The following is a 144,179-nucleotide window of genomic DNA, read 5'->3' as shown; positions in this document are numbered from 1 at the left end:
TAACCCTGATTAATATATTTTGTCGCACTGAATTTACATACATACAGATGTTCAAATAATGATCAGCAATTCAACATCATAATTAAGCTATATATAGCATATTAACATGAATATGACTTTGTTATATGCGTGTTCATTAATTAATACTACGCTGCGCAGGAACTCACCGCCATTTCCTCCATTTTGATGATGTTGATGAGAAGATCTTTTAGAATGCTGATGAAAGGTGTTGCTCCTATCCCGAGACCGACAAGTAACAAAACATCATATTTTTTATAATCTTGTGCTGGCGCACCGTAAGGTCCATCTATCTTTAACTTCGGCAAACTGTTATCATTGGTTAACAATAAGTAAGCGGGGAATTCAGTATAAACTATTCTTCCCTACTCTCCAAGGACCAAAATTAGAAGGCTAAAAAGATATGGCAAGCGCAAGATGTACCTTTTCTTAGTGGTTTCATCAGCCCTGAGAAGCCCACTCTTCCCTGACACAGGAGGCTCACAGGCCTCAGAGAACACTCTTTTAAGTTCCTGTGTCCAATCACCCAGTTGCCGAATGTGAACACTCAGGTAGTCATCGCCAGGGGCTGAGGTAATAGAGAACGGATGCCTGTTACGTATATAATGGCCCATGTTACTGTCAGATACCGATACTAATTGAGCAAAGATGACACAAGTTTCACTCTGAAACAAAATCGAGACTCCTAATTGTTCATAAGATGCGATAACACTTCACTTTCCCCTTCTTTTCTTGTTCAATATGCCTGAGCATGAGGGGTACTAAACTTTCGATCTTTGTTTTATGGATACTAAAAAATGCGGAGGGTGGTTAATTTTTCCTAATTTCATATCGTTTTTCCATATTTCTTTCAATTAAATCCATACTAAAAACTTCCAAACAGTGAATCAAGCAAAATGTATATTGTAACACCGCAACATGCAACATATTTATGTTAAAAATTAAAATGCAACTTACCACTCGAACGGAGAAACGGCAGGACACTGCACAAACATGTATTGTCCACTCTTGTAGCGAAATTGAGGAGGCTTCGACATTTGCAATGTGAGAACATTTCCAGGATATATGGCAACCTAAATATATTCCATATTTAAAAAAAGATGTTAACATACTGTTCAAATTAAATGACTACAATTCATAAGAAGTGATTGAATCAAGTGTCGCTTTTGAGGTTTTTGAAACAGTCCTCGCAGTTTTTAGTTTACTTTTTATGATTCTTATGTCTGGATCTGAATGCTCACAATTAGCCCAGGCCTATTTTACTTAAGAGTAGTCAAGACAAGTAATACAAGGATATTTTTTAAGTTGAAAACTAATTTGGAGCCTAACTCTGATCGGTTCACTTAATCTGCTCACCTTTCCAAGACGGACTGTATACAAACCAGAACGAAATAATCTGAGTATTCTCTCTGACGCATAAAGTAAAACTGGAACCGCAACATACATCCATGTCTGAAAACGGAAACCAATGCACGCGTAAGTAACTAATCATCACCGGTAAACAAAGCATTGATAGATATCCTAAATAATTGAAATATGATACTAAAAATTATATACCGTTTTGAGGTACCATTTATGCACGAGGTAAAGCTTTATTCCGTGGATGATTAGGAGGACATAGACAATGACAAACAAATGGTGTGAATACCAGAAGGCATTGAAGCCAGTGAGCCTACTAAATGGTTTAGGCAGCTTAATGAGATTTCTCCGGAACCATTTGGTAGCAAGTGTAAATGCTATTATCATAAGAACCACCATCAAAACTCCAGTCACACCCTCGACGCCTTTAACTAGGTCTACATAACTGGGTTTACGATCACCAAATACGCCTTTCAAATACTTTTCATAACTTTCTTCAGACGTACTTACAAGTCTTGGAAAATCACAAGCAAGGTGATCCCCGGCATGAAGTATAATACCAATAACGATGGCCCCAGCAATTGTCTGTAAGAAGCAATAAGTAAAATGAAGGATGATAATAAAGAATAACTCTTTGGTGTAACTTAAGTATTTTATTTATGTGTGGGCTCCATGTTTTATGATAGTTAGAAAATAGTAATGAAAAACATTAATTTTACCACCGAGCATTACACGTTTTAAATTTACAAACAGGAAAAAAAGAACAAATATGATATCACGATGTTGAGGACCAAAAAATGAATTCGAAATACAGTTACTGGTGGCGCTCGCTATTCTGTAAATAAATAGTCAATGCTTAAAAAGTTCCCTGGTGGCCTTAGTGCGTACCTTATGAAAGTTGATGTTGTCATCAAAAGGTACAGAATAGCCCAGCTTGGTCGACCTGAGCCAAGTTATGGTGTTTCTGCACACGGGCAGGAGTATAAGTGCCATGTTGAACTTTAGAGTCTCAGCCGCACCTTTAGCCGCGAGAAGACAGTAACCCATGATCTGAAATGCATCTTTCCGCTTGTACTGAATAAACTTCCACGTGAACAGCCCAATCATTATGCAAACCCACAGTGTCAAAACCCAAAGTCTCCTCCAATTCTCTTGCAAATAGTACACCAATCTGCGGCTCATTCTACGTATAGGACTTTTTTTCCTCAGCCCCTGTAGGTTCTGGCTCAAAGCTTGGCTTGTGTAGCTTAGAGCTTGGCTGTAGTTGAGGTACGTGTCCTTTTGTAAAAGAAGCGTCTCCAATTGCCATAGCTGCGATGACATAATGGCCATCCAAAATGCCGCAAAACTATATATCAGATGTTGAATCATGCAAAAGATATTTCAGCATGTCTACTATATATATTATTATGAGCATTACAAGAGCAACAGAATGCATCACGCGTGCATATATACGTGTTCAATAAGGTGTACGCCTAACTGGCGAAGAAGCAGAAAGGGCACTTGGCAACTGAAGCATGATGAAACGTGTACCTCAGAAAAAACACTCATCAACAGGAATATGAATTCACAGTGTCAATAATGCTGTTGGTCATCGAGATAACCCCTCTTCCCTCTCCGCTCTTTCGCCCACGATATAAATTAGCAAAAGGCTAATATCATTGATCCTTTTTTTATTTACCTCCCAAAACACGTTTCTAAGTTCACAACTGAGAAAGGAATATTGAAAAATGAAATTACTCTATGAACAAAAATAATACTCTTTTTTTTTTGTAAATAACAAGAATAATACTCTTCCCACAAAAAACATTTTCACAACATTTTTTTTACTTTTTATCTCTCTCCATTATATCACTTATTTCATTTTACATTTGTATCTCTTCTGTTCCTAATCTTTGCCTTTGTTATAAAAATTATTATGAGATAGATATTTAAGTGGAAATACGTGAAGAATACTCTAGCCAGGATCAGCATGCAATAACTAAAATTCCATCTTTAGCTCTTTGGATTTTTCCACATTAACTTGTACCTCTGAAGACATTCCCAAAGACAAAAAACCAGTGCTACTCAAAATTATAATGAATATCTTCTGGGGAAAAAATGTCTTATTGGTCAAAGAAATAATGAGGTCACTATAATTATTTGTATTAACCAGCACTGCTGCACTGCATGAACTGAGTTATTAGAAATAACAGCTTAATTATTATATTACGTACCTAGGGACAAAGTGGTCTGAGCCTCTAATTGATTTTACTGTTAAAAATTTTCTTTTTAGAGGAAAAATTTGTAATACTGTTAAATTTGTTGACACGGCAAAAGAATGAAGAAATAAGATTGCATGTTGATGTAGTGCACCCTATCAGTCTATTACTAATAATATATTCTTTTTACCTGTTTAATGTAATGATGTTGTTAGTATATATCAAATCATTTTTTAAATTCAGCAAGTTTTTACTTATAAGTTTTAATATGCCTAATTTGTCTTTCTTTTTCTTTTTACCCTTCTTCACGCTGAACTACACTAGGAAATGCTGGATGGTTGCTCAATTCACAAATTGGCCCATCTAGTGAAGATAAGTGCGACCCTAGTTCAACACTGACTAAATTAATGTACACAAACCTAACTAAACAAACAAGCATCGTCAACTAATTAATGTTTAAAAGTATTTGTTAAAAATTAAAAAAAAACATTGTATTTAATTAATTATTAACTTAAAAATGATTTTTATTTAATATTTTTTAAAGATACTCTTCAGTATTTGTTAAATAATTTTGCTGTAAAAATTAAGTGTTGTTGAATTAGAGATTTGATTTTCTTCTTATACCGATAAATACAAAAAATTATCATATTATTTCTATATTTTATATTTATAAAGATTTATAAAAAAATAAAAACAACACATAAATTCTTTTATATTTGGAATTACGAGAACAATTGTTCCCTTAATGTGCCAAGAAAACCTCATATTTCAAGGAAAAGAAAAATTATTTTATATTTCAAGTCAACCACAAACCAAGTCCTAATAATATTGTAAGAGCATTGCATACCATTATTTTTCTTATGTACTTAACCGGAGCGATGCACCCTTTCACCACGCAACTCATTAATCATTTGTATGTTTTTTTTAATGAAAAAATAATAATATGAGCACATTATTTTGACTATATGTATGCATGTGTTGATAAATTCAGAATCTATAATGAAATATAAAAAGATTTCCAACCTCGATGTAGCCAAGTCCTTCGGGGTCCAACTCTTCCATGATTAGAGCTGCATATTCTTCGGCCTGTTCCTTCAATCTGGACAACCTATTTGCAGAAGCGCTTAACATGATGATCTGTAATCAATAAATGAAACATGAATTGGCTAATAACAAATTTAATGTAAAAACTTTTTAATTTTGACTAAACATTACGTGTAAGAAAACAACTATATTAGGAACAAAAGAAAAACTTTGGCTTAAAATGACGACTACACCCCCACCAACTCCACTGAAAACGTCTTCATTATACATTCCAAGAATTTGGTAAAATCAGAAAAATGAAAGCGCTATATGTATGACAAAAGCCGAAAAAGTAAGACATAGTTCACTAACTCTTGAATATACACCAACTAATTAATATTACGTTCTAGAAAATGGGAAACGTTATACGTGGGAACGTTGAATATTGGAAGCAGTTAATTTAGTAGGCATTAAATTAAGCTCAACCAATCCAGCCTAATGTTGATTTATTAAACCTCAAGTGGACACCATGTAAGCAACGTATTACGTCCATAATATGAAAAAGAATAACACAATAATTAAAAAATGAGTATTAAAATTTAAATTCAGTTGTGCATACAAACATAAGAGAGATAGTTTCGGTTTGGATTTTGGAATATAAAATTAAAGTCTTCTATACCTCTTTCACTTCTACTTCAGTGATTCTCCCATCTTCGTTCTTGTCAACCCTGTGAAGATGATTATGATTTATTTTAAAATACAAAAGCACGTAATGATAATAATTGCATCACAACTTACAAGCAAAGAAAACATCAATGCTTTGACGGACATTTAAATACTAAAGTAAATATACGGTGACATTTAACAATGCTGTGTTTAATTTGTCATTAGCTGTTGCGGACTTAATTAAAGAACAAAAAGTAAACTGAGGAAAATTATTTATCACTAATTAAATTGAGCACCGATAACAACAATAATGACCGAATAATTACATGTCGAAGAAGATCTGGAGCCGCGAATCAAAACTTTGATCGGTAATTTGCGACCAGAATTCGAACAGTTCTTCCCTGCTGATCTTCTCAGCTCTCAACCTTCGTTTACGACTCAGAGCATCAAACAGTTCAAGAGCGAATTCCTTCGAATCCTTCATACCTTCACAATAAATAAAAATTCAAATACAACACTCTTTAAGCTAACAAAAAAAAAAAAACAGTAGCAAGCAGAAGAAAGAGTATAAATACAAAGATGAAACATCTAAACAGTTATTGAAAATTCAATGCAATGAAACAGGGAGGGAAAAGCAAGCACTATAGGATAAGAATCAAATGATTTAAACGAACAACGCGAGATTTGAAAAAGAAACGTACCGATGCATTGAGCGAAATCGGTGCGCTTGAGAAAACCGTCCGTAGCTAGCTTATCGAAGTTGCTCTGCACCTCGTTCCACGCATCAACGCCATTGGATCTGTTGCTGATAAATTTTAGACCGCGAAGCGCTTTGTGCGCGCCGGAGCGTGTGCGATCAAGTTGAGCTCGTTGTTTCCTGAGAGCACGAGCCGCCAACGCCGTTTCGAATCCGGCACCGGCGCCGTTCGGAGCAGAGGAAGACGAAAGCGCGCGCGAAGCGTGGCCGTGGCTCCAAGAGAACCGCCGCAGCTCCTGCGAGAACTGCCTGGCCTTCGCAACCGCCTCGGCTTTCAGCTCCTGCGAGAACTGCCGGAATCCTCTCGACGAGCTCCGACGGATCGTCGGAGACCTCGAAACCGACGCCGGAGTTTGGTTTCCGCTGCCTGCGACGCTGTCGTCGATGTTAATGACGGAGGCTGGCTCGACGCTCCGGAGAACGATGGTGTCATCGTCTTGAAGATCGAGAGTCACCTCCACAAACTCCTCCGCGGCGGAGTTGGACTCAGTTCCCGGCGAAGTTCCGGCGCTGACGGTCGCTTTTCCCGGAACGCTGTCGGACGCCCATCGGCGCTCGTGTCTCGGAATACCATTCATTGATCAGTCAAAACGACACAGCTAGAGAAATGTACGGATCGGCGTTTTAAGTGTCGAATGTAAATTCGTTATGTAATGTTATTCGTCTTGCGTCGCTGAAGTGGACTAGTGGTTGAGCAGAGTTACGAGAACGATATGTTGATAGAAAAGCTTTGTTTGGAAATTGGAGAATTCCAAGTTGAGTTTGGAAGAGGAAAGAAAGAGGGATAACGAGTTCATAATCTATGATATGAGATCAAGGACGTGAAAGAACGCGTGAAGAGCTTAAATTGTTGAGAATAGAAAGAGAATGGAAGAGGAATTTTTTTGCTTTTGCAGCGGAGAGCAAAATGAAAAGGGAAGCGTAATTGTATTTGTTAATGAGGGGGGGGGGGGGGGACCTATATAATACGAGTGATTAAGAGGAGGAACAGAAATTAATGGAATGTTTTTAAATGAAAGTAAAATAATTATGGAAGAAAAGGTTGGGGTTTTATATTAGTAGTGTAGGATTTCGTAGGTAAAGGATAGAAAAGAGAAAAGGTTGTGTATGAGCACTAAAAGATGTTGGTGTTTGGTTATTTTTAATAGTTGTTATGTTCTGTGGCATGGTTTGAGACTATAAAAGAAGAAGGAGAGTGTGTGGGAGTCACCTTGTGGTGGGTCGGAAAACGAAAGTGGGACCGCTGATTCCAGAGGTTTTGAGGGGACGGCAGGGATCACTTTTGTCAACTCCACGCACTATCTATTTCCTTTCACATTTTTTTTTATACTGCATCAAATTAACTCTAATATGTTACGAATTATATGATTTTTTTTACTGAGAACTTTTCCAAAATTCACATGCACATTTCTGCATGTTTATGTTTATTTAATCTGATTAAAAAATGTGGCAAAAGGGAGAGATAATCACCCCAATATTCATCTTAGAATATTAATTGGAATGAGTTTATAACAAGTCACCATATTTTCAAGTTCAGTTGATTTGGGCCAATTTAAATGTGGACTACGAATTCTTTACGGGCTGCGGCTGAAATACTGAAATAGACTAATCCACCAGGACTTTTTAAAGTTATTTCTCAATAGCATAAATGATTTTATTTTATTTTTTAATAATATAATATTATATATATATTTTATTATTATTTAAACTCGATAAGCCTTCATACTTAATGATCGGTCAAATAGTAAATTCGGATTTCTAAGAACTTGCCTGATATAATAAAAGTAAGAGAAAATATTTATCTTAGATATCCTATAAAATTGAAAACTATTTATTGTTAAAGGAAAGATAAAACACAATCATATATTTCTTTAATTACATTATCGATATTATCATCCAATCTCAATTCTATAAAATAAGTCTTTACAATTGATGCATGTATTTCTTTGCATGGCTAACTTAAACATCAAATATGTCTTTGAAAGTACACTATTCCCCGTTTGGAGCTCATAAAGAAACACCGTGTTAAGATGATAATATGTTATTATATTGAGTTAAGCAATTGTAAATTCTTCTATGAATTCTCAATCATTTATTTGAAATGATCTTTGAAATAAGATGAATGTAAGTTTTTTTATTAAAAGTGTTTGTCAGCCATTTGGTGTTAGATACTAGTGTCTTCCTAGCATTTCTTTACTTTCAATTATATTTTCTAAAATTACAAGTATCATCCTATTTAGTTCTTCAGCAATCTTAATTATTAAATTATTTTAAAAATGTAATATTAAAAAGAATACTATTAAATTAATTCATTAAAAATTAATCAATCTTTTATAAAACCGATCTTCTATAAATCTAAAACAAAAGACTTAAACAATAATTAATATACAAAGAATAATTTAATGATTAATTTAAAAAAATAACATGATGGCCATGTAATTTTAGAGATAAAAGTTAAGGGTTTTTGTTAAGAGGGTCTTGGTACCGGTTTAAAAACTAAAAAAAAAAAAAAAGACTATTATAAGAAAAGATAAAAAAAAATTATAAAGTACACAATTTTATACTAGATCATCTTAATAAAAAAAAATGTTTTTATTTGAAGTTTTTTAACTGCAGGAGGTTGCGTTTCTCTGCTTGTTAAAAAGATGGGCGCTTTATTTTGACTGTCAAAATAATGAGTTGCAGTCTTGCAGTGATTGGCCTCAGCTTCGGTGCCTGTTGTTACGAAGTAGCTGTCGATATATCATTTGCTTTAATTTTCATGACGGAGTGATGGTACGTGATTGGGAGTTGATACCTCATCATAACAGAGTCGTTCATGTGAAATACATGGTGAAACCCACAGCAAAGAATATGAATGTTATCTTTTTTTAATTATTTCTTAGGTTTATAGATATATACACTATCCAGCAGGGACGTAATCAAACTACTTTGAGGTAAAATGGCCACAAAAAAACTTTAAAATTTTTAATTTTTTTTTAAAAACTATACATGACGGCTTTTCCAGGTTTTCTGAACATACAAATGACTAATTCTTATATTGGATGCTTTTCTTAAATTTCTAAACATTACAATATCATGTTGATAGTTAAACTCAAGCTAATGACTAATTCTTATATTGGATGGTTTTCTCAAATTTGTAAACATTACAATAGCATGTTGATCGTTAAATTCAAGCTCTTACGTATCGTTTGAACCACACTTCATAAGGAAACTAATGAAATGTTAGTAGGTTGTAACATTGAACGAGGAAATATAAATTTTGAGTTGAAAAATCTTGATTTAGAAATTTGGTTAAATTACGCTATTAGTGTTGATTTGAATTTGAATAAGAACTACGAAGTTGTAAAATCATTTTAGTTAGTATAATTCATTGTGTTATAAAATTAATGTTATAATTTAAGTATAAGTAATATATATATATATATATATATATATATATATATATATATATATATATATATTGAAAACTCATAATTTATCCTCATATTTTTATTGGTACAATTTATTTTATCAATTATTGAGTGATTTCATATTAATTTAATAAACACATATATGCTTCATATTTAAATAGGTTATGAAGTAAATTACATTAATATAAAACTAAAGAATAAATTGTAGTATAAAAGATAAAAGTGAAGATAAACTTCTTAAAAAAATATCCAAACATTTTTCAATATCATGTTTGTTATTTTTGAATGAATTAATTTTTGTCAAAATTTTAGACACACAAAGAATGAATGAATTAATAAAAGAAATGAAAAAAATAATGATTATGTATATTTTTTTAAAGATTAATATAAGTATTTTCTTAAAAAAATATATATGAGGAGATTATTGTTGTAATACATGATTAAATGAAATTCAATAAGATTTTAGGGAGGACTTACAAATAATTATTAAAAAGAATTACTTCAAACTTTAGTTGTGACTCGTGCGGTTGTAGGAGGATGTCTCCCTCATAATTTTTCTAAGAACATAAATATTTCATATCAAAATATTTAATGTTGTTTCCTTAAACATTGTTCTTATTACATCCCCTTGATAAATATCATGTCTGACATGAATGAATGAATGTAAATGGAAGAGAGAAAAATTGAGAAAAAAAAAACTGAATATTATTTTGAATAATGCTCAAATAAACAAAATCCACCTTTACATAAATACATTGTGCCTTATATAACTAATACTACAAAATTGTTATATAATTGGTTATAAGAGTAACTAACTAAAATAATAACTAATAACTAACTAAACTAATAATTAACTTGTAACTCACTAATGTTGGTCGTCTATATCTTTAATACCCCGCAAGCTGTAAGGTGTTAAAAATACTTTCAGTTTGGAGAAGATAATACATCTACATCAAATGAAATGAGAATAAAGTCTGAAAAATTGGAATATAGCTAAACATGTCGAAAATACATGGTCAAAACAAAAATTTAGAAATAAATCAAAATGTAGGTGTAGTCATGGTGCATAGCTCCTAGAAATCTTTGACCACCATCGACTTTCTCAATCTTCTTTCAAGAGTCCAAAGCAAGCATCAAAACTTAACCATCAAGCAAAATTAACAATAAGACCATTTGGCAAAAACTCAAATCATCAATTCATGAAACTATCAAAGTTTAATCACTAAGCATAAACTATACCTCAAAGTTTAACCATGTGGCAAAAGCAACAAGGCTTAAACATCAAGAGGAGAAACCAAAACAATGCTTAACCACTTAAGATAGTTTCAAAACAACAATCCAGTGCTTAATCATCCATGGCAAAAATTCAAACAATGCTTAATCATCATGGACAAAAGCAAACAAATGAACAATGTTTAACCACCACTCATGGAAGAAGCAAAAAATCATCAAGACAAGCCAAAAAAGATGAAAACAATAAGTCAAAACAGACCAAATATCAACAAAACAATGAAAATATTAATCACCAAACAATTGGTGTGCACCTTTCAAAAATAGTGCAGGACTTCAAACAATAGTCAATACCTTCAAAATCTCTAGAAGCATTTAATCAAACATCTTTTAGGCAAACTGAAAGAATCCATATCTGATCCATTCCACGACATATTTTAAAATTCAAGGTCATCATCTTCCTCATTACTGGTCGGTGCTCAATCACCCTAAGAGCATTCCTATATAGATTTACTTCAATACCATTTGTAAGAACCAGCATCTAATCCATCGACTTTCTTAACAACACCTTCAAGACCAACGAGCACCGATTTGGTGTTGTTATTTCCTGTTACAACCACTTTGGTGTGACGAGGAAGCACCGATGACTCTTCTTCGCTGCTATCTCCACAGCTTTGCAAATGGGTGAACCCGACATTGACTAAACTTTCCATTGCCTCTAGCATTTTCCAATTCCAATTCCAATTCCAATTCCAATTCACTCGTTCAAACACTGATGCTCCGATATCAAATATCGAAAATGCATTCATATTGAAGATCGTGCATTACTGGTGAAGAATGTGGGAGTTTCAAGAGCAAAGGAGATACGGTAGTGGAGAAATTTGGGAAATTATACGGAGAGAAAAAAAAAACATAGAGGAGAGAGAGAAAAGAAAAAAAGGAAAAGAGATGATAAAAAAATGAATAAAGGAAAGAAAAAATTATGGTTGGAAGGTGGTATTGCTCCCTCTAATACCATGATAAATCTCATATATGTCATGAATGAATTAATGCAAATGGAAGAGAGAAAGATGAAAAAAAGAAAAAACTAAATATTATTTTAGATAATGCTTAAATGAGCAAAAATCACCTTTACACACATACATTATGTTCTATATAACTAATGTTAGTAAGTTGTTATATAATTGATTATAAGAGTAACTAACTTGTAACTCATTAAAGTAATAACTAACTTGTAACTGACTCATGCTACTTGTCTATATTTCTAATATCCATTGATGAAAAAAATTAAATGTTTAACTCCATCTTTAATGACGGATATAACCAAGTGGACCAATTTTTGAAGACTACAAATAAAGTTTTGGTTAATTTAGGAATGTTATAAAAAAGAATATAATTGACCGTGGATTAAAAATTCAAATTTTAAGTTGAATTTACATAAGTTATAGGAGTAGTATGTTAAAGGTCCCTTTAATTTTTTTTATCCGCAATTGAAAATCGTCACATATTAATGATAATGATTTGCTGTAAAAAAAATGATAATAATTTTCTGGTTTTGCACTCATAGAAACGAAACTTCGAATTTTTGAATGGACTCAATAATTAAAGCGACAACATGAAATGGATAAAAGGGCGTAGTTCCATTATTACCAACATTTATTGTAAAGTATCAGATGAAAAAGTTAAATATATTCCAATTGTAGATGAAAAAATATGGCAGTTTATTTAAAGCCAAATATGGCCGAGCATGAGATCAGACTCGATAAATTTTGTCAGTTTATTTTACAAAAGAAATTATTTGACAATTGTACTAAGTTTTAATTAGATGTATATTTCCTGTTGACTTTGAATTTAATATGAAACGTTCTAAGATATGTCCAACTAAAGTATCTAACTTGTACCGTAAGGCAACCCTTTGCTTTCATGCAGAAAAACAATATGCTGGGCACAGAAACTTGTCGTTCGTATGGAGGAGAAGGAAGGGTACTAATAGACAAAAGGAGATGAAGAAAAGAAAAAAGAAAGCTCATTTGACAAATTTCACCCACCAACCACTTTACCTTAAAAATTTAAATATGACAAACAAAAGTTAAAAAACAAAAGAAAAAAAAAAGTCCAGACCCATTTGCAGCTGTTTGACGCCATATAGTATACGACTTATTTTCTTTTGTCTAACATAAGAACCACGCACGAACTTTCACCTAATTAAAATTACTATTGACTTTGTCAGCGTAAATTTTGCGGAATATGGGCTGATGAATTGAAGTGAAAAAGGGTTTCCCCTCTTAAATCCAATTAGTACAATTTTCGAATATATATGTTTATTCAGTCTTGGTTGGGAAAATAGCACCATCAGTTTTAGGAAGTCTACCTACTCGCTGAATTTGGTTTCACATTTATTTCTCTTGAGACAAAAAAGACGAAGATATGTAGAATATAAACTAAAACAGTCCCTTGTCTAACTCATTTTATCAAGACATTTATTTGCAAGTGTTGGTAAAAAGAAAAATATTTCATAGAACGTCCATTTCATTTTTTTTTCCTTTTCCGATTTAGCCTCCTAGAGAGAATATTCTTTAATAAGCATCACTCAAATGATAATGAAGATTGATATGGGCTTTGGTGCTTGTAGGATGATGCAACTCGAAGCATAAGGAAAAGGAAAACGAGAGGGTTCAAGGTATCGTTGATTCCTAAGAATACCAAAGATTGAAAATTGAGAAAATCTCAAATTTTATTGAATTAAAGTCTGTCATCATAAGATGACTTATGTACATATAAATAGAAAAGCGTTAATGCACCTGAAATTCTAAAGCAAGAAACGATTAAATGTTAAAAAGATTATTTTGACTAAGTGACAAAATATAGTCTTTTGACTAATTATATGATGATAGAAGAAATGAAGATTTAGAAAGCATCAAGACGTGGAAAGCATCAAGACACTAAAAGATATTAACGGTGAAAATTGAAAATACAAAGTCATTAAGGATGAAAATTGAAGACAAAAATCATTAACGATGAAGATGACGATGGAAAGTTATTTGGGAAGTTGATGAAGATGAGGATTGAAAGTTATTTGGAAAGTTATGGATAGTTAACAATTATTGTCTGTAAATACTAGTTTGTACTATTATAATAAGGGTTGAAACATGTAACACCTTTATATCCTCTCACGTCCACGCAATGCTCATAAGTCTACATGACGTTTAAGGATTGTCAAGTTAAAACAATATTTTCAATCAACATTTCAATTCTAGTCTTTATTTTTTTCTAAATCTTTTTACTTTTTTCAATATTCGTTTCTTCTCAAAACTTTAATTATTACAATACATACTTATTATCATCGAAATTACTATCAAAATTATTATCGAAATCTCTATTAAATCTATTATCAAAATACTATTAGAATTATCATTGAAATTTATATTATCGAAACTCATTACTCTTTTGTTTATAATTTATTCCAATGATTGATCTTTGGTATTGATGAAAGTTTAATACATAAATCCACGACGAAGAACCTATCAGGGGGATAAAACATCTCCGAAGGAAGAATTGTCTCATTTCTTGAATATACCCATAAGATTATATTTGTAAACAAAAAACAACACAAATTTCACGGTTAACAAAATGGCGTGACAGATAGGGGACCCCAAAAAATAAATAGTATGTGTTAAATTTTTTTATATGGCCATTAGTTATTGACCAACATTGTTACATGCAAAATCCCTTATATCAATATTGTTAATGGCCAATATAATTAAATTGAAGGTCTTTGAAAGGTAGATCTATTCATGCTTTTGATATTGCCGGAGATAATATAATATTTTTCTTTTCTTTTAATGGCTGATGATTATTTATCAATAACCATTCATGAAAAAAAAATTGATTTAAAAAGCTAATGATTGGTGAATTATAAGTCATTGAAATATAATTGGATATGAGTTGAGTTTGAATGATTTAATAAAAATGGTAATTTTAAAATCAAGACTTATAAAGAGGTCTGAAAAAGCATGTTTCAAAATAAAAAAAATGAAAGTGCAACGGTTTATTAACAGTTATTCTTGTTATTATATTTTAAAATTAGTTAGCATTTTCTTGCACTTTTCCATAAGGGACATCTAAAAAAAATGGTAGTTTTTTAATTGTCAATTCAAAATTTATAACGGCACGAAAAAAAAGGGTCGATTTCGAAGTAAAAAAAAATGAAGTGACGTTGTCGCATATTGTGTTAAGTCGAAATTCTTACCTATTGCAGACAATCATTATTGAGAATAATTCTCAAATAGGGAATGATGATTCTCCAAGGATGGCATGTGGTTGAAATCGAAAGAAGAAAAAAGGTCAAAGTCAATAATAGCATGTGGTTTGGTTATTGTTTTTTTCTTAATAAAAATTACTTCGACATCGAATAAAAGATTTCCAAAAGCAAAGATTTGATGATAAATGTTAGAATTCAATTACCATTCTCGAGATGGGGCATTCGACATGCACAAGCAATTGGTTATAAAAAAATTGACTGTTATGAATTAAAAATCCAATACTGAAGTTGGATGAATTCTTCTCCAACAAAAAAAAAATCAATAATGATGTTGGATTTAATCTGATTAATATTTATCTTTTTCATTTCAATAAAAAAATTAATCCTAGGGTGCTTATGTAAACATCAACATTTTTTGATTATCAAAAAATAATTTTCAACAAAGTATTGAGAAATAGTTTTTTAATAGACTATTTTGACTAAGTGTCAAAATACATTTGGTTAATTATGCGATGATAGAAGAAATGAAAATTTAGAAAACATTAAGACATAAAAAACATCAAAACACTAAAAGATATTATTGGTGGACATTGAAGATGCAAGTCATCAAGGATGATCGAAGACAAAAGTTATCGACAATGAAAATGATGATTAAAAATTATTTAAGAAGTTATGGGTAGCTAAAAATTATTATCTATAAATATTAATTTGTATCATTGTAATAAAGGTTGAAATATATAACACTCACATATTATCTTCTCTAGTCCATGTGATGTTTAGGGATTGATAGGCTAGGACAATATTTTCAACCAATATTTCAATTTCAATTTTTATTTTCCTAACTCTAAATCCGTTTACTTTTTTTAATCTTCATTTCTTCTCTAAACTTTAACTATTTTGATCCTTACTTATTATTATCAAAATTATTATTGAAATCTCTATTAGAACTATTATAAAAAATATTAAAATTATCATCAGAGTCATTATTATCGAAACTCATCATTCTTTTATTTATAATTTGTTTTAATGATTATCTTTGATATTGATAGAAGTTTAACGCATAAATTTATAACAAAGACCTATCAAGAAAATAAAAGGTCTCCAAAGAAAAAACTATCCTCTTTCTCGATGTTTGTTAACAAAAACGTGCAAATTTCACGGTTAACAACCTCCCAATAATCTTTGTTTGTTTAACGGTGTCCTAAGGATACAATTAATATTTGTCTTTCTTTATTCGTTTAAACAGTAAAAATATATTAATTTAGACGTGAGGAGTCCAGTTCAATTAATTAAGCATAATGCATGAGTTAGTTGAGCCTTTAATGATTCTTTCGGGCAGCTAAAAAAAATTGATATTATTTCAAATAAAAAAAAATTGTCATCTTCCAAACTGTGGGGTAAATTTTATGATTTCCACTTTTAAAATGTACACATGTGCGTTAGTTGAGCCTTTAATGATTCTTTCGGGCAGCTAAATTTCCATGGTCACGATGATAGTGGGTAAGGTTCTTCTCTTGAGTGCCTAGCATACATCATAATGCATGCTGTTAGTATAAATATAAACTCATAATATCTAGCTAACAATTTAATTTGCGTTAGACAAAGACTAAATTATTTACAGCAATATCATAATATTTTACATTTTTTTGTCTGTTAGTAAATGCTGAATCAAGGGGGCTAAAAAAAACTCCTTTTTTTTCCATTTTCCTCAAGCCAAACACATTATATGAGAAAATATGTTGTTACTCCTTTTTTTACAATTAAGTAGTAAAAGATAAGAAACAAAACAGAAAATGAAATAAATATTACTCGTATAAGAATGACTCAATTTTTTATTACTAAAATTTGAAGATTTAATTCATAACAAGTTCTGTTTGTAAAATTATATTGTTCCCCACCCTACCGATTTCTCTCCCAATCAAGCTCGATATATATCTGAATGCACTAATTATGCGTCTTTCAGGCTGTGGATGACTTTGTCTGAAGTTGATTTGACCTTTAAGTAAGAATGACCAGAAAAGTCATGCAAGAATCTTTTGCATGATCAATGTAAAAGCGGGTAAAAGAGAGGGTTTCCATTTTTATGTTCCAACATGTAATCTCTGTCGGAACAATTAAGTTGGATGATTAATATGAGGGTAAAATTTTCACTCTGATTTTAAGTAGTAACGAAAAATAGTCTATTGAGAGAAATAAATATAAAGTTAAAAAATTAAGATCATGAGATGATTTTTAGTTTTGAGTTTTGAAATTTTAAAAAATAATAATTAATTTTTAATTTTAGTTAAAAAAAGTTAAATCAGTTTTTAAAATATTATTAGTTGTAAAATAAATTTATTTTATCTTATTACAAATAGTTTAAGAATGTTTTTATGAGATGATGATAACAACAGTAATAATAATGATGTTAGTGATGTCAACAATAATGATAACGGTTGAAATACTAGTGATAATCGCGGTGTGGTGGAGGTGACATGGGTGGAGGTGATGATGTCGATAGTGATAGCAATGGTGGTGACAATTATCGAAGTGGTGATGACAACGATGGTAATAGTGGTAGTAGTATTGATGACGATAATGGTGGTAGTGAGAGTGGTGGGTGGTTGTGGTGGCAGTGACAAAATGTGGTATTGTTAGTAGTGGTAGTGACAATGATGGTGACAATGACATTGACATTGATGGTGGTGGTTCTAGTGGTAATAATGTCGATGTTGATGGTGATGTCAATAGTGATAATAATAATGGTGGTGACATCAAGTGGTGGTGGTTGTCATGATAGTGATGGAGGTGATGATAAGGACAATAACACTGATAGTAATGCTAATGGTGATATCAATGACGGTGACATTGATGATTGTGATGGTGGTAATAATAATAATAATAGTGATGTCAATGACAATAGTGATGATTGTATTAATGGTGGTGGTGGTAATGTTAAATGTAAAAAAAATGTGTGCTTTTGTTAAACTTAAAATCAAATTTATAAAATCTTTTTTCTTAATTTTAAAAATGGGTAAGTGTTTAAAAAATTATTTCAACTCCATTATTGTTAAAAACACATTTTGTTCTAAAAACCAAAAAGAAAAAACTTCCAACCAAATGCATCCTAGAAGTCTTAAAATGAATTAGATTTGAAATAGATTTATTATTACAATCTTTTTGTTGTTTGGTTTATTTTTTTTTTACTTTTCTTCATTTTTTAAAAGGAAAAATTCAGGGGAAATAACTAAATACATTTAGCAAAACAAAAAAAAAAATAGTTTTCCAAAAATTTTAAGTTTCCCACAAATTTAAAATTGGATATGTTATTTTTGGTTTATTAATTAAAAAATAACATTCTATGAAAACATTTTATATCTATTATGTTTCTCGCAAGATTGTTCACATGATGAGATGGGAATTTAACTTAAAGTTTCTAATAAAGTTATTTTATAACTAAATGTGAAAACATTTAATTCTCACACAACATACAGTTTATAAATATTTTTAAAAATATTTATTAAAAAAATATATGATTCTTAAATATGTGAAATTTTATCTTCTATGAAACACACTCTTAAAAAAATTCTCTTCAAAAGTTTTTAATTTTTAGGGGGTGGTGGAGAATATCTTTAAAAAATAACTGAAATTACTTTAAGAAAAACTGCATATTCACGTTATTGATTAACAATTGTTATTTTACTTTATTAAGCTTCAAAAATACGTTCTCCACAATCATAATTCATTATTTTTCAATCCTCTATGGAAGCAAAAATATCTAACTACATATAACAAATTTCGTCCCCATTTATGAAAGTGATATAATATCTATACATATTCTGCTTCTAAGGTAATTGCATGTTTTCTCATTTTAATACGAAATATACTAATAATATAATTGTACATATTCTTCCGAATAAACAGTTCACTATTAATTAAAATTCACGTCAATTTATGTATGAAAAATTTCATGTCAATTCTAATAAATAAGGTGCGCCTTACTATCTATTTAGTCGAGTTTGTTCACATCCTTGGAAAGGACAACTTCATTGCGAAGTTTGGACCTAATTCAGCATTGGTATTTACTGAGCTTGAGGTTCCCCTAGCGATTTCAGTGGCTGCTTACTAGCTAACTTATCCGAGAGCTTAATTTTTTATTTATTTTTTAATTAATTATTCATTTTTTATTTCTTTAATTAATACTTGCGTTTCATCAATGAACATTAAACATAAGGTATTTATAAAATAACTGAAAATAATATTAGATTAATTAGTTTTTAAATATTTTTTTAAAAATATTTTCTTTGATTATTTTTATTTTCAGTAAAATATTTATTTATAAATAAATCAATCAATACTTATTTATACATTTATTGATGTTACTTGTACCATACATTGAAGATTTTAAAGCAAAAAGCAGAGGAAGAAAAACGGGGGAAAACAAAGGAGAGAAAGGCAGAATTTGGGGATAGGTGGGCTTCTAGAAGACCATTTCGTATAAAGCCCATATAAGGCAGGGGGGCCACGAAACACCTCCAAGTCAAATGCTCACCAACTCCTACCTTTACAAAAGAAATTGCTTATAGACATAAATGAAGAAACTAATGGCGTTTTTTTAATGTTGTTAATTGTTATTGAGGTCTCCAATTTAATTGCTACTTCATTTAATCAATTATCAACAAATAAACATATAAGGATTAATGTGCTGTAAAGCTGAAGTGGTTTGCTTGGGCATCCACTTAGGCCCGACGTTTTTTTATTGGCTCTCAATCGTTTTCCCTTACTTTCCATTTGTCCATTGCCCTCTGGATTCTCTTGATAGCACCTGTAACTAAAAATTAATAATGAATTCCTTCTAAAAATAACTATGATAAATATATATATTAAAGTTCACTTTTTTTTTAGTTTTATAGCTGATCCATAAAATTAAAGCATAGCTTGTGAGAATGCATTAAGATTTCGTTAAAAAGTCAAAGATCTTGGTGATTCAAAAAATGGCAGCTCTAGTAAAATGATATAATTATTGATTATTAAATGATTAATGGATGATATTTAGTAAGCACGCAGGGGTCAATAGTGTAGTAATTATCAGAATAATGATATATAAGGATAGGAAAATTTCCTCATATAATTAATTACTAGACTGAATTATCTTGATCTGAATAGTGTCTATTAATTTGACACAAACTAACTCAGATAAGCCATAATATATATTATTCAGTTGACTAATTCGTTCATATTTAGTAATTATTATTTTAAAATGCTTATATTGAGTCATTGAAAATGGTTTGCGTTTTATAGATAACATTTCGAGTGTATAAAAAAATTTTAAAAGTCAATATTTTTTATTAGTTTTGAAAAGTTATGATGACATGAAGAAAACTTATATATAGTTATTTTAATTTAAAACTGTGTTTATCTTCAATTATATGTATTTCTACAAGTATTATAGCATTTTTATCCTCATGTATATCTTTTACAGGAGATAGCGATACTTAAAATACAATCCAACATTAAATGTAAACATCTGAATTTCTTAACAAAGATTTGAAGTATAGTTTACGGCTTTAATTACAAGAGGCTAAACCTTTTTTTATCAGATTCAACTCTGTTTATATTCAATGTTGTATTATTGTAATAACTAGAAGATTCTCTTTAATTTGTACCTTTTTTAGCATAATTATAATGCTTGTGTTGTCACGAAACTAATAACCCCAAAATCGTTAGTCGTGGACTTTAGTTTCTTTCGTAGAGAATGCAGCTCTCTTACCTTTTATATCGAAAGTAATCCTTGTTGATTGTGCTAGTCTATATTTAATGTGAACTATGTTTACATTTGTGGATGAGAGGGTTGAAACGGGGAAAAACTTGAACCATTAATTTCGAAACCCATTCAATAATCCTTGGAATGATTGTTTCACGACAACACAGTGGGAAGTAAATGGGCACACATAAATATATAATTAAGTCGCATAATGTTGTGTAACTCAAAGTGAACCGTGCAAAGCATTGTTGGGGCACCAAAATCTGCCGTTTCAGCCTAAAAAAAAGGAGCCTACTTAAGGCTTTAGGCCTCCAATAATAATTATTAAATGAAAATGTTTGATAGCTTTTCCTTTTTTCTAAGGGTGGAGCAAATACACTAGGCAAGAAGCTAGATAATGAAGTGAGAAGAGTGCATGTAGTGTAATATAAGTTGTGTTGATCTTGACCGCGGCTGTTAATGGACAATGAAGAAACATATAAATAATATTACTGTGTATGGTTTGAACAGGCCGGTCCTTCTATAAACCTAGTCCACGCGTTCGGAGGGGATGTCTTCCCTCGTGAGAATAAGGAGTTGCATGAACCAAGACTTTTGTTCTTCCATATGGGTCTCACAATGTCAAAGATAATTAATTGTTCTTCAATGTGAACCCGCGCGTACGAAGGGCGTTCCAAATAAAGAATGAATGAATAACATTGGTTTCACTAAAAAAAATTACAATTTATATATATATATATATATATATATATATATATATATTATTTACTCATTACATCATTTATTTTATTGGATAAATAGTTACTTTTATTTCTAAATATGTAATTCGCTGACAAATGTGTTCGTGAGAAATGAAAATATAAAATTTAACTCCTGACTATGTAAAAAATGCGACAAATGTATTTGACCATTAACTTTCATCCTTTATCGTTAATAAAATAGCTCACTTGACACAGATGAATGAATTTTTTACTGAAATGATTACAAACGTGACCATTTCTAATTGGTCAACATAGGAACATATTTATCATATAATATTTTTTTGACTCTTTGTCTTTCTATTCTCAAGGGAATAAGAATGAATAAATAACTATTTTTTGTTAACAAATACATCTCTCAAAGATGAAAATACAAAATTTAATCTTCCAAAGTATAAAAAGTGCGACAAATATATTCGATTGTTAACTTTCATCTGTCATTGTTAATAAAATAGTCTAGATTCAAAGAAGTAAAACATGAAATATATTTATCTTTTATTTATAATAGATTGTGATTAATTATTATAATTTTAAAAAATTTGTAATGATTTATACACTTTAAACTGGCGACAACAAAAGGGAAGATAAGTTTTCATTCTTTCACTATAAACACCTCAAACAATATACTGACTTGGATATTAAAGTCCATTTTCAGGTACTCGTGAGATACATTTGTACTCACTAAGAACATGATGTATAAACTTTTTTTATTTTTAAGCTTAAATTTAATTGCGTGTCGATTTATTTAAAACAGATCAATAATGACATAAATAAATAATAAGTATGAATAAATTTATTCCAATAAATTACATGTGTGTGAAAATATTTAATCTATTCGCAAACGCATGCTCTTTAATCTAAGATGTGGACATGTATGTACAATGACATATAGTAGTTTTAATCACAATGCAACATAATTACATTGTTACCGTCATTAAGCCAACTCTCGTAGCCATGGGGAAAGTGGTGAACTAGAGAGTTGTAAAAGGGAACAATATTTGTAATATTTGGCAGAATTCTGATGATAACATCGTAGTTGTAGAGAATTTGGATGCTTGGCTATGCTCCTCATTATTTCAGAAACTTTACTTTTCAAACGGAAGAGCAACTTCATTAGTAAATGGGGTAGGATTTTTGTTATTACTTCACTTAGGAGATTTTCTATCATTTCTATCATTGTGATTTGGGTGTCGATGCACCCACAAGGTTCCTATTCATATGACTTCATCTATATTCTCATAACTTCATTTTTTTTTGCCAAGATTTTTTATAAAGAAATTGAGAAAGTAAATATATAACGCATAGCAACGAAAAGGCAATTGGTGTCATTTTTTTTCCTGAAACTTGTCTTCTGAAAACTACTTTTTGGCACGTGTTACAATTTTAATACTTTTAAAAACTACTTTTTGAAATGTGTTAATATTTTAACACTTCTAGGAACATCTTTCGGCAAAAAGGATATTTTAAAAAATACAAATAGGAAGTTAGTACAAACGAATGGTGTAAATAAAAAACCAGATACTTAGCATACCTTTTTCAAAAAAAAAAATGGTGTAAATAACCATTACCCTTCCTTAAGTCAATTTTACTATATATTATTTTCCAAGGAACCGCAAGTTTAGAAAGAAAAAAAAAATGACCCACTATTCTTTAGACAGTTAATCCGCCCAAAGAACAGACTCGTAAAATATTTCTCCACTTTGGGTTGGAGACAGGGCTAACCTGCATGAAAGATAGTTTGGTTTTGGTGGGTTCTTTTTTTTTTTCAGTATCAAGAACGAGGCTTAAACTTAGGATTTCATATAAATTATGGAAACCTCTCCCCACTAACCTACATGCGATATAGCAAACATTTTTTTTATAGTCTTACTACGTATTTCCTCTTCGGGTTCTTACTTCTTACTTTGCACTCTTGTGGTTTTTCATTTTCCAAATAGTAAGGGCCTTTTGTTAGAGTTTGCTTACAATATGGAGTATTCCCTTTTGATGTATTCTTTTGGTTCAGATGTATATGACAATAATACCGATACAGTGCTTATCGATCATTTACGAACCCTGTGATTTCCTTAATAATGAATCAACTATATTATTTTATGACATTCTATGACCATCCCTGTTTTATAAGAATCAGTCAAATGATTCTCCGAGCTTCCTTTTGGGAGAAACAAAGTTTATAGGAATCCTGGGAGGTGATTTATAATTTTATATGTAAGGTTGAAAAAGTAGCAAAATAAGATTAAAGGAAATAAGAGTGAGACAACATGCAAAAAGAAAGAAAATAAATTAATGAACGTAGAAAAGAACGAAAAAAAAAAACTAAATGGACTCGTTCATTTTTGGCGATGGATGATCCACGAGTTCTGTTGGTATTGTCTCAAGTCAACTTCAACATCAGATTTAAAGTTTTGGAAATGGTGCTAACTTTGACTTAGGATGATGAGAACGACTTTGACTTCGAGTCTTTGAGGAAAAATAGAGGGATAATTGGTTTGTGTTGGACTAGCAAAGAGCAGAAGGAGAAAGTTAATTACTTGCTTGGAAAATGATAGATCCTTACCATAAGAGATTATACAAAATGAAACTCAAGCCTCAAGGAATTGATCAACTTTGATTTTCTCCTTTTTTGTTCACTTGAATAATTTGACTTAAGATCTGTTTTTTTTTTTGTTTTATTATTGTTTTATTTCTCATGGTTAATTAAGCTCGGGTATTAATATGAACTTGTACTAAACTGTCAATTCTTAACTTAAAAATGCTTAAAAAAACAATAAATATGCATCAAGAAACATCAATGTTCAAAAAAATTATTTTAGAATAATTTTTTATCTGCTAGATTTTTTTATGACTTTGAACAAAATTAGTCTCCAAAATATGTTTTTTCTTTCTTTCTGAAAATAAAGTGAGCCAATTCACCCAACCCAAGGGACAAGTTGGGTTACATTATTTGTGACTTGCAAAATGTGAGACAATTCAACTCCTTTTTTAGCCAACAAACAATGTACTTTCACAGCTCTATATTGACAAATTAATGACAGACAAGTAGATGATACATATTTCCTCCTATAAATAATTATTGAATAAAATTTACTAAGGTACGTGCAAGTCCTCTACTATAATTTACTAGTTATTATGTACTTGTTATATTGTGACTCTTTACCGGGACGAGACTTGGAATTTTATTTTGGAATTATTTGATGCTTTTAAAAAAAATTAAAAGAAATAAAAATAATAATTTTATACACCTTCGTGGGATGAAAGATTAATATGAAGAAAATAAATATAGAAAGGAAAGAAAAAAAAGATAAAAGATATAATAAGTAATGTAATAGGAAATAAAAAGAGAAATAAAAAATGAGTATAACTAAAATATAAATAAAATGAATTTAAAAAAGTTATTTTAAAAATAATTATGTACTTTGATATCAGTTTGAAAGCGTGGCATGGATCAAATAAACAGAGTAAAAGCAAATGGGCTTTACGCTAGACCTGTGAAGGTATGACAATATCTCTGCCGGGCATTTGAAGTTGGCCATCTAAAATATAGGGCCACTTTAAGCCCAGCAAGAGGTTTCGCTTGTAAACCAGGCTTCAAGTTAAGTTAAAAGAATATATGACATTTAAAATAAAATAAAATTGGGCATGCTTCAAGACCTCGAATTTACGCATTTTCACTCATAATCACATCCTCTTTTGTAATTGAATTAATAAAGCTAGCTGAAAAGTTAGTTAACAGTTAAAAATTTGAAACTGAAAAATTAATTTTGTATATTATAAATATTCAGTAAAATTAACTGTTAAAATAATTGAAAAATATAAAATAATAAAATATAATAAAATCATGATTTATTTTAAAAAAACAATTAAAAAATTGAATAAATATATAAAAGATAAAAATAGAAGAAAATATAAAAAGATAGAAACTAACATTTTTAAAAATAATACTTCAAATAACATTTCAAAAAATAAAATTAAAATTTGTTTACCAAGTAGTCAAACAAGTTTTTTTCAACTAGTAAAAAAAATTAAAACCTAACTCAAATCGTTGAACATAGCCTGAATAACAAACTATTGTCTAATATTTTTAAAGTTAATTAATATACCAGTTCTAAAAACATTAAATTGTATAAACTTAATTTTCAAATTATTTTGTATATTAAATAATAGACAATTTAGTCCGGCCTTACAAGATGTGATTATGTGTTGATAAAAAAAAAGTGATTATGTTTGTTGAATAATAAGATTAATTCTTATGTGAAATATTTATAATCTAGATGGAAAAAACAAAAAACTTGTCTTCAATACCGGTACATAGTGATATCACTAATTAGTAATTAAGCATCAATGTTAATAATAACACTGTATCTCCACGCCTCCTACAAAAAGTAGGTTTCGTTGATGTACCCATGCATAACAGAAAGTGGCGAGCGCGACAACTTGGAGGTGACTTTTAATTTTTTTCTTTCTGGTTTTGGACGGTAAAAATGATTAGGGTTTAAGGGTGCAGTTATGATAAATCTTGAGTGTCATTTTGTTGTATTTAATCTTTCTGGATTATTCTGTTTTTAGTATTAAACTTAAAATAATGTGTTGTATATTAATTACCTTAAAAAATAATATATTCATGTTGCTTAGGCGTATAAAATACAAAACAAGTTTATAGTTAACTGGTATTTTTAACACCTTGTTTGAAATGCATGCCAAGGTTTTGATTTGTAGGATTTCCAAGCTATTTCTAAGATGCTGTGAGAATCAATCACCAACGAAATGGTCAAGAGCAAGGTGATAATTAAGATAGCGCAAGCTCATTATTTAATTAGTGAACAATGATCAAATCCTCCTAAATATTAATTGTTGTTGCTCGTCTTGTGTGTTCGCCTTTGTTCTAAGGAACCTATATAATGTAGGATTTGGTAACCTTTAAACCTAGCTTGCATAGCCACCCATAGTCTCTGGCTTTTATTTACCAAGGGAAAAGAAATAAGTGAAGAATTTCCCCCACAAACAAGTTGCGGGTTTTAGTAAGTTACTTGCTCAATTTGTTCTTAGTGGAACTCGCGTAAATCCCACTTTCCATTTGTACTAAGTCGTATATCTCGTTGAAAATGTGATTGATTATGGCCTTTGATTGTAGTGAATAGGTATTCATAGGAGGGATCCTTGTGTTATGCCACCAACTTTTGTAATCTGCTGGCCTCAGCCAATAATACTTTTTAGTTAAAGAGCAAAAGAATCTTCAAGTTTGTAGATGTTATTACTTATTAGGCAGCAGACAGTAGAGGGATCTCTACATAAAAATATTATCTAAATTTAATTTTTAACGGAAATATTTTTTTTTTGTTTTTATTTACTTTTTTTTATTAAACTTTGAATTAGTCCAAATTTATTTTCGTTGATGAATCTAAGGTTTGGACAAAAAAATTCTCAATATCCTACATCATTCTTGTACATTTTGTACGTGCATTCTTATAGAGTATCTGTATATCTAAAAAGAGTATCTGTGTATGCACTTGACTAATTCCTATAGACTCCGTGCGCGTGTGTACGTGTACAATAAAAAATTAACCTATAATTAATTGAAAGAGTAATATACAAGCAATAAAAAATGTATATCTTCCATGAGCTGAAATTTATTTAACACTAAACAATAAATGATTAAAAAATGAATAAAATCGCAATATTTTTTTGCAAAAAAAAAGTTGATTAACTCAATCATACTATATGCTATTAATTAATTCTAAATTTTTAATGCTAAAATTAATCAAACATATATAGATCAATAATATTTTAAATGATTAAATAGATTGGCATCATTATTTATTCAAAAAGATATTTTAAACAAAAATTGAGTCTAATTATTATAAATGCGTCCCAAACATTATTCCAAACATGCTCCATGAATGATTGCACAACTGATTTTTCAAACACATGAAAAGTCTTTGACATATATGAAATATAATTTAAAATATAAAAATAATGAATAAAATCTTTCTATTAATAAAACTAATATTTTTTATGATATAATTAATTAGAAAATTATTTTATTTATAAATGAATTTTTTTACCCTTAGCATTATATAAATTAACACGGAACTATACATATCTACGCATACAAAAGTGTTGGTTGGAAAGGATAACAATTATGTTTATCACAGAAAATCAAACGCAATAACGTGTCTCTTATGATATTATGGTTGAAAATGTTTAAAGCATTCGTTTTAGTTGGATAACAGAACAGTGAAAACACTGAAGCATTGAAGACCTTATCCATCCTTTTCGGTAGAACAAAAAGACTGTGCAAATGCTTCTTGTGAAGCCTAATGCGGCACCTGTACTCCAATTTCACCAGAGAAGCGCAAAAGCCGTGTTTGAAAAACAAGCATGTATTTCGACACAGGCAATTGCAGATTATGATGATGATGGAGACACTATGCATGAGTGTGATCACATGCATGTGTAGGAATAGTTCCTTATATTGTTCCCTAATTTATTTTTGTATGAGGTGATAAGAGAGAAAAAAGTAGGTTCCTGAGATAAAGTTGCTCTTATTTCAAATGGTATTAGTAAATTCTAGAAAATTGTTTTAAATGCTAATAACATGTGTATGGTGTGTTTGATCTTTATTTGCCAAAATTGTTTATAGTTTTTTTAAATGTAATTAAACTAGACTGCTCCTATAGTTGGTGGAGAGTAGTGGTGTAAGACACATGACAAAGTGTACAATTGAGGGAGATGTAGAACAGAATAAAAACAGAAAAGAATATGAAAATAACAACTCCAAGCTTTTTTAAAATTATTTATTTATTTTAAAAACACTTTTAAAACTTAATATTTGGATGAGGAATTGATTAGCAAGGAGAATGTAGTTGTTTTAGAAATGATAAAGAAATCAAGCATAGCCCTGTTATCTTTCATGTTGGTGGGGGACAGGTTGATATTTTTTCCTTAATATTGTTGTCATCAAAATTGTTTATTTTATGAGCATTAAGTGGCCCAATCACTCTTGAATTCCAGGAATAGATCATGGCTCACATCTCCGTTGATCTATTGGCTAGACACATTTCTATCTAATATTGTACCGTACAACTCGTATGCTTAGCATATGTCCTATACTACACTGGGGCATGACAAGACACGTTACTGAAGAATACTTAATTGGTAAATTGGTGAGGATTAACTTGAGTGTCAAACTTTTTTTTTTTTGCATGTATTCCTGTAGCACACTGAAGTAAGGAGATTTGAGATCAGACCAATATTAGATAAGGAAAGAAACCTAACCTGACTAGTTGAGTAATGAAATTGGTAAGAACAACTATAAAGTATTATGGTAAGATTTTTATCCTAATTTAAAAAATTACCAACTAGAGGTAATTAGAATGGATTTATCTTTATCTCTACCTAATCCAAATTTTTGGTGGAGTCATTTTCAAGAAATATAAAACAAACAAGCTATAAGAAAAAAAAAAAGCTAGGAGAGAAAATGTTATGCACTCTAACCGTGTAAAAGTAAGTGCAAATTAAATACTTTTACATTCTCGTATAGTCACGTTCTACTGTGTATGGTAACAAGGGCGGATCTAAAGGGGAGCTCGAGCTCCCCTTCCTTGAAACTTTATATATATATATATATATATTAAGTTAATTATTATTAAATTATATAAAATTATTTTTATATGTGATTATTATAATAATGGTTAATATTAATTAGTCTAAAATTATGTAAAATTAGTTGTATTTGTTGTTTTATTATAATGATTAAAGTGATAATTAAAAGAAAAAAAATTATAATCCCTTTATAAGGTTATAAATCCATCTAATTTATTTACTTTTATAATAATTATCTTTAGCAACAAGTGATTGAATAAAGTTATGCATCCCCATTAATCTAAAAACAAAACATAACAATCTTTATGTGAGTCACCCAGGATTGCAGGATTTGTTTGGAGGAAGGCAAGAATTAATGTGACGGTTTGGGGTGAGATGGAAAATTCGGAAGAGAGGGGACAAAGTAGGTATTTGAACTCATGTATTGGCCTGCACATATATTAAAAAACTCTTTCTTAAAAAACTTAAAAAAAATGTTTCATACATAAATATAAATAGGAAGGTTACAGTATAATTCCTCAGCCAAGGGACTTTATTAGTAAGTGTAATTTATAAAGAAAAGCCATGCTAACCAATGTCTTTAAAATATCAGTTAAAGTATAAAAATTAAAAATATTATTAATACTTTTATCATGACTTCCATTGCATCCCAATATGATTTTCACTAAGGAATATATGTTAATGCAAAACTTATAATTAAGATTAATTATATCCATATTTCAATTATGTTCAATAATTCAAAATTAATTTTGATTTTAATTTTATCGAAACAGTATTTATTAGCTTTAAACCGATCTTTCGGTAGTGATAAAAAAAAATCTTTCATTCGATTTCTGTATTTTTAACACTGCACTTTGTAATTCCATTCTTTACTATTGTACTTTATTTGATCGTTAATGGTGTCTTTGTTAATTTACAGCAACAATGTCTCCTCTACCTTAATTATTTGAAGAATATATGACGTGCAATTTGCAAAGGGGGCCAATACATATGTCCTTTGCTTTGTTTGTTTACGTACGATAATTAACTTAGCAAATTAGTCAATTGCTATAGGAAAAAAAATAGTCAAAAAGATTTTGGAATATTAGAAATTTTCTTTGGTCACTCTATAGCTCAGTGGTGATGAGTCCTCCCTCTATAATTTCAATCACTTCTTGGGGTTCCCTTTTCCGTCTCTTTCGCAATAGCATACGTAGCCAAGAAACATCAACAAACAATTTTCAAGCACTCCAACCTTTGAAAACAACATATGAGATATGTGAATCTGCGATGCAACCTTGCCGGCCACGCGTCTCAATTCTCCAACACCCGTTACTGATGATTTCAACATCAACAGTTTTCTTTTTCTTTTTCTGGGAATCAACAGTTTTTTCCTTGGATCTTCGGAAATATCTCCTTTCATCCGTATAATCCAGAGAGAAAAAAATGTGTGTATAGATTTAACAATTGTTCTAATAATTTATGGTAAGTACCATGGATAAAAATGTGTAACTAATATATATTACAATAATTATTGAGTCGACAAACTATAATCATTTCGGTGCTAAGTTCGCAATGCCTGTAAGAAACAGCATCTGATGTTGCGTGTATTTTTTTTAGTAGACTAAAATGTTCTTAACCTCTTATAATTAACTTTTATAATTGATCTCCCGTGACTGAATTCATAAATTCGCTACACACTTACTTGCGCATCTTTCTGCATATCACCGCTCATCCTATACATCTTTCAACACTTTTCTTATAATTAATTAAAATTTATTAAAAATTATCAATTTTAGTGAATCATACTTATTATTTAATAATTTTTTTTGCTGATTTAAATATGAAATCCATCCAAATTAATAATTTTTAAAAATTTTAATCAATCAAAATAAGTATTGGAAAGAGAGTCCAAACAAAATATTGCTAACATTTCTCATTATGACTATTACAAAATAAATAATGCCATTTGATGTTTATTCTCTTTTTAATATTTTTATCCCCAATTATTAAAAATCAGTAACCACCATACCATTTTATTTTAACTTCAAACTGCATTTATATTTTTTTAAAGCAAATTACTATCTAAAAAAATACAGTTAATTTTCATGTCGAGACACAAATGACCTATTTTATTTTGCACTGGTGAATGATAAGATCAAATTATTTTGGACAATATACTGGATCCCATATATGGGAAGATCTCAGTCAAAATGACCAACCTTTATTTTTGAAATTTTCAAAATTCGAATTTATCTTTTTTCTTTCGCTTTCCTTATTCACTTAAGAATTTAGACACTATGTTTCTTACTTTATCACCACCACACAAATCTGTATAAAGAAAGCCTCAAAAGTGAATATGTATTTGAACTCCGGCAGAATAAAGTAATCGTGTGATAAAATGTGAATGCAAGTGAGCTGTTTAGCAAGCAGTCTTTTTAATATTTCAAGTTGTACCTTATAGTTTATATTTCATTAGTTCCTTCTTCTTTTTTTTGTTTTTAATCAAATTATAAAATTATAAGTAGGACATATTTCACAGTTTTGCGAATGACTAATGTCAGTCAACAAATTAACTTATTATCTTTAATGTAATTTTTTTTTCTCAACAACATTTTTTGAGATCTCAAAGAATCCAATAAAATTTTATGGGATCAATGAAATGTTGGTAAGTGATTTTCCTTTAAAGAAAATTAGAAAAGTAAAAAGAAAGAAGTCAAAGGAGTGTAGAAAACAATGCATCTGGTCCTAGAGCGTGTAACTTTTCATAAAGACACATCAACATTCTCGTCCCACACTAGCCTCCAAAAAGTTCCTGTGTGCTTAACTGCTAATCGACCCGTATTGTCTCCCTTGGCTTTGTGCTAGAAGCAGAATTCTAGACCAACTCCATCACCTATCCCTATTTTATTCGTTGGAAACGTGTCCATATTCCATGTCTTGTCAACACGTTAACTGTAGACCTTGTTCCTATAAATATAACGCAACCCCTTAGAATTTAGATAGATTCCGCCGAAAGAGTCTTGCTAACTACTTAGACTGAAGGAAAGAGAAGCATGAGGGTGTTTTCTCGGTTCAAATTTCTGTCAAGAGCAGTGCACGAGGAACAAGAGGGTGAGCATGATGGGGAGAGAAACAGGTACCCTTTAACAGAAGCAAGTTTGTGCACGTCCCTAACGCTAACAGTTTGGAGAAAATCCCTTGTGATTAGTTGTAAAGGATTCACTGTGATAGATTCATATGGAAACCTTGTGTATCGGGTGGACAATTACATCATGCACCCTAACGAACTCATTCTTATGGACGCTTCAGGAAACTCTCTTCTCACCATGCGCCGCTCCAGGGTATGTGTATAATTAGCATTCCCTTCATCTTTCTTTCTACGTTTTAATGCATAAGTTTATCGCTTTTCCTATGTTAAGACTTACCCGCATTTAGCTAATCAACTTATTAAACAAGTACTAATCATATAAACACTTGTATATAAGCTGCTTTTATAATCAAAAGAAAATATGATTAAACTATTTTTGTATAAGTCGTTTAGAGAATTTATTGTAGTTAACAAGTTATAGTGTACCATAGATTATTTTCAAGTGTCATGTCAGAAGATAAGTTCAAATAAATTGTAAATAAGCTTTTTTTTAATCGTGTTTTTTAAGCCCATAGCTAAGGATCAAAGAAATGATAAAATGGCAATATTTATAAATGCAAAATCAGATTAAAGAAACGGGGTAGGAGGAGTATATAAAATTTTTGGATGATATTTTGTCGGTTGAGTATATAAAATGCTATTTATGGTTGTTGATGACATGTTGATTTTATTTGATTGCAGAAGCTAGGGTTAGTAGATAGATGGTTTGTGTATGAAGGGGAAATGGGGAAGCAGAGTACGAGGAGTAAGTCGGTTAAGTCAAAAGAGAGACCAGTTTGTTGTGTACGGAAGCGTGTGAATATTTTAGACGGCAAAGCCAACAAGGTTCAGGCCTACGTGTACCGCGCTGCCTCGGATTCAGATAAACGACATCCGGCGTTTACAGTTGAAGGTTCCTATGCACATAGAACATGTAAAGTGTTGGATGAGTACAAGAATGCCGTCGTTGAAATCAAGAGAAAGGAGGCCAATACCAAAGACGTTTCTTTCGGGATAGAGATTTTTCAGTTAGTTGTTCACCCTGTGTTTGATCCTAGTTTTGCCATGGCACTCGTTTTACTACTGGATCAAATGTTTTCATAATACTCTTCCATAGAGTAACACATTTCTAGTTTCTATAGTATACCATTTTACTCGAAAGGCACTGTAAATTAGCTGGAGAGATCTATATAAAACTAAGAAAAAAATATTGAAACAGTCAACTACAAAGTGTTTCATTTCATGTCAAGCAAGAAGCTACACAGATGCGCATGTTTGGATCTGCATCAAAGATCCAAGCTTTCCTCTTAATTCACATCAATTTTGACTCAAAAACAAGAATTACTTACTTCAGTATGATGTGCATCAAGCAAACATGTGGTTAACCTCTCAAAGTTTATGTTAGGAATGGAATTCATTTCCTATGAGGCTGAGTATGCAAACAGTTCAAATCATCAGACTGCATCCTCGCTATTAATGGCTTAAAAGTTAAAAAGAACTAAAACTTCTTTTAATTCAATAAATAACGTATAAAGACTACAAGTATTATCCAGGAGCACATAATGCATGAGGTATCATTTTAAGTTTTAACCATATTTCTAAAACAAGGCTATATACAAATATTAGACACTGCTGTAAGTTACAGCTGCACATAGCTGCGAACAAATTTGGATCCTCTCAGCTTCATTCCCTCCAGCAGCCATCTTGCAGCCAGCATCTAAACCCTTAAATTTGTTATTATGCAGAAATTAGAGAGAAAAGAGGATATAAGAGAAGGTTGAGATTTTGGACGGAGGGAAGTGTTGATGGAGAGCCGGAAGGATATGGATCCGAAACCGCAAACGTGGCATTAGTAAATTTAGCAATTAACCCAGGCAAAAAAAAAAACTAGTATAAGAAGCATGCTATAGAATGGCAGTTGCATGCAATTCATAAAAGATACACACAAAGAATGAGGGAACTTAATCTCACTAATGCTTCGTACTCTAAGCAAAGAATTCTGCTGTTTTATACACCTGTTTTAATGTTACAACATTTGGATCATGTTTGCCTCTGAACATAAACACTAACAACAAATTCATCGCAGGCTTGCAGCCACAACATAACAATATGTACAAAGTAGCCTTTTACTAACCTAACATTTGCTAATCACACAACAGCTGCCAGCTGCTGTCTGCTGATGTGTTTACTGCCAATAATTGTTTGATCAATCTGTGTTGTCTCTTCCCCTTTTCCAGTCCATCGCTACTACTTTTCCAACCTGCTTCTGACCATCATGAGCCTTATCTAAATCCCTTGCAGGTGGGGGCATCATATAATGTTGCTTCAAGATGCTGGCATTTGTACGTTTGTTTTCCACAAAAGAGTCTCTAATTTGTTTACTGGGAAATGATCTACTTGATTTTGAAATAGGCCACACAATGTGCCCTTTCTTAGCAATATTGGAGTGACCACTGTTCTTATTCTCGACTATGGAAAGTCTTGGCTTCTTTGAGGGCATTATCTGCTCCACACTTCTGGCCACCATGTCAGATCCGATCATTGAAATTGGTCTTGAAGACGTCTCCTCAAGTTTCTCATCTGATTTATAGTGGCAAGATTTCATGGCCTTCAGTGAAGTTTTCCTTTGCCATTTTAAAATTCCATCTGAACTCTGCCTCATTAAGTGAGTTGCAATTTCACAGAGAGTTTGTGCAGCAGTTAATATTATTGGACAACGTTCATCTGTCACAAACAAAAATGCTAAGCAGGAGGTCTTGCTATACTAGAAACTTCAGTAAAAAAGTTAGATTAGAAAGAACAGATTTTCAAAATAGTCAAACAAGTGTACACATTCAAAAAGATGTGTTGTTCTCAATAACAACATACCATTTTCTTTAGTATCAACTTGGCCTCCAAATTCTGTATTTTCAGGACAGAGATCAGTAAGATAATTCCCAGAGAGAGAGGGAGAAGAGAAGAATCAGATGATAAAAAGAAAGTAGAGATAAGCAATAACAAATTCAAGTAGCCTAAGAAAAAGTTACCTGCTTTAGCCTGAGAAATTTCTGAACATGGTACAGAAGATGAAGAATCCAATTGATGGAAAGGAAGGTTAGCAAATAAAGATGAGAAATTCCTTTTGTCTGAACTACCAGATGAAGGAACAAGGCTCTGATCATAACTGAATGAATCAAGGTTTGAGAAGGAACTGCGATCAGCATCTGTAGAGCTAGCAATGACACCTATCCTTGACCATTTACCTTGGCACATACTTCTACTTGTTGATAACTTACCTGCGTCAGAATTAGTTCTAGAATGACCAAAAGCATGTGACCATGGAAAGGTTGGCAGGCTTGGCCGACGAGACACTTGCTTGCCTGACCGTTGGTCATTACCATTCTTTGTGGTAACAGCAGGCTTGGACACATCAAGCAGCAAAGACTCCAAATCCTGGAATGGATGGAGTGCAATTCGTTCCAAAACATCCTTAGGTTGATGTAACGGGAAGTCAAGTGGACTAGTTGTACTTTCTACTTCACTACAATGATCCTGGAAGTCAAGCACTAATAAGTACAAAATGACATTAACATTATATACAGTTTTATTATCAGTGGAGGTAAATTAGAATAGGCATACATGACCAAGTAAAAGCAAAAAGTTTTAGTGCCTGAAGAAGCCAAATAGGATGGGGCAGCCTTTACGTAACATATATGAAGCAATCCATTAAAATTCGAATTTTAGTTTATTAAAGCCAAAAATGAATGCATATTTGAAACATTTAATACTGACCTTCTGACATGAAGACATGTCTAATGTGCAAGACTGCTCTTTATCCCCATTACCAACACTTTCTATTGCACAAACTGAGCTCAATTGGCAAGTTGACATTTTCATGTTGGAGGAGTAATCCATCTCGGCCATATTTTGGGACCGAATGGGTTTCGGGTGCTGAAGGATAGAGCATGCCTTTCTAACTGAATTTAAAAAACTATCACTCATACTTGATGTTTTCTTCCCTTTATCTTTGCTTAAAATGGGGAAGTCAAAAGTGCCCCTAAGAAGCTCCTCTAACGGTGGTTCCTCCATAAGCTTTGTGACATCATGAAAATCATGTTTCAGACCATATAGCCCTGGCAACAGTTTCCAAAAAATTGATTGAAATTTATTCAAGTTTCACATAGTAATCACAGCTGTAAAGCATAAAAGAACCTAAACAAAGTATTCTGGCAGAGAACCTGAGCTTTATTAAAATCTTAAGTATTAATTAAACAGCTTATATTTGTTGCTTGGAATTGTAGATTAAAGGTGTCAGAACATATATAATTTGCTGATGTGGCCGCATGTGGGTTAGGTACTAACTATTAGACATAAAGCTAACCGATACAAAATCATATACTGGGAAGAAGCAGAAATTTTGATATCCTCACATAAAGAGCTGGCTCAAAAATATTGGAAATTATAATTAAAAAAGAATAGCTGATACTCTAAACTTCTACGAAGGCAAAGAATTGAACATTATTAAACTGCCTCCATAGTGGCACAAGTATAGCCAAAATGATATTGAGTTCAAGATTCAAGAATAATAATGCAACAAGGTACAATTTTGAGAAATCAAGGCATTATAGTAAGAAGACTGCAGTTGTTAAAGTATATCTGTTATGAGAAATCAGCAATATAAACATGCCTGATTGCCTTTTAAGCTGGATAAGCAGATAATCAAAATAGGCCTGTTTCTGGCTTCAATATCATTACAAACATGGTAGTAAAGAAAAAAAGAAAGGAAGTCTCAGTTGTGTCATGAACTTGGTTTTTGAAAAAGAATACACAATGTATATCCATATCAGTAGACAACTTCAGATGAGTTTTCTCACATATTAAATGGAATGACCTGAATTGTTGGATAACTTAAGTAATTAATGCTACAAACACACAAATCAGATATCAAACAGGTTAAATGAGCCCCTGGCTATCTTCAATCACAATGTTCAAGAAATACATGGAGAAAAAAGTTCACGAAGAAAGAGAAACTACAGGAGATTTATGAAGAAAGAGAACAATAAGCCTAATAATTACATTACATACCAAAAAAGTTGTTCCCCCCAGATGTAAAACTGAAGATTGATGCACCCATCTTCATAGAGGATGACTCAAATTTAGCCTTCACAGAAGGCACTTTAAAATTCCTCTTATCACCACGCTTGCTAGAATTGCTCTTTTGCTTTGGTAATTGATTTTTCTCTACACCAAAAGAAATCAAGGAACATAAAAAGTCAAATAGCATATAGATAGAAAGCAATAGATGGCCTGTTTGGTGGGAAAATACCTGGAGAAGTACAGTTTAAATTATGCAATCCAAGTTTGTCAGAAATATCCTTTGACTCTTCAATTCCATTAGGGCTCAAAGAATCTTCTGGTTGGGACATCCGTGGCCTCTTTGAACAAGAACTATTACTCCTGTTTGATTTTGCTGCTTTTCGTTGTAATGGTACACCTTCTAATCTGGAATTAATTACAGAAAAATTTCTTCCATTACCACTAGGCGTATTTTTGGACACCTCTTCACCCTCGAGATGGGGCAGCAGACTAGAATTCTTAGAGAGTTGAGTTTCTACAAATTTATTGCAGGAAGGAAACTCAGGCACAGTTTTTATACTTGCAACATCTGGCACAATAACAGTGAGTCAGTAAAACCATGTAATAATGAATAAAAAAGCAAAAGGATGATGAGTATATCACAAGTTGAGACTGAAATTAATAGGCTAAACCTAAACCCAATAAGGGACAATTCATCCAATACGGCATGCATCCAAGAAATCAATATCTATTAGGAATAGATGATTACTTGAAACAGTCCGAGTAAAAGCTATTTATAAGTCAAACAACTGCAAAGTGCAAAAGAAGCACATTGGTTTAATCCCGCCTGTGTATGGGGGATGACTCAAAACCAAGCATTGAGCAAACAGAGTGAGCATCTCCACCACTAAGCAGAGCTCCTCCAAGTTGGAGCCTCCAACACTGAACTAACACACATATATGGCATGCTTCAAATATACACTCCAACAACTTCCTCTCCCATCAATGGACAAAATAATATCAACATGTTTCCACATTCAACATCAAGTTCAACCTTCCGTTATCTTTCTAATCAATATTATTGACAAGTGTAAGAATTACAAGACTGCTGCCGTAGTCAGAGCAGTTGTCACTACTCACTAGGTTCATTTTCAGTTATAATGATGTAAAAATTATGAATATCCCAGTCAAAGACAGTACAATAACTCATAAATTATCTAAATTACATTTTCCCAGCTTCCAAATTTGCATTATTTCATAACGCTCAAGACCACCAGCAAACAAACAACAGAATATCACAGATCAAATCACCAAAACCCCAAAGCCAACGACACACACTCATACATAGACACAGCAATAACAAAAAAAAGAAAACAAAAACAAAATAAGGGTTAAAAAAATAACATAAAGAAGAAGAGAAAGGAAATAGAAATAGAAATAGAAATTGGGGAAAGGATAATGAGCGAAACCATTTTGAATTAGCGAGAAACCCTCCGATCCCATCAATTTGGGGGTGGCTGCCACGTCAAGTGGTAACGGCAATTCAACAGCGTCCATGGACGGAACCCTAAACCCCTTCGCGAATCTGGTAGCTGTGGCGAGTGTAGAGTGAGGAGAGAGAAAGTGAGTGTTTGGTGCGAAGTAGCATGTTGCGGCTGTTGAAGAATTTCTAGGGCAAGTTTTGGGATTCAAAGATTGCTATATATAGTTTTCGGGAAATGGTCTCAAGTGTTTGGTCCTAGGGAATATTCCGGTAAGAGCAATCCCACATTATTTTATAACACACTTTTATCTTTATGAAATTGAGAGTTAGGTTTTTCTCTTTTACTTAATTGACGTGGCATTATCCATTTTGTTCATGGATCAATTAATGCAGGTTTATCACCCAGATTAACATATTATTAAGTTGTAGTCCTTTTTTCTTCAGATATATAGAACTACATCTTTTTAGGTTAAGCGTTATTACCTGTATGCTTATATAATATTCTTTTAACTCATTTATATTTTTAAGAAAATTGATAATATTAAAATTGTTAACAATTAATATATATTTTTTTAAAATTATTGAAACTTGTAATCTCTCTTTTTGTTTAATTACTTTATACTTAATTAATTAATATATGTTTTTCTTCTTTTTCAATCCTTTTAAAAAGAGAAAATAAATTTCTTATAAAATAATTAAGAATATTTTAGTCAAAAGTTAATTTATGCAAATAAAATTTAAAAATACTGTTGTAAAAGGGATAAACAAATTTTTAAAAAATTTCTTATACTTAAAACTTAAAAACAGATGTATACTTTATTTAGGTTACAGCATTAAAAATACATAAAAAATTAATTAAAATAATTAACTTTCAAAAACTCAATTTCTAATTTTTAGTTTCAAAATAAAACTCCTTTGGACAATTTCAATCCTATTAAAATTAATTTAAGAATATATTTTTGTAGTGATAAAAATAATGAGGGTAACTATATTAATGGTGGTGATGACCGTATCATTGGTGGTTAAGATAGTAATGATTGTAATGTCATAGTAATAGTTATGATGATAATAACAATTGTAGTAGTGGAGTGGAGGTAATAATAGTATTAGTGACAATGATGATGATAGTAGGGATGACGATAAAAACATTAGTAATTATAGTGTTAATAATGATTCTAGTAGTGATATCGGTGTCAAAAATGATGCAATGTTAGTGGTGTTGATGTTGGTAAAATTGGTAGTAAAAAAAAAAGTCATTATCAAAGGTAGGAAAAGTGTTATTTTTAAAACTAAAAATTAAAATCATAATTTCTTTAAATGAGCGTAAACATGTTTTAAAATCAGTTAAAAATTATTATAGGTTCATTTTTGTCAAAAATGTTTTATTTGAAAAATTACATTTAAAATAAAAAATAAAAAACTCACCGTCACCCTCAAATAAGTCCTTAATTATTAATTTCGAGTTAAAAATTTGAAAGTTTAATTGCCTTAAAATTTAATAGAAGTATCAATTTTAGTATTTTTGTTCGATTCAAACCTACTTAGGATTGGAAAAATTCAAAAAAACTATTATTATGTTAACTCACTTATACATTTTATTTGTTAATAATTTTTTATTAATAACTAGTCGGTTTGTCCGTGTTTCTAAAACAATTTATATATATAATTATTTGATTAAAAAGTATAAAATAGAATACGCGATGCAACCAAACATTGTGGACAAAAATCAAACAATAAAAGAAATTTTATTTTATTTAATTATTTTTAAAAATTAAAATGATAGAAAAATGAAATTAGAATTCAAAAATATTTATATTTAATTAAATACTTTTTTACCTCACAAATATCATCTTATAATTTGATTGAAAAAATTTAATGTAATGTAATATAACAAATTTGATAAAATAATATGGCATTTAAATTTAAATAATAATATTTTAGAGTTAATTCAATTAGATATTTAACTAATTTGATACAATAATATCTTACATGTATTCTTTAGGGATTAGGGAAGACATTTTGTTTGAGACAAAAAAATCATTATAGACAATAAAACTCAATCTAAATATTTAACATAATTATATATCTTGACTTCAAATCAAAAGCATTAACAATGTTAAAATAACTTGTCATCATGTCATTTGATTCACACACTCAATGATGCAAGTCAATTAAATATTATTAAGTAAATTATCTTTCAAGTTTTTTTAATTTTCTTCTAGGTTAATTAAAAAAATAAAATTATATCTACTAATTAAAAAACATAAACCAAATATAGTAGTACATAAAAAATTATATAAAGAAATCTCAAATAAAATCAAATAAAGAAATCAATACCCCATGCATTGCATAGATAAAATCTAATATTTAAATTGTATGATTATAATTAATTGTCATAAAAATATAACTAATTATTGATGTCATGTAATTAAATACTTTACAATTATTTTGTTTAAAAATTAATTATTGATATCATCTTTAGTATTTTTGTTTGACTAAAAGCCCCTAGGGTTGATAAAATTCAAAATGTCACCAATGTGTTCACTCACTTATACATTTTATTTAATAATAAATATCTTATAATTTTATTCTTGTTACAAAGATACTCTCAATCGATTGTGGCCATGAGTTGCACACACACCAACAAAAAAAAAAAAAAAACAATTGTTGTATGCGTTGTTAAAACCTCTTGACAAAAATGATCGAAGGGGTAACATCATTAATAATACGTACGTGTCAGTAGCAAAATCACACGTTGTGAAGCATGACATGTGAACCTTAATTGATCAATTTTTTAAACCTAATGCTTTGGTCAAACTACTTAATTGATCAAACTTGAAAGAAATTTGACCAATTTCAATTAATAAAGAGAAAAATAAAATGAAATTTATGTAAGAAAAGGAAAACACATATTCAAAATTATCTCATTCTATTTCATATATTTATATTTGCAAATCTAATAAAAAAATTGATGAAATCTACGGTGCACCATCATTTTAGGTGATTCGCTATCTATCATAAATTATAACCTCATGATTGATCTCATATCACAATACTATAATGCACCTTCCACACTGTAGTGTCACCTTTCTTTTTTTTCATCAGCAATCTCTGTCGTTGGTAATCATTTATCGTTGGTAGAGACAATTTTCAGTGGTGATGTTTCATTTTTTTTCCTTATTCTTTCCCTTTTCCATCCCAAAAACAACAAGATGATTGTTTCGTCTTTCTTTGTTCACCGTGATGTCCATGAACATCATGCAACCCTTGATTAGTAGGTTGAAGAAAAACACTAATAGGAGAACAAGGAACTTTAAAATTATTCAAACAAAAAAGAAAAGAAAACCTACTTGAAATATAAAAAAATTCAACAAATAAAAAAGGGAAAATGACTAAATGAGATTAGAGGCCATAATGAGGTGTTGAAGAAGAACCAGATCGTCGCATTTAGCTTCGAGGTGAAGCAAAATTAAGTATGTATAACATTTTGCTAAGAATAGGAAACACAACCCATTAAAAAAAAACAAAAATGGGGTAAAGGATATTCTTATGACAAGTGATCACCGGTCGCATTCTTGTCATTAGGATCAATCCTCTCACGTATTACAACTAGTGTCCTAAACCGACTTTGCTAGGATATTCATGTTTTTCGAATTTAAAGTAAAAATAAAAATAAAATTGTTATTTTCTTCATCAAGGTAGAGAAGAATATATACCATTCTGAAATTGGCATGGAATAAAAAGCCTTAGATTCCCGTACTGTCTATATATAGTAAACAGCTAGATGGAATATATTCTAGAATCTAGTCTAATCTGTAAAATTATCTAGGACTAGTGAACAATACAGAGTCTGGCAGCTGCCACAAAATTGTGGATATTTGGGACAATACCAAATAGAATCTTAAACAAAATCTTATGATAAAATAACAATGTGGGGAAATGAGTAGAACAGTTACCAGTTCCTGTTGCAGCTGCTGCTACTATTCCCTGCTTTCTGATCCATAAGCTCCAATTGAGAATATAGAGGTCTTGCATTTTACATCAAATAACTGATTCAATCAAAATAATATATTTGTCCTCTAAAATGGCAGTAGTGTTACATAATCAAAATAATATAGATTACCTTCTCGTGCATTGCTGGGACTAAAAAATGACGTCTAACTCATCATATTTCACCATCAGCCGGGATGAGCCCTTTCCCCATTACAAAGTCTAAGATCTCAGTCAAGATACCCTGCACATGAAGAAGTACTAAGAATAACATCCAAGTACAATGTATGAAATTAGTGGAGGCTTTGAATTCTCTCTCAACATGTGTTTTGCAACAGACGGATCAGATACTATTACAAAAGACTGCAGGATAACCAAGAGCAAAACTCAGTAAGAAACACACTGAGCTCAAAATTCTATTTATGTATTCATAGAGAATTTCCATTTCTTAACTGCTGAAGTTCTAAAAGCTTTATTTCAAACGTTGAGACTTTAATCAGAACACAAATAAATCTGAAACTGAATCCTGTCAAACAGAGCAAAATCAAATTTTAAAAAAAAAGAATAAAATAGAAATAATAGTGAGAATGAGAATTTGTTGAAGAAATATTGGATTTCTCTCAAGGCCAAAGAGGTCAGCTAAGATCCAAAAGCTAATACATATAACAAAAAAAATATAATTACAATAATAAGTTATCCCAAAACCAAGAAGAAAAAAAAGAGACAATCACCCCAACACCAAGAAGCATTAATCTGAAAAGACACGTAAATCCTCCATCCAACCTAAGTGGATTCTGCACATGAAACCCGGGTTACATCAAAACTAATTCCATGCATGGTCTTGGCTGCATAATATGCAGGTTGGATTTAATTTCTCCTATGAGCAATGGTGAACCAACTCATCTGCTTGCATCGTGGAGACAGGCAACTTTATTGAAATGGTTTCGATTGGTATATATTTGTTGCTGAGTAGAACGCATGTTCTGATGCGGGTTGATGGGTAATATATATATGGTACTGTGGTGATTGGTGAGAATATTGTATTGTTGTAAATCGGGATTAGGAAGTTGGGATAGCAAAGTAAAGTAAGCACATGTAACACGGGGTTATAAATTTAACCTCTTTAGGCTTCTGTATTAGGGGGAGGGCATTTCATGCAGGAACATATAGTGTGGATAGCTGTTGTTAGTGGTGGTTATCTAGTATTTCTATCTGCTTATGATTGAAATACACAATAACCTCCTCAAAGTTTCTGTTTTTGGTACCTTGCCCATAATAATATATATTTAATTTTGCTGACAAAAAAAAACATGTTTATATGTTTAGCTGCCAAGTGAGCTACCTCATGAATGTTACTCAAATATGGCTTACGAAAGAAGCATGTTTAAACAGTTAGACATTTGCTTTCCACATGTAAGTTGAAGATTTCATGTCTCTCTAGTTTGTTGGCTGCTTATATGGTTTAGCTCTTCAAACAATGAGATAGCCTAAATAATTTCATTATTAGATCTATCACCCAGGCCAGTTTCTAACAACTTAGATTTACCATAAAAAAAAAAAGAGACAATGAAATCCACTTCAGATTTATCATGAAATCTTCTCTGCTTCAAGCAATGCTGCCTCTTTTGACTTTGTGAGTGGTTCCAAAGCTTTCTTATCTTCTTGTAGTGATGCAATCTGAATACAAAATAAAACTAACAGTGAGCATAACAAAAAAAAAAAAAAAACAGCAATCAGAGAGTGAAAAACTACAAATGGACAAACTTACTTGGGTAAAAGAGAAACTTCCTTCACAGTCCCAGAATCATCATGGTATGAATTCTTCGTAGTAGTATAAACTTGCAAAAGAGCCCTTTAACCCCAATTTAAAATCACTAACTCTACTAAAAGAACCAATCAGCACACGATCAACTGTAATGGATAAAATCCCTTATTCTTGCTTTTACCGTGGTCCAATTAGTTTTTTTTTTTTTAATTTAAGAAAAAAAAAAAACAGAACAAACCCAACCAATCCCATACCGAGAGACCCAAATGGGATACTGATAGATGGGAGCTCGACACGTGGAATTACTGTTGTTTTTTTTTGCATCTAATAATATTATTCATCATGTTTTTTTATGACGTTATTAGTATAAATTTTTTCTAACTGAAAATAATGATAAATTTTTGTCGGGATTATGAATGAATATAATGTAAATATTTTTTATCCAATCTATTTATTTTATACTCAATGGTTAATCGAAATTCAAATTCTATAATACTTGATTAAGGGATACAAGTTGATATCATTTCTAAATTTTTTCATAGGAAAATAACAAAGGAATAAAAATTGGAAAATTACAATACTTGACAGATTTAATTTTATACTCATTATTTCTTATTTTTTTTAATAAAACTTATAAGTATTTTACATGTTAAATTTATTATTATTGATATAATACATTATCGTATACATGATTTTTTTTCAGTACAATATTGTCAAGGACGGATTTATTAATAACCCCCAATATTTTTTAAATTTAAAACTTTTAATATATCTTAGTTAGGAATTTTTTTATATCAGCTAGGATTATTTTTTACTAAGGAGGCTTCTCTGTAATAATTGTAAATAATTTCATTTTTTAGACAAATATTTTTATTTTTATTTTATAATATTCAGTGTAGAGATAATTTTTCTTTATTTCTTTAGACAATTTTTTTTTAGTATCATTGATTTTTCCTTTTAATATTTATTTCTTTTACAATTGTAATATACTAATTTTAAAGGCTATACATGATTGTATTTATTAACTTTTTCTTTTATATTAATTTGATTATAATTTTATTTGAATATTAAAAGTTATTCATTAACTTTTGATAATGGGGCAAACTTATAAATACTGTATAAACAATTGACTTTTTGAATTTTGAAACACTCAAATAAATATTCTCTCATTCTATTACAATTCTTCTTAAAGAGTTGATGTTTTTTTTCTTCTTAACATAACATTTTTTGTCTCCTATTTTTTTGTTTCTTCTTATATTATATATCATATATAAATATTTAATTTTATATTAACGTAAAGTAAAATTATTATTTATTTTAAGTAAATGGATTTATTGTTTATTTTATTTAATATTTAGTTTTTTTTCTAGAATTATTACCTTATCATATTGTTATTATTTTATTTAAAAAATGATAAAAGTTACATAATAAATATAATTAAATCAAAACATTTGCTAATACTAAATAAGCTAAGATCAAAATAAAAAATTAAATATTATATGTAAAAAAATTCAAAATACTAAAGTCTACAATATATCAATCTAAAATTCTTAAAAAATAATTAATTGCATCATTGAAATAACTCGAATGAAAAATAAATTTAAGTATTGAACCAGTTGTAACTAATTTAATTTAAGTGAGAAAAACCAATTAATTAAAACAATCCAAATCAACATAGTTAATGTATTTTAGATTGTGAGAATCATCATGTAAATTCTAAGTGACGAACAGCCACGAATGCAAGCTCTTCATTATCATCATAGGGTGATCATGGTGTGCTGGGGTAAAAAATATATAACTCAGGAGAAGAAGATGAGATGACGTGGCAACGCATTGCACGTGCGAGGGGTGGGGTCCCACGTCCCAGTCTATTAAATGGTTTCAGATAGGATTCAGGAATGTATCGATGGGAAGGTATCATATTATTTTTATTTATTTATAGTTAGTTATTAATTAGTATTCTTATTGAAAAAAGAAAAAAAAAAGTTTCCATATACACAAAGAGAGTGACGAGAAAGAAAAATGGTGTGGAATTTGTCCCTGTCAGCAACTAGGGTAGGGTTCCCTCCGCCAAACCCAAAGAAAGAGTAGAAGAAACCTACAAAACTCATCTCTATAAACAACTCCGTTTGTCACTCCGGCGGCTTTAGCAATCACTCCCTCCGTTTTGCGTTTTGGATTCATTTATCTGCTGCTTTATCTTAAAGGCCAAGCGATAAATAACCTCTCTCTCTCTCTCTCTCTGTGAGATTGAGAATCCGATCCTTCGTTTCCGAAATTCTCGCGAGATGGACGAGAACCTGCTCGACGATATTATCCGGAGGCTCGTCGCGGCGAAGAACGGTAGAACGACGAAGCAGGTGCAGCTTACGGAGGCAGAAATTCGACAACTCTGTGTTTCCTCCAAAGAGATCTTTCTCAGTCAACCTAATCTTCTCGAACTCGAGGCTCCTATTAAGATTTGTGGTATATTTACTCGATATTTCCGATTAATTGATTAATTGTAACCTTGCTTGTTGTTTTATTAGTTTTTTGTTTTGTGCTAATTGTGAATTGTGATGCGTGGATTCTTTAATTGAATGGGAAACGTTGGGGGAAAACTGGCTTTTAATTCTGTTTATTTCGTTTTACATGCGGTTTGTCATGAACGCTGATCGTTGTTTACATGGAATTGGAATTAGTGAACGATTTGGTTTTGGTGTGAATATGAAGGTTTTAGGTTTTGCCTCTTTTGAAACTTTTTTTGGTACTTTGAATTTAATATGGGGTTTTAGGTTGGTGTGCTGAAATTGGGATTGTCAGTTTATCACTCACACCTTTGTTTGGTTTTCTAGGGACTATTTAGAGGGAAGTGTGATTGACGTGGATACTATTGCTTTTGAGATAATCAGCTACTTGTGCAGTTATTAACTCTTCATTTACGTGAAAACGTGTGTTGAGGAGTCTATGTAAATGAATAAATTGTTTTGATGTGTTGTTGGATAGAATTAATGGCTGCCTTCTAAAGTTCTACACCAATAGGTACATTACCAGTTGCAAAAACTGATTTTCAATGAGTTTGTTGTTACCTGTTCATCTGTCAAGTGCCTTTTGGGGTTGTAGACAAGGTGCCCCTTCTGTCAGGCATGTGCTGCCTTGTGATGTTTTCTTGGTATGGGCAAGTTGCTTGCCTTGTTGACATTTTGGTGGTACTCGGTTTAAATGGCCAATAATTGTGAAAACTCCAAAAGCCTATCCATCTAACTTGCTTTGTCATGAATTTAAATTTTAGCGTGGCGGTGGCGGCGGTGGCTGCTGCATTTATTTTGTTTGTGAAATTTAGACCTTAGATCCAATTTTCAACTTATTATCGTGCTTCTCACATGTACATTTTTCAGTTTTATTTAAGTAGGAATGTTATGAAAAAACACGTTAAAATGGTTCAAGTTTTTACTGTGTTCTTCTTTTTTCTAACTTTAATGCCTTGCTTCTTCATGTTTATACTTGTTGGCACCTTTTGGTTTGAGGTGCTAAAAGCCAGGGCTAGAACCTTTAGGTTGCCTTTCATTTTTTGATTTTGACCACCTTGTTCTTGATGGATGTTAAATAGTGGATGGCATTTGTTTTAATAATTCATTTGCAGGAGATGTTCATGGCCAATACTCAGATCTTTTAAGGTTGTTCGAATATGGGGGATACCCACCTGAAGCAAATTATTTATTTCTCGGAGATTATGTTGATCGTGGTAAGCAGAGCATAGAGACAATATGTTTACTCCTCGCCTACAAGATCAAATACAAGGAGAATTTCTTTCTTCTCAGGGGCAACCATGAGTGTGCATCCATCAATCGTATATATGGTTTCTATGATGAGTGTAAGAGGAGGTTTAATGTTCGCCTCTGGAAGACATTTACTGATTGCTTTAATTGCCTTCCTGTCGCTGCTCTGATAGATGAGAAGATCCTTTGCATGCATGGTGGACTATCGCCTGATCTTAAACACTTGGATCAGATTCGAAGTATTGCTCGTCCTATTGATGTGCCAGATCATGGCCTTCTATGTGACCTTCTATGGGCTGATCCTGATAAAGATCTTGATGGGTGGGGAGAAAATGACCGAGGTGTATCATTTACATTTGGGGCTGACACCGTTGTTGAATTTCTTGAACATCATGATCTCGATCTGATTTGCAGAGCTCACCAGGTAATGAAACCTGAAGTCTGGTCAATTTCTATGGTTTTATTGCTCCTTTTGGATTGATCATCTGTGGCTATAGGTTGTATCTTTCATGGTTTGTACTTCTATACTTATATACTACAGTTGGTCATGCATGATGTGTTTGCATTTTGCTACTTATTACTCAAGTTATTAAATGAAAAATAATCGCAAGCATTGAGTAGATTAATTATGATGACCGAGAATTGAAGGGAAAAGAAAGAGACAGGATGAATGATGATATGATGAAATTGGGTTTTGATGTCACACTGTATTAATCACTATTGTAAGTCTAAAGAATTTATTATGTTTAATACAGTTGGGTTTATCTCTTTCCCTTCTATATCACCAACTTTGACACCTCATGAATATCAGGTCATTTCTACTTGTGTTTAATTGATGATCCTTTATTTAGTTGCCAGCCTATCTTTGTTGATGTACTTGCATTGTGTCTTTGTCTGTCTATGCTGATGTATTGGGCATTTGCTTGGCTCATCAGTCTTAATCCATTGGTAAATCTGGTTTAATGTTTTCCTTTTAAAATTTTGGGCTTTGTGTTTCAGGTTGTAGAGGATGGATATGAGTTTTTTGCCAAGCGTCAGCTGGTGACGATATTCTCCGCACCAAATTACTGCGGTGAATTTGATAATGCTGGTGCTATGATGAGTGTGGATGACACCTTGACATGCTCTTTCCAAATACTTAAATCTTCTGAAAAGAAAGGGAAAGGTGGATTTGGCATCAACACATCAAGACCAGGAACTCCACCCCATAAGGTAAGAAGATGGGAACTATTTTAAGGCATGCAATTGTTCATTAATGCATATTCTGTTTATCTATGTGGATCTATGTATTTGTATGTTTTAACGCAAGTAATTTACAATCTTGAGTTTTAATCAAGAAGGCAACTGTATCATAACTTCTAGATCTATTAGCAAATATGAAGTGATTTACATGTGTCACTTAAGTTGGTTGTGGTGCATGTGATGAATGAATCAATTAGTGTGGATTTATGTGTATTACTACATTTAACTTTGACATACGATTGGTATTTTCAAGCTTTAAATTAACATCATCAGGGAGACCATAATGATAGCAGAGGCAATGCTTAAGTCCAGGTTAAAACTCAATTATGATCTTTCCATTGAGGTTGTCTGTCTAAAAGATATTCAAGCCTCCCGGAGCTTTACCGATAAGCACTGTTCACAATTATCTTAGACTTTTAAACCAAATATCCAATTTTCTGGCTTGGCTACGCTCTTTTGGGCATGAGCCTATAGTGGGAAGTAACCTATAGTGTAGAGTCTGTGTTGTGAGGGGCATGGGTGAAATGGCTATGCTCTTTGGGGCAATTTCTCTTAATGAGCTTTACACCTTTACATGGTCAAGGAGTTCGTGTTTGTTGATTCAATATCCCATAGTTTTCTACCAATGCCGATTTCCATTTTTTTCTTAGTAAAGTCTACCAATGAGAGAGACCAGGCACTGCTTCTGTACAAGGGTTTACTCAATTTTTTAGGTGTTAAATTTTCTTTTTCGTCATATTACTTCAACATGTATAAATTTTGTGGATTAAAAAAACTTCTGAAAGCTTGCTAGCTGCTTTCTTTTCATCCTATCATATGCCTACACATTTAAATATACTGAGTTCTGACCTCCTTTAACTTTTTATTCAGGGTGGGAAGAATTAACATTCCCGAGCTATACAAGGTCAATGAGCTGAATGGAGGCATTCATTATTCGTATTAGGGGTCAAAGGCTTATCGTTCTGCTGCCTGGCATGTGATTCACAACACGCCTTCCTTCCTTGGCAACGAAACTAAAGACAGTGTGGCAAGGAACAAGGCACTTCATTGCGCGACTTCGATTGACCCCTTTCCCTTTTTTTCTCCCTTTCTCCTTTCTGATAGTTTTTTTTTTTTTTTAATGTACAATGCAAATTCAAACTTCATATTGAGGAATCCTGAATATCTTATTTTGTCGCGAGAATTTTAATTTAGATTAAATTCAAAATTTCGACCCTTTCGTTTTTCTCCTTGCTTAAAAATTTACATTTGATATTTTAGTCATTACTTAAAAGAAGTTTGTCAATTGGTCCTGTCGTTTGCATTGTTTTTGTTTTAATCTTTATATAAAAATATTGCTGATCTTTATATATAAGTGATTTACATGTTAGTTCTTGTGTTTGACACATCATTTTTATGGATTTTTATACGATAAAAAATTAGTATTGTTATACTTTTCATTATTGGTAAGGAATTAATCTGTAAGTGTTTTATGCATGAGTTGAAATGTATAATTTTTCAATGTTATGCATAAAATAAAAAGAGTAGGGTGTCGGAAACTAATATTTTATATTTGCATCAGCTTTATACTGAGTGGGATAGCCCTAACAGAAGAAGGAAAAAGAAAAATTAGTCAGTGATAGTCAATCTACTTCTTTTGTCACGCTGCAATAAAAATACTAAAATAGTGTGTAATAATAATTTAAGAATGCAATAGTTAAGTAGTAACCTGATTGAAGCTACAGTAGATTAAGTGTTTTGACGTATATTTGTAGAACTAGATCTGTGTAGAAAGTGTGGTGATTTTTACGTGGGTAACACATTAAAAAAAATTATTATAGGTGTGTAATTATTAAAATGAGATTTAAAATCAGACGAAAGAATCATAATTTCTCGAGTTCATTTTTATAGGATTTGATTTTTCTATAAAGAGCAAGTGTACATTGAATAATCTCAGTTGTTAGACAAAAAAACCGACAATTTATATTTCAATATATTTATGATTTTTTTATTTATATGTATGTAATATTAATGTTTAATGGTATCATTAATAACTAATATTATTTACTTATTTTCTAAAATGAGTTGCTTATTTTAGAGAAGTTGAATCTATTCTCATATTCTTGGCTGTAACAATAAATTAGGCTTCTCCTTATGCAACTTCCAAGGTAGAACCCTTTTCTCACGCCTTTAAATTTATGTTCAGATTTTACTTAAAAAATAGTCTTTTCAAATCCTAGTTGGCTAGTTCATTGATTCATCAAGTTCAAGCTGCATTATAATCTAGGTTCTAGACCTTTCTTAACATGGCTAATAATATAGAAAGGAAATGAGAAATATGTCTAAATAACATACCATAAAAAATCTGATTTTATTTTGATGCAAAAGTTATTAGGAATAGTTTTGAGTTAAATTCAAGTTTCAGAGTGAGACGCAAGTTGTAACAAATTAGATCTTAAATATCTTTGTCATGAATGATAATCATTTTTTATAGAGTTAAGTTTCACATATCATTCATATAAATGTGAAATCAAACACATATTAATTTATACGATTTTATTTTTCTTTTTAGATTTGTGATTTTTTTTAGATTTCAAGTGTTTTTTACTAAAATAATTTTATTTAAGCTGAATAATATCATTATAAACGATAAAAGTTTTTCTCTAAGTATTTATATATGTAATTTAAAGTGTTGTTGTTAATTACTTATTTTTTCTATAATTTTTCCAAGAAAGCTATTACATAATTTTACCATATTATTATTATGTGGAACAATAAAAAGACTTCCCACCGGTGTAACTAATAAACGTAAATAATTTTTTTAATACAAATTATATTTTTTGTCCGTGTTTGAGAAGAACGAGATTTTTTTTTTACTTTTTAATTTTGATTTTTGAATACTACATTTTGTTTTTTTACTAATGTGAAATTGTAGATGCAAGATTTTTTTAATTTTTTTTTCATTTTAATTCCTAATAAATTGTAGATGCAAGATTTTGTTTTTTTACTAACATGTCACTTCATTGTTCACTAACTACATCATTAATGTCCATCCGCATTTGAACTAATGTAACCAACAAAATATATATTCAGAACGTTTTTATAAAATTAAAATGACAACACTTTACGCTTAATGATTTATGACTTCTAAACTCTCAATATAAGTCTTTGTATCCCAAAAATTTAAAATTAATGGACAGACGTGACAGACGTTAATTGAAAGAATTAAAAAATGAGTTACTTTTACACATGACACAAAAGAGTAAACAGGTGGCTTTTGGGATTAAAGTGAGTGTTAAATGTTTAATTTTTTTCTTCTTAAACTCTGGTTTATTATGAGAAAAAAAATCGTAACTAATTAGAAGTTTGATGAAAAGATAAGAAAGTGTGCTTAAGAATTATTTCTATAAAGATGGGTACTAAACAATTCAATCTTAACTCAGGGACATGGTAAATGGTTTAAGTGTTTACTCTAAACTCGAATAAAAATAATATGAATAAGCAACAACAATTAGTAGCTTAAGGCGGTGTTATCGAGTAATCACATCACGTTTGTGTATCCGTTACCTAAGAAAAACAATGAAGTGAGAAATTTGATCATCAATGAAGTGCAGATCGGTGGCGTGCATATGGTCCGGCACGCCCTTCCCTCACCGCGTTACCGCCGTCGCCGCTTTAACCGAACCTCCGACTCCCACCTTTTACACCGCCGGATCCGATGGCTCTGTCATCTGGTGGACCCTCTCCAATTCCACTTCCACTTCCCCACCGGTATTTTCAATTTCCACTCTCTTCATTTCAACTATCAAATAATAATAACAATCGCTTAGAGCCGACTCGATTTTGCAGCAACTTAAGGCGGTGGGCGTGTTGTGCGGTCACGCCGCACCGATCACCGATCTCGCCGTTTGTAGTCCCGTCGCTGACGCAGAAAACGGTTACGGTCCAAGTGGAAGTAAGTTCAGTGCGTTGATTAGTGCGTGTTGCGATGGTTTTTTGTGTGTGTGGAGCAAAAACAGTGGTCATTGCCGGTGCAGGAGGAAATTGCCACCTTGGGTTGGCACTCCCCGCATAATTCGAACTTTGCCTTCAACGCCTAGATATGTGTGTATAGCGTGTTCTTTCGAGGCAAGTGAAGGAGTAATTGATAGAGAAACTAAGCCTAGGAAGCCTCCTAAGTGCACTATTCTTATCGTGGACTCGTATTCGCTTTCCATTACTCAGACCGTATTTCATGGAAGTCTATCCATTGGCCCAATTAGGTTTATGGCACTAGTGTTAGGTGATGACGAGAAGAGGAATTCGGTTTTCGTGGCTGATTCTGCTGGGAGGCAGCAGACGGTTTTGATATCGGAGGATCAAGGGGAAAGCTTGGCGAGTTCCCTTGGAGATAAAGGTCAATTGGAGAGTTCTTTTTGCTATGAGGGATTGAGTGGCGTGGAGCAAATTGTTTCGGTTTTAACGTATGGGAATGTTGTTGCTTTTATATTGAGAGATAGGTGTGTGTTTAGGTTGTTGAATGGTGATAGTGTGATTGGAGAGGTTTCTTTTTTGGACAGCCTATTATGTTTGGATCAGGGTTCTGCTCAAATGTATGCTATTGGTGGGATTTTTCTTGAAAGTGATTATGTGGGGAATATATGCAATGCCAATGAATATGGAAACTCGATTACAGTACAATTTGCTGTGTGGAATAATGTAGGTTATGCAGTTATATATAATGTGTTGTACCAGAATGATGTTTTTAAATGTGAACTTCATTCTGATATTCCTGGTACTCATTATCAACCTGATATGAGATTATCTGTCTTTTTCCTACAAGTAAATCAGCATCTTGTTTGTGTCAAGTCAGTTTGCCTTAATCATGAGGAGCCTTTACTATGGAGACCACTTGCCACAATCTGGTCGCTGCATGATTTTGATGATGAACCTGGTAGATTGTACCGTCAATGCAGAAGGATCAGTGATGGTATATCTTTCATCGACTGGTTTGATAATTCATCTCAGCTCAAGGGACTGGATGGGCTAGAGACTATGCCTACTTTTGGTGTGAGTCCAAGTTCTGATGATGTAGACAACACACATGTGGATAGCATGAGTAATTATTATGCTTACAAGGGGAAGGTTGTTTCTTCTTCCATGATTATCTCTGAGAACCTCTTTACTCCGTATGCTGTTGTATATGGTTTTTTAAGTGGAGAAATAGAGGTTGTAAGATTTGATCTGTTTCAAGGGATTAGCTTGGACAATGCAAGTTCCAATCCTGATGAAAAGTCAACTGCATGCAAACAGTGCTTCTCAGGACATACAGGTGCTGTACTTTGTTTGGCAGCGCATCAAAAGATGGGTAGTGCCAAAAGCTGGAACTTTAAACGGGTTTTGGTGTCTGGAAGTATGGATTGCACGATTCGTATATGGGATCTTGACACCGGCAGTCTTATCATGGTAATGCATCATCATGTGGCTCCTGTGCGTCAAATTATTCTTCCCCCATCTTTGACTGTGCATCCTTGGAGTGATTGCTTCCTTTCAGTTGGAGAGGATGCATGTGTTGCTCTTGTTTCTCTTGAGACTCTGCGAGTGGAGAGAATGTTTCCTGGACACATGAACTATCCTTCTAAAGTTTTATGGGATGGAGCAAGAGGTTATATTTCCTGTCTCTGTCAAACACATTACGGAACTTCTGATGCTACTGATATATTATGCATTTGGGATGTAAAGACAGGTTCACGCGAGCGAGTCCTGCGTGGGACAGCTGCACATTCAATGTTTGATCATTTTTGTAAAAGCATCAGCATGAATTCCATATCTGGCACATTGCTGAATGGAAATACATCAGTCTCTTCATTACTTCTTCCAATAGTTGATGATGCAAGGCTCTCTAACTCCCCCTTAAATCGGTCAGACAACTTGCTTACTTCAACAAGGTCGTCACCAAATATTCCAAATATGACTGAGCTGAATTCTTCCAAAACAAATGCAGGTAAAGGAAATCCAGTGAAGCCAAATTCATCCTCTCTGATTGGTCTTTTGAGTAGCAAGCTTCCTATCAAATGCTCTAGCCCATTCCCAGGGATTGTGTCTCTGTGTTTTGATCTTGCATCGTTGATGCTCTCTTATCCAAAGAATGAGTCCATGGAAAATGGTGGTGGCAAGCCAGTGAATATCAATATGAAGCAGCAGGGAGTTCAGGAGCAAAATCCCAGCTACCATAATCCAGAAACTGTAGAGGGGCATGACTTGGTTAGCCTATTTGAAGAATACTTACTTCGATATAGCTTGTCATTTCTACATTTGTGGAGTGTAGACAGGGAGCTTGATAATTTGCTGATAAGTGAAATGAAGCTGAGGAGACCAGAAAATTTTATAGTAGCTTCTGGTCTGCAGGGGGATAAAGGGTCATTGACATTGACGTTTCCTGCTCAGAGTGCTACTCTTGAGGTAATTTGGACTGTATGTTGGGACTTATTTTCTTTTTATGTCTCATTTCAATAGTTTCTGAGACATTAAAAACCACATTTCAGCTTTGGAAATCATCATCTGAATTTTGTGCAATGAGGTCATTGACGATGGTGTCCCTTGCCCAACGTTTGATTAGCTTGTCTCATTCTGGTTCTGCAGCCAGCAGGTATAGTGACAATTACATTAATAGAAAAAAAATCCTGCACAAGTCAGGTTATCTGTACTTCCATATTTTCTTTGCTTTTAAATGAAAATCTTCTAATCATGTCTTGCGTTAATTTTTTTCCATGGAGGAAACCCTTTTTTCTTCTAAACTGAACTTATCTGGGAAACAAACTTCAAATTTAAGCTTTATAAACCAGATGAAATGTTTTTTAAACACTACAAAGTTTCAGAATCCTATTTGAGGTTCTTTACAAACTGGAATAACCATTCTTTTACTTATATAGTTCCAGGTGTTATGGATCTAGTGCTTAGTTTCTTTATGTTTTGCTGGTGGATTCTTGGTATTATTTAAAACCTAACATTGTCTTGAAGTTTTTCTTGCAACATATAAATATGATTTCCTAATAGAAAAATGATGAAGAATGATGAAATGAATAAAAAGAAAAAAAATGCCCAAATTAGCATGGCCACCTGATTAATGAGACAATTAAGCTTGATATTTTCTTTTTAAATCTTCTGAATAAAAAAATATTTAGTGCATGTAGGCTAAATAATGGTAGGTTTTCCATGCCTGGTTCTCATGATGCTTGCAAAGATTCTCTCCTGTTTTTGCCCCCTTGGCCCTTACTTATTTGACTTTTACTGTGGGTAATGGTACTTTTGTGCAGTTTTACAATATTTTTCCCTTTCTAATTCTTAATTCTTTAACTTATCAAATAATTAGTCAATTTATTTTCTCAAAATGCACTCAATTAGAAAAAAAATGTACTGATGATTCATAGTATCATATGCAGTGCTTTAGCAGCCTTTTATACTCGGAATTTCCTGGAAAATTTTCCAGATGTGAAGCCACCTTCATTACAGGTTGTAATATGTAAATGTGCTTTTGTAGTTCTGTAATTTTAATCTCAATTGACTTTACACATGTCCTATATTATTTGCGAGCTTGTGGAGAATATGTGATAAATTTGGATGCTGCATACTGCATTAAGCATGAGCTAACTCTTAATAAGGAGGAATAAGGTTTGGAGGGAATATTCCAGAAGAAATAATTAGTAGGAGGCTAGTGATTTTGTTATAGATGGTTTCAGGAGCTGTGAGGAGGTTAGATAATTTAAATTGGGGAAATTGGAATAGGAACGTATCTTTTTGGTAAATAACAGAAACTTAGATTTTCAGTGGGAGAAGGGAACACCCCCTGTAAAAGGATTCTTCCTCTTTTATTCTACACTTCAAATACAAACATCATTCTTTCTACCTTTCTCTTTCTTTCTCTTTTCAATTCTTGTCCAGCCTTAGCCATTTTTCTTTGTTTTAGAATCTTATGCTTTATTTCTTTTTGCAATATCCATTATTGCTTTTTTGTTCAATTTGCATTCTTGCAAGACAATTTTTCTGGTGTAGTGCTGCATATCTTAGGAAATATACGTCACTTATATTCATTTCTCAAAGAGGAAAAGAGTTGCTTGATAGACCAAAAACTATATAGTTTAGAAATTTATGGAAAGAAAAAGGTCATTTAGACCAAGATATGAGAGCGGTAGTTTGATGCCAACAGCTGACATGTATATGTGCCCTAGTGGGAAAAGGCTTGGGGGAAATAGTGTAAACCCGGGAGAAAAATCCCTCAATTGCTTGGCCTTTATAGTTTGGTCATCCCTTTTTCTTGTTTCTGTCTTAAATTTCCTTGTAAGCACACATGTTGGTTTTAAATAACTAATTGGCAGTTCAAACTTATACATTGTGTTTCTTGGAAAAAGCTCCTACAAAGGGAGTTTGTTTTCTGAATGTTGTATCTGCTTTTAAAAATTAGTGGGTTTAAAATTATGATGCACTTTAAATCAAATCAAGGGTGGATACATCCTTACTTTCTCACTTCGGAAACAAACTCACTTTAGAGGAGGTTCATCCATGTTTCTTGAGTGTTTGAGATAGCTTGAAGTCTGGCAGTCTAGTCCATTCTCTTTGCTGCAGCATAACATTTTACTAAGGCAATTTTTTATTTATATTTTTTGTTCCGTAAGATAATGTTGCTGGAATGATCAATTCCAATGTTTGATTAGCATTGTAGTTTGTCATATTATGGGTGGTTGACAATGCTCATGCATTTTTTGTTAAAAAACTTCCCAATTACTTGATGTCAAGTTCTGAAGGATATCTCCTCTTTTCGCAGCTCTTGGTGGCTTTTTGGCAAGATGAAAGTGAACATGTGCGTATGGCTGCACGCTCTATATTTCATTGTGCTGCCTCTCATTGTATTCCTCTACCTCTATGCAATTCAAAACCTACCGAGTCAAACAATATGAGTTCCCAAACTGGAAGTAGAGACAAACATCTAGGAAATATGACAGAAGAAAGTATATCTCCTAAGGAAGAAAAGCAAGGAATTTCCCAAGATGAGGAATCCAAGATACTTGCTTGGTTAGAATCATTTGAAGTTCAAGATTGGAATTCTTGTGTTGGTGGAACAAGTCAGGATGCAATGACATCTCACATTATTGTTGCTGGTGCACTGGCTATCTGGTATCCTAGTCTTGTAAAACCAAGTCTTGCCATGCTAGTTGTTCATCCGTTAATGAAGTTGGCTATGGCCATGAATGAGAAATACAGCTCCACTGCTGCTGAGCTCCTTGCAGAGGGCATGGAAAGTACATGGAAAGAATGCATTGTCTCTGAGATTCCTCGTCTGATTGGGGATATTTTTTTCCAAGTAGAGTTGAGTGGTCCATCTTTAGTGAAAGAAATTTCAGATGCATCTTTTTCTATTAAGAAGACTTTGGTGGAGGTTCTTCTTCCAAGTTTAGCTATGGCTGATATACCAGGCTTTCTAACTGTGATTGAAAGCCAAATTTGGTCTACTGCATCTGATTCACCAGTTCACATGGTGTCCTTGTTGACTCTTATAAGGATCATGCGTGGTTCTCCAAAGAATTTGGCTCAATACCTTGACAAGGTTTTAAAGCTACTTGTTACCAAGACTAACTTGATTTTCATCAATGTTTTGGATAGATTCATCTTACTGCTTCTAGTTCTAGATTGATTTTTCACATGACTTCATGTTTTTGGTTCAATATCTAATTAAATATGTTCATTTATATTTATTTCTTTTCTTGTTTGATTATTGTTCAATTTCCATTTGGTAGATGTGAATCCTTGAAATTAAACATATTAGTATATCTTATTGTGGACTAGTTCCTTTATTTAGTTGAAGGACTATTGTTTGGAGGGAATTATATCCAAGGAACGTTCAGAAAGAGAGAAATAATGATACTTTATTATTTTAAATGTAGATTTTATTTTTTTAAAAATGAAATATTTATTTTATATTTTTATACCAAATGTGTTTATTGCAAGGGGTAGAGGGGTACCAAAAAAAATTACAGGCAAAACGATCAACTAAGATTTAAAGGTTGATAAACAGGCATGATTTATGGCAAAACATTATGGCATCCTTTGATCCATGCAACTAAGCTCACCAGTGGGAAAACGTTTGTTGTTTTATATACTAATGTTGACAGCTAGAACTATTTAGTATTTATGTCTTGCAAACTGAATCTTGTCTGTATCTCTCTAAGTTCTTCATTTTAGATCTAAATTTGTTTTTATACGGGTTTGTGTACTTTCTTATAATGAATTTCCTATTATATCTTCTTAACATATTGCTGTTCTTTTCTATTCCTGATGGTTGGGAATTGGGAGCAGAGTGATTTTCTATTTTGAGGGGCTATCATCTTTTTGTACTGAATCATGCGCAACATAGGATCTGCTAGTAGTTTTGTCTGCCCCTTAAGATTTAAATATCATACTACTTATTTGTTTTGAAACATTAAAGCATGAATTTTTGTGACAGTGCGTCAGATCTGCAGGTGGTCAACTTCATTTTACAGACTATAGATCCAAGCAACTCAGTCATGCGGAAGACATGCTTTCAGAGTTCAATGACAACTTTAAAGGAAGTTGTACGTGTATATCCCATGGTGGCTGTCACTGATTCATGGACCAAACTAGCAGTTGGAGATGTGATTGGAGAAATTAACAATGCAGGCATTAGGGTTTATGATATGCAAAGGTATTACTATTAGTATTCAGAGATAGACTGTAATTTTTAAAATATGTTCAGGCTGAAATGTTTAAATATCCTCCAATTGTTATGTCTCTCATGTACCTGAGAGAAGTGCACTTATTTTGTGTCATTTATATGTTGGATGGGAAGATCAAAGAAATAAAAACCATTAGAGTAGAAGTAAAATTTTGAAGGGAGTGAATAACAATACTGGGGATATTTAAGGGGAAAAAGAGAGGATTTGGTGGTCCTATACCTACTGCTTAGTTCCACCTCTGTTTGTATCCTAAGTAGCTGACTGGTAATTTTCTTTGCTGATAATTGTATTCTTTAAGCTCATATTCAGAAAATGGAGAAAATCACCATATCAAATACATTTGGTGGCATTTGTAAATCATCTTTTAATTTCCATTTTCAAATAATTTGTGACTAAAATGTTCATTCATTTAATACCATAATTACCGTGGGTAGGCTATGGATGATATAGACCAATTTTTAAAGACCTTTAAGGATTGACTGAAATAATTAGAAGTTTATTATGGACCTGACCTACTTTCCCTGTTCATATGATAATGGTATTTATAACTTGTTAGGATCCAATTGTAAGGTATGGGACTTGAGTTCCACATTGGAATTTTGGGATTCTAGTTTGGGGTTTATAAGGCCTTGGGCTCTTCAACTACAATAGCTAGCTTTTGTGGTGTGGTTCTCTCAAGGTTCTTATCGATTGGTATCAGAGCCTTTCACCATGTCTCTTGGCTGCAAATGAGTGGCGTGGGTGGTGACGCTGAGATTGCAGTGTTTGCCTGGGACTAGTGAAAGGGCTAGTACACAACCAGCCCGCGCGGGGGGCCAGGGCTGCAGGGCATGGTGGGATGTTAGGATCCAATTGTAAGGTATGGGACTTGAGCCCTACAATGGAAGTATGAGATTCTAGTGTGTGGTTTATAAGGCCTTGGGCTCTCCAACTACAATAGCTAGCTTTTGTGGTTTGGTTCTCCCAAGGTTCTTATCATAACTTGTTTCCTCTCTCACGCTCTCACCCTTCTATGATTCCATTTTTTAAATTTCTGATTCAAAATGTCTGCTTGTGTTTTTTCACTCCATGATATCAGAAGAGATAATAATTTCCTAAAATGGAGAGCCTTCATTTTTTTATGCAGTGTGACAATGGTAAAGGTTTTGGATGCAAGTGGGCCTCCTGGACTTCCAACTCTGCTCCCAGCAGCAACATCAGGAACAATGTTGACTACTGCAATTTCAGCACTGAGCTTTTCACCAGATGGAGAGGTACTGACAGATTGTGTTGATAAAAATCTTGACTACTTGGTGTTTCATGATATGATCTAGTTGGTAGGTTTTGAATTAGCTATCCAAATTATGATATATAAAATTTGATTGTATTCAGAATCTTAATTACATTAGTTAAACTATAAACTCTGATATATCTGTGACCTAAATTTTGTGAGACCCACAAAATAATGTGATTTCCAATCAATAATAAAGAGATTGTTAGAGAGTATGCTGGCATTTCTATAGTGATTATTCAGTACCACTCGTAATAATTGCACCAACAGACCTCCCCATAGTGCCGTGCATCTCCCCATTTTATGTCAAATATTTTGTTTCTTTTTCTCTATGAACCTTGATATTTAGACTTGCTTTGAGTATCTCTAACTGATCATTCTTTCCCTCTTACACCTTGAACATTCTTCACTGATAGGGGCTGGTTGCTTTTTCTGAAAATGGGCTACTGATTAGATGGTGGTCACTGGGATCTTTTTGGTGGGAGAAACTAAGCCGGAACTTTGTTCCTGTCCAGTGCACCAAACTAATATTTGTTCCTCCTTGGGAAGGATTTTCACCTAATTCATCAAGGTCAAGCATAATGGCCAATATTTTGGAAACTGACAGGCAGATGAACTTTCAGGTAATTTCTTTGATATCCTTTCTTTTTTACTGTCATAAACTATTTTACTTCCAGTGAATGAAACTATATTTCCTTTTGTAGGATAATGTGAGGGATTCAAACCACGGGGACAGTCCGAAACACGCGCTTCATAGTTTGGACCTCTCCTATAGACTAGAATGGGTTGAGGGGCGGAAAGTACTTCTTACAAGGCATGGTCATCAATTGGGCACTTTTCAGTTATAGGCATCAACTAGTGCTGATTCTTTGAAGTTTTTGCTGGGAATTTTCATTGATTCCATAATTTTAGTTGAGGCTATCATGAAAGAACTCTCTAGCATCTATAGCAGCCAGCCCAATCTAGCAACAGAAGATTTTTTATTAGCTGATACTAGCATACTGTTTGAGGAGGTATTCATTGGAACTCATAATTGGAGACACCACCTTTGTGAGGATTTATAGAGATCAGCTTGATGGTACCGGGAGCCAATTGGACGGTCTTAGTGCGACTTCAGATGTTTGGATGAAATACTGGGAAAAGGAAGAAGTGAGCCTTATAATACAGGAACCATTAACTTGTTTACAGTTAGGGGCCAAATAATTATTACAAAGTTATTCAGGAGTAACCATTCTGATTGACTATTTTGGTCACTATCTATGAATAAGTTAAGTAGTTTCTGACGTCCCCGAAGAATAACTGGGGAAAATTAGTCTTCAGGAATCAACGTATACAGTCTATATATATATATCGAGAGAATTCACGTTGATCTCTCCCCAATTTTACAGAGAGCATTCTTTATTCACCTTAAATTTTGTACAGGACTCTGGCTTCTCATGTAGTTTATTTGAGTATTGTCTTTTTTTATTGAGATGAACATGGCCAAATAATTTTGATTGAACAAAAGGAAAAGAAGGCCATGACCACGTGTGGTAGTTATGTGTAGAAATAAGAAATATATTATATGGTAAAATACCTTAATTCCTTCTTCAGATCAGAGTGCAAGTTGAATTACTACAATGAATATGAAGGATAATTGTTTAACTACACCGAGATTCAATATGAAGGATAGTTTTTAAGAGGAACCGCGTGAAAATGCAGGATTAAATTATCCAAGAACAGTGAGAAAGAAGGTATATAAATCTCCCGCAGTTATGGGTTGTCACCAGAACGAATGGTTGTACTATACAGTACCATGGGATCATCTACCTGTTCTTTTCATTTCAATAAAATATCACCTACTCTTGGATTTTGCGAAATCTATACATATAAAGCTACACCCTTTATATGAAGGATCTCTCTGGTAATCTTTTTCACTTGTAAGAATTGTGGTATATATGAAGATGTTGCGTTGTTTTGAAGAAAAAATTCATTAAAGGGTGTAGCTTTATATGTATAGATTTCGCAAAATCCAAGAGTAGGTGATATTTTATTGAAATGAAAAGAACAGGTAGATGATCCCATGGTACTGTATAGTACAACCATTCGTTCTGGTGACAACCCATAACTGCGGGAGATTGATATACTTTCTTTCTCACTGTTCTTGGATATTTACATATTGTTATTGTTTGATTAAAATTTAAGGTTTTCAAAATTAATTTTATAGTGAATAGATAGATTAGGAGAGAAATGAAAATATTTAATTTTTTCATTAAGTAAAATTGATTATGTTCTGGTTTAGGACTTGGTTCAAGTATGACCTATATTTATAAGGCTATTTAAGAGACTGGTCCAAATTCTTGAATGTCTAAGAATGCTTTCCGAAGCTTAACATCTGATGGCCGACTGCCAATGAGGTGGTTAGTATCTGACTCACGATTTCCATGTAAATTAGGGAAATAATTAGACATAAGAAATACCATTCCCACCAACTGAATAGGTCGGATAGATTTATAAATATTTCATTCTCAATATAAAAGGTACACACTCAAACAAATGATAAGGATGAGACACTCTAATTCATAACTTGAAAAAAAATAATATCCATAAGAGTAATTATTCTTTATTAATATTATCGTTTAAAATAAATTAACTCTTCTAAATTTAGTTTTAAAATATAAATTAACTTTTATTAATTCTTTAAAAAAAAGTTGATCATCACCCTTTGCAGTTGGCAACTTGCTGGACTGTCGGTCGATCGCGCGACCCAACCACTTACCTGTACAAATTCTAAACAGACTCCCGTCTTAACACGTTAGAGGGAATTAAATATTGAAATAAATAAATTATGTACCATAGCTTAAAATGCATGCTGAAATTAAAAATTAATATATATGATTTCTCAAGACTTGTCCAGAAAAACTGTTTAGTGTATACATTATTTATTCTTATTCTTACCATAACATTTTATAACAATTTTCACACTTTTTTCCTCTTAATTTTTTTCTATTACATTTAGGGAGGGATTCAAAGGGGTAGGTAGGGTCCTAACCTCAACACTTTCTTTATATATAAGAGAAAAAATAAAAATAAAAAATATCAATAGAAAAAAAATAAAAAAATAGTTGTTGATTTGATAATTTTCTATTAGTAATTATTTCTAATTTTATGCATAAAAGTTATAGTAAGTATTTTTTATCAAATTTATTATTCATTAAATATTTAATAATTAAATAATTGTGTACAGAAAAATTCAATCCCTTTAATGCATTTTTGGAGCCGTCCCTGGTTACATTGTTTATTTTATTTCACACTTCTTTCTTTTGTCTCATCTCTCTTTTATGTCCGAATTGTTATACTAAGAATCTGAATAAATAACTTTTCTCTGTAAGCATTACTGCCATTACATAAGGAGGCTGAGATAAAATTTTCACCTGGTTTTCATTTTTCTCGACAAAGCACAATAGGATCCACCCATTCAGCAATGAGCCAATGATTGATATTTGATACATTAATTATTCGTTGAATATGTAACCGCGTTTTCTTCATACATTTTTTTTATATCTACAAAGGGAAACTATACTCTGGCTCGAACACATTACTAGTATCATAGTATGTAGTCTTGATCGCCGCAAATCCATGACCTGCGTATTTTGTAAGGTTGCAAAATTTGATGACGCTTGGGCAACGTTTGGTGTATGAATAGAATACAATAGAACAACTTATTTTATTCCAATATTTTTTTTCATTCTATTCTTTTCAGTGTGAAATTAAAATGTATTATTTTTTTAATCTTAATTATATTCGTGCTATTATATTTTAAACCGTATTAAACATAAAATAAAACTTGTGTATTACATGCATGTATTTTGTTTCATTTTAATAAGTCTACTAAATGCTACACATGAGTATTCAGCCAAAAGAATATGTTAATTAAATTACATGTGCAAAGTTTGATGAAATATATGATTTATTTGGTAATTATGACAGGATAACATACTATAATATATAAGAAAAAAACTTCATAAAAAATTCAAAACCACCTTCAAAGTCGGAAAGGCAACACAAAATATACTAAGCAACATTACAAGGAAAAAGAGAAACCCAACAACAAGCTTGAAGACGAATGGACTTCACTGGGGAACTAAAACCTCCATGGTCGAAAACCCGCTAGAAGGCAACACAAAATACACTAGGCAACTGCGTACAAGGTGAAACACAATTACAGGCCACAAGATGGACCAATTTCATAAAGGTATTGAAAGCCTTCATGATTAAAAAAACCCACTAATTAAATGGCAATAACAAACAACTTTGTAAAGACAATAAAACTTTTAAAGTTGAGAACACCTCAAAAGGCAAAACAAATCCAACGCACAAACTCACAGTATAAACCCTAAGAGAGATCAACCATTTGATGTCAGTAATCCACTTAGAGATGTCACGCAAAAGATCGATAATCATTGAGAACCTCAAAAAATTAAGGTCATGCCAATGCAAGTAATGACAACCTATAGACTGCAAAAGCCTATTGCAAATAGTAATGGCATAAAGGTCTTAAACATCAATCGATAGTGAGGGAATTAAGGTCTTATATGGAAAGATGAATCACTCATTGTCACCCCCTAAGCAAACAAAAAAGGGAAACAAAAATTGGTGGTCAATATTCAATTCTATTTCTTGTTTTGGGATTGAAGAATGAAGGATTCACCAATTAATACTAAACAATGGAGACAAAATAAAAGAAGTAAAATCAACAAAAAAGGAGAAGAGAAGTGTTTGTTTGAAATTGCAATATCTACAGCCATAGTTTGCTATTTCAACATCAAGAATCGTGTATATAGTTTTCACCGTAGCATTGCAAATTACAGCGTCAACCTCAATGTACGTAAAAATCGTGATATAATCACAACTGCAATTTAAAATACCCAGGAAACTGATCGAAGGATTAAATAGGGAGTTAGGGACTATAGGGAGGCCTGAGATCTACATTGTCCTTAAAAAAGAAAAATCAAGTCACAAATTTTCGCTATTCATCATTAGTTTGATAAAGGAACAAATTAAGGGTGTGGAAAATCATCCGTGAAACCGGTATCTAATGCAAAATGTTGGCACTCAAGTCCTATCAGTTTCTCTAGATCCGAGCTTGGAATCCAACCATCACCAAATTGAGCACTATCATCCTCCAACCAGTCAAGAAAATCTTCCTCTTTCTTCAAGTCCATGCTTTGTTGAACGCTTGAGGAACAAGTAGTCTTCTTTTGGTGACGAGTGGTTGTTGGAGGAGGAACAAGGGAATTGTTCTTCCTAGTGGTCCCAGCAAGAGAGTTTCTTCGAGTTGGGTGGGGATGGCTGTGTTCAGCAGTGTAGGTTACCAGAAAAACCGCAGGATCTAAGTGGCTCCTTTCAACCTGTTTCCTCGCCAAACACCCTTTGGAACTGCTGCATCTATAATAGCTTCGAGGATAGGGTGAACCCTTTATTGGTTTCTGTCCATATTTTCGCCATGCCCATGCATCATCAAGACCTTCTGCTGTTGTCACCTGCTTCACCACACTCTTGTTCTGGCTCTTCTTGCTGCAACAACAAGCAACATGCACATCATTATATTATTTACTTTGCACTACTCACATCACCACTTTGGAAAAAGATATTATACATGAATGGCTATACACTTTTACACTTCTGTTCAAGCATAATGTGACTTTTAATATAATTATCATAAAAATTAATAAATTTATCATATATAATTAAAAGATTTTGTAAAATTTTTTAAAATAGTAGTTAAATAATGACATAAAACTTTTTACACCATTCATATATAATTCTTTTTCTCATTTTAAATAGAAAAATATTAAATGGACATCCCATAATATGCTAATATATACTCAGAGAGAAAAGGAAATAATAATAAAAATAATAAGTGTAATAGATATGATGTGATAAGAAGAGATCAATAATTCATTTAACTATACATTCAAAAAATAATTATATCAAAATTCTTAGATCTCTCTTGTTACTGTAATAACTTTTGAGGGAAAATTCTATTTAAAATTTTTAAAAATTATGATCTAACTTCAAATATATTTAAGTCAAATATCTATATCAAAATAAAAAGTATGATATTTGCTCTACAAATAGTGTAAGACAAATGAAATTGTGTTTGAATGTACAAGATAACATACCTTTTTTTACATTTAGGTGCTGCGGTGACTTTCAATCCTTGTAGAGCTACTTTCTCTTCTGATGCTTTGATCACTTGTTCAGGCTCTATGGGGATAGGTGGGGAAGTTGTAACGATGGTGTGCGGTGAAAGAGGGTGAAAAACTGGGTAGAAAGGTTTGTAAAGGTCTTCCAAATCATCAAGGACTCTCGTGGTTTCTGAGAATTCGGGAAAGCTATCAAGCAGCTCATCTTGTTCAGAGAAGAAATAAGAAAAATCAGGATTTGGGTCATCCATGGTGGTGGCTTCACCGGTGTTTCCTCTCACAATAGCTTCCAAATCCCAATCTCTCAAGCACGCAAATTCATCCATCAACCAAGTTGCAACTAAGAATCAAGATATATATCAAACAGTGAAAAAAGAACTAAAGAGAAGGGGGTGTTGGACCGTGTGACTTCAAAACTGAAATGGAAGTCAGAAACCTTGTTTGGAAAGAGAAGAGGGTTTTGAAGAAATGTCAAACCAAAATGTTTGGCTATATATAGATAGATGAAATGGTAACCAGTGGGTAGGGTTTTGAATATATGTTCTCTCTTTTGACTTCAAAGTTCAAATTGGCAATAGTGTTTCAAATGGGTTGACTAACTATAAAGTCAAAATGTGAGCAAGTGGGAGTGTAGAAGGGATATTTTTTTTCCAGCAAATTCGGTGCTGATTCAATTAATATATTGCCCAACTTTTTCCTTCATCTGGGGTTATAGACTTATAGGCGAGTGTATATGTATGACAGTGGATAATAAGACAATTTGAATCAGTCTTGCGGTTAAGTCAATTCAATACAAATTGGTTGGAGGATCTCGTACGTAAGGGACCAATAATTTGGAGTTTGCCATTATATTAATATATATAAACTAGATATCTGTAGAGCCCTCACTTGGTTGCTTGGCTGTTTTTCTCTCACAGCTGAAAATAAAATTGTGGATCGGCCTAAAAAGTAATTGAAGTCCTAGAATGAATTGAATTAGCTAGGTATGCTATTATTTATACAATATATATAATATTTTATATAACACTTTCTGCACATTAATTATTTTTTAAGACTTGTTCTCTCTACTCTTTGTTTATCCATTTTTTATTGTAAAAAATTATTAAAAAAATCATATAAATACAACTCGTGCGGATATGATCATGTTACGTCATGCGTGCATGCGAGTTTAGTAAGAAATTTAGAATTTTCTTCAAAATGACTTGCTTTTTATCTGATTATTATTACATTTCAGTTTGAGGAGCTTAGTTTGCTGATGTTAGATGCGGTCAGCTGAAGTGGGCTTATAATTATAATTAGTTAGTTACATATCGCACACGTTTCTAGTTCTCTGTCATAAGGTTATAAGTTATAACTGTAACTAGCTCCAACCCTTGCTTAGATTTGAGACCACACTCTCCTTTTTGGGCACGATACGTTACCATAGTACTATAAACCCTAGCTAGCTAGTATTCTAGAAAAACCGAACGTAATCACTTTTTTCTTCATTGTATTCTTTAAAGATGTTCCACTCATTTATCACAAGATAATAAACAACTGAAATTAACTATTTAGCAAAGAGTTATATCAATTTTATATTTCTTACAATATTTTATCTCCTTATCTCTCTTCATTACTTAGCACAACTCATTCTTCATGCATATATGCACTCTTCTTTCTTTTCTTATCTCTCTTTACCGCAGATTGAAGAAACCAAAACAATAAATAAATTAAACTCTAATATATACTACTACAAAATATTTCATATACGAATTAAGTTAAAAAAAAACGCATTAAATTTACTTCCATTAATATAACACACACACATATATATAGGAGTGCAACTCTACACAAACGGTATAATATAAACGTCATTCAAACAGCTATATGATGCATCGATATATCAATTTCCTTGGTCAACAAAACTATTAGTCAATATGCATGTATCATACTTTTAGTAAAGACAAATTTTATTAGATAAAGAACATACAATTATAAAGAGAAATCTAATGCCAAATATTGTTAGTTCATTTTTTTTGGTAGTAATACATAATTAAATTAATAGTTTATTTTATTATATTATATTAATTTTCAACATAAAGATGAATTTTATATAACTTTTAAAAGAATTATTTTACCCCTTATTACTTCCCTTTTATCTGTCTCATCTTTCTCTTAATCGTAGATACCATAGTATAAAAGTACTCTGAGAGTACAGTTTCTCTTTAAGAAAGTTGTCCAACCCTGCCAATTAATTCCCTGCTAAACCCATTTCCTTTCAACAATGAATATATAGCATGTATATGGCCAAGTTAGGAAGTAAATATCTGCTCTTGAATTTAAAAAAGAAAAAAGAAAAAAAAAAAGAAGAAGGAAATTAAGTAAATTGTTGCAACTTGCAAGGATCCGCCACTTGGATCGATGCAGTAATATTTGGGGGGATGTATGATCTTCAATAGTGTTAAATTAACAAGGACAAAAAAAGTAGAGCAAAGAAAAAACAAACATCTTAAAAGCTGAAATATTGTTTGTTTCGTAAAACGCAGGGAAATTAAGTGACGCTACATGCAAATGTAGACTTTTATGACCAATGTGGTCCGAATCATCAAACATTACATTGTCATCATATAGCCCAATTTTATGACTTTACCGGTTGTGCATGCTTCTTCACAAGATTTAAAATTATGGGAGTTGCTCCTCGCGTGTACCATGCCGGTTTTGTAACTAGCCTATATATGGTTGGATAATCCATAAATATTTACTGGAGAAGAAATTTCTTTTAAAGAAAAGTTATTTTTTTTTTTTATAGAAATTCTTTTATTTAACCTTTTTAAATTAAAAACTGAGTTTAATTTATGTATAAACTAATTTTAATTCATAAAAAAGTTTGATTTTTCTTCTTATTTTTTATTATTTCCATATACTTTTGAAAACACGCGTGTATTTTTTTTATATTTCTATATACTTATTAAAAGAAAATATAACTAATAGTGTGTTAATTTGGATACTTTCTAGAGTTAATTAATTTTAACCTTCAAAATTACGATGAAAAATTAAAAAAGTTGAAACAATTATTTTTTGTTCTTGCTTCATTAGAATATTGATTTTGATGAAATTGAAAGTTAATCTAAACACACACTAGCTGTTTCTCGGAAATACAGTGGATTTTGTTATACATAAGTTGCATTATTCTGAGTGATAAAAAAAATGTACGTAAGTTATTTTAATTATAAATGTATTTTTAAATTAGCTTTTTTGTTCTCTAATTTATTTTTTAATTTAATTTGATTTTTTAGTTTTTTGGATTCAATTTAGTCTTTTAATTTTTTAAATTAATTTAATTTGGTCATTCAGTCTAAATGATAAAAAATAACACTTTGTAATGGTTCAAAACGATCATTAGTGATTTTAAAACGTCACAAAATACATATACACATTTTTCAAAAACTGATTTAAAAAATTAAATAACCAAATTAAATAAAAAAAATTAGAAAACTAAATTGAAAAAATTTTAAAAAATAAAAGACTAAATTGAACTAAAAAATTAGAGAATTAAGTTCAACTTAAATAATAAATTAAAAAACTAAAAGACTAATTTAACCTAAATAAAATATGAAGCTTGTTAATCACTACTACCAATATTGGTTTTCATTGATGTAAAAAATTTATTGATTTTTCCGATTATTAATTTATGTTATCAGATCTTTTCTTTTAGCAACATTTTTTTAATCTAAGACTTGTTTAGAGAATTTAAATTAATGATTTATCGGAACAACCAAAACGGGTTAACAAATTAATAAATAGAAATTTATCATTAAATATATGAAATTACGGCGAGATTGCATTGAAAAATCATGAATTTGATAACATTTTTCTATAAATTTTTCACTTATATTATCATTGTCTTAAAATTACTTGACGGCATTTTGCATAATATATTAATAAGTATTGCTACACAGTTTATTTAAAATTTATAACATTAAAATATTATTTAATGTTTTTATTTTAAAATTTATTAAAAATGTTAAACGTATGGAATATTATGATTAAAAATTCGTAATGTCGTTTACTTGGAGGAAAAAATGCAAACGTGTTTGACTAGCTACGTAATTATCAAATGAGTTGTTTACTAATATTTTAATTTGTAGATTACACATAATAAATTTTAACTTTTAAATAATTAAAATTTAAATAAATAATTTTTTTAACATTTAAAATAATTGATCTATAAATAATAAATTATACAATTTAAAATTAATTAACTAAAACAATAAATACTCAAAAATATATTTTTATCAATATAAATTAAATTTATATAAAAACACCATATAAACATGTTCATTTACGCTATTTAAATTTATAAGCTACTTTAATATATGTAATTTTATCAAACACTTATAATTTAATAAGTTAGTTTAACTTTTAGTTGCTAGTTTATTTTTTCAATTGCTAACTAACTTTTTTAATTTTTTAGATAGCTTTTAAATTATTTTTGCCAAACATAAAACTAACTACTATGTTTAGCAAAACATTTTAGGTTGACTTCTAATTTTTTTACTCAATGAAAAATCTGTTTGACCTAATAAATAATATTTGGTTGAAAAACATTTTTAGTAGCTTATGGTGTTTTTTAGATTCTTTTGAGGTAACATTTTTAAAATATTAGTTTTTAATTTTTAGCTTTTTACATTTATTTCTTTTCTGTCCTTATAATACTTATTAAATTTGTATTTTACTCTTTTTAAACAATGTGAATTTTATTATATTTTAACCATTAAACAAACTAATATAATGAAAATATGATGATTACTCAAGTGTATTCAAAAAAACGATTGACAGTATAATATTAATAATCAAATATACAATATAAAAATATAATAATTGAAACTAAAAAATGATTAAAATAATTTATCTATAAAAAAATTACAAGAGGTTAAAATTAGTTAAAAAATAAATTATAAATACCCAAAATTAGTTAAAAACTAAATCATATATCAACAAAAAATTAAATTAAGTTTGATATAAAATATGTTTATTTTTATCATTTTATATTTATGAGTAATTTTAACATGTAATTTTACCAAATACATATTATTCGATAAGTTAGTTTTATATATGCTTTTAGCTATCAACTTTAAGTTAATTTTTCCAAACAATTAGCTTATTAGTTATAAAATAATAGACTGGAAAGCTTATAAGTTAGTTAATTGAATGAGCATGAATGCTGAGAAAAAATGATAAAATTGTAACCTAATCTTTGTTCCTTAACTACCATGTAACTAAAACTAAATTTTTGTGTCTTATTCAATTTTGATAAAAAAAAAATTATTTAACTTACTTTGAGTTCATTTTGAGAATACAACTATATGTTCTGATCCTATCTTCAAAATCCCCCTTCATAGTGATGGATCCAAAAAAATTATATTGTGGAGACAATACTCATACAAGTAATGGGATAATATTCATGATATAGATTACTTGTTATACTAAATTTCAAATTATGGGTACAGTTTATAATTACACACCTGCATATTACATTAAGAAAAAAATTTAAGTTAATGGGGGCAATTGCCCCAAAATCCACCATGTAGATATGTCCTTTACCCCTCCTGTATATGATGGATAGATAATTTGATTCTTTAAATATGTTGTATGTTGTTAGAATTTAATTTCATTTTCGTACATATAAAATAATATTTATAGAAAGAAATTAGTTTCAAAATACCTCAAAGGATCAATTATTGATTTAATTTACGACTAAAAGATACCTGAGTTCAACATTAACTACTTGAATTACTTCTTTTACCTTTACTCACTTTTCATAGTAAAATAAGTAATCACAATATATTTATGTGAAAAAATATAAATATATTAATATTAATTTCTCATCCATAATTGAAATTATTTACTTTATTTTTTAAGAAACTATTTGCTTTATTTATACTTACCAGAGGAGTCGATCATATTCATACTAAATATATTAAATGGTACATGCATTAACATAAAGATTAACCCAACTTTCTTGAGGCCATAACCTAACCCTCCTATGTTTATTTATAATGAATTTAAACACAATTTTTCTAACTCCAAATCTTATTTTGTATTATATATGAATGTCAAGATTAGCCTTCTTGCTTAACAAGACAGGTTGATATAATGGTTTGACACCCTATACATGTTATGGAGACCGTTTATTTAAAAAAATATTGTATTTGATTCCCGTTGTATGTAAAAATCTTTTGAATCAACGACAATTATAATATCACAATTACAGAATTAATATCTGATTTAGTAGGCTGAAAAATATCTGTAACAGAAAAGAAAAAAAACTAACCAACTTGCCAGTGGTCCTTAAAGGCTTAGACAGTTGTCATACTTTAACAATATTATGTTTATTTCTAATGAATTAAAACACGACTTTTTAACTCCACACCTAATGAATCTCATTCTCTAATAAATACACACACACACAGAGTTTATATGGTAAAATAAAAAATATAAAAATAATACATAATTAGCTTTTGTGAAAAATAAAAATAATAAATATAAACTACTAAATTTTATTTGAATTAATATGATCAAAAGAAAGATTTAAGTGGTAATACGAATACTAAGTAGTTTTTAATATCTATTGGCTTGTGATTGTATAGTGTAAATTTGTAATTTTTACATTCTTAAAATGAAAAGTGTCCACAAAATAGAAAAAAATTAAGTGAATTTTTTTTCTTATTTTGATAAATGAGAACATTTGACTATAACTATATAGATTAAAATTGATTGTTCAAATTACATATTTAATTCACATGAGATTTGTACTTAAGTACTCTTAATCTTCTTATTTCTCAAAATAACCAATATGGATAAGACAATTGATCTTAAATATCAAACTTCCAAAAAGGACATTTTTAATAACCTTTTACCAGTTAGTCAAAAAAACTTTTTACCAGAATAAATTTTATCGATTTAATAGTCAATTTTAAAGGAATTATTATTATTATTATTATTATTATTATTATTATTATTATTATTATTATTATTATTATTTGGGTTATAAAGGACAAGTAAAAGAAAGAAAACAGAAAAGAAAAGGTAAATAAATAAAATCTACATAATTCCGTATTAATTTTAAAAATAATTAATACTTCACTATACTACTTTGTTTTGATATAAATATGTTATTTAAAATATAAATGAATATATAATTAGATTTCGTATCTACAAATTTCTCAATTAACTAAAATTATATATATATTTATATATATATATATATATATTTATATAATTATAAAAATAACATCAAATAACTTAAAAATTAAATCGATAAAAATTTATTTTTTATAAAGTGTTTTCAAATGTATCATTTTATAACATTTAACACAAATATCAATCATTAAAAAAAACACATTAATTTATCCTGTTTCGTACACACACTAAACACATGGAAACACTATTCTTTTTTCAACGCATATAAAGTACACGGTTGAGTACCCTTCCAATTCATGTAATGTAAAGTGGCTTGAACCAAGGTTAATGATAGGTCACATTCGAATTTACATTATAGATATATATTATTCTATAGTATTTTTTATTCTATTTATAAAAAACAAGTTATAATATAAAATATACTAAAACTTATTTCTAATAAATAAGACCGAAGAAGATAGTATTTATCTAACTCATTTACACATAATTTAACTAAAAATCTCAACTAAGTTGATCCCCTAATTACATTTTATATCATTGTCTAAATGCAGGTGATGCTTAAGCCCAAGTTTTTTTTTTTTTTTGTAAATTAAAATCAAAGTACTAACATTTAATATGCTACTTCAAACATTTTGTATCATTGTCTAAATGCAAGTGATGCTTAACCCCAAGTTTTTTTTTTGTAAATTAAAATCTGAGAAATACTAACAATTAATATACTACTGCAAACATACTTTAAATTATTAGTTAAAGTTCACTAAAATTATGGTAAAGACTTAATAAAAAAGCGAGACAGACACAATTTTATAAAATTCAATACATTTCAGTCAATAAATTTTTTTGTTAATAAGTATGTTGCTAATATTTCTCATAAAAATAATAAAATCTTTTCTAGTCTATCTATTTCTGTAAATGAAAAATTTTAAAAAATAAAAAGTTAAAAAATCATTTTATAATAATTCAAAAATTACAATAAAAAACCCAAAAATTGCAATAGAAAAGAAAAAGAGAGGTTTATGTAAAATATATTCCTATATTGTAAATTAAAATATCACATCTTTAAAAGTAAATTTTCACTCTTCCTACTATTTCAATAAGATGTTTTCAATATTCTTTTTCTTCTCTGTTAAAAGGTACACTTCACACACAATATGCAACTATTATAAAATTTCTCACTCTTGCATTCGCTTCTCTCAATTGGTTAATTATGATTGGCACCACTTGTTAAAAGTCATTATTTTAAAATGCTCAATTTTAGATAAAAGGAGACACTAATTATAAAAAATAAGCTGTTCATTTTCAATCATAAACTTGAAACTTTACTTCATATCAATAGGCTATTTTACGCGGAATCTTAATCAAAATCTCCAAAACCCCATCACAACTTGGTTCAATAGCTTTTTCTATTGAGAATATGTGACACAAAACACACTCCCGACTCTATTGAATTGATTGTGCATTCCTCATAACCAAACATTACTCTTACTAATACTATCAAACTTTGTCATCACTCAACAAGCATTCCATGGTAAATTGGGTTAATTGAAGGGCAGAGTAGAATTCAGAAAAGACAAAAACATTTTAATGTATGATGTCTGATCTACAAAATGAATATACATGAAGCTTTTCTTGATAGAAAAGAAATTTTAAAGTGCTAAAAGAAAAGAAACCCTGTTCAATTTCCATGTTCATTCATTATTTCTATACGAGTAAACAGATCATTTTAATTTTCAATCCATGATACATGCACTTTTAAAATTTAAACTTGCAACAAAAAATGATTAAATTTCATAAAATGCTATTTAATTACTACAACATATGTTGATAAAGCTAACCAATACAAATTTACCTACACTAAATTCCAAACTGCCCCATTTCCCTTCCAAAGAATAATGAATTAGATAGGCTGAGAAAAAGACGTATCAAAATTTCAGCTTCTCTTTGATGTGAATCGCACTCTTTTCCCTTCAATACAAAACTTCCTACTACCTGTCAACTGCAAAATCAAGGAACAAAAACCAATCATGTAATAACGTCGAGAACATGCAAGAAATTAGGAGTGGATCCCATATCCCAAACATATAATTTATCCTTTCTGAATTTTATTTTTTGTTCATGTTTGGCAATCTGCGTATCAATCCATTTTCAATCATTCAGATAGTTTAAGACTTATCAAGTATCAAAGTGATAACAACAACAATCCTTGTGGAATTATAATTTTATTCACATATTTGGAGCATTTGTCAATAACATTACATCTTCTGATTCAAAGTGAATTGTCTAACTATGATATATGATTAAGGTAGCCATACCTTTTGCTTCAAGTAAGCAACAGCCTCTCTTCTTGAAGAAAAGTCAGATAAAATTGAAGATGAACGTTCATCAATAAGAACTTTGAGCTGTTTCAGTTTCAATGATTCTCCAGGCACCTGTAATTAAGCAAGTAATCAGTAAAGAATATTTACTAATAAGGGGAAAAAATACTTTGCAAAACAAGAAATAAGTCTCACCTGTTGTAAAATGTGTTTGCACAACTTTTTCAGCTTCACTTTACCTTCAACAATCTTTTCTACTTTAATTAAGTCATCATTTGCTGGTTGTTCCAGGGAATCGTTATCAGCAGAATCTTCATCACTATCATCAAAGGATGTCTTTTTACCCTGAAAATAGCAGCCAGCTACTTTCTTGGGTCTGTCCTTGATGCCTAGTCCCTGCTTCCCAGTTGTGGATTTCTCCTGTCAAAACAATTATTATATAATTAACTATTACATCCTTCAGGTTTGGCCATGAAATTATTACAACAGTGTAGCACTGGAGTTAAGATATCAGTTGAGCATCACCATATCCTTCTTAGTATTGAGAATTACATATGATTATATCACTCTTACCATTTGACAAAATGAAATATGCAACTTGTAACAAGTTCACTAGGGAAGAGGTCACATACCTGGACTAGATTATAAAGGTTTTCTTGATCCTCTTCGAAGAACGCAGTCCTCTCTGCCTTACCAGAAATCATGGACTTTTTCTTCTTCAATTCTGCTCCAAGAAATCCACCAGAGACAAAACCATACTTGTAGCCCCACCAGTCTGGAGGTATAGCAGGATATTGGCTTCCTGTACCAATGCAGTAGCCAAATATCATATGTGATATCAATGTCACAAAAACTTCATTTCAGTTTAAGTGTATACCTTCATCTTCAAAATTTTGAATTTCAGATGTATTTAACATGTCCAGTTCACCATTAGAATTTTCAGTACTCCCAGATATGTCACCCTTTTTAACCTATCACCAACACCATAGAAGTAAACAACCAACGACCTTGTATCAAATAAAACTGAAATACACATTTAAGAAGCTTGGTTATAAAAAATGCTAACAACATTAGCTTTAATACTTAAATTTTAATTAATATAGAAGTAACAAGACTTTTCAAACAGAAAGAAAGAAGCACAAGAGGCATCTGATCTTCAAGGATCCATTCATGTAATGAAATTTGAGAAGATTGCAATCTATGGCCAGTCTCTGCCTAAATTAAGTTTAAGAGAAATATTAGCAGCACTCTCTCTCAAAAACTCTCTATGGTTGGTTCAAATTTATTGAAATCATCAATTTTGGTAGGTTTTGCTTCTCATTTAATAAAATCAGGAGAGAAAATCATTAAATGAGAAGCAAAGCTTACCAAAAATGGTGATTTCCAATAAATTCTAACCAATCGTAGAGAGTCTTAGAAAGAGAGTGTTAGAGAGAGTACAGCTAGCATTTCTCTTAAGTTTAATGGAACTAAAATTGTGCTTCCTCTGAGTGATATCAGAGAATGTTACAAGTCAGAAACAATCTTTAACAGTACTAGGTGTTCTAGGTTCATTGAATCAAATGCAGAGCAAATTTTTTGGCAGAACCCAGTAACTAAAATAACAAAGCTAGAATGCATAGATTAACATGGTTCCGACAGCCAATATCACAACCCAATTGCATATAAAAAAATATCGGAAACCAATTCCATTTACAACAATTATAGACATAGTTATACATTCAATTTTAGCAACTGGAGTTGTGCCATTCACCTTACAGGGAAGTGTATAAATAAAACCCATTTCATTTTTTTAACTGTATTAGCCACTAGATAAAGAAACCCTATATCACTACATCACATAGTGACTACACGGCATGTCAGCATCAACATTTTTTTCAAAACAATAATATTGAGGTTCTTAAGATGTGCAGTGAATGGCGTATCCCGGGGCGGAACTTACAAGAATTCCTTCAAGATCCTTCAAGGAATATTGCGAGACAAGCTTCCCCCTCTCTCTTCTCGTGTATCTGAAAGCAAAGCAAAAACCATGCACAGTTAAATCAAATAGTAGACACTAGACAACAACAAAAATAAGAGGTATACAGACCTTCCTTGTGGTCTTGTAGTTTTGGAGACAGAATGCTCATTACCAACAGGAACACTAGGCTTGGTTTCCACTTTTTCCTCTATGTCTGTCACATTCACAGTGGAAAATCAAAGACGTATATGATTATAAATGATATGATTATATATTTATACCTGTGTCATGGGATTGCGGAGCTTGCTACTCGTAATATAGATAGAAAGAAAGAAAGATGTCAGGCAAAGAATGAAGGAGAAAAAAGAAACAACAAAGAGAGAGAGAGAGAGGAAGAAACATACAACTTTCAATCTCTTAAGGATATTATCAAATTGAGTGGTGTCGAAGGCCCAGTTGTTTGGCTTCTCCAGGCCAATACCAATAGTGTCATGTTTGCTTTTTACTCGAACGTGTCCTTTAATCCCCTGCTTCTCTTTTCCCAGACCTTCACCTTCTTCCCACCCCTAACATAATAATAAACACAGTTCAATACACGTTTAAACAATTTTAAAGAGGAAGCAGAGTGAGGGTGCACCATTTGCTTCATGAGGCGAAAAGCAGCGGATTGCCTGGCGACACCTACGTAACAGAGAGGGGTTTCAGGCGCCGCCATGGCTCCGCCCACCTAGCACCTAACACCGCCGCTGCTTTACAAAGCCTCTCCTACCCAGGGTTTCATTTTTATTTTATTCATTTTATTAGGGGTTAGGTTTCGCTCGGTTGGTTCATGGGTCTATGGACCCATATCACTCTGGACCAGTTATTATGGGCTAGGTCCACCCTTGCTTGTTAAACATACCTCCTTAAATTTTTAACCATACCTCCCTTCTCATACGACGCGAGCTTGGAAAGAATAGGAGTAGCCGCTGGAAGGTGATATGATAATATAATATGTTTACTGTTTACTTATATATAGACTCGGAAGGATATTCTTGCAAGCTGCAAGCAACATCAAAAGTTCAAAACTCTTGGGAACCTTCATGGTTACCCTTGATTGTCTGTAATATCCTATAACTTTGTCTTCGGATTTTTACTGCTAAAAATTATTTGGTGAAACATATAGAAGATAGTTTTGTGTGAGTATCAGCATTCATGAATTCACACTTCCATTTTTTGTAATGGGAGGACTTAAATACTTTTTTTAATCCTTATAATTTAGTGATTTTTTAAAAAATTTCATTCTTGTAATTTTTTATTTTATTTGTAGTTATTACAAATTATGTTTGTTTTGTTTTTCTTTCTTATAGTACTTTAGATAACATTGTTTTCACCATTCATAGTGTTATCTAAAATTCTTTAAAGACTAAAAAGAAAACAAACATAATTTACAAGGATTAAAAATAAAAAATATTAAATTACAAAGATTGAAATGATATTTAAACCAAATTCGTGCAGCACATAGCTTCACATATACCTAATACTCAAGCAAAAGTGTTAGGGTTTGCATCATCTCCTCCATGACCACAAGGCCATCTAATCAAGCTTCTTTGAATCCAAAGAACTAACTTAGTGGTGTAGGATCTCATTACACATGTGAAAAAATGATTTATTTAATAAGATAGCGCATCCTCAATCTTTTTTTTGTGTAAAATTTTATTGGGTCAACACAATCGTACATCACGAACAAAATTAATCTATGATCCAATAAGTTGAAGGATATCCATAATATCTCTAACACATTACCAAAATCAATTTTTTTTTTTAATTTCCTAATTCAACTTGCTTCAAATATACATGTCACACCATGTAATAGTACTATTTTTCTTTTCATGCAATGACAACAAAGTATAAGGGCGTTAAATTTTGTCACATAATATAAGGATGAAAGTGTTTGGAAAAGTTAAATCTATTCGGAGTATAGAAATGATATGTAAATACTCTCACAAATCAAATACTTCATTAATATCTACCATTTTGTCTCTCTCTTTCTTTCTCATTTATCATATTTATATTTGTCTTTCTTCTCAGTTCAACACTCAAGTGTTCATGGATTATTTTCTTTTGAATCAATCATGTCATTTTCTCTTGTGTGTACTATATCAAATCCTCTTGTAAAAAAATCAACTATAATTTTGGAGGAGAATGTGTGTTTGTAATGATATCATGATGAAATAACAAAATTTGTGTAAAATTATGTGCAATTATTATATTATCCCGTATTATTAGTCTGTGATCATGTAAATCAATTTTTTTTTAGTCTAGACATAATCTTAGAAATTTTATTTGTAGAATTAATATGTATAACTCAATCTTAGAAAATTTCGTTGAAACTCTCTTATATATATTTATGTCTTAGCAAAACATGAAATACATTACAAGAGTGTTCCAACACTCCCACCCACAAGGTTTCAATACCCAATCGAGAAACCCAACTTCCAGCAAATCTATATTGAATAATGCAAGATCCCAAACCATCATGATCAATCTAAGAATATCAAGGCATCAAACACATTGGCGAATTCGCTTGCCGCTGTATGAACAAGTACGCAATGTTCGGTTAATAACTTTAACCACGACCATGTTACAAACATGATCCTCTGTCACAGTAGCTCCTCTTGTAGCGATTTTCCTTCAAAGATCCATAAATTTCGTTACTGCCATATGTAACTGACATTAGCACTCCATCCCACATCCCACCAAAATCCTTTTAAAGCATATGAACTCTGCCAAAAGTGAGCTTTTATGTTTTTTGGCATTGCAAAATTTACACCGTGACAGTAAATGATATCTATTGTTGGTATTTATATAATTTTTATTGGAGTGTAATTGTGAAGATGAAGTCTCATGCTGAATAAAAATAAATAAGATGAACAACATATATGTAAGAAAAAATTATAAACTTAATGTCTTAAAGATTTTAGATAAAAAATAATGTTAAGTTCACTTGTAATTTACTCGTAACTCATTGATGGATATCTTCAGCTGTTTATCCCAGATTTTCCAACAATTGCTCTTGTTATGGTGAAAGTAAGAAAGAGGTTGCAAATTTCGTGAAGAAAACAATAGAATTATGTTTAAAATAGTCACTGCAATGTTTACAAATAATATTTTACTAGCGTTCTTGTGTACTGCCAAGTGCTTATGTAGATCTTAAATATGGCCACATCCCTGGCTGCTAAAGTTTTTGGTTTGTGTGACTTGTTCTATCTCATGAGATGGCAGGTATGACGGTGAGGTTGTAGTAAATGAGTATATATGATCATTGACCAGATCAATTGATTAATTAGCATTTACTCTTAACATCTGCTAAGAATATGGCTGCGTTCTAATATTTATACTTATAATTTAAGTATAATAGCATTCCTCTGCTGAGACTTGTATCGATCGACAAATTGGAATTGGCCTGGGCCGTCTAAATTCCATGTCTATTGTTGGTGGTAGAGTATTTAAAATAAATGTTGGGGAAAAAATTGAAGACATTTTGAATTTTGAAATCAAAATTAAGGAGCATGTGGAAGAACTTAAGATTTGGTATGATTTAAAAAATATTAGGAGTTATAAACAAACAATCAGAATGGTATTTTGAAAAGAAAAAAAAAGCTATAAGGATGAATCACAATAGATTTCTCATTATTTTGGAAAATATTTTGAAAAAACAAATTATTTTCTGTATTAGTTTGGAATATTGTATATTGCATTGATGCAACGTGGTTGTATTATTATTTTTTAAAACAAATTATTTTCTGTATTAGTTTGTAGGATAATATGTAAATTGTAGAAAGTGAGTTCTACAGCTGATATAGAAATTATTTTTTTTGTATGTGTTGTGTGCTATGAAGGAAATCTGTGTAGTGTTGAGTGCCATATTTAACTAGTAAAAAAATGTTTGTTGACTCTTTAAGAATCTCCTACTTACACACTCTCATTTAATTATGTAAAAATCCCACTAAATACGCGATGGTATTTAACTGGACGGAATATGTTTTACCCATTCAACTCGATGAGTCTTACGTTGACTTGCGATGATGTTTATGGGTCTGACTAAAAATAAAGAACCCTAAAAAATTTTGACGGTTAACTACTAATTTAGACAAATAATTAATTACACTGTTTCTTCTAAGTGGTTGAATTAAATAATATAGGTGATTACTTTATTTGATTATATATATATATATATAGTTAGTTAGTTAGTTGGTAGATGCTTAAGTTGTTTTAACTCCTCAAATACAATTGTATTAATTTTGAACATAGAATTTTACTATTCAAGTGCTCAAAATAATCCTATATTCTTTTTTCTATCCTGTAGTCAAACTATTATAAGTTAATAAAAGTAGCTTATAGCTTATAGGTTTTAAAACTATAATATAGAAGATACGTGTAATTAAAAAATGCTTAAGAAAGAAAAATGTTAAATTATAATTTTAGTTTCCTTGTAATTCTTGATATACAATTTTGAACTCTTTTATTTTACTTTTTTTTTGCACTTTTCTTATTTTTAAAAAATTATAATTTCAATCTAATTTTTAATTTTATATGTTATTTAAATTTTTTTAATAGAGTTCCAGACCTAACATATTTGCTTAAGAAACTATAAAAAAAATTAATTAATTGAAATATAGAAGAGTATGCAAAATTGAATTGAAAATGTGAATTTCTAAAATTGGAGATCAAAATTATAAGAAGAAAACAGAAGATGAAAAAATAAAGAGAGAACAATCTTGCCATTTAGTGAAAGAAAAAGAAAAGATAAAAGATAATATATATTATTGTGTAAAATAGAACTTCTGTACTGAAACATTACTCCACGTGGATTTTACAGATTCAATCCCGATTCTTTGACCACCACCCTGTTTGAGAGTTTGAAATAGGAAACTATGTAAGTGTTGGCTGGGAAATTTGGAAATTAAACCAAATGGAATGGAAGCAAAAAGTGTTGAAAGCTTGACCAAAGATGTGATTATAATCAATATTGTCAGAGTCGCACTTCGCTTGCCCTGCCTCCTCATATTCATAACACCCAAGTCCAACCATGTGCAAATTATGATTTATGAGCTACAACTACTCATGTGTCTTTTCAACACGTACAATGTTTCAAGGAACCGCAAAATCAGACAATAAATAATTGTTTCATTTGATTTATAATTTATTTTTAAGGTCTGTATAAAAGAACAACAAATAAATAAGACAATTTTTATGTAAGATTACACATAATGTTGTCTTTTTAATATTGAAATGATGAAGTTGCAAAAATAAGGTTGAGAATTATATATGGAGATGATAAACAGAAGGAGCCACGCGTTTGATACGTATAGGCTAAGATGTTATCAAATAAAGTATATATATATTTACGTGTACGTAAGGAAGCTTAATCGTGTTATTTTAAGCCTTTTTATTATGATTTTTAGTTAACGTTAAATTTTTATTTTGATACTTAATCCGCATAATAAAATAAATACATTAATAAATATTAATATTAATTATCAAAATAAAAACTTTATTTTCATTAAAAATTATTCTAAAAATACTTTAACAAATATCCGTGCATAAATAGCAATAGAGGCAATTTTTTTTCTTAAAGGACTATAGCTAGAGGTACGTTAATTAGTGAATATTTAATACACCTATAACTACCTCATATTAAAAATACTAAGAATATCTTACAACTAACCGTTGGAGACTAATTTTTTGGAGTAGTAGATGTACGAAGTAATATAATTTATAATCCGATGTAGAACACTCAATAAGAATAACATTATGCACTTGTAATTTGTGTACTTCTTGAAGACGTCATTTATAATAATTACTTTCCTGGAAATATATACACAAGTGTAATGTAAAGAATAAGAGTTTTCTTTTTTATCTTTCCTCTTTTACATTCTGACTCTTGGACCAAACAATGAATTGTGAAAAAGAACTCGTGTTAAATGAAAATTCTATTATTTTCAAAATAGACAAGTAATCTAATATCTAATCAGCATGAATATCAGACTCATTAGGTCCTACACATAAACTCAACACACTTACCTATTGTGATTGAATATAAACACATATGTTGATTCTCAAAATCCAATTGGATAATTTAATTTAAAATTGGGCTCACAGAGAAAATTGTATTAAGTCATACATCCGGTCCATGTTTTAATAAAACAAAATACATTAATAAATAGAAAGTCAAACAAAGATAATTCTAGAGATTACTAAACTAAATATTTTCTCTCCAAGTGAATGTGATACATGCGATAAACCATAAATATGATAGATCATGATAACAATGTTTTTTCAAAGATTTAAATTCGATACATCAATCTCAAAAATCACCCACGTTTATCATACAAGGTGAAAATATATGAATATTTTTTATATCCCTAAAGAGTCCTTCAATGTACGAATTTTCTATAGTTGAAACATGAATAATGTAAAAAATTACTTTGGACTTACTTTTAACTTTTTTTATTAAGGAGAATGAACTGGTGGAAAGGATTGAATTTTAAATCACTTCTTAATCTTATATTGTATTATGAATTAATTAAATATTTCAAAAGTAATTTTTTATACCAAAGAATATAAATAATTTTATACTTTCATATATAGAATCTATAATATATCCTTACACATGAGTCTTTTATAAGCTAATTTATTGTTAAATTTCACTTTTATCTAAACGAACAAGATAATAAAATTAAAAGTAATTATTTTCTAGAAATTAAATAATTCCAAATAACAATAAATTGGTAATTATATATTTTTTTTGCTGAATCAATGATTTTTATCTTATTGTAACGTGTCTATGATTTATATATAGTTACACGCGCCCCTATTGTTTTTCCGCTATTTCCACGCCAAAATATATGGTTGTATATATTTATATATAGATAAGCTATCTTATGAAAATGACTATTGTAACCATTTTAAATTTAAATTAAAAACTCATTTAATCATAAATTTTTTATTTATCAAATAAAAGATTAAATATATGAAAAATTTAATCTACATCATAACTACTACTATGACCCATTGATAGTGGTGACGACGATAATAACGACAATCATGTTGGTGGTGATAACGATAATCATTGTGCTTGGTCACAGTGTTAGTGATGGGTTGGTGACAATAATGATAACAAGAGTCATGTTGGTGAAGGTGACAATTAAGGATTGATTATGGTGATGGTTGTGTTTGTCGTTAGTTGTAGTGAAAATAGTCATAATAATGATGATGGTCATGGAAATAATAAATTTGAAATATTTTAAAATATCATAAATTAATTTTTAAGATATTTAATTTTTTATTTGATAAATCTTTTAAAAATTTTATGATCAAATAAGGTTTAAATTTAATTTTAAAATAATTTTAATTTTAATTTTTCATTTTAATTTAATATTTAAAATATATGATTCTCATTCTCACATAAAATATTTATATATATATAGATGAAACTGAGTATATGCCAAGAGATTCATCTAATATAATACTAGCATAGAAAAATAATAAGTCTATGGGATTCTATTTGTCGATAACATGTTTTATATGCTTGAGATTATTTTGGTCGGTTGTTTGAAGTTTGATAAATCATCCATTTGATTTGGAAGTTCGAAACAGAACCAAAAGTTAGTCACTTCAACTACTCCAGTTTCCATATGGGTATTTATTTATTTATTTCCATAATCATCTTGTTCCCTCTATATTGGAAAGAAAACAAAATAATAGTTATATGAACGGCCCTCAGTCCCCACTCCAACTCCTTCCATCGCCGACCAGAGCAGCACATGCCTGGCACCCAACAAATACTACTTTGTTAGGTTTAAGTGATGGGAACCTCCAAACTCAGTTTTGTGATAAAACATTAATTTATAGACACTTTTTGCCAGCAAATATTTTGTGCACTGAAAAATTTAATTCCATTTCCTGCCACACGTGTATAGTATAGAGTTAGTTCCGCGTATATAGAATTAGTTCACTTGCGAGTGGAGGTGTAGCGAACATGATTAAGTAATAGTCTCTTCTCATGGGACATGGAATTAATACCACGAAGAATTTAATGTTGATACACGTCTTCTCCAAATATGGGGGAAAGAGATTTTAACACTCTCTCACTATGTTATTAATATATACAATTATCTTAATAGAATTCATACAATTATTTTGGCATATTTTGTATTTGACGAAATATATGGGGAAAAAAGTTTTTACAAGTACGTCAAATCTAAATCTATTTTGTGTGTGTGCGTGTGCAATCCCTCCATATATTGATGATAATGACTGCGGATCACATCCGTGGCTGATTGAAAAAGTATCTTTAGTATGCATGTCTTTCTTCATCAACAATAACATCTATCTAAATCAAAACATGCAATAAGTTATCGTAACGACAATTTAAAGGTAGTAGTGAGTTTTCAGTTTTTTGTTCTTTGAATGTAAATTTCAAAACAAAATATTTTGAAGTAAAATGGAGCTTAATATTTTTCTTTAATTTAGATTTAAAACACTCTTATCTTCATTTTTATATAAACAAATAGTTTTATTTTCAGTCATAACCAATCGCTCTATAACCTTGAGCTATTATTCCACCTATTGTCTAGCCTTGCACGCACCACCATACATAATAAGTTAGACTTAGATTCATCAAAAGTTAATAATAATAAAGTAGGCAATCTTAATTATTGATGAAAACATTATGAAATAATGTTCAAACACATATAGATAATTTGTTAGGTCTCTAACTAGTGACTTGTTATATTGATCAATGAATTAAAAGGAAAAAATATTTATGATATAAATTATATAAGAATGTAAAAAAAATCACGGATAACATAATTTTTTGTTTTTCAATAAAAAAAATGTACCTTAATTTCTTTAACCAATGCACTTAGGACACTGGTTAACATTTATCAATTTTTTATGCATAACATATGATATTATTCACTGATAATTTTCTTATTGTCTAAGATGGCTTAATTTAGTTTCTAATTTATTAACTATGATACTATACTATTTTTTATAAGCATATTGAAATTTATGACAATTAATAACATTAACAATTATTTTATTAACTCACGCAAATATAATTTACCCTAAAATTAAAAAATAAACAATAAGAGAAAATTTAAAACTATAAGATAAAAATTAATTCAAATTAGTAAGTATAAAATTATAGATACTTCATATTTAGAGAAAATTAATATTTTAAAATATTTAAGAAAATTAATTATAAAAAGTGACTGATATTTGACATGGAAATTTTTTGCTACAAAAGGCAACATGTAAAATTAATTAAAGTTAATATTTGACAAATAAATTTTAATATATTAACAAAATTTTGAAGATCAATAATAATTTAAATTTTAAAATATATAAAATAATAATTGAATAATGACGAAAACACATAAAAAATAAGATAAAAGATGGCTCTTTGTAAAATAATAAGGACCAGATCATTTATATTTTATAGTGTAATGATTAATAGAACCAGTGTAAATTTATAATAATGAAGTGAAACTAAATATAATTATATAAAAAATATATAAATAGAAAGAAATATACGTGTAAGAGTTATGATTGTATACCAACTTAATTTGGAGTTGAATACTAAACTTTATGTAAGCGTGTGCACAAAGTCTATTCTCTTTCTCCCATTGTTGGGTTGACAAAAATATTACAAGTGGCATCTTGCTAGCTCTCACTCACTAGGACAATCATTATTTCTAATTAATAGTGGGGCTAGTCTGCGTACCAACTACTGCCTAATTTTCAAACCAAAGAAGCATCATAGCTGATGTTGAACTCTTCTCTCTTTCGTGGGAACCTTCATTTAATTTGAACTAAAGAGATTCCTGTCTCTGAAGGTCAAGGTGAATTTGTGCACTACATTATAAATAAGCACCCCTCTCGGTGTTGTTGTTCATTGCTAGACATTTCCTCTGAAAATTATTCATAGCATATTTCTAACCACACTCAAAAGGCTTCCCTTCCTGACTTGGATTTCATTACATTGCTAAACTATATTATTTTTATTGGTGAATTGCTACACTATATTCTAAGGACAATTAAACATAGACTATATGGGGTTGATGGATGTGGACCAAACTCAATTGTTGTCTAAGATGGTCATCGGAGATGGACATGGTGAAGCATCACCATACTTTGATGGATGGAAGGCTTATGATGAAAACCCCTTTCATCCCAAAGAGAATCCTAACGGGGTTATCCAAATGGGTCTTGCTGAGAATCAGGTATATAGCATATAAAGTTTCTTTCCAAAGTCATGCAATTTTGACTACTTACTACAATTGCATAAATTTGGAGAATAATAGTATATGTACATATTATTTAATTATTTTCCCATGTTAATTAGTTCTAATTAATTCAATTATCTTAAATTTTTGCAGCTTACTTCTGATTTGGTTGAAGATTGGATACTGAATAACCCAGAGGCCTCCATTTGCACACCAGAAGGAATAAATGATTTCAGGGCCATAGCTAACTTTCAGGATTATCATGGTCTGCCCGAGTTCAGAAATGTGAGTACAATAATAATATGTGAAATTTGATCATATCACTCATTTTATCCATAAATTAACAAGTTGAGTTCAACTAGTGATAATATTTTATACACAAATTAAAGGTGAATTGAAAACTTGCACAGGCTGTGGCTAAATTCATGGGTAGAACAAGAGGAAACAGAGTCACGTTTGATCCTGACCGTATTGTCATGAGCGGTGGAGCAACTGGAGCACACGAAGTCACTACCTTTTGTTTGGCAGACCCTGGTGACGCATTTTTGGTGCCCATTCCTTATTATCCAGGGTCAGTATTCAATTCAATTTCACCCTCCTTTTTCATTTTTCATTAATTTAGAATACAATGATGAAGTATGGCTTACGTGCGTCATTACGTTTTTCAATTAAAGTAAATTTGATCTCCCCTGAGTTGCCTTTCTATTAATTTAACATTCCATTAGGGCGTATAGCCCCCACAAAGTGGAATTCTGGATTAGAAACCAGGATAATGAGATTTGATGGCACTACTTTGCAATTTCAACCTTCATCTATTGCAGTAGTCAACGATCATATCAAACATAAAAAAATCCTTAAATAAAAGTCAAATTCACCCCACAATTGAATAGCAATTTGGCCATGAATATTATTTGATTTAATCATGTTATTGTATGATATTTAGCCATATAGTATATATTAAAATTTTTTTGCATCTACATGTTAATATTTGTTTCTAATAAGAAGCTGAATTTCCTTGTGCAGTTTTGACCGGGATTTGAGGTGGAGAACAGGAATTAAACTTGTTCCAGTTATGTGCGATAGCTCAAACAATTTCAAGTTGACAAAGCAAGCATTGGAAGATGCGTATGAGAAGGCCAAAGAGGATAATATAAGAGTAAAGGGCTTGCTCATCACCAATCCATCAAACCCATTAGGCACAGTCATGGACAGAAACACACTAAGAACCGTGATGAGCTTCATCAACGAGAAGCGTATCCACCTTGTATCTGATGAAATATACTCTGCAACAGTTTTTAGCCACCCCAGTTTCATAAGCATTGCTGAGATATTAGAGGAAGACACAGACATCGAATGTGACCGCAACCTCGTTCACATTGTTTATAGTCTTTCAAAGGATATGGGGTTCCCTGGCTTCAGAGTTGGCATCATATACTCTTACAATGATGCTGTGGTCCATTGTGCACGCAAAATGTCAAGCTTTGGATTGGTGTCAACACAGACTCAGTATCTTTTAGCATCAATGCTAAATGATGATGAGTTTGTGGAAAGTTTTCTGGTAGAGAGTGCAAAAAGGCTGGCACAAAGGCATAGAGTTTTCACTGGGGGGTTGGCCAAAGTTGGCATAAAGTGCTTGCAAAGCAATGCTGGTCTCTTTGTGTGGATGGATTTAAGGCAACTTCTCAAGAAGCCAACGCTTGACTCTGAAATGGAGCTTTGGAGAGTGATCATTGATGAGGTTAAGATCAATGTTTCACCTGGCTCCTCTTTCCATTGCACTGAGCCAGGGTGGTTTAGGGTGTGCTATGCCAACATGGATGATATGGCTGTGCAAATTGCATTGCAAAGAATTCGTAACTTTGTGCTTCAAAACAAGGAGATCATGGTGCCTAACAAGAAACATTGTTGGCACAGTAACTTGAGGTTGAGCCTCAAAACCAGAAGGTTTGATGATATCATGATGTCACCTCACTCCCCCATACCTCAGTCACCTCTGGTTAAAGCCACAATTTGAGTTGGCATATTTCTCTGAACCCTCTAGAAGAAGTAACTGATATATGATGATTATTTGGCTCTTTGACTTGTTGTTTTGGCAAGGTACATAAAGTGCTTGAGTTTGTTATTTTTAACAGCAGTAACAGGCAATGCCTGATATTGTTTTTGTTACCAACATCGAAGTCTCTTTGCCTTGCGTCATAGAACTTGTGCTACTGGAAACATGCCCCTTCAATTTTTAGGGGCATTTTTTTTTTCTTTTTTCACTTACCAAATAATGGGTTCAAGGTGAAAAAAGTTTATAATGTTTGTAAGGTTATTGGTTTATTAGAAGAGTCCAGAAGAAGTCTGTATTCTTATACTGCAATTGTAAGGTCGATGATCAATAAATTGTTAATAGAGGGTCTTCAATACCCACCCTCTTTTCTTTTTGAGACAAAAGGAAATTTGATATTGCAGTGACAAAAAAAAACAAGCAAGTTTTCCATTGGCCAAATTCTCAGTTATTATTTAAGGACACGTTGACGATTCTTGAATGGAAAAGAATAGCTCGAAATACTCCACTCTGTACAAAAGACTCCTACATGTTTTTCTCTTCTTCATTTGTTAAACACAAAGACGAGACTTCGGATTTTAAACACGTAAAAGATTCTCTCAATTGCTCATTTCAATTTCAGGAATACTTCAATTTTTTAAGCAACTTTTGATGTCCCCACTGATAACTAGTTCAAATTGTAAGTCTATAGAAAATGAAATGAGTTTTTATACATCAATGTTATTGATTTTTAAACTTTACTCAAAATTTATAGATTAAAATCTCAAAGTAGATAATAAGTTCAAAACTAAAGGCTGATGATGTTGAAAACTACTAGGGAAAAAAACATTCCTGAAAGTTCATCTACATTAAAGTAAATTAAAGTGTAATGCATGCAAATATCTTAGAAGAGTGAAATTCTTCAAATACTAAAAGAGAGTAATATAATTTAAGCCTTTACAAGAAAGGAAATTGTATTTTACTTTAAAAAGAAGAAAAGCATATCTCCTTTGCATTGCCTTCTACACATAACGCCTGTGCCTTTTGATATTACAATTTTAAAATGCCGCCGTAGGTAGCTCCTTTAGCAGAGTATACACAAAAGACATGTGCAAATGGTATGGAATAAAAACAGAATCAAATCTCTACCGTTTATAGTATTACAATGTCAAAAGCAGACTTAACCAGATATGTAACTAATTAAGAGGTAATACTTTCTTTTCTTTTTCTTTCTTTCTTTTTTTATCATCGTCGGGCAATTTTTTTTAGAAATTATCAATTAAGAGAACTTTTTAAAAAATCATCCGGATAAGTCATGATTGACATGCTCAACCCTTTAGTCAAAGTTGAATACCAATTTATGATTTTCTTTTCGTGTCGTACCAGTTTTGAAGGAGTGTTCAGATTCACAACATTAGTATTAAGTATATTTTTCAATATGTTACATAAAGAAGTTGTAACTTATTCCACCACTTTCATTATAATTTTTTAATATGTTACATAAAGAAGTAGTAAGTTATTCCACAACTTTAGTTCTTTATTTTTTTTTAATTTTATTTAATTTTTTATTGTAATTTAAGTATTTTTTACGTAAGTTAAAAAGAATAAAAAAACAAATAATAATTTATAATATTAGAAATAAAAAATAATTTAGCACTTTTTAAAATAAATTAAAATAGCATTATAAAGAAAATTTTAAAACAAAATATATTTTAAAAATATTTAAAACAAAATGAAACATCTCTAGAATAAAAAATACATGAACAATAATAGTAAAATGAAAAAAAAAAACAAAAAAAGTCATGAATCAAGTCACAACTTCCTTTTACAATTAATAAAAGTAACTGACGTTAGGTGAAAAACTTAAATTATTTGTTGTTGACATTAAAAAAAAACTTAAATTGTAAATGTTTAAATAAGTTCTTAAAAAAATGACTGACGTTGGGTGAAAGTCATTAAAATATTTATGACTTTTTTTTAGAGAAAATAAAAAAATAATAACTTCAGAAGTTGTAAATTGATGTTCAACATCGATCATAGAATCTTACATGCCCATCACAACCTGATTGGATAATTTTTGAAAAACTACTCTCAATTGATCATTTCTGAAAAAAAAATTGTGTGTGGTTAAAAAGCCGACAAACTCATCGATCGGATAAGATTTGATGCAGGAATTAAAGATCAGTTTGGCGTTGGTTGGAAATACCGAAATGAGGGACATCACTTTGTATCCCCTGCAGGCTTCGGGAATTACTGAAAGCAAACCATGGCATAATTAGATGTGACCTTAGCTAGTTTGCATTTAGATGCTTGCCTCTTCATGCCATGAATTTAATTAGGTTTGATGATCAAATCCCCACTAATTATTATAAGATAAATACTAACAAATGTCTTAAAGACCATTAGTTAACAAACTTAAAATAATAAAAAATTGTTTTTTCATATTTTTTTATGATTTATACAGTAAATATTTTTTCTTTTTAATTTTTTAACTAATATTCTAAGAATACTTAAGAAGACCCTTATTATAATAGGGATAACATATTTTAAAAAGGATTGCATCATAGATGGCTGTATCTGCTCATTAACAAAAAAAGGTTTCAGTTCCAATAGTTGAAGGATCTTTTACGTAAGCAGGGGATTGATATAATTCGTTTTACTTGTGATTACCAAAATCTTCACCTAAAACTAACAGCTTATCAGAAAGCTTGTAATTAAAATTTTGATTGGACTGCCATACATATTTCTATTTCAAGTCCTAATATATGCAGTTGGAAAATTTCCTATTGTCTTAGTGTTTTAGTTATGATTTTGATGTTACTTAATAATTAATTGTTAGCCTATTAAGTTTTTAAGCGATGTTTATGAGTTTTTTCCGTTATGCTTTATTTTAAGTTTCCTCTAGTAATAGTTGCCGTAAAAAAAGTTGGATTAACAAAGAGCTTTAAAAGGTTTGATTAAATTTTTTAACTACCATGTTAGTATAAATTTAATTCAATTAAATATGTTCTTCATATCTCAATAGAGAACGTTGATTATCCTAGATTAATTCACCTTCAAAATTGAATTCGATCATAGCATACAGAGAATAACAACCAATCCATTAATTGTCACAGTGTGAAACTCAATCTTGAAAATTCTTTTGATATTGATAAATCTCCTTCTTATTTGCTTGCGATTTTATATATTGTTTTTGTGTCTCTGTTAATTTTGGGTCTTTAATTAGAAATGTGTGACTTTAGGAGGTAAAAAAACATGCGTAATAAGTTCCAATACGGTCCAATCGTAGGTATGCTTTCATGATAACTACCGGTAATTTTTTGCGTTAAGCTCAGCTCACAATGTACCAAAAAAGCTCACCTCACGAAGATTTGACGCCAAATAAATTCAAAGCACAACGAAAACTTCTTCAAATAAAAATTATTACTTAAAGAAAATTTACACATTTTAAAAATTACTGTAAAAGTTTTAAATATATATATAGTATTTTTATTATCACTAAAATAATTTTATGTAAATTAAATTAATTTAGCACAATATTTTTAATGTATATATATATATATATATATATATATATACTTCATTTGTTGAGATAACTAGTTCTTAAAATTTTAAATTTTTTAAAACTTTTTACCAAACAACTTTTAATTAAAAACAAACTTTTAAGTTAAAAAAAATAAAATTAACAAACAGCTTCTACTTTTTATTTTAAGCTCTCATTTTTAACTTTTACTTATAAGTAACTTTTAAGTTGAAACTAAGCTAGAAATTATATTAAATGCCTAGAACAAGAGTTTTATTACCTATACTAATCTCACCCAACTTGAACAAAATTACATCCTATATGAAATACCTATCATCTATATTAAAACCAACAATAACATACTTATAATGTGTGTGCTTACCGTTATAAATTCCATTCTTGTATTTCTTTTGTCTTTCATATATTTTCTTAATTTTATTTTGTTTTATCCTTCCATATAACAACACAAAGCTAATTTGTTTACTATTAAATATTTCCAACAGGAGGTGGTTTGTCAACGTCAAGAATATAAGATAGACCAAAAAAAAATTAGAAGCTAACTTTTCAGGGTTAGATATACATCGGATGGAGAGTGCTCAAGGTCACACTAGATGCAATACTTCAATGATTTTAATTTTTTCTGACCTCCTAATGCACCGGAAGAGTCGCTAGATGCTGAACAGATTAAGGGTCAATACTATTACAATTTAATAATAGAGATTTTATTATTTCAGGATTATTGTGTTAGATTTAATTACAACGATACCAGACCACATTCTCATGCTTCTGTATTGTGTACATCACCAAACTAGCCAAAGCACAAGATAGAATGAGGAGCATCAACATTTACATGTGATTAGGAGTGGAGAGTTTGATACGAGTTTAGATGATGCACTTTCAAATAGGAAAGATAAGTTAAAATAGACTTACAAGAATTAATTTGATAAGTCTTACATTGGTTCAAAAATAAACTCAAAAAGAAATTCTCATACAATATCCACAAAAGATCAACGGGTTCTTTATTGAAAACGAAATCCATACATATAATCTAAACAAAAAAATAGAAATAAACATGGTCTTCAAAACGGTTTGGACCAAATTTACAACAAAAAAAATTATAAAAAAAAAACATATTTGACATGAACATATTTTATCTTAATGTCTCTATCTTTAGGTCTTCATCATTCTCTTCTTAAACCTTATTAAATATATCTATTATCGTTTATTAAAGGATATTCACTAACGATTTGATCTTATTTCTCATTATAAATACGGTTTTATCTTACTTGTCATCATATATACATGTATTTGAATAGTTTTAAGATTCTCATCACTACCATATATATTTTTTAATATCTCTCTGTGACACACACACGTTAATAGTGTTTGATATACAGAGGTGTGAATATATATATAATATAGTTACTCGATTATAAATGCTTTCTTTAAAAATAATTGGACAATGGGTGTGATACAGCTGTGGCATGTAGTACCATACAAACCAATAGCTCAAGCTTTATTTTGGTTATAGTAAATGGGTCAAGCTACGAAGCAACACTGCCACAAAAAATCAAAGTCACACGGCAATTTCTACCCCTTTCTTACGGCAATTTGAGCAAATATCATTTATTTTTTTATTTCACATTATTTTCATTTTACTTTAAAAAACAATGAAAATAAAAATATACTCTTAAACTAAATTGTCTTAAGCTTTTCATTATATACTACATAATATTTAAGCATTAAACGTATACATCAATCAGTAATACGCCACTATTTGTATTGAATATATTATTATGTTAAATATTTAGAAAACGAAGTGCAGGCTTATACCAAAATAAATACTACATAACATTTCAAGTTACCCTTTGGTTGTTGAGGCAACCCTACCATAAAACTTCTTAATCAAGGATACAAGCTTCCAGCCGCAAGCTACCTCTGGATATTATTAGGCCACCAGTTTCGCCAACAAATTTAAAATCATGAGTCAATACTTTAATCTTCTGAATATAAAAATCCTTAACATCGTCATCATATCTTGATTTAGATGATATAACCCTGTGCTCAACAATTCAACCTTATCCCAAGAAAAACGGTCCAAAATGTTACGGTCACCCAGCATCATCTATACATAAAGTAGAGTCCAATTTCTCTCATGAATACATTACATAAAGTCCCAATTGACAAGTATGACACAATTTTAAATGAGAAATATTGGCAACACATAGCACAATAATGTGCATATTTCCACAATTCACACATGAATTTACTTATTATGCATTCAAAACCTTCATAGCCTATTTTGATACACCATTAATTAATCCTCTAGATGTCTCAATCAACCACCCAAAATATAATTTACACAGAAAGCATTCATGACTTGGGTTCATATATGTCTCTGGTGCCATGAAATTCACCAATAATTAACATGACTTGTTATTGTTCTCAAACATCAGAGTCAACAAATAGCACAAGCATTTGGGTTCTCTTCCGCACTCTGAACATAATAGTATGTGGTCATGTGGGGGTTATATGCTTTGTAGAGCTTGACAAGCTCCTCAATTTGTTGATTTGGATCTTTCTTCTTATCATCATCTTTCTTCTTGTCATCTTTTTTGCCCTCGTCTTTCTTGTCTTCTTGCTTCTTCTCTGGCTCTTTTGCCGGCCCAACAGTTACAATTTCTGGGTGCCAAGTTTTTCTCAATTTGCTCACCACATCGACAGGGTCTATTTCACCCACGACAGTCAGTTTCTTCTCCTTCATGTCCATGGAGATAGAATCGATGCCTGCATATTCAAATTTGACATACAAATCATCTTACTTGCATAATTAAATAGAAGCAGAGGAAAAAATATTAATAAAAGGATTAAATAAATTGTTAATCTCTGTAATATATAGTTATTTTAGTTTCAATCCTCTTAAAAAAAATCCATTTTTTGTTTCATTTTAATCTTTGTATTATTATTTTGGTTCCTGTAAAATTGTAAATTTTAATATAACTTTTACATTAGAAATTTTTTCTTTTAGTCTTTGTTATTTTAGAAATATCATTGTGTTAGCTACTTCATTACTTAATGGAGACGTGGATCAAAATAATTTTATTAATAAGACCAAAACAGGAAAAAAATTAAAAAAAAGAATGAAACAAAAATAATACTATATTATAAAAGTACAAGTTATTTAAGAAATTAATAAACAAATATCTGTAAGCCGTCCATTTAGTAATTAAGGTTCACTGTTGTGAGTAGCAACAAAATAAACATCCATTCCTGTGACTAAATCTTTTTTTTTTCTTTTTATATTGAGAATTTGGTTTTCAGAATATTATGATTAACCGACAATTTGGTTTATTGAAAGCCATTCTCACAAATTAGTGGACAAAATCATTCCAAATCCTTTTTTTTATATATTGAATACTTCCTATGGTCCCAATACAACATTGTATGTGCTTTTATTATTATTCTTTGATCAAAATTAGAATTTCAGTTCTATAAGTCATCGATGAAAATAAGGTTTTATATGACTAGTCTAAATCAATACCTGCTAGGCTAGAAACCGACTTCATGGCCTTTTGCTTTGCTTTGTCATCGTGCAAATTCAACTTCACCACCACTTTCTGCAACAAAACAAAAGGATCACACTTAGAGAAACGATAGAAGCAGTCTGGAAATAAATAACAATCACCAATTAACATCAAAACTTCTACTAAAACGTGTTTTTCTTTTTTTACAATGGCGGCAGCGACGTTTGAACTTAAGATCTATTCATATTATCTAACCCTCTCATCATTAGACCGATCTTAATGACTAATTAAAACATGTTTAGCTTGATTTTTATTTTATTTTTTATGAAATCTTTAATTTCTTTTGAAAAAAAATGGAGCTAAGCTAGGAGAAGAAGAGATGTCAAATTATATTGTAACGGAGATATATACTATGATATAATCTGGACCAACTATCATAGTTGAATTAAATAATATGTATGAAACAAATTAGAAAATGGGTATCATAGTAATAAAACATAGTAGGGTGGGGGATATAAATATCAAAATCTACTTAAACAATAAAGATAAAAAGAGGTATTGAACTGGTCTTTCTTGTTTAAATGAAGAACCAAAGAATCATGAGAAAGGGACATAAATATATGAAAGGGAAAAACATATAACAATAGAGAGTAAGTGGTGTGCTCTTGCATATATAAGAAACTGAAGTGTCATTAAGATGAAGAAATTTCACCTTCATTTACACTTGGGTCTTAAGTGTTGACGATCACTGAAGACTGATTATAGTTTTATTTGGGAAGAGAATGAAGAGGAAAGAGGAATAAGGTGATGTAGAAGGAAGAAGCAGAGAAATATGCAATGCAACTTCACCCTTGTGGCAAGGATGTTATATAACACAAGTCAAACGAGTGGCTTCTTAGTTCATAAGAGTGCTCAGCAAGGAACCAATAAACCATTGACGCAAGAGTTGGCCCCTCCCAAACAAATATTTTTCTTTCTTTGACCTTTCAAGAGGAAAGCTAGCCTTGACCAAGTCTTTCGTCTTTGCTATAGATGACCTATTATGCGTCATGCTGCATGCTCTACACGCTATATCCCCGGTTTTCTAAGAGAATTAAAGAACAATTAAGAAGAGAATTTGTATTTATAGTTTATAGTATAAGATTAGGATATACAAGACTCTCACTCCCTAGTCCTTATACTTGTAATTTGACATTTTTCTTTTTTTTTTCTTTCACACACACACACACATATTATACGTATATAGGTATCATTAAAAAACAATTTTTCTCAAGTCACAAGATATCTCTGTGAGTAATAAAGTTTTATTTAAGGAGATGTTGCTGATAGAGGTAAAAATTTACTTTCTGATCGATGAATCTTAAAATTAAGAAACTATGTTTCCAATATTTTTATGCATTTATTAAAAAAGATTTTTATAAAACTATAAGTTCTGGGAATCAAATTTAATCTATTTTTCCACAGAAACTTTACCACAGCAAAGGTCGGGAATCTAACTTTTTCGAATATTTTTTTTTAACTATCTAAAGTGACTATATTGTAATTAAACATAGAAAACTTTATTTTCTAATAAATATATTAGTACTAACCAAATGTATTTTTATGATTCCTATGATTTTAGTTTTTTTGAAATCATGATTTCCGAAAATAAAAAAAAATCCTCTACTAAACGTCCTAATAAGTATGTTTAATATAAATAAATATATGCACATATTCAAACTTAAAATTATTTGTTAAACAATAATAATTTCACACTCATTGATTCACATATCCAATGATTATCTTCTCAAATTTAAATTTCCATTTCATGTATTAGTTTGCAGCTAGTAAAAAATATTCTGTCAATCATCTCATGATTCTCATCTAACCTTCTTTTAGATTTATATGTATACTTCTTCTTTTTAACTGTCTATCACTTTATCTTTTTTGGTATATTATGTTTTTTATCTCTTATGTTTAAATTGAATGTTAATAAATTTTTAAAATAAATTATGAACGATTAAAAATAACCTTATATTAATTTTAATTATTTATTGCAAATTCAAAAATAATGTGTATATATATAAATATTTATTATTATAAATTTAATTATAATATAATTTATATATTTAAATGTTTAATTATTATAAAATAGACAAAAATAAATGTTTATTCTATGGAATATATACACATGCTAAAAGTTATTCTGGAGGAATTTTTCTCATAAATGGAAAAAAGGCACGCACGCACCTTCAGATATAGAAAATAAACAAACTATTAAGCTCTGTTTCTTTAGGATGATGGCCTTTAATACTCTGATTTAAAAGAAAATGGTATTAAAATCGTTCGTCTCTTTCGCTGCCTCTGCTATTGAAAACGATACATTATTAAACAAATTATTTTAAAGATCAGCATTCTCTCTTTTAATTGTTAATTTTTTAAAATTTTTTATTTTATAGTTAAGAGAACAAGTTTTAAGCTTGTGCATTATAAAATATAAATGTTACCAAAAGGAGATTTGATTTGATTTTAATATTTTTCAATAAGAAGTATAGGGGAAATATTTTTATTTTATTTTAAGGTCTCACAGTATTCACAAGGACTTAAAAAAAATACTTACAAATAATTTATTAATAAAGAATTACCAGCAAGTTTTGAAACCATTTTGTTGAGGTTACTCTTGGAACAATATTTTTTTTTTTAAAACGACAACAGTGCTATACTTATGTGCAACGACGAATTAAAAAAAATTAAATAGTGAAACAAGATCGTATCTCTTAATTTACATGAAGAAATAATAGCAAAAATTAATATGATGAAAATAAAGTTAAGGGTCATAAAAATTAATAAAAACCTAACACTAAATAATACTAGTTCTACCTATGGACGCAGTAGTCGCACATGTCTCCACTTTGCTTAGCAGAGGTTTATTCCTGCTCATGTATCTATAAGTATTAATTTATAATTATTAATAATAGAAATTATCATATTTGATGTACACATGTTATTGAACAATTTTATCTTTAAATCACTTCTTAAATTTTAAATTTTCCTTCTAACTTACATTAATTTTTCGTTACTTTTATATTATTAATTTTTTTTATTCTGTCATTTTTTTTATTAACTGTATTTTACTTTTACTTTAGAGAGACAGATTCTCCTAGTACGTCATAAAACTCAGTGTCGAGGCAAATTCATTTATTTGAATTCCAAGGGATTTGTTTGATACTTAATAAAAAAAAGGATTTGTTTGAAATATCATAATAGTAATCATCAAGGGCTCATGTATACATTATAAAACTTTTTCAGTTTTACTTTTTAAATAGGCATTTATAAGGCCTTTGAACTAAAAATTACAAGAGAAAATATGCCTTTTTAGGTCCAGGCTAGAAATTTTAAATGAGACTAACTCTTTCTGCAGACAGAATTCCCTTCAAAAGAAGGGTTGTAGGTAGCATGTTAAGAACGAAAATCACATCACTGGACAATAAAAGTAACGTGTAAAGGCAAAGGGTATCTTAAATTATTGAGAAAATTCATGGACACCTTATGGCACCAGATCAAATCCAAATTAGGCATTCCAGTTTAAAACCGTTAATAATGTCATGTGACTGAGAGAATATAATGAAAATTATTCTCTCTCAAAGGGGAAATCCCTACTCAGATGATGACAGATAGTCACTCATAATCTGGCCGTAAAAGAAGATAAATTACAGAATGATGTTAACCAAGGTCTGTACTAGACAACAGCTTCGCCTTGCAAGGATCCTCGAGCAATCTCTAGGGCCTCCTCTACTGAAGTTGCATTTTGAAGTTTTGCTTTATCAATCAGAGGCTGACTTCTGGCAAGTTTAGGCAGGAGTTGAAATTCCTGAGTTAAAAAAACGAAAAACTCACCATTAGGTTTTCTCTTTACAAGAGCCAGGCAAGGGCAACAGAAATAAGTACGGTTTTTTTCTTTTTCAAGTTTCAATAAGTAACAACAATTTCATTAACAATAACAAGTTAACATCAAGAATAAAAAAGAAAATGACTAATATTTTAGATTAATGTTTCATTTTTAAAAGAAAAAAATTAAAATAATGTTTTATCAAACATTTTTCATAGACCCGTTGTAAACTGGTTTTCACTGGTTTTAGGGTTCTTTGACCAATTTTTCTCCAAGCCGGTGATTTATTTGAACCAAATACTTGACCAGTTTACTGTTGCTGGTTTCAAAACACTAGTAAGTATAATACATGTATATATAATAATTCTAATATCTATTACACTGTAAATGTTGAAAAAAAGTGGAAAGTACCTCAGGGCTCCCACTTTCAAGAAGAACTCCTTTCAGCTTACCTGTGCAGCATCAAGTAATAAAATTCTTAGCAACTGCAATTCAAAGATCAAACAAGCACATGTATGCATTCAAAGATACACATGATGCATTCAAGCATCACCCCATAAGCTCGCACAAAACCCACATATCTAGACAAAAGGAGGGGAACTTAAAAAAAAAAATATAAATCCATTACCAGATTCAATCCAGAAGGTAGCTATTTTAGGATCAAAATTTCCAATTTCAACTGTTTCTCCAACTGTCCAAAGAAAAATAAGCAGTAAGAGCAATAGGAGAGAAATTCAAAAATTAAAAGAAAAGAAAAGGTAAGGCAATGCTATTTATTTTTTAACTAATACTTGCCCTTGTCTCTAAAGAACTGCCACCACACTTTTCTAGGGCTTCCTTCATATTCAAAAATCCTTGAATAGAAGTATGGAAGATAGTCATACCTGAAAATCATCAAGTAAATTCAGCTAAATCAGCAAGGGCAGAAAAAAAAAATGAACTCCAAAGATAAATTGAAGGAACATATTATCCAATGTACGTGTGAGTTTGTGCACTGAGTAATGCTTTCACACAGTGCTGTGCAGAGCGACGGGCATGATCTACATGCTCAACTCGAGAGATACGGTTATAGATCTGTCCAGTTTTCCAGAAACACAAATGTCATAAAAAATGAAGAAAATATGTTTATAACTGATCCAATCCAATGCAACTTACAAAAACCAAACTAAGGAGTCTGTAATAAAATAACCAAAGAGCAAATAAAGTGAAATAATTTAACCTTTCTTTATTGAATTGCATTGGATTTCCAATGTGATTTCCAAAACCAATCTAATCCCATGCTAAGCCAAACTAGTATGTTTATATGTAATTTTATTTATGAAATTATTATACTACTCATATTTGTATAAATAGACATTTCTGAAATTACTATACCAATTTATTTTTCTCAAAGTTTTGTTAACTAAATTACATTTGATTATAATAATATTTCATAAGTTTATTAATTTAGTAGTTAGCTTGAAATTTGTATTTTTATCTCTTGAAATTATTAAATTGTTGTCGTATCTCTTGTTCTTTTTTATTATATAACTTATATGCTTTATACTGAAGAATATGTTTTGATAAATAGAACTAAAAGACACAAAATATTAGATACGGAGTGACAAGTCTAAGTCTACAAGAGAAGTAATAATTTGTTATATGTATTTGATAAAATCCTACATCAACTAGAGATATAACCTATGGAGTCAGTCCTTATAAGGCTTGGAAAGACCTCATCTAATAAGCTAATTTTGTGAGATTCAGTTAGGCCTTAAGCCTAAATTCTAAAAATATTGTTATGTTTATGTATGAACATGTATTTATATTTTTAGAAAACTTATTATTTTTAACTATTGATTTACAATTTGGACCATGTTGTGACATACAGCTAGATATTTAATGCTTTGAATAATTTTTTTATTATATTTATTAAATATTTGATCTTTTATTAACGTGCGTTGTCTCTAGAAAACAAAAACTAAAACCACATAACCAATCCAATCCAAACTGTAAAAGATTATATTGGATTAGATATAGTATTCAAATTGATCCAAACCAAACCATAATTTACTTCAATGATCAGATCAAGTGACTTTTTTTTTTTTTTGCCTAAAGATCTATCTAAATCAAAGTACCAAACCGTGAATGCTCCTAGAATGACATAACAAAACTCAACTCAAGCAAAGGTAATAATAGTGTACCTTCAAAGGAAAAGCTGCTACATCACCAACAGCAAAGATTCCAGGAGTGCTTGTCCGGAACTGACCATCAACCTGAAATACAAATTACTGACGCATTTAGACAAAGTTGTTCAACCTATTATTTTGGCCTCCTTCCAAATTTCATCTGCAAATGTGTATCTCTAACAAACAGAACATGGTCTCCCAAAATTGATGATTTGCATATGCTTCACCAAAAAGGGGGAAGAGACAGACGGCCATGCAAAACATGGATTTCATAAGACTCTTATTGTTGGTGATACTAAAAAAAAAAAATATTCGTGCAATTCCTCATCTTTTTAAATTTTGGCAAGTTATTGTTATTCATTGACCTCACCTGTATACCACCAACATCTGTATTCTGGCCCACCCTCTCAAAGGGGCTTACAGCAGGTCTTGCTCCAATGCCTATAATTACCTGTGAACCAGAAGGAAAAAGTAATTTTTAATTCTTCTATGCCTTCTCCTTCTTGTCTAACGTAGAGCTAAAATCTCCATGCTTTCTCTAACAACTCAGGTATTACTAAAGTATGTTTTTAACAAGAAATGACCTCCAGACATTGAAGAGTAAATAAAATATAATTTACCGTATCCGCCTCCAAAATAGATCCATCTCCAAGTTTCACAGCAGCTACATGTCCATTAGAACCAGCTTACAAATTTTTTATGGAGGCACCCTGGTGAATTTAAGATTCAAAAGAAATAGAGAAAAGGGAGGAAAGTTTAGAGAATATAATAGTTGCACTGTTGCACACAAACACAAAATCATACAAACGCATTACTACTTACTAGTTACAATAATGGGAAGAAAGAGAGAAGAACAGGGAAGGAGGAAATACCTTCAAGACTTTGACTCCATTCTTTTGATAGAGTTCTTCATATCTCCGAGCAAGAGAAGGAGTAAACAGTCTTTGCAAAAGGTCATCTTCTGGAAATATGATCTACTTTTTATGGTAACACATATTAGTGAGTCCGTAGGTCAAAAACTTCACATAAGGACAATTAATCTTAAAGGTATAGATATGAGTTTAATGACAACATATGTCTGGATTCTCAAGGTATCCTTGCCTATGTCTTAACTCCTATATGTCCTAGTCACAGCTGCTTATCCAGATTTGAACCATAAATTAGAGGAAATGAGGCTGAAAGCATGATAATAATCAGGCTCCTAGGTAGAGCAATGTGAATAGGCATAAACAGTAAAGTAAAGGAAGTCATTTGGTCATGCCATGCCTGATGTAATGTAGGCAATTCAACAAATTAAGTTACTAGGAAGACCTAAATGTCTCAATTATTATTATTATTTCACTATTCAACATATACATACTTAATGCAAGACTTATCAAAGCTTTATGCAGAGGACCAAAATGAAGAATTTCTGTTAGCATAGATGAACACCTTAACAGGTAATAATGGAGGTCAGAACAAGAAGTTTGCATTTTGAACCAGAAACAAGATATTGAAAAAGGATATTGGAAAAACACATACTGTTGCATCAAGTTTCCAACCAACAGCTGCAGCAGCAACCTCCATTCCTATATAACCACCTCTGACAACTACAACCTTTTTTGCTTTTTCCTGGAAATTAAAAACAAAAGAAACAAATCATAACCAGGAACAAAATGCATGTCTGATTAATTTATTTATTTTTCTGTAAACATATTAGTCAATATGTTTCAAGAAAGTAATCATAGCAGCAAATATACAGAATTTGCAATTTTGCTCAAGCTGTGTGAAAGAATGCTTGAGAAAGATCATGACACAATAATATATTTAAAGGGAAAACTATGTACATTATATTGAAAAAAGTATAATTTGAATACCAATATATCAAATTATTGTAAGGACTGCCAGAGATTCTCCAACTCAAATGTAAAAATCAATCAAATTATTGGAAAAACAAGTCATGTTAGAGGGTAGAATGAATTACCAATGATAAAATTAGTGTATCAGCATCTGCAACATGCCGAATATAGTGAACACCAGGTAGGTTTCCCCCAATCTTCTCTGGAAACCTAACAGCAAGATAGTCAACAACTCAGATTTTCTGCACCACTTCTTACATAAACTAATAAACTAATGTAAACAAACTGATACCTTGATGCCGTGCATCCTGTAGCAATAATAAGCGAACCATACTTCAGAAGTTTTCCAGAACTTGTTGTCAATGTATGCTTTTCAATATCAATATCTTTTACTGGATCTTCATACAACATCTGGACAGGAAAATCAACAGCAACTCAATAGCATTAATGGATGAGAAGCGAAAGTATGTGAACTGTTTCCTGCCTCACACGGCTACATTAAATGAAGTCTTTACTATTCTATTTTGAGCAATCATATGCCCATTATATCACATGTACACTTAACAGTGTAACGAAAACAATCTTGACAAGTTTTCCACTCTTAGATTTTTAAACATCTTCCCTGATAAAATCAGTTGCAAAATGATTCCAAGGGTGTAAAAGAGGGTACCTCTATCACATTCTCTTTATACCACTCCGGAGTCTGCCTCTCTCCACCGGATCCAACACAAGTGTGAAAACCCTAAAGAAGGCAATATAGCAAGTATCACTGGCAAGATACCACAATGTGAAGCCGAGGAACAACAATACGGAACGGCAATGATAGCATGATAACATAATTTTAGACAAAACTTAGATATAGTTCCATAGGTGTTTTTAGTGTTATTCTTTGATTAGAATTGGAATTTTACCTCAGTAGTCCTGTGTTGACCTTTAATGCAAACCTTTATTACACAGATTAAACTACAATTCTGATTGGAGAGCAACACTAAAAGCACCTAAAGAACTGCATCTTAGTTTTGTATAATTTCAGAATATTTGAGTAAATGAGGAAAAAATCCTTACGGGAAGGCGTGCTGGTTTCTTATCCGGCGGGAACAAATACGCTCTCGTCAGAGCGGGACGCTCGTAAGGTGCATAAGGCTGATTCATCGAAATCAATTGAAAATCATAAACAACAAGAAGAAAAATATATCACGTTCAATGCGTGTGTAAAGAAACAGAAATTGGCAGAGTGAAGCTAGAAAAAGTAGAGCACCTCTTTGGTTACAATACAGAGACGACCATCGGCCATTCCATGCTCAACGAAAGTGCGCGCAGCATCACGTACCTGCGAAATCAGAAAAACAAAAATTCAAAGCCGCGTAATAATTAACTAAAATTGAAATAGAGAGAAAAACGGTGTCGTATCATATGAGTAGAAGGTGTACTGGCGATTCTCATTGGCGTAACATCTTGTGAATTTGATGGAAGTGGAAGAAGGAGAGAGAAACTATGCTTAAGTGATAAGGAGTTGGATATTGCGGCCATTGTGAGTCTGCGAACTGTTGCGGGATAGTTATGCAGTCAATCAAATCAAATACTCTTGCACTACAAGTTTAGTACCTGAAGGAGAAGGCATGGATGCGTTTATAGTGTTAAGGTGACTCTATAAGAGGTCGAAGGAGAAGGCATGAACTATGCGATTGTGTTGCGTTTTCTCCATTGGAGGTCGTATCGCCCTGTTTCTTCTGCTACCCAACACAGTACTACGACGCCGTAGAGGACGATGGCATAATTTTCATTTTGTTTCCATGCTGGACACTTCGCCGTGTGAAGATCAACCTTGACGTTCGAATAGCATCGACCATTTTTTGGTTCATTATTTTTGTTTTGTTGTGATTATGTCAATATAAATAAGGATGATTGATGTTACTTATGGATGAAAGAATGCTAAAAGTAGGTCATTCAAGAGATTCTCTATGCGAAAATGTCAAAGTGGGTAAGTAGGTAAAGTCGTGGGCCTTTTTACGACTGTAATTTTTTTCAAGAAATTACCGAAATGGCTAGTTTTTGAATTAATTACGATAATAGGTAAGTCGATGTTTAAAGACGACTTCACATGCACAGAAATTGTGCTTACAAACACGAGTTTCATTTTAATTTTTCTTTTTTTTAAGAACTACCAAAGAAATCGTGCATGTGAACACAATTTCAATTTTTTTTTTTTACTTAAACAAAGTAAAATCGTGCTTGGATTAACAATTTCAATATAATTTTATAATTTTGAATAAAAATCGTCTTTGTAGTCACGATTTTGGTTTTTTTATATAAAAAAAATTAAATGACTTTTATTTTTGTATAAAATTACAAATGATTATAAACTTTCTTAATTTATAAAAATATAAGAAAAAAGTAATATGTTATTAATAAAGCGATAAATGAGTAAAATTTAATACAACTTAAACAACATACACTAACTAATTAAGCATGTAAAGAAGATAAAATATTACAAGGCATTTAATATATTTTAGTGCCTATATGGATAATTACCATTATAATATCGATCATTTTAAGGGTTGAGAACAAAATTTTGTTCATCCATTTCAAGTGTTTTTGAATTACACAAATTTGTTATTGAAATCACAACTTAAAATAAGTTTTATTTTAATTTTAATTTAAATGCCCTAATTTTATGCAAAATTTTAAAAATAAAGCCCATTTTAAATTAACATTTGTTTAAAAATGAATAGCCAAAATCGTCAGTCCAAAGATGATTTTAGTTTAACATTATAAAATTTCAATGAAATCGCTAATCCAAGCACGATTTCTATTAATTTAAATAAACAGAAAAATTGTTTCCTCTGCACGATTGTGTAGCAGTTAAAGAGCGGGTGTAGACAACATGCCAGCTTGGTCCAAGACGAGGAGAAACTCAGTCCTGCTCCTTACGAGCCTGTGAAAGACTTCTCTAATCTGCTGCTGCAAAGGTTCCAAGCCTTCATCCATTTTTTTACAAATGTCCCCCAATTCCTCGACGTGCTTCTTGACCTCATCCAAACGCTCCGCTTCGGCTGGGAACTGAAAGGAGTCTGCGAACTCCACCAGGGACTGTCCCAGCTTGTCCATCCTCTGCATCTCCTCCAACAACCCCACGTTCCCCTTCTTCTCCTTCTTCTTCCACTCCTCCGCGATCTTCTCCTGCAGGCCTATCATGGGCTGGGCCCAGCCCAATTGCCTCGGCAGAGGAAAATGAGTCCCCAGCCCATTCCTCTCCTGGCATGGTACCGCCGCAACCAGAGTCCACATCACCAACACCAACACGCTGCTCATCATGTAGATCGGTTGCGCCAATCCCGAGGACTCCGCGCCACGTGGCGCCGCCAGATTCGATATCATCGCGTGGATTTGCTTCGCCGCGGACCAGTTCTTCGCCATGCTCCACGACAGCGACTTGTACTTGCCGCTGTTGGTGTTGTTTCCGGCGCGCCGCCCGAAGGACCGGGTGCGTTCGGTTCCCTTGGCGGCGGCATTGCTGTCGTCGTGCAGCATGGCGGCGACGAGGGCGGAGAGCGCCTTCTTGGCGCGGCGGACCTGGCCGTCGCCCAGGGGTGTCTGGTCGAGGGCGGCGACGGCGATCTCGGCGAGGCGCTGGAGGTTCTTGACGGCGTCGAGTCCGAGGGTGACGGCATTGCAGACGTCGAGGGACTTCACGACGCGGTCGAGGAGCTCCGGGAGGACCTTGTCCAGCGGTGGCTTCGCGATCTGGGAAGGGTCGCGGCCCATTAGGACAACGGCTTTGAATTCGGCCTCGCAGCAGAGGAACTCGTCGAGGATCCTGCGGAGCCACGCGATGGAGAGAAGCGCGTCGCCGGAGGAGGTGTTGGTCGAGGATAAGAGCTCCGAGAAGCGGTCTCCCACGTGCTTCTGAAAAAGCTCCAGGTCTTCCACCTCTTGGTCGTGGCTTCCGTCCATGGACATTACTTGATTTCTGCGGATGCTTATTCGGCCGAGGAATGAGCCTTGGTTGTTCTCTGTTGTTGCAGGCATTTTTGTTGTTTAGTTTTGTTTTGGAAGAGAAGAAAGAAAAGGAAGAATTAAAAGATAAAGGCGACAGTTTTGGAAGTTATTTATGATTGCGAGTTTTAAGGTCAGGGATGGCCTCAGACCAGACCGTTTCTCTTCTTTTTTTGGTCTACGCTGATTCGGTATTTTGCGATCCTTTTCCCCACCATGCCCCTCCCTATGTCGCTTAATTACAACACTAGAATTGGACTCATTAATTACCCGCCGTTTCATTTACATTTGTGACTAGACACCAACACAATTAACGCACGGCCTATATTTGAGTTGAGTCCTTTGGAGTCTTGGACAACTATCATTCAAGTTAAAAAAAAAAATAAAGGTATTCACTTTATGTAATTTGAAAAAAAAAAATTGCACTAAAGTTTTTTAGTAATTTTTTAATATATATTTAGCGTTCATGTTGTTTTTGGCTAAAAGATGTTTCTCTTGAATTCTTTCCAATAAAGTGGTAGGTATACCTACAAAAAATATTGTAATGCTCAAGTAAGAGGTAAATGAATAAATAGTAGGGATAAAATAGAAGTTTTTATAGTGTTGAAATTAAGTCCATAGCCTTAATTTTATTAATTAGAAATTATAAGTAAAATAAGATTACATTTTATGTGATAATTACATATCATATTTTTTTTATCTTAATCTTTCAGATAAAAAAAATTCTTTTTTCATTTATCCCAATCAAGTCTAATGAAGTAAAATAAAAATATTTGTTCAATCGGCCATCAAATATGGAAATTTGTCCGGTCTAAGTATCACAACTAACAAACAATGAGTAAACAAAATTTATCTTCCATATTATTGTAATGAAGTTAAAAACACATTAGAACAAAATGAAGACAAGATGAGAAAAATAAAATAAAAAATAATGATAAAAACATAAAATATTTATTGGTGTGCCTAAAAGTTAAAGGGTTCATTTTTTTATAGTGGTGTCCCATTGGAAAAGGTTATTAAATATCTTCCAATTCTCAAATAAATTTTAATCAAACACTAATAAAGTCATTAGATTACAAATCTAATTATTATAGCCTTTAAAATAAAAATAAAGAATTATAAAGAGAAAACTATTAAAAAGAAAAGTAAATTGTACTTGAATATTTTGTGTAAAAAGAAAATATAATGCAATTATCCTCACAATGAAAGTTATAAAAAGAAATTAAAGTAAATATTTGCCTAAAAAGAGGGGGGAAAGTGTCATCATCTTCACAATTAAGATTATAAAGAGATAAAAAAAAATTTACTTAAATACCATGATCGATCTCCACAATCAGACCTCTAAATAGAAATATAATTTCCCTAATATAGAAATATCATAAATTTTAGGAATTTTTAAAAAATTAGTTTGACCTAGATTGTCAACATAAATTTATCCCTGTTGCCATCATTTTTTAAAAATTATGTTATTTTAATAAACTACATATATACTTTTTTTAATCTATATTTTTAAAATTTTATCTAATATAACAATGCGCATCACCTTATAATTTTAAGGATCCATATATGATTAAAAATTCATTTAAATCTTCATAATCATTATGTATGTTTTCTTAGGGGGGAAAATATGTTTTCTCGGAAGAAAAAAAAAACTAAGAAACTCCTAAAAGCATATGTTACGTTTTTTCAAGAGAATATTTCTTGAAAAAAAAAATATTATACTTTAAATAGGCTTTTAAGTTCAAGTTATCCATAAAAGTTTTTATATTATTAACAAATCAAAATTATTTTTTATATGATTTTTAAGGTAATTACAATAAAAATTAATCAAACTTAACATACAAAACAATTTGTGATTAAATATCACTAAAAATCTGTAAATTATCAGAGTATATACTATTAATTATAATGTTTGAATAGACATATTGTAAACATGTTTATAAATATATTAAAAACATTTTCTTAGTAAAAAAATACATGCATACACGCAAATAATTAAAATTGTGACGTTCTATCTAGTCGACCAGGTTGGATAATGAATTGAGTTTGGAAGTTAGGGTAGTTTCGGTGGTTTGTGTTTCTTGGTTTTGATGAATGACATTGTCTCCTCCTCTCTTTAACAGGGAGCTAAGTGGTCATATAACCGTTAATTGTGGCATGAAAGGAGGCATGAAAACTGAGTTATCCATTTTACCAGTTTTACAATGATTCACTCTTGGCAACCTACGTGGACGAGAAAGAAAGAATGCAACTCTAGAATTTGTCTCACTCTCATCTATCTTTCTCTCTCAACAAATATAGTAACAAAATTACTATATCATTTTTTAAATTTGTCACGGCAAACAACTTTCTTTTTATGCATCAAGAGAGATTAAAGAGTTAAAAATAAAATACCCCTCTTTTAACTAAAAAAAAAACTGTTGCATGACTTCGAGCATGTCTATTGTCAAAATACTATTCAATATACAGTGAATTGATATAATAAATATAAGATTTATGTTGTGATTAAAAAAAATAAAAAATATTAATAAGACATTTAAAATTAGAAGTTGTCCATCTATCACTATTCATCGTGATATCATATCAATTCCTCTTTAAAAACCATATTTTTCCGGTTGCAGCAAATTACATCGCAGCTGTCAAAATATTACTAAAAATCACCATCTAAGTACTTCCCCAGTTCCAAACAGCCAACAGAACCAGATTTCACCTTCACCACATAACATTTTAATGTTCCAGACACAACAGATCTTCATATAACACCCCTTCACCATCTGTAATTTTGGTACTATTCCTCAAACATACCCCCCTTGCCTCCATCCCCTCCTTAATTATCAACCAGGATTTGTCCCTAGACAGACAATTGGGTTCATCACCCGTACTGATTAAAAATTTAGAAAGTGCATGTAAATCGAGATTTGACAAAATTACCCGTTGGTGCTTGGTGTATGGAAAGCAATTCGTAAAAAATAGTAGTGACACGCGAACAAGTAATGAGACACAATGCACAATGTTAGCATGCCTTAGAGCTTAATTACATGCTATTTTCAATTTCTTTTGGAGCAAGTTTGTCTTTATTCTATAACATAACAATGTCTACCTCCTGTACGTAACTTCTCGGATCAGATGTTAGCAGTTTTTAGCTTAAACGTTTGATTTTTTTTTCTCTCTTTTTTTGATAAGCAGTTTAAACATTTGAATTAAGAACCTGTGACGTTAGATTAAGATCATAAACTGTATGTAGACTGAGCATATTTAGCATTCATCTTCACTTGAAAACTTCTACATACGAAAGTCAACGGTATTGACAATTAATAGATTATCTTGAATATAGTTTTTCTTTATTATGATCACAAGATAAGAATCTGACACAAAAACTCACCTCAAGAAATATTTTGTTTCGATTTCTTCTTTTCACTGAGTTAGAAATTAAGAAAGGAATTGATATTGGGAAGGACAACATCTGAAACAGATTTCATGACAACATTTGGAATTGATATTAGTCCCGTGTCCCATAATTATTATCTACAAATGTTAATTTGTTAATTTTTCTAACAAGAGAGGTCGAATTTGCAATCTTTTCTTCTTTTTTTTTTCTTTCTTAATCACTTCACCAACCTTATATTTCCCCATCCCCAATTGTTTCTCAATTGTTCGAAATACACCTCTGGTCTGTTGGGTGCATACTTGTTGAAATTATGACCAGAGAAACCCTTGTTTACCGGGAAAGACTATGTTCATCAACTACGGCTTATAACGGAGGTATGGTTTTGGTGCTTCCAATTTTTGTTATGCTCTGCTGAAGCATGTAAAGTTTCTCATGTATTGAATTACCTATATGCATGTGCCGTTACCTATGTATTGAATCCTTTTTTTCAAGGGGTGTATTGAATTTATTTATTTATGGACGATCAAGCTGAGAAATTTATATAAGTGGTCTCATTTGTTATTGAAATGAAATTATTGTTTACTTTATTTAGGGGATAATGAAATAACAGATTATTTGATTTAAATAATTTGTTATTTAAGAAATAAGAACTGAATATTTAATTATTATTTGCAAATAATTGATAGTTTGTTCTTTAGAAAACTCATTTATGAAATAACAAAAGAATCAATTATTTAAGTCAAAGTAATCTATTTTTTTGCGAGATCAGAAATCTAATGTATTCTCTAAATGACCATTAACGGACTAGGCTAGCTTGTTGATATCTGTGATGGTTTTGATTATTCGTTTACGCTGCGGAGGTTGAATCTATTCGTTGCCTGAATGCGTGGGGTAAGTTACCTGTGATGTTGGTGAGCGAAATCTGTCTGACGTGGAACTTGGAGGCTGTCAAATTGAATGTCTCGTGGGAAAGATTATAATGTGAACTTGTTGTGGGGAATCTCTAAGGAGGGAATTGATTTTGTGGGAGAGTCAAGTAGAATCTTAAGCTGATGCTACTGTTTTCATTCATCTGGGTTATGCAGTATTTTCGGTCTCATGGACCTTAAAATACATAGTAACCTTTTATGTATTGCTTTGTTTCTGGCATCACTGGTACCATTTCATCAATATAATCTCTTGTTAGCTGATAAAAAAAAAACTTTTAGAACCATTTTTAATTTAAAAAAACTTGATATAAGAGAGAAAAACATGTAAACATAGAGAATTAGGTTCTGCCAAATAAATAGCTCCATTTGAAATCCACGATCGCAAAGTGAATGGGTTCACTTTTTTTTTTTTGTCGTCAATACAAATGAAAACATAGTGTAAATAGGTCCACTTGAAATCCACCACATCTTAAATTGGACAATTGGGTTGCTCCTGCCCAAACGAAAATAGTTTGTCCAAAAATATTATGACAGTTGGGCAAGACGCTCCAGTGTGAAGTAATTTAGATGCAACCACATCCAGCTTGAAACTTTATTTGGGTTTTCTCTCTTTATTTTATCTTCTAAATTTTGATATTGTATCATTCGCGTTCATAAGAACGAAAAAAAAAAACAACGTATATGTAAAAAGTATATTTTTACCTTTATGTACAGAGCAAAATATACTTAATCCTCTCAAATTAATTATTGACACCCTCAAACTTACTCCTCATTAAATCATTTACTTATTTTCATTTCAAAATAAAATTCTTTTTCCATTCATTTACTCAATACCTAGTCAAGTATAAGATGACAATTATATAGTGACTCGCGAACAATAACAGTGATATAATTAATGATATATAGTGGTCAATAGCGACAAGAATGGTGCAACAATATAATACTAACATGGTTAAATAGGCAGTGGTACAACAGGGTTGATGTAGTAGCAAATCTTTTAAGTGGTGAAAAAGCAAATTACTTTGTTTTACAATTTCAAAGGTAAAATTACCTTTTCTTTTCTTTTTTTAGAAAAAGAAAGAAAAGAAGAAGAAGCTATAATCATTGTTGATATTAACGCTTTGCAACAATTTCAACTCAAATAAGACCATCACTCATGTTGCCCGGACCTGTGTGTGGACCACCAGCAGACAACCAGTGACTTAAAAGTGGAATTGGGGGTGTATTGATGACTGTGATTTGGATAATTAATTAGACATACAAGTTTATTGCCAGGTCCACTTAATCACTTATAACCACACAGACGCAAACTCTACAATCACATGTATTTCTTGAAAGGTGAAAAGTAGTTTTCCTTAAGAATTTTTTTATAACTCGGGAATGAATTATTTATCATTTAATATACTAGCAATTAACTTTATATTCAATACAAGAATAAATAACATGTGATTTAGACAAATACAAGTGGTGAGGTCACCATGTTCAGAAGAAAAAAATAATGTACCATTGGTTAACAAAGTTTAACACAGATGAGGTTTTAAAACATGCATGTTGATAAAAAATTAATTCTCTATTGTATGAAAAATAATTTATTGGAAGAAACAAAACTTATTATTATAATTATTACACTTACAAAATTTGTTAACAGTTAAATAAATTAAATTCACAAACACACACCTCACTTACGTAGTGGAAGAATTTAGAGAGAGAGAAATGAATTACACAAACTCGCACACATACTAGAGAAAGAGAGAAATAGAACTAAATTTTCATTCACTCATTCTAATTAATTCACTTAATTGATCGTACATGCATTGCTGCATTCTATTGTCAATGGTGGAGCAGTAAAAGGAGGTGCCGCGATCTTTGAATGTCAAGTTTGTTTGCTTCTCCGATCTTCTATACTTAGGCAGTGATAAAATTTTCCAGCTTCATTTTTTTTTATAACCGACACAAATTACTCATATCAATGAGAAAGTTTAAAATATTTAATATTTTCAATATAAATTATATTTATTCACCATAATATTAGTTTTGAGAATTATAAAAAAAAAAAGCCTAACAAAACTAATTACTATTTTGATTCAACCTTGATTCTCACGTGTAACCAAACATCCTATAAAGCGGGCTGATATTACGCTTCAGTGATACCTCCGTCGAGATGATGTTGCTGTTACACTGACACTGCCTCTAAAAGCAATGAACTACCGTACTCTCCTTGATGGTAATATATTCATTTTACATATATATATATATATATATATAATATTAGTAAATTTGAAGATAGCTTATTTATGTTGAAAATGATTGGATAAGACAGTATGTTACATTGTATGTCATATCTAGTAAAAAAGTTAAATAATGTGAAGAAAAAGTTTCGAGTTATAGATACTATATTATGAATTATACATAAATAAGGCAAAGTATCATAAGATTATTTAAAAGAATATTTAAATTTTAAAAAAATTTACATGGCTTATGTGTTAATCTAGATTATTTGTGATGAAATATAATAAATTTATTTTTCTCATCTTCACATAAAAAAAGTTCTCATTAAATACATTATATATATATATATATATATATATATATATATATATATCAAGTGAGAGAGTTTTTATTACAAGTAAATAAGACCGACCATTATCAACCACGGACTAAAATCATTAATCACAAAGTCATCTGACTTTTTTTAATTAAGTAGTCAATTAATTGTTTAAGTAATTTTTAATCCTAAAAAAGTAAGAGAATTCTTGTAATATTTCTCCTTGAGAAAAAGAGAGTGGTGCTTTCACCACTTCATAGTCGAAATCTAATTTCATTAGACTAGTCCTTGTGTAAAAATATGCTGTACGTGTGTTCCACTGGCCAACTAAATATGTTCGCTATATATATATAGAAAACAATCATCAAAAGTTTTATAATTTAGTAAACAATCTAGCTAGTATACTTGAAATATTTTTAAAGTTGAAAGAAGATAAATGTTAGGAGAAGAAATTAAAACTCCAAAAAAAGTCTTAAACTATATCAAAATATTGGATGCGTTAGCAAATATATGTATTGCCTATACTTGTAACGGTTGTTACCACCAAAAATTGTTTAAATCCTATTTAATATCAACAATATCACGATAGTGTGTGTGGATAATGAAGTGATCAAGAAAAATCTCAGCACCCTAGTCTAATAAAATTACTCTTAAATAAATTGATAGTATCTCTATATATATGTGCTGCGCTAATTTAGTATGCATTTCGAACGTTTTCTTTTCTTCTTTTTATTGATTTAGCATGTAAAATAATATAGTTAAGTGAGAGTAATGAAGGTAGGAGGGGGAAGAGCTGATTGACGCGAATGAACCACCACAATTGATGGGAGAGACGAGAAAGTGACATTTGCTTGTATGAATAGCAAGCTAAAATTTTGATAGTTATAAATGATTTTTAAAAGAGACCTTACTGGGGAAATGAAAAGGGTGAATGATTATAGTTAGCTTTAAGGCGGAGCAATGGAGTGGAACTTGTCCCTACCACTTCCATTTATTTCAAGTGATTAGCGCTGAAAAAAATAAACACACAGGGCATTGCCTTCGCACAGCATTGTAAGTTAAGTTACTTAAGTCATGGATGAAAATATGAAATTAATTATATTTGTAAGTTAAAAATTATTTATTATATATCCATAAGAAATTTTAATCATTCTCATTGTAAAATTATGTGTAGATGGCTAAGATATGACGATATTGATAATGCATGTTTACAAAATTTCACACACACACACACACATATATATATATATATATATATATATATATATATATATATATATATATATATATATATATATCTTATAATGAAATATCTTGCCAATATTAATTCTTATTATTTAAAATTTATTACTATAATATTACTCAAATTGATATTATTTAAAAGAAATTTAAATATATTTTTATTCTTTTAAATATTATAATTTTCTTATTAGATTTCTCATTCTCTAAAAGTTTTAACTTAATATTTGTATGTAATTTTTTTTTTCATATAATATAATTAAAAATAATCTAACAGAAGAATACATACGCATATGTATATTTTTTTTAGACTATTTATATTATATGTCATTTAATATAAAAATATTGTGCATATATTTTTAATTTAAAGTGTATCCTAATTTTGATATAGGATATGTGTTTTGAAAGTATTTTATCTTATAAGTTGGTTTGATTAGCTTGTAAATTTATTTGATCTAAATAAACTTATTTTATATATATGAGCTTATCTTAATAGTTATTAACTTATTTTAGGCTTTATTTCAGATAATGTTTTAGTTTATAAACTACAATTTTTTTTTAGAATCTTTTATACCCTGTCACTTTTATGTCATTTTAATTACATTAATTTATTAGCTAATTTATAATTAGTTGATCTCATCAAACATTTTCAATTTAATCGATTAGTTTATAAGTTTTAGCTTTTAGTTTCTAGCTTATATACACATTTTCAGTTGACTTATATGTTAGTTTTTCTTTTTATTATTGTTACATCTTATAAGTTAGTTTGCCAAACATACTCGTTAAGCAATTTGAAAATAAATACATTTTTATTTACTTACCTTAAAACAAGTTCACTTTAAAAATTGAAACTTCTTCCATGGCTATGCTTTCTAAACGCGCATTTATATGCTTTTTGGCAAATCAGCTGTTAAGAATATGTTTAAAGTGTAAATCATATGTTTAACGTGATCAATCGTCAAATTAAATAAATGAGTGATGTCTAGGAAATAGGGGTAGTTATCTTTTGTTTTTTTCAACTGCCTCGCAGATAAGCTTTAACTCGTGGTTGTCGGAAAGGAGGTAACTAAAATTAAAATAAGTTACAAACACCAATAACTAAACTCATTCGGAGTATATCACAAGCTATTTTTTAAAAAAATATTACTAACCTAAACTTAGCTCATGCGATTAAGATGAATTAAAACATAAGTAAACATTACTGCTTTAAATCCTACTAATTAACAACGATGGATTTCTCAAAGTATATTAAAAGATGTGTCATGACTAATATTAATATTTGAGTCACATAATCTCATATAGCATTGTAAATTACATGCTTTAACATTAGACTTTTGACTAATAATCTCCTAATTTTAATTTTAACAAATTATCCATTTGGATATTAAGTATTAGCAATTCGTTATTTCTGTATTTATTCACAGATCTGTTTTTTAAACTAAAAAAGCATGCTATTAATATATTTATTTCATATTTGATCTTTTTTAAAATATGAAACAATATAAATCAAACAAAGATTGATAGAAAAAAAGATCAACCTAGTTATAGTGGGCCACCTTAATAGTGGTTTATTCTGGACCATTAATACTGACCTTAGATTGATTTGATATTCATAATGTTATAGTGTACCTTCTATACTTTCTCCCCCAAGAACTATCATGGCAATCACCATTTGCCGCTATCAGAGATGATTTCTAGTGGATTTTCATTTTTAAAAAATATTTTTCTTTCCTCTCAAAACCATAATTTGTTCTGACACCACCGCCATCATGCATCGAGATAGATCATCGTTGAACAAATCCAACAACATCTTTTCCTCCAAATTAAAAGTCCCTTGAACCATATTGTTCACCACGACCAAATTCGTTCCAACTCCGCACAGAAACGACACGAACAAGGTCCAAAAATCCATGCTTCTCAATGCCTCCATTTTTGTGTGCTCCACATCACCCACCACCGGCGTCCTCTTCACTATCTTCGCCTCTGCCTTCTCTGCCGCCAACACAGTTTCGTTCTCCTTCTCTGAAATCTAAAGCATTGCCTCCTTCACCTTCTGCCTCTCCACGTCATTCCCCTGTTCGAACCAGTTCTTCAAGTACGAGTACATCAACATAACCAACAAAACCGCCACCAATACTCTTGACACCAACATGCTGGGGCCAGGGATGAACCCATACGCTAATAGAAAAAGTGCCACCGTGACGTTGAAGACACTGTAATATTTTACCTCTTCGCCATCGCTGGCGGCGACGAGAGGAATCTTGTGATAACGTACATTAATTAATATCTTTTTTTTTACCAGTTCTTTGTGTTTCATATTAACATTAAGGGAAAAAGAAATTGGCACACCCTTTATGAATAAAATACAGGTGATGGGTTACTTTTCTGCACCATTTATATTTTACACATTTTTTTACAATAATAGCGATCGATTTATGTGCAAGACCTGTTACCTAATTATTCGATCTATGAACACTTGATGGGAAAAAATTATATGCGAAACCTAGGAGACTTTAATAAAGCTCTTTCTAGAAAAAAAAATGTGAAAAAAAAATAAACCCCTTTCTTATTGTTTGCACTATTTTATGTAATCCTAACTAGTTATTTCCGGTTATTGCATGTGCTAGCTGTATGTGGTATTAAATACTCTCTTTATTCCAAAATAAGTATCATAGGTTATTTTATATGCATAAAGAAAAAATAATAAATAAAAATAATGATTTCATAAAATTAATCATACATCATTATTAATTTATTTTTAAATTTTATAATTCATAATTAATATTATATTAAAAATATATTTTTAAAAAATTAAAATAATCATTATTTTAAATTTTTTTTTCTCTTGCATAATAATTATAATGAGATAAAAGAAATAATAATTACGATTGAGGAAAAAACTATTATATGCATATGTATTATTTTTCCGTGTTGTGATGTAAATGAAACTATAGTGATTAATTTTGGTGATAATGTCCAAATAATCCTCCCCGTCATTTTCACAGAGATAATCCACTTGCTCTTGTGATCATGACGATGCTGTATAGTTGCAGCAGACAGGGAGAAGGAGAGGTGCATAAACAACCGGCAATAATTTTGCTCTTTCTTTTATATATACCCTTCTTCATATCTTTTAGTTATAGTGGTATATACATGATGAGGTTTGGTTACGTAATTCAACTCACATGTACGTAGAAATTGGTTACACACTAATCAATACCTAGCTAGCAATAGAGTTAAGTTGATGGAATGTCATTGTAGGGTTAGATGGAGATCTGGGTCCCCTGCATGGACCCCACATCAGGTTCTGAATGTATGTCGGCTAGGGCATGTAGTACTTATGAAGGAGGGAAGTTAAAGAGAGTCTTATTGCACACCATTTGATCAAGGCGATACAAGGCCACTTAGGGAACAAGAATATAAAAGAAGGAAAAAGAAGACGACATAGCAAAGCCTAGAAACATGGGTCACCATTCTTGCTGCAACCAACAGAAGGTTAAAAGAGGACTTTGGTCTCCTGAGGAAGATGAAAAACTCATCAGATACATTACTACTCATGGATATGGCTGTTGGGGTGAAGTTCCAGAAAAAGCTGGTTCGTTTTACTTCTTTCTTTCTCTTTTTAATCAAATAAATCTAATCTAAGAATTTTGGTACAATTATTTTTTAATCAATAATTAAATGTATTTGTACACACCGAAGGACAGAGAGTGTGTGTTTCTCAATAAATGTACTAAAATCTTTAAATTATTTCTGGGTACTTTAGAATTTCTGTTTGCTCAGCCCTCTTAATTTCTTGATGATGATAGAACTGCCCTCAATTTCAATGATTAAATTTGAAGCGTACAAGTCTTGTACATGTAATATTTCTCATCTGTGCTTAATTGGGTTTTTAGGGCTTCTAAGGTGTGGCAAGAGTTGTCGCCTGAGATGGATTAATTATTTAAGACCCGATATTAGAAGAGGCAGGTTTACACCTGAGGAGGAGAAGTTAATTATAACTCTTCACGGGGTCGTGGGAAACAGGTTTGAATTACACTGTATAGCCGTAGTGCTCTAACCAGGATTTTGAATCATGATCAGTTCAACCCTTCTATTCATTTCTTCTCCTATATATTTCCTGTCCTATGTCATGATACATGCCTTTTTTTTAAGTCCTATGGCATCAACCTATAGTTGAGCACTTGAGCTGAGTTGAATAACTCTCTCATAGGCAAAAAGGTGAAAAAAAATTGATTAGATATAAATGAATTTTGGGAAGTATAAAATTGGTTATGATCGAGTTTTACCTGAAATAAATAGCGGCTATATATGTGATTTATTCTCTGTATTGATTGAATGGGACATATCGACCAGTTTATAAACTGCAGTATAAATGTAAAGGACTTAAGGTTAAGGTGATTGGTTATATGACATTCCTTGTGCTACGGCTTATCTTTCAATTTCTGTATGAATTTCAATTTGCTGATAAATAAATAAACAAATAAACTATGTATAATTGCATTGCACTTCTAATCTCCACGAGTTCTTGCTAATTGTATTTGATATATACAAACTATTTGAGCTGATTATAAGCCAGATTTCTCATTCAATTCCAGTTTTTTTGCAATTATCTCTATCTCTCACCATTGCTTAAGTTATTTTTCATATACAACTCAAAAATATCTCCAAATAAAAAGTAACGACAAAAGTTGTCCCATTTTTTATACACAAAAAATAATTCCTTTCTAAGTAAAAGCTATCAGAAGGAGCTAATCGGTCTCTGAGCTGTAGTTTTAAGCAACCAATTCTATCACCGTTGATATTCTCTTGTCCACCTTTAGTGTGGAAGCCCTCCTAGCCTCCCACCTTCACAATCTTACAATATAAAATCTGTATACTTCTTGCAAATTTTTTAGGCAACAACGTACGTTATCTTATTCTTGTCCAATATTTTCGATATAAATGCTTCCAAACTAATGAAATGATGATTTTATGTAAAATATATAGAGAAATTGTATACTGCTTTCAAAATTTAAGGGTTTTAACACTGTTATTAAGAAACTTTAATTTTTCCTTTTCTCTCTCACTCTCTTTCTCTTCCTAGCTCTCTCTTTTCAGTATACAAACAAACATCTGCTAAATAAGCATGGACTTTAATAAGAACATATAGGTTTTTCTTGATTTGAACTGTCGACTTGTATTGATTCTTGAATTTGGGAAATGCAGATGGGCTCACATTGCAAGCCACTTGCCTGGTCGAACTGACAATGAAATAAAGAACTATTGGAACTCATGGATAAAAAAGAAGATAAGAAAGACTTCGGTGTCTTCAACCACCATTGCACAAAGTATCGATCACAATTCTTCCCACCAGTTCAATTACAATTCCAATCTAGTACTAGACCACTTTCCCAACCAAGATAACAATCTACAAACAAAACCTCCAGTTCAAGAAGCCTTGTTTTCCTCAACATGCCCTCTGTTCATATTTGACACTACTGATTCACTAGAACCTGGCACAGCAACAGACTGCAAGAGTAGTACTGTGCGAGCAGAACATTTTCATCAAGATGCTGTGGGTTTGAGCAGTGAAACATGGAACTCGAGCCACCATCAGGTTCATGCACTTCCACCTCTCACAGTGAGTGTAGGTTTGGACACCAGCAATTATTTGCCACCATTGATTGAGCACGTGGACAACATGGTCCCAATTGAGGTACAATCATGTACTATCGATGAGCAAGGAGATATAGCACTAGAGTGCTTGCAGAGGCAAGGGTTAAATGAATGGGTGGAAACGCAGCAACAATGTCCTAATTTTCTTTTTTGGGACAGTGTTGAAGGACAACTTGGTGGGGAAGAACTAGCACCAAATTCATCAAATGTGGAAGCAAATACGCTTTCTCCTTTTCCTTGTTCTTTGTGAGATAACAATGATTGTGGAAGGTGACCCCACTTTCTCATATGACCTCTAATTAACTAGCTAGGAAGACATTTTCATCAAAATGGTCCAGGCCAGGCTTTGTGAATTTGCAGAGATGCACGTTTTCCTTTTCATTGCTGATTTGTAAAGATTGTGAAATGTGAGTGAAGGTAAGATATATATGTGTTTGTATATGTAACCATTGGTGAGGTTTGTTGGTTGTTTTGACGTGGAAGAGGGAAAAAAAAAAAAAGAAATAAAGGTGATTGCAACAAGCAGCAAAAGTTTGATTTTGAAGACTTGTAAAAAGCATCTTCTTCGAATTGCTAAATATTTGACTGTACATGTGGTGGATTTTGAATGATAATAAATTAATAATGCATGGGCTTTGCCCCCCTTCACATATTATGATTATAGTTTGATTTTGAAGATATATTTACATAAAGTATCTTCCTGTTAAAGCATTTTCCATTTGCTGTATATAGTTTGACTGTGTAGACGACATTAATAATGGGTTTTTGCCCTTTACATTTACATGTCATTTTATACCAACAACCTGTCTGTGGAAAAGACCAAAAGTGAAAAAACATTGACTTATCACATGCATGTCCCCCAATTTCCAAGTCCCAAAAACACCAAATGCAAAAGCGAGAGAAAAAGAGATTCTGCCTAAGGCTGTCCATGCATTGATTGGGTTTTCCCTCTTGACAGTGGCGGGTTAATTTGGTTAAATCAACGATAACAATGGCCATTATTAAAATATTCCTTAAAATTTTTATTTTTATTACCAATGTCCTTACTCCTTACTGTAACAATCAGTTTATTTAACTCTCGTAACGTGCAGTTAAAAAAAACAATACTCCAATATATAAAACTTTTAATAAAAATCACAATGAGAATATATATTGTTACAAGTAATGTATGTTATACGTACTTTAATTTATAATATAAAAAATATAATTTTTTATTCTTTATAGGAAAACCATTTTAATTAATTATTGATCATATATATTTATTTAGATAACAATTTGCGCACTCAAATCTTTGTTTAGAAAATATAAATGGATTTTTATCTACAAATTAATAACAACTATTGGAAAAAAAATCCAAACATAAATCATGTTATAGTAAAATCATTTTTATTTTAATAAATTCATTTTTAGTAAAGTTTAGTTTATAGCATACTTTTGATTTAAAACTATATTTGCAAATTTTAATCCAAACATATATTGAATGTTATAAAAATATGATTTTATTAAGAGTTTTTTAAAGAAATTAATAGTTATTCTTAAGCAAGAGAAGAAGAAGTTATTCTTAAGCAAAAGAAACAAGATTGGGATGAATTGTCTTTTGGGGTTTAATAATAGAAAACTATAAAATTAAAAATTCAATACAAACAAAACAAAAACTATATCTTCCAAAAAAAAAAACCTATGAACGCAACAAAATAATATATATAGGATGAGACTTATCATCCTCATCTTGCGCAATTGGTGTTTACTCCGGTTTAGCAACAATACGTAACCCATATTCAGCCCTCAAAGTTCAAATCTAACAAACCAGTTACCACCTTAACCCAAAACTGAGTATACCGTTTTTATCTCAATAAAGACACCTCAAAGACCTTTCTTTTATCTCCACCCAAAATAGAGTCATATTATATTGATACAAAGAAAGTTTTTAAAATGTTACCGACACCCATTTCTTTTACTAAAAATAGGGATGCCTTTATATGTGAGATATACCAATATATTTCATGATCTCTCGCCCTTGAATAAATATCTAAGTATAGCTTTTAATAATTGGGGAAGAACAAAGAGTGATCCAAGCAGCCAAGCATAAAACTAGTCTTTTATATTTCTCTCCATTCTCTTGTTTAATTCTTCAATAATGTACATCTTTTATCTGTCCAATAACCTAATAATGCACTCCTTAAGTGATGGGATGTTAAACTTTCAAAAGAAGCAAATTAGATTAAGTCTTTCGCTTGCTCAAAGGTATTACTGTAAATGCTAGATTTTACTGAATATGTTTGGGGAATGTTTTAGAGAAAATTATAATAACACCTTGAAGATTACATAAGTATTTTTTTTTTTAATCTTTTTAACCAATACATATACTTGTTTTATAAGGGGTGTTAGTGTAAGATTTCAGAAACTATCAGTTGTGTTTTCAAACATATAAAGTATTAATTAATGTTTCCAAACTTAAAAGGGAGTTAGTCTAGAACAATAAAAAGGATAAAGTTGTGTAATTTGATAAAAGTTGAAGGAGTGTTATAATTTGCTCAATGTTTTATGTTAGCTTCGAGTTTTGTTTACTAGTTTAAAATCTTATTTGATTATATTAGTATTATTTGATTTGATAAATAACTTTATTTTTTAATAGTTTGAATGTATTATTTATGAGACATTACTTTGAAGTAGTGTCTTAACATTTATATTCTTATATTTTATTCTATTTTTATTTTTAAAATGTTTATTAAATATACTTTTTACCCTTTTATATAAGAGTTTTAATATTTTATTCTCTCTACTTTCACTCATGATTTCATATGCATGTTTGATGATGTGATTCACTAGTTACTTTCTAAGAATAACTCTTCATCCTTATATTGTATTTTATTAAAAATAATTATTCATTAGAAATCATTAGATTTTAAGAAAATGAATAATAAAAATAAAAAATAATTTAAAAAAAAAACATTATTAAAATAACTTGATTCTTCCTTTTATATATATATATATATACTCACAATAAATTTTAAATAAATAAGTCGTTAATGTGAGTTATAAAACTTGATCTTGATTAATTCAATTAATCTTATTTAATTAAGTATTTAACAAATAAATTCAATTTATTTATGAATAGTACACCTCTTTTACACCCTTACAAATGATCCGAACCTAAAACTCAACTCAATCAAGTTCAATTTCGATCTAGTTAGATGAATTCAGACCATGACAATTTTTTAATTTTTTTCAGAAAACTGAATTTGTTAACAAAGTGATGGAACCGATTTGGACAATATTTTTTTCTCCTAAATAAACTCATTCCCGCCTCACTGTGTTCACCTCTAATTATGGGCAGCAAAACAAGAATAGCTTTTGGGCCATCCTATTTAACCCACCCCACTTTTTTTAGGCGGGTTGGATAAACGTTATTAGATAATTGCTTTGCGCACCCAGAAATATTACTTGTGCACCCAACACTTTTTCTGTTTTCCAAAATTACCCCTGACAAATTTAATGACCCATGTAAGATTCGAACTTGTGACTTTCATGTTATTAATACAACACTCTAAACAACTGAGCTAATACAACAACAACAACAACAACAACGCCTTATCCCACTAGGTGGGGTCGGCTACATGGATCAACTTCCGCCATAATGTTCTATCAAGTACCATACTTCTATCCAAACCATTAATTTCGAGATCCTTTTTGATAACCTCTCTTATAGTCTTTTTGGGTCTTCCTCTGCCTCGAATTGTTTGTCTTCTCTCCATCTGGTCTACTCTCCTCACTACAGAGTCTACCGGTCTTCTCTCTACATGCCCAAACCACCTAAGTCTATTTTCCACCATCTTCTCTACAATAGGCGCTACTCCAACCCTCTCTCTAATAGCTTTGTTTCTAATTTTATCCTGTCGAGTCTTACCACACATCCACCGCAACATCCTCATCTCCGCTACACCTACTTTATTCTCATGTTGGCTCTTGACCGCCCAACATTCTGTTCCGTACAAAATCGCCGGTCTTACCGCAGTCCGATAAAACTTTCCCTTTAGCTTGATCGGTACCTTTGCATCACATAACACCCCCGATGCTTTTCTCCATTTCATCCATCCTGCTTGAAAGCGATGATTCACATCCCCTTCAATTTCCCCATCATCCTGTATTACAGACCCAAGATATTTAAACCGTGTGACTTGAGGGATAATATGGTCTCCTATTTTCACCTCTGAGTTAGAAACCCTCCTTCTTTTGTTGAACTTACATTCCATATACTCCGATTTGCTTCTGCTTAGGCGAAAGCCATGTGTTTCTAGAGCTCGTCTCCAAGTTTCCAACCTCTCATTCAACTCCTCCCTCGACTCTCCAAGGAGGACTATGTCATCTGCAAAAAGCATGCATCTCGGCGCTATCTCTTGGATTTGTTCCGTGAGGACATCCAGAATTAAGGTAAAAAGGTAGGGGCTAAGGGTTGACCCTTGATGTAAACCAATTGTGATGGGAAAATCGTCTGACTCTCCACCCTGTGTCCTAACACTAGTCGATACCCTATCATACATATCTTGGATAGCTCGAATATATGCAACCCTAACCCCTTTCTTCTCTAAAGCTTTCCACAAAATCTCTCTAGGCACTCTATCATACGCTTTCTCCAAGTCAATAAAAATCAAGTGCAAGTCTTGTTGGGCCATGCGATATTGCTCCATCACCCGCCGTAATAAATAAATCGCTTCCATGGTCGACCTTCCCGGCATGAAACCAAATTGATTCTCAGTAACTTGAGTCTCCTTTCTTAATCTCCGTTCGATCACTCTTTCCCATAATTTCATGGTATGACTCATGAGCTTGATTCCCCTATAATTTGCACAATTTTGTATATCCCCCTTGTTCTTATAGATTGGCACTAACGTGCTTCTCCTCCATTCCTCCGGCATGCGTTTTGACCTCATAATTTCGTTAAAGAGTTCGGTGAGCCACTCAAGACCTCTATCTCCAAGAGTTTTCCACACTTCAATAGGTATGTTGTCTGGCCCCACCGCCTTACCATTACTCATTCTTTTCAACGCTTCCTTTACTTCCTGTTTCTGAATCCGACGATAGTACTTATAGTTCCGGTCCTCTTCTCTTGTGTCTAGACTGCTAGAGTCATATCCATATCCATCATTAAATAAGTTGTGGAAATACGCCTTCCACCTTTCCTTGATATCTTTTTCATGCACTAAGACTTCGCCTTCTTCATCCTTAACACACTTTACTTGATCCAAATCTCTAGTCTTCCTCTCTCTACCCTTAGCAAGCCTATATATAGATCTTTCTCCGTCCCTGGTTCCTAGAGCTTGGTATAGTCCGTCAAAAGCTTGGGCTCTTGCCTCACTCACCGCCTTTTTGGTTTCATTTCTAGCTATCTTATACTTATCCCAAGTTTCAGAATAATTAATGTGCTATATATAACACTAAAATTTCTAATGTATATTTAACGCACATGTAAATTTTCATAATAAATTTTGTGACAATTAATTTTGATGCATTAAATATATTAGAGAAAAATTAATTGTCACAAAATTTATTATGTAAATTTACATGTGTGTTAAATATATATTAGAAATTTTAGTGTTATATATAGCGATATTAATTATTTTATAATATAATTGATCTATTAGTTCAGTTAGTTAGAGTATTATGTTAATAACATGAAGGCCTAAATCTTGCATGAGTCATTAATTTATAAAAAAAAAATAAATTTTTTTATTTAGGTAAAAACAAAAAAGTGTAAAATTCAATTTTTTGTTTTATTTTGATATGGAGTGGAATTGTGTATAATTATTTTTTTTTATAATAGTAGGACCAATTTTTTTTAAAGGCATTATGATTTTAAAGTTATGGAAAAAGTTTTGAGAAAATAATCAAATTGGTCTTTGAAAGTACGATATGATGACAAATTGGTCATAGAAGATGAAAAATATAAATTTAGTTTAAAAATATGCAAAAAATATGACTAAAATTAGTCTTGTCGTTAAATTTGTAAGACTATTTTGTCATTAAATTGTAATGTTTAATGAATAATTTGAGAATACATTATATTTTTTGAGAATCAATTTGATATTAAATTGTAAAGTTTACAACTAATTTGTCATTAAATTATTTGTAATACTAGTTTGCTACAATTTTTACACATTCAAAGAATAAATTTAGATTTTTTATCTTTCAAGAACCAATTTTGACGTGTCTTGCATTTTAATAAATGAATTTAGCTACTTATCATCGAGTGTTATTTAATCATTTTTATAATTTTTAATTAATTTTCCCTTAAGATGGACCTTGTGTATTAATTTGAGGGGTCATTCTTTCTGCACCATTCAATTTTCGTCTACACCTAACAAGTTTTGTGAAATTCTCATTTTACCCTTTTTTAAGGGTTAAAATACACCATTTTGTGTTGCATTGTTCATTTCGAATTTTTGGCACACCCATTGGTCTCCTTCTTCTACTTCGCAAAGCTGGTGTTAGTATTGTTCATGGTGTGTGTTTGTTATTCGTGGTTCCTCCCTAGTTTCTCCTCTAGCAATTCCTTGCCATCTTTCGCGAGTTTTCTCTCCTTCACCATCGTGAGTAGCGTTATGTCATTGGCGACAGGTTTTTTTTTTTTTTTGCCTCTATTTGCTCCATACAGATTGATAATCCATATGGTTCATACAGATTAACAATCTGTATGAACCATACGGATTAGCAATTTGTATTAACCATACGAATTGGCATTCTGTATGAAGTAAATGAAGGGAAAAAAAATTATTGGTGACGATGCAGTGCTACTCATGACAGTGGAGGAGGAGATGAAACTCGCAGAAGATGATAAGGGAACTGCAAGAGGAGAAACTAGGGTGGAGCCATGAACAACAAACAGACACCACGAGCAATATCAACATCATCTTGGTGAAAGAAAAGGAGGAGACCACCAGACGTGTCAAAAATTCCAATTGAAGATGTCTTATGAATTGTCAATCTATAGGCTATATGAAGAAAAAAAAAAAAAGAAGAAAGAGCTACCAACCATGTTGATAGTCCATGGGTCCATGAACCAATACCGGCCCATGAAAAGGCCCATTAATGTAATGAAGCAATCAAAAGAAATGTAGGGTTTATAGGCAGGTAGGCAACAAAGGGATAACAGTGTGGAAGTATTCGCAGAACTTTGTTTCCCAATTTCCATTGCCTCCGCTTCCACCTCGCAACCATGGTACGTCGTCAATTTCTTACTCGTTTGGAATTTAATCTCGATTCCTTTGCATCGTTTCGTTCATTTTTTTTTTTTCACTCTGATGCAAACATTTGCGTGCGTGTTTATTTGTTCAGATCATCCCGGAGAAGAACCGCAAGGAGATCTGCAAATACCTCTTCCAAGGTAGGTGCCTTAGCATTTATCACGAATCATCTTCGTTCGTTAGGGTTACGTCTCGTTGAACAATGAATCTTACCTTTCGTTGGTGTTTATGGTGCAGAGGGAGTTTGCTTCGCGAAGAAGGACTTCAATTTGGCCAAGCACCCTGAGATCGACGTGCCGAATCTGCAGGTGATTAAGCTGATGCAGAGTTTCAAGTCTCGCGAGTACGTGAGAGAAACTTTTGCTTGGATGCACTATTACTGGTTCCTCACCAACGATGGCATCGAGTTTCTCAGAACTTACCTTAACCTTCCTTCCGAAATTGTCCCTGCTACTTTGAAGAAGCAAGCCAAGCCACCTGGCAGGCCCTTTGGAGGCCCATCCGGTGATCGCCCTAGGTATTCTATTTTCCCTATTCTATTTTGGTTTAGTATCAATGTCATAGAGATCAAAGTAGATAATGGGAGTAGTATATGAAATCATTGTGTAATTGATTGAATAAGATGATAGTACTTAGCAAAGCAATGCAACATGTATTTATAGGATGGGAGAGATGAGTATGAGCTAATCTGTGGGACTAATTGAATGTGTACGAGCTTAACTGACCTAACTGTGTACATGAGATGCAGGGATTCGGTTGTAGCCTGCAACTGAAATTAAGTGAACTAATTCTGTAGTTTTTGTTGGTTGATTGGGATGTGGCTGATTTGTGTTTTTTTGAACAGAGGTCCACCACGCTTTGAAGGGGAGCGTAGGTTTGGTGGTGATCGTGATGGATACCGTGGAGGTCCCCGAGGAGGACCTGGTGGTGACTTTGGAGGAGACAAGGGAGGAGCTCCTGCTGACTACAGGCCCTCTTTTGGGGTAATCTTATTGCCACTGCACTTGCTCTGTTTTTGTTTAATGTTTAGTGTAATTTGGATGAATTTGATAGGTTATATACTTATTTATAGTTTGCCTCCGGTGAGGATAAATGTTTATAGCTTAGTTTGGATTAGCTTAACTTTGAGCTTTTTACCATAGATAAGTTCATTAGTAATTGTTTCCAAGCATTTGTAATATGTACTTATGGAGAGAGATTTCAAACAAGTTGAGATGCACTACTCAAAGATAACATGTGCGGGAAGATTGATTCTTTATATTACTTAATTTATGTTTTTTTCTCCTCCATAATTTATGTTTTTTTCTCCTCCAAGTGCTTGTTGAGAACTTTATCCAACCCAACACTTGTCTACTTGTTTATAATTTCCCATGATGTGTCTTTTATATGTTGTAGAAAATCTGAAACCAAGTCGTCCTGCATTGCGAACTCATCTGTTTCATTTACATGTGCAATATTTTCCTCGTTTAGGGCAATGCAATTAAGCTATTTTCCTCAATTAGCTTTGTCTGCAAATGGCCTTTATAAAAGAATGATTTTTAACTGATCAACTGTGGCATGTGATTGATGTAGCTGATCATAAGTTTTTGTTGTTAATGTTACCGTAGTTGTGTCTGTGAAGCAGTGTAGTTCTAATGTTCATATCTTCATGAGCATGGAACATTTTTTTGGCGTGCGCCATGCATGCAGTATAGAATATTTTTTGGTTTCTTTTCCTTCTATTGTTTGTTTTTTCTCCTCATATCAATTGGTTTGCCATATTGCAGGGTCCTGGCGGAAGGCCCGGCTTTGGTCGTGGATCTGGTGGTTTTGGAGCGCCAACCAGCTCAAATCTTCCCCAAGTATAATGTTTTCTGCTTTATTTTTTGTTTAGTTTTCTAGAAAGACGTGTCTGTAGTTGGAATCAATGATAATTTTCCATCTCTTATAGATCGTTTTATCGGCCTGATCTTTACTTTATATTCAGTTTTTCGTTCAATGAAGATTTTGAATTTTGAGTGTTTCTACTAATTTGTTGTTTCCCCGGTGCTCGAACATTTATTTTCTCTTTCATTCCCATTTATTCTTCTATCTAGAACCCAAACATCAAATGCTTGCAGTTCTCCTAACTTCGCCAAAAATTATTAATAAATTTCGTTACAACTTTCCATATAATATCGGAATAACTACTAAAATTTACCCACCCGTGAAGTAAAACATGATAGTTAATGCAGCATTCACGCATATTTATCAATTATGCCTTGTGAAAAACCTTTAATCATGAAAAGGCATGTGTCGTGAACCCTTTATTAAATCCTTGCTTGAATATAAACTTTCAACTTCAATTTCATGTTTTTAACATAAAAAATTGACACTGTAAGCAATTTTAGTATTATTTTATCTATTTTGTGTACACATTTTAAAAATATGCTTCCAAAGATGAGGAACTTTTTTTATTGTCTCGTTCCTTTTTACTTTTGTTCACGCTATAAATCGTGACTGGTATTCCGCAATCCGATATAAAATCAATAATTAATGTATTTTGTATAAAGCATATATTTTTCATCATATTAATTAGTTTGCCAACAATGTATATCATTACTTTTTTTTTTCTTTTTTTGTCGCATTAATGATTTTATCTCAATTTTTTCCGTTTTAAAATATTACAGTAAATATATAATATTCTATATGTATATATTAAAATTAACATAACTATCTTGAACGAAAGTATTTGTATGAGTTATTCTTCAATGAAAATGTTTGTAGGAGTTTTTTTTCAACTTGTTATCTCTTTCAAATTATATATATATTTTTTAAATTACCAATAGGTAAAATAATATTGTATTACAAAATTAATTTTTATGTCCTAAATTTAAATTATAATTTATGTTAAAAAATAGTTTCTCTTTTAATTATACTCGTCGTGTATATTACACAGAAAAAAGATAATAGTTTCTCTTTTAATTATACTCGTGGTATTCTCTCTCGAGGGATTGTCTTATTATCCTTACATGATTATTTTCTTGTTCGCAGCATATTATATATAGTACTTAAACAGTTCCTTTTTGCTTTGATATGGATCTTCTTAGTAGTTTTTCAGAATTTAAAGGGACTGAAGTCAACTCAACACCCTGTAGCCCTAAAATACGCACACAGTTCATGTTAATATATTTTAGAATGGTTAGTATTTTAATATTCGGGCCGATGCTTGGGCGGGAACTTAGGTTATGGACAAGCGCCCATGAATCGGGTCTTGCATATTTGAAGAACACAAACATCTATCGATAACTAATTACGACAGATTATACTTACATTTCATTAGATTTAACGAAAATTTATTCAATGCTTGCCATATCTTTTGACCTTCCACAACCTTTCCTCAATTCTTATAATGGAATATTATTTTTGGTATAATCAGGAGATGTAATCCCCTCTTACCAGATCCATCCTTTTTTTGGTATAATAATACCTTTAGTTCTTTCTTCATGTCTAAATCAGGATTGAACCCAAACCTTAGTTAAGAGATCTCAAGTGTCAAATCCTTGTGCGCCAACAAATTTTGGTTTATAAAAGGAATATGTAAGATTTAGTATCTTTCCCTTAACCGCACTATCTCCTTTAGTTTCTTATACGGTTATATAAATGGAAGGATGTCAAAGTAATGTCTAAAGAGAAAGAGTATTGAAGGTAATTTCATTAAACTTCAGAAGATGTGTGTGGGCGTTGTTTACCCTGTTAATTATACTCCATCTCTTCTTCGTTAGACTACTGCAGGCTCAGTTTCCATTTTTTGCTGCTACATACCATGAATTCTGTACAACTTACGTTTGACATGTAAAATTTGCAGGAGCTAAGTTTTTCTGCCGTGAACATAGATCAGATCCATGGTAGTGGTACTCAGCTTATAACTCTCTATGATCTCGTCCACCACTTGCACAAAGAATGGCTGAATCTGATATATTATGAAGCAAGTCAAACGCTGATCTTCCATGTCAGCTTTCCATTTGCGCTTAAAATTCCTTGCTTCAAGTATTCAACTAGCAAAAGTTGCATTTGTGTATTCATATTTGACACACGTATTGCAAATTGAAGCACAACACTTTGAGTCGACGATTCAAATCCTCTCATACACCACCCTACACCACATCACAGATACATACGTACTAAATGAATTATGAAAACATTTCACATAATAGAAGAATTGATTTCAAACAAAGAAGGAAGCAAAAGAAGTTTCTTGAGAGGTATGCACGATGTGTCTCAGGATACTTGTGCACACTTTATCATGTTGCGTTGGCCTAAGCAATCACAGAAGTTTCGAGCTAGAATCACATTTTTTATAACTAACCCTTTTCATTTCATGTTCAGTTAGTTCATCCATTTTTTTTTCTCATCTTATCTTTCCATACCATAAAGTGCAATACGTGGTGTACTTTCAACCACGGCACACGTTTAACCATGCAAACTATATCACATGCAATTCGTGAACTCTAAATGGGACGTGGTTCTGAGGTGTACCTAAAAAGGGAAAGAAGCCTAGTTAATTTGTACTTTCTAGTGGTGTAACGATGCATGAATGCAAGAAAATTAGCAAACATCTCGTGACAAATCCCATGCTTTTAGAGATCACGTTACACTTAGGGCTTTTACAGGTGGAATGATCAATAGCCAAGTAGTAAGCTCATGATCTGGAAAACGCCATTTTAAGATTTTTATTAAAAGCTTTCATTATTAAAACACACTTATCCTACAACTACTTTTTCCTTTTTGATATGTTCTACAACCACTTTATTTGTATGTGTCAAAATTATCTTATAACAGATGCATGTTTGGTCTATGAACATAGTATCTCTATATTTTTTTTTTATACTAATTGGGTGGAAGGTAGTAGTATTTACACGTACGTTCCCATCATCAACTAGTAAACTCAGCCAGTGAAAAATGCTATTTGCTGTTTGCTATTGGGTAGCTTAGCTTTTGTAATTTTGATTAGAAAGGTTAAGACCCTTTGCTCTTTGAGTTTCAACCTTGAACATGACCACAAAAGGGTCAAGCTCTTCTGCCGCTTCTTCAGCTTCGGGGGATGCTAAAATCAAAAGGGTTCTCACCCATGGTGGTAAATACGCACATTACAATGTGTATGGAAACTTGTTCGAGGTGTCTTCCAAGTATGTGCCTCCTATTCGCCCTATTGGTAGAGGCGTTAATGGCATAGTCTGGTTAGTGTTTTATTTCCTTCTTCAAATTTAAATGCATAAATTTGATATTTGCTTGGAAATGATTTATGTTCACTTGAACAATGTTTCTTTTTAGTGCTGCTTTTAATTCCGAAACACACGAACAAGTTGCAATCAAGAAGATCGGTAACGCATTTGACAATATAATTGATGCTAAGAGAACATTGAGAGAAATCAAGCTCCTTCGTCACATGGACCATGGAAATGTAAGTGCTCTTTCTATGTACCCCTGCAAAGTGAGGACATGGTTTTCAAATATAATATTTTCCTAGTAATCATGATGCAATTGTTTTTATAAATTCATATGATATTAATCTCTTATATATTGAGTGCATATGTTCCTTCTAGAATTCTGATCAATCACACGCAGCTGAAATTAATGGCCTCAATAAGTAGTTAAGATTTTCCTCGCCAGCAGTACTGGGGGTCGAGTGAGAATTTTTTTAATGTTCTACATATTTCAATTTCTCCTATTAACATCAGAGTATTCTGTCTACAAAATTAAATAAAAAGAAATCAAAACTACTCAATGGGAATGACGTCAATGGAATGTTAAACATATTTTATAACTGATAAACCCCTGAAACTATTTCCTTGCAATACAAATTTTGTTTCAAAAACTGTTATTGGCAAGAAAGATATTTAATATAGATATCAACGGTAAGAGAGGATTTGTCTTTTTTCGTATCCTCTTTGACAAGCATCATGTAAGAAAATTATTCTATACATGCATACATACGTGTGTGTAGATAGATGAATAATGTAGATGTAAATATAGATAGATAAATTCGTAGTGTGTGAGAGAATTATCTAATTCAATTTAACTTTGATCTCCTATTGTCTTTTCGTCTACATTTCTAGAGCTTGTTCTCCATTTACAATTACCTTTCTGTTTAAATACTTAAAATTGCTATCATCTTTCACAGATTATTGCCATCAAGGATATCATACGACCCCCCAAAAAGGAAACCTTCAATGATGTGTACATTGTTTATGAATTGATGGACACTGATCTTCACCATATAATTCATTCTGACCAACCTCTTAGCGAAGAACATTGTCAGGTTTGGCTTAAATGATACTATTGGATCTCAATTACATGCTTTTTTCAACTTCTTTTAAAGCATCTTTGTATTTGTAATATTTTCTAACCTAACAATATCTACCTCTTGTTACAAACAAAATAGATAGCCCTTCTATCCTTCTCGGATGGTAGCAGTTTTTCGTTTAAACCTTTGAATTAATAACAGGCCTTGACGTTGGATTAAGATCATAAATTGTAGACCTAGTGTATTTAGCATTCATATTCTATGAAAGTCAATGGTATTGAGAGTATATTTTAAAGTACCGAAATGCTTTCTTTTCCATTACAGTGACACATATTTTGCCTATGCTAACTCAAAGAACTATTGCAACTTAGGTCTTATCGTTTGACATAAGAATCTCACACAAAAACTCACCCCAAGAAATATTTTGTTTGTCTTTCTGCTTTAAATGAGTTTGAAATTAAGCATGGAATTTATATTTGAAGAAACTTGTGCAGTACTTCTTATACCAGCTGTTACGGGGGTTGAAATATGTGCACTCGGCTAATGTTTTACACCGTGACCTTAAGCCCAGTAACTTACTAATGAATGCAAACTGCGACCTTAAAATTGGGGACTTTGGTTTGGCAAGGACTACATCTGAAACGGATTTCATGACAGAGTATGTTGTCACACGATGGTACCGTGCCCCAGAATTGCTCCTTAATTGTTCTGAGTATACCTCTGCAATTGATGTTTGGTCTGTTGGGTGCATACTTGGTGAAATTATGACCAGAGAACCCTTGTTTCCTGGCAAAGACTATGTTCACCAGCTCAGGCTTATAACGGAGGTATGGTTTTGGTGCTTCCAATTTTGGTTATGCTCTGCTGAAGCATGCAAAGTTTTTAACTATGAGTTTAACAGGCATGCAGCACTGTCAGTGTGTAAAAGTTTACCAATTAGAAATCTTTCTTGGTACAAATTTTAAGATGTTAAAAGACCTTTACACATTGTCGGTGCATATATTATTTATTGTTTAACTAATGTATTACATTACCTATATCTGTCAAAAAAACATTTCCTATACGTGCCACGTTACCTTTATTATTGTGGATTTTTGAGAGAAATGCATATAAGCTGATTTTATAGTTGCGTGTAAATTAATTACTGGCTATAAGTTGTAGCTCCATTCATACATTCTGTACTCCTTTGGCACAAAAGTTATTAGGTTCACCTGATGATGCAAGCCTTGAATTTCTCCGAAGTGATAATGCCAGAAGATATATTAGACAGCTTCCACAGTACCGGAAGCAAAAATTCTCGGCCAGATTCCCTAACATGTTGCCTGAGGCATTGGACCTGTTAGAAAAGATGCTGATCTTTGATCCAAACAAACGCATTACTGGTATGCATCCTTGTAGAATTTTGAGTTTCAATGCAGGTTTATAGCTTTCTTAGTAAATATAAATAGTCTCATTTGTTTCATGTTTATGTGGTATTTTCATTTATATGCAGTTGATGAGGCACTATGTCACCCATATCTTTCATCACTCCACAACATCAATGATGAGCCAGTCTGTCCCAGGCCATTCAGTTTTGATTTTGATCAGCCAACGTGTGCTGAAGAGCACGTGAAGGAGCTCATTTGGAAGGAATCAGTGAAGTTCAATCCAGATCCACCATGCCAGTAATTCTTTCTTATTTGTATAAATGTAACGAGATAAACCTCTTTCCCCTTAAATATATTGCCTGTGCATCCGCCAGATGATTTGCTAGAGACAAATTGAAGTTCTCTTCCTTGTAATCTTGTTCTAGACCAACAAGGATATGGAAACAAATTTCTCCTGGAAAATGGGTAAACGTTAGAAATCCAGTTGGACAGGCCTTTATAAGAGTAATAAAAAAGCTGTGTTGTATTGTGCTCGCTCAAGTTTGCTTTGGGAGGAATAGGGTGTCACAGAGCCTCTCTCTTATTTCATGACAATTATCTTTTAATGTCACTTTCCAGCTTTAGTGTTTACATATGAGACCGTTTGTTACATTTCAAGTCTAAGATGCCTTGGCTTTCACGTAAGGTGATTGGTGATTCTTCTTGTGAACTGGTTGAGTGTGGCAAAGTGTTATGTTAAAGTAACACTAAAGAGTTTTGATCAATAATGAGTCTGCATAATGAAACTATCTTCCTTTTGAATGCAGCAATAGCAATCAAAAAACTGTGTGCTCGTTACTTCTACCTATTTATGTTTTGCAAGGTCCGTGCAAAAAACAATGAATTTCACTAGTAGACGACTAAAATGTGTATTTATTATTGACTCATTTCTGTATCATTGTTGTCATTGCCTTGTTCAGAGTCTTTATAAGAACACAATATTTTTAAATACAATTTTTGAAGTATTACATTGCTTTGGATTGTTCCCTTAAACTTGGTCATTCCTTTTACATTCATAAATTCCTTCTGTAAGTGCACGTTTGAACCTTGATATCTTCGATGGGCAAACTTTCTTCTGGGAAGGTACATGCCCCAATCTTCTCTTCTCCCTGGTCTGGCAACAGACCACAAGGAGCAGGAGTCACATCACTTGAAATTCCAGCAATATCAGTGCAAGTCCATGGAACTTTCTTAGCCTTCTTTGCCAGTTGAATGGTTACATTGGATATGCAGATTCCAGTGAAAGGGTCACCAGATATACCCTCCAACCTTGCTGCCATAGTGACATTCTCAGCAACCATATCACGATAATTAATGTTCTGAATCACAGGAAGTGCATTAGGATCATAGTTGTCATCAGCATGAGACCCATAATTTCCTGTCATCCAAAATGCCCATTTCATGGTTTTCATGGTCATTCTTCTAACAAATATGTCCTTGACATAACCCCCTCTTCCTACAGCAGTTTTGATTCTGACCCCTGATTCTGAATTGATGGCTACAATGTCCTCAGCTCTGACGTCCTGAATCCCACCAGACATCTCACTCCCTAAAGCAATCACAGCACTGAATGGAGAAATACAAGTGAGTCTTCTAATTACAAGCTGCTTTGTTGGCATTCCATAAGCTATACCATACTCATCCCAACCGCTCTTCACAGCCACACAGTCATCCCCAGAGACAATGTAACAGTCCTCAATTCGCGTGTTTGTGCAAGAGTCTGCATCAAAACCATAAGTCTTAGTCAATTTGGCCAACATTTAGTGCATGGTAAGGTAGATGGTTCCTATAATTACGCTGTTCCTCACTTTTTACACTGTTACTACAAGACTTCCTTTAAAGAGAATGTGGCACATGGAATGGTGAATTTGGTAGACAGGACTATTGATAGAATTCTGTAACTAAGTTGTATCATCTAGGAAAGGATGTGGAGATGTTTTCTAACTTACCAGGGTTGATTCCATCTGTATTTGGGGATGTCACAGGAGCAAGAATTGTGATTCCTTGAACAACAAGGTTGCTGCATTCAATTTCTTACATTAATTAGAAAACACAAAACAATAATTTCCCCGGCAGGTAGTCTGTAGAGTCAATTATTAAAGATAAAATAGACAGAGCAAATAGAGAAAAAAGGATGAACCTGCTGTATATAGGATGTACATTCCACGATGGAGAATTAACCAAAGTGAGATTGGATATTTGAACATTATCTGAGTACATGATTTCAATCAGGTAAGGCCGGGTATACTTGAGCTCCCCCTTGCGGAATTTTTGCCACCACAGATCACCTTGTCCATCTATTGTGCCATTGTCCCCTAGAAACAAATTTGAATTCAACAATTAAAACAAGCAAATTCTTAGTTGGACTAGATTTGTAATCCCAAAACCTCGAGTTTCATTACCAGTTATGATTACATCAGTGAGGTTGGTTCCAAAAATTAGGCTGCTAAACCTTCCACCTTGTGTGTCCCTCCCTCTACCATAAGATGGCAAGGGATCAATCACCGGCCAGTCATTCTCATCCTAATACCATAGTTTTAAAACAAACAAAATTTCAATACACTTAAATCACATTAAGTGAAGAATAACATAACATTAGCAAGTTAACCTGCAAGAGTTAGACATTAGACCTGAGAGGCAAGAATCACAGCATCCTTGTGTAGGAATAAAGTGAAATGGCTGGTGAGATTGAAACTGCCAGTTAACCATTTTCCTGGGGGAACATAAAGTTGAGAACCACCACTTGATGCATACTGACTCAGATGATCTATGGCTGCCTGAAAAGCTTTTGTGTTCAAAGTTGTTCCATCACCAACCCCTCCAAATTCTTCCAATGAGGCACTGTAAGCTCTGCAGCTCATAGCACAATACTCAAAGTAGTCCAGAACAGGAGCCCTGCGACTCTCTACTACAGCCAGGTTTGGCAATGCAACCAAGAGAACACATAATAACAACAACATATCCATTACCTGCCAAATTTCACATGTATCTGAAGATGCCAAAGTAGATGTTCTTGTAGTTAATGCTAGGAAAGAAAGATGGGAGTAAAATGGAATGTTTCTTGTACCTTAATTCTTTTGGAGGGAGAACAGGTGCGGCGTTGAGCTATTGGTATCTTTTCGTAGGGAGACATTGTAGGTATATATAATATATATATATATATATATATATATATATAATAATAATTATTCAGCATTATATTTCTTATTTGTCATGTGAATACGATAACAGGAACGTGTCTTGTAAGGTGATGTTTGCAATCCGTCAAGTTTTTTTTCCGGTTCAATTAGAAAGTGTGTGAAAGCAGAGATAAAGTTTGAACAGAATTACTCATCCCGTTCCTACATTTTTGTTGGAATTTGTGATGTCTAAGCTAAAAAAGAACACAGCCTTATTGCCAAGATCGTGTTACTACATTGTATATATTTTTGTCCATATCTACTGGGAGACATATAGTTTCAATTACATAAATTATATCTGCCAAAGTAAATTAAATGTTTTCATTATTGAGTTCGAAGTCTGATGATTCAGCATCCGATTGAGGCAAATAATGAATTGGCGTGCGAATTTTGAAAAGGTACTCTCAACTCAACTGAACAGATTTGAAGACACGATCCATTATTAGTGTTGAGCGCACTGCAAGAATATGTAATATATTTAGGCTATGCAATGGCACAAGGCCAATTTACTAATTTCAGTTCCAGCTTCTTTTGCCTTCCATTTTCCAAGCTATTTTTTTTGTTTCCTTTATGTGTGTGGTTCACCTTCTCTAGTCCCCCACTTACAATGCATGTTACTTAGAAGTTTTAAGTGGATCACAGAAGAGAAGAGTGGCGTAGGCAATAGATCATGTTGTAGCGTGCATCAACCAGTGTCTTTTCTTCCACTACATAAAAATATACGCACATGATGACTTATCTGCCACTATTCTTCATTTGATATCATCCACTAATATCTTTTAATAATGTAGAATGTAGAATAAAAGTATGAAATATGTATATGGTGTGGACGATGATGGATCATAATGCTGAAAATGGGTTATTGGGTGGGAAATAGCATTCTTTTGTTGGGAGAGGAGGGCCCACATGGTCACGGAACTTTGTCGGAACATGTCTGCATTACCTTCCATTGCCAATCACGTGAATGCATTTCTAATCGCAAAAACAAGACACTCCCATGACCGTGATGCCTATGTCGACGTGCCCAACTCCACGGGCCAAACTTCCTTTTCTTGAGGGATTTTTTTTGTCCATCTTTCCAAGTAATACTATTATTATCAACGTTATTATTTTTTTTTACACAAATTTCTACAATACCTTTTTTATCCTATAACCGATATTATCTTATATTTCTTTATCTTCTTATCCTATTTCAATGTCTTGAAAGCCCAGATAAGATTGTTTTTTAGACTTAATTTACCTTTGTGGCTTTACCAATTCTATAACTTGAGTGCAAATTGGGTTGACCATTAATTTTCTTGACATACAATGGTTTGTAGTTCCTAAACTCAAGCCATGAGCCCATGACAACTGTGCTATTTAGTATTTACCAAATAATAATTTTGTTTTTATCCCTTCTTCGTGTAAAGGCAAATTAATTATGAATGAAGTACGATTAAATGTCATTGTGAATATCTCTTGTGCATTGAGAATACTTTTATTTATAAATATTTTGTGTCTATTCATAATAAATCACATTAATTCACACACACTCTGTTGGGCAGTTACTTCCTTACCTCCAATTTTGCTTCCGGCATCTTTTTAAGCTTCTTACATTATAAAGCGTTTTGGAATGTAATTTTACATTTCAGATTTGATGCAAGAAGCAATTAGGGAAATGCAGGAAGTAATTATCTTATTGTTGTTGTTTCATAAATCAGAAGCTTCACTAGAGTTAAAGATTGTGGATGACATGTTATTGGGCTTGGCCTAATAAAAAATATTGGTATAGGTTTTTTTTATGTAATTTACCTTTTTTTTTTTCTTTATGGTCTGTAATATACACAAGAGATTGATGGGCTAATATTTTTTCTTTTGGTCCAAACAGAAAGGCCGAACTTTTGTTTGAAGCAATTCTATATTCAATTAAATAGATCACCTAATAAAACATGCATTAAATAAATTCTGTACACTGTCCGTCAAAAAAAAAAACAGCTCTACACTGTGCACACTAAAGCATGACACTTGGTCGTTTTTTTTTATCCATTTTGGAAATTACTCCACAACTAAAGATAA

At 31.5% G+C, this 144,179-nt stretch overlaps 13 protein-coding genes and 1 pseudogene across 17 annotated transcripts in view; 6 read left to right on the top strand and 8 right to left on the bottom strand.

Moving 5' to 3' along the window:
- The window catches only part of LOC114413417 (respiratory burst oxidase homolog protein A-like), an 8,803-nt gene extending 1,667 nt beyond the window's left edge, over nucleotides 1–7,136 (bottom strand). The window contains exons 1-10 of the mRNA XM_028377825.1: nucleotides 5,969–7,136; nucleotides 5,594–5,753; nucleotides 5,281–5,329; nucleotides 4,602–4,715; nucleotides 2,266–2,688; nucleotides 1,576–1,962; nucleotides 1,375–1,470; nucleotides 976–1,091; nucleotides 442–609; nucleotides 168–327 (exon numbers count right to left, since the gene is read on the bottom strand). Coding sequence (XP_028233626.1) covers nucleotides 168–327; nucleotides 442–609; nucleotides 976–1,091; nucleotides 1,375–1,470; nucleotides 1,576–1,962; nucleotides 2,266–2,688; nucleotides 4,602–4,715; nucleotides 5,281–5,329; nucleotides 5,594–5,753; nucleotides 5,969–6,602 — 2,307 coding nt within the window. The 5' untranslated portion in view covers nucleotides 6,603–7,136. The remainder of the gene's footprint in view (nucleotides 1–167; nucleotides 328–441; nucleotides 610–975; nucleotides 1,092–1,374; nucleotides 1,471–1,575; nucleotides 1,963–2,265; nucleotides 2,689–4,601; nucleotides 4,716–5,280; nucleotides 5,330–5,593; nucleotides 5,754–5,968) is intronic.
- A 24,756-nt stretch (nucleotides 7,137–31,892) lies between these two features.
- LOC114413416 (protein LURP-one-related 17-like) lies at nucleotides 31,893–33,363 on the top strand. Its single transcript, XM_028377824.1, has 2 exons — nucleotides 31,893–32,354; nucleotides 32,843–33,363. Exons 1-2 carry the CDS (start codon nucleotides 32,067–32,069, stop codon nucleotides 33,242–33,244), a joined length of 690 nt encoding a protein of 229 aa, XP_028233625.1. The 5' UTR covers nucleotides 31,893–32,066; the 3' UTR covers nucleotides 33,245–33,363.
- A 729-nt stretch (nucleotides 33,364–34,092) lies between these two features.
- LOC114413415 lies at nucleotides 34,093–38,936 on the bottom strand. The gene is made up of 7 exons (XM_028377823.1): nucleotides 38,665–38,936; nucleotides 37,446–37,784; nucleotides 37,205–37,360; nucleotides 35,912–36,252; nucleotides 35,167–35,671; nucleotides 35,009–35,041; nucleotides 34,093–34,864 (listed from the first exon to the last, which is right to left on the bottom strand). The coding sequence occupies exons 1-7, from the start codon at nucleotides 38,750–38,752 to the stop codon at nucleotides 34,347–34,349; spliced, it is 1,980 nt and encodes a 659-aa protein (XP_028233624.1). The 5' UTR covers nucleotides 38,753–38,936; the 3' UTR covers nucleotides 34,093–34,346.
- Nucleotides 38,937–46,406: 7,470 nt separating this feature from the next.
- LOC114413414 (serine/threonine-protein phosphatase PP1-like) lies at nucleotides 46,407–50,659 on the top strand. Its single transcript, XM_028377822.1, has 4 exons — nucleotides 46,407–46,899; nucleotides 48,056–48,615; nucleotides 49,191–49,403; nucleotides 50,304–50,659. Exons 1-4 carry the CDS (start codon nucleotides 46,722–46,724, stop codon nucleotides 50,316–50,318), a joined length of 966 nt encoding a protein of 321 aa, XP_028233623.1. The 5' UTR covers nucleotides 46,407–46,721; the 3' UTR covers nucleotides 50,319–50,659.
- Nucleotides 50,660–52,835: 2,176 nt separating this feature from the next.
- Nucleotides 52,836–63,001, top strand: LOC114413413. 3 transcript variants are annotated; one of them, XM_028377819.1, is made up of 9 exons: nucleotides 52,839–53,183; nucleotides 53,262–55,853; nucleotides 55,937–56,040; nucleotides 56,834–56,903; nucleotides 58,213–58,992; nucleotides 59,906–60,108; nucleotides 61,266–61,392; nucleotides 61,826–62,032; nucleotides 62,114–63,001. In XM_028377819.1, the coding sequence occupies exons 1-9, from the start codon at nucleotides 53,016–53,018 to the stop codon at nucleotides 62,255–62,257; spliced, it is 4,395 nt and encodes a 1,464-aa protein (XP_028233620.1). In that variant the 5' UTR covers nucleotides 52,839–53,015; the 3' UTR covers nucleotides 62,258–63,001. The 3 variants fall into 3 exon arrangements, 2 of the variants coding, with proteins under 2 accessions (XP_028233621.1, XP_028233620.1); XR_003666910.1 differs by lacking the exons at nucleotides 61,826–62,032; nucleotides 62,114–63,001 and having other exon boundaries at nucleotides 52,837–53,183; nucleotides 59,890–60,108; nucleotides 61,266–61,391; XM_028377820.1 differs by lacking the exons at nucleotides 61,266–61,392; nucleotides 61,826–62,032; nucleotides 62,114–63,001 and having other exon boundaries at nucleotides 52,836–53,183; nucleotides 59,898–60,073.
- Nucleotides 63,002–66,164: 3,163 nt separating this feature from the next.
- Nucleotides 66,165–68,047, bottom strand: LOC114413412 (probable WRKY transcription factor 29). The gene is made up of 2 exons (XM_028377818.1): nucleotides 67,574–68,047; nucleotides 66,165–66,965 (listed from the first exon to the last, which is right to left on the bottom strand). Exons 1-2 carry the CDS (start codon nucleotides 67,921–67,923, stop codon nucleotides 66,449–66,451), a joined length of 867 nt encoding a protein of 288 aa, XP_028233619.1. The 5' UTR covers nucleotides 67,924–68,047; the 3' UTR covers nucleotides 66,165–66,448.
- Nucleotides 68,048–76,434: 8,387 nt separating this feature from the next.
- Nucleotides 76,435–79,838, bottom strand: LOC114413411 (PIN2/TERF1-interacting telomerase inhibitor 1-like). Its single transcript, XM_028377817.1, has 10 exons — nucleotides 79,692–79,838; nucleotides 79,459–79,620; nucleotides 79,336–79,360; nucleotides 79,184–79,268; nucleotides 79,037–79,103; nucleotides 77,972–78,065; nucleotides 77,727–77,896; nucleotides 77,290–77,514; nucleotides 77,092–77,208; nucleotides 76,435–76,775 (listed from the first exon to the last, which is right to left on the bottom strand). The coding sequence occupies exons 1-10, from the start codon at nucleotides 79,767–79,769 to the stop codon at nucleotides 76,710–76,712; spliced, it is 1,089 nt and encodes a 362-aa protein (XP_028233618.1). The 5' UTR covers nucleotides 79,770–79,838; the 3' UTR covers nucleotides 76,435–76,709.
- A 9,130-nt stretch (nucleotides 79,839–88,968) lies between these two features.
- Nucleotides 88,969–91,798, top strand: LOC114413410 (1-aminocyclopropane-1-carboxylate synthase). The gene is made up of 4 exons (XM_028377816.1): nucleotides 88,969–89,325; nucleotides 89,482–89,613; nucleotides 89,739–89,899; nucleotides 90,352–91,798. The coding sequence occupies exons 1-4, from the start codon at nucleotides 89,155–89,157 to the stop codon at nucleotides 91,340–91,342; spliced, it is 1,455 nt and encodes a 484-aa protein (XP_028233617.1). The 5' UTR covers nucleotides 88,969–89,154; the 3' UTR covers nucleotides 91,343–91,798.
- Nucleotides 91,799–96,985: 5,187 nt separating this feature from the next.
- LOC114413409 (heavy metal-associated isoprenylated plant protein 39-like) lies at nucleotides 96,986–99,274 on the bottom strand. The gene is made up of 3 exons (XM_028377815.1): nucleotides 99,117–99,274; nucleotides 98,422–98,497; nucleotides 96,986–97,667 (listed from the first exon to the last, which is right to left on the bottom strand). The coding sequence occupies exons 1-3, from the start codon at nucleotides 99,120–99,122 to the stop codon at nucleotides 97,339–97,341; spliced, it is 411 nt and encodes a 136-aa protein (XP_028233616.1). The 5' UTR covers nucleotides 99,123–99,274; the 3' UTR covers nucleotides 96,986–97,338.
- A 2,603-nt stretch (nucleotides 99,275–101,877) lies between these two features.
- LOC114413408 lies at nucleotides 101,878–108,220 on the bottom strand (annotated as a pseudogene).
- Nucleotides 108,221–109,019: 799 nt separating this feature from the next.
- LOC114413407 lies at nucleotides 109,020–110,359 on the bottom strand. The gene has a single exon (XM_028377813.1). It carries the CDS (start codon nucleotides 110,305–110,307, stop codon nucleotides 109,141–109,143), a length of 1,167 nt encoding a protein of 388 aa, XP_028233614.1. The 5' UTR covers nucleotides 110,308–110,359; the 3' UTR covers nucleotides 109,020–109,140.
- Nucleotides 110,360–121,822: 11,463 nt separating this feature from the next.
- LOC114411400 lies at nucleotides 121,823–133,293 on the top strand. The gene is made up of 8 exons (XM_028375091.1): nucleotides 121,823–121,970; nucleotides 122,272–122,401; nucleotides 123,584–124,280; nucleotides 131,184–131,249; nucleotides 131,366–131,414; nucleotides 131,512–131,791; nucleotides 132,119–132,257; nucleotides 133,041–133,293. The coding sequence occupies exons 1-8, from the start codon at nucleotides 121,838–121,840 to the stop codon at nucleotides 133,119–133,121; spliced, it is 1,575 nt and encodes a 524-aa protein (XP_028230892.1). The 5' UTR covers nucleotides 121,823–121,837; the 3' UTR covers nucleotides 133,122–133,293.
- A 1,516-nt stretch (nucleotides 133,294–134,809) lies between these two features.
- On the top strand, nucleotides 134,810–139,536 carry LOC114413406 (mitogen-activated protein kinase homolog MMK2-like). Its single transcript, XM_028377812.1, has 6 exons — nucleotides 134,810–136,472; nucleotides 136,567–136,696; nucleotides 137,417–137,554; nucleotides 138,034–138,366; nucleotides 138,738–138,921; nucleotides 139,032–139,536. Exons 1-6 carry the CDS (start codon nucleotides 136,288–136,290, stop codon nucleotides 139,205–139,207), a joined length of 1,146 nt encoding a protein of 381 aa, XP_028233613.1. The 5' UTR covers nucleotides 134,810–136,287; the 3' UTR covers nucleotides 139,208–139,536.
- A 262-nt stretch (nucleotides 139,537–139,798) lies between these two features.
- Nucleotides 139,799–142,534, bottom strand: LOC114413405 (probable polygalacturonase). 3 transcript variants are annotated; one of them, XM_028377809.1, is made up of 6 exons: nucleotides 142,013–142,534; nucleotides 141,576–141,914; nucleotides 141,348–141,468; nucleotides 141,086–141,260; nucleotides 140,895–140,965; nucleotides 139,799–140,665 (listed from the first exon to the last, which is right to left on the bottom strand). In XM_028377809.1, the coding sequence occupies exons 1-6, from the start codon at nucleotides 142,139–142,141 to the stop codon at nucleotides 139,959–139,961; spliced, it is 1,542 nt and encodes a 513-aa protein (XP_028233610.1). In that variant the 5' UTR covers nucleotides 142,142–142,534; the 3' UTR covers nucleotides 139,799–139,958. The 3 variants fall into 3 exon arrangements, with proteins under 3 accessions (XP_028233610.1, XP_028233612.1, XP_028233611.1); XM_028377811.1 differs by having other exon boundaries at nucleotides 141,576–141,934; nucleotides 142,013–142,067; XM_028377810.1 differs by lacking the exon at nucleotides 142,013–142,534 and having other exon boundaries at nucleotides 141,576–142,004.
- Nucleotides 142,535–144,179: the final 1,645 nt, after the last annotated feature.

The sequence above is a fragment of the Glycine soja genome, chromosome 5 (assembly GCF_004193775.1).
Source record: "Glycine soja cultivar W05 chromosome 5, ASM419377v2, whole genome shotgun sequence".
Classification (NCBI taxonomy): Eukaryota; Viridiplantae; Streptophyta; class Magnoliopsida; order Fabales; family Fabaceae; genus Glycine; species Glycine soja.
This window is presented reverse-complemented; position numbering and strand designations above follow the sequence as displayed.

Bases quoted from the DNA above. Each gene is read 5' to 3' on its own strand.
- LOC114413416 (XM_028377824.1), top strand. From the start codon at position 32,067: ATGAGGGTGTTTTCTCGGTTCAAATTTCTGTCAAGAGCAGTGCACGAG. The intron at 32,355-32,842 runs GTATGTGTATAA...ATTTGATTGCAG, and splicing joins TCACCATGCGCCGCTCCAGG to AAGCTAGGGTTAGTAGATAG.
- LOC114411400 (XM_028375091.1), top strand. From the start codon at position 121,838: ATGGGTCACCATTCTTGCTGCAACCAACAGAAGGTTAAAAGAGGACTT. The intron at 131,250-131,365 runs GTACGTCGTCAA...TTATTTGTTCAG, and splicing joins GCTTCCACCTCGCAACCATG to ATCATCCCGGAGAAGAACCG. The intron at 132,258-133,040 runs GTAATCTTATTG...GCCATATTGCAG, and splicing joins ACTACAGGCCCTCTTTTGGG to GGTCCTGGCGGAAGGCCCGG.
- LOC114413407 (XM_028377813.1), bottom strand. From the start codon at position 110,307: ATGCCTGCAACAACAGAGAACAACCAAGGCTCATTCCTCGGCCGAATA.
- LOC114413409 (XM_028377815.1), bottom strand. The intron at 97,668-98,421 runs GTATTGATTTAG...TTGAATATGCAG, and splicing joins GTCGGTTTCTAGCCTAGCAG to GCATCGATTCTATCTCCATG.
- LOC114413413 (XM_028377819.1), top strand. From the start codon at position 53,016: ATGAAGTGCAGATCGGTGGCGTGCATATGGTCCGGCACGCCCTTCCCT. The intron at 58,993-59,905 runs GTTTTAAAGCTA...TCAGATCTGCAG, and splicing joins TGGCTCAATACCTTGACAAG to GTGGTCAACTTCATTTTACA. The intron at 60,109-61,265 runs GTATTACTATTA...TTTTTTATGCAG, and splicing joins AGGGTTTATGATATGCAAAG to TGTGACAATGGTAAAGGTTT.
- LOC114413410 (XM_028377816.1), top strand. From the start codon at position 89,155: ATGGGGTTGATGGATGTGGACCAAACTCAATTGTTGTCTAAGATGGTC. The intron at 89,326-89,481 runs GTATATAGCATA...AAATTTTTGCAG, and splicing joins TGGGTCTTGCTGAGAATCAG to CTTACTTCTGATTTGGTTGA. The intron at 89,614-89,738 runs GTGAGTACAATA...AAACTTGCACAG, and splicing joins GTCTGCCCGAGTTCAGAAAT to GCTGTGGCTAAATTCATGGG.
- LOC114413406 (XM_028377812.1), top strand. From the start codon at position 136,288: ATGACCACAAAAGGGTCAAGCTCTTCTGCCGCTTCTTCAGCTTCGGGG. The intron at 138,367-138,737 runs GTATGGTTTTGG...TTGGCACAAAAG, and splicing joins AGCTCAGGCTTATAACGGAG to TTATTAGGTTCACCTGATGA. The intron at 138,922-139,031 runs GTATGCATCCTT...ATTTATATGCAG, and splicing joins TCCAAACAAACGCATTACTG to TTGATGAGGCACTATGTCAC.
- LOC114413412 (XM_028377818.1), bottom strand. From the start codon at position 67,923: ATGGATGAATTTGCGTGCTTGAGAGATTGGGATTTGGAAGCTATTGTG. The intron at 66,966-67,573 runs GTATGTTATCTT...TTGTTGTTGCAG, and splicing joins GCACCTAAATGTAAAAAAAG to CAAGAAGAGCCAGAACAAGA.
- LOC114413411 (XM_028377817.1), bottom strand. From the start codon at position 79,769: ATGGCGGCGCCTGAAACCCCTCTCTGTTACGTAGGTGTCGCCAGGCAA. The intron at 79,621-79,691 runs GTGCACCCTCAC...TTATTATGTTAG, and splicing joins TTCGCCTCATGAAGCAAATG to GGGTGGGAAGAAGGTGAAGG. The intron at 77,897-77,971 runs GTATACACTTAA...GCATTGGTACAG, and splicing joins TCAAAATTTTGAAGATGAAG to GAAGCCAATATCCTGCTATA.
- LOC114413405 (XM_028377809.1), bottom strand. From the start codon at position 142,141: ATGCTGAATAATTATTATTATATATATATATATATATATATATATATA. The intron at 140,966-141,085 runs GTTCATCCTTTT...AATTGAATGCAG, and splicing joins GTACATCCTATATACAGCAG to CAACCTTGTTGTTCAAGGAA. The intron at 140,666-140,894 runs GTAAGTTAGAAA...GTTTTGATGCAG, and splicing joins TACAGATGGAATCAACCCTG to ACTCTTGCACAAACACGCGA.
- LOC114413414 (XM_028377822.1), top strand. From the start codon at position 46,722: ATGGACGAGAACCTGCTCGACGATATTATCCGGAGGCTCGTCGCGGCG. The intron at 46,900-48,055 runs GTATATTTACTC...ATTCATTTGCAG, and splicing joins GGCTCCTATTAAGATTTGTG to GAGATGTTCATGGCCAATAC. The intron at 48,616-49,190 runs GTAATGAAACCT...TTTGTGTTTCAG, and splicing joins TGATTTGCAGAGCTCACCAG to GTTGTAGAGGATGGATATGA.
- LOC114413415 (XM_028377823.1), bottom strand. From the start codon at position 38,752: ATGGACGCTGTTGAATTGCCGTTACCACTTGACGTGGCAGCCACCCCC. The intron at 37,785-38,664 runs GTTTCGCTCATT...TTATTGTGCCAG, and splicing joins TTTCTCGCTAATTCAAAATG to ATGTTGCAAGTATAAAAACT. The intron at 35,042-35,166 runs GTAACTTTTTCT...CTGAAAATACAG, and splicing joins AATTTCTCAGGCTAAAGCAG to AATTTGGAGGCCAAGTTGAT.